Genomic DNA, 128,953 nt, shown 5'->3' on the forward strand with positions numbered 1-128,953 from the left:
CAAACTGTTTGTAGCAGATGTTGAGGTTTTCTGTGTGAGCGCTGAGTGGGACCTGAATGATGTTTCAGAAGCCATGCAGATGTGTTTTCATTACTGTACATAAATCTTTAATAAAATATGTTTTCATACTTTGCTCAGTCACTGTTATCTTTGTGTAAGAGATGCCACTTCACACAAGACATTTAATTATAATGGGGAAACTTAAGCTTTATTATTATAATGTAAACAGACTCATAAGCTACTGGGCTGCACTTGTGTTTAATCCTCTACTAGCAGCTGCTTCCTTTAATGTCGCCACCACAGATCATCTCACTCTATCCCTACATCCTATTGCATGACCTCCTTCACTGTGTATCTCCTATACCTCCTCATCATGCATGTCCAAATCATCTCAGCCATGCCTCTCTGACATGCTACTCTGAGCACTCTCCACACTCCTCAGCCTAAGCTGCAGTTTTCCACCTCCTGTGTGCTAACATGCCTCACTGAGTGAGCCTTCCACTTAACTCTTGCTGTCTCCACCCAGCCTGCACTTTCTTCTTCACCTCTCTTGCTTTGGATGGTTGACTCCAGGTGTTTAAACTCCCCTACCTTCACTATCTCTGCTCTTCATAGCTTCACTTTTCCACCTGTCTACTGACTTCTCTACAGAGCATACCTCCACCTCTCCAGGCTCTCTTTCACCTACTTTCTACTCTCACGACCGATCGAAATGTTATCTCTAAACATCATAATGCGCAGAGTCTCCTGCCTGACCTCATCTGTCAGCCTGTCGGCCTCCACTGCAGACAAGAAGGGACTCTGACCCGATCTGCATGAACCTGTCTGTCTGTCGGTCCTTTTGCATATCCTGCACAACCCTCACATACTTCTCTGCCACTCCTAATTTCCTCTCTTGGCACGCTGTCACGTGCCTTCCCTAGATCGACAAAGACTCGGGCAGCTCTTTCTGACTTTCGTTATACTTTTCCATCAACTCTCTCAAAGCAAACATCACATCTGTATTGCTCTTTTTTACCACAAACAATTCATCGTCACACTATAACATGACGTCCTATTCTTATGATGGCACATGTGGATGAAGGAGCTGGACTACAGGTACCATGTTGTGATACCAGTAGCAGCAGAAATAGGAAAAAAATCAAGCAGGAGCGGCAAGGAGAGAGCAATGGTCTGTGGACACCACCTGCAAAATCTACTTGGGGGCTTGTCTTGTTGCCTCTCTGGTATACCAAAGCAGGTGGTGGGGAAAAAAAACACACGAATTTAATTTATTTCTCATGTGTTTTTAATTTAAATGGCAGTATTACGCTTCCAGAGACTTGAAGTTAAGAAATATTAGGTGAAGACAGGTTTACAGGTATATTTTCCAGGCTTTTAACTTAATTTATTTTAAATTTAATGTCACTTCTCCTGAAATGCTGTAACTATGAAGCCTGAACAGCAGATGGCATCATATTTGCATCTAAGAGTTTCATCCTAATTTAGCTCGGTCAGTTCAAATTAAATGAATGATAAAAAGCCAAAATGTCTGAGGCACAGAAATCTATCAACAGGTCCAGTAAATAAGTAAAAGCTTTCATCATACCATGCTGTGTACATCCTGATGTAATGGGTAATGGCAGGATGGAGCCACAGCTGAACCCTCTAATCGTCCCCAGACCTCCTGCTCACCACTGTGAAAAGTGAAGGTCAATGAGAGGGAAAATGATATCATGCTGTCCAGGATTTTCCTCTGTCTTTTATTCCAGGACCCTGCAGTTTGCTTCTAACCACAAATTAAAAAAAATGCATCAAACCGAGAAAACTCAGAAGAAACCGAATACTGTAAGGTGAAAGATAGCGCAGAGAGAAAGTGTGTGTGTGTGTGTGTGTGTGTGTGTGTGTGTGTGTGTGTGTGTGTGTGTGTGTGCAGGCTTTAAAGCTGATCTCAGCTCCTCATTTGTGTTTGATGGATGAAAAGTGTGCAGAGAGAGGACAGCTGTGGGGGTGATGCTCAGCTTCTCGGTAAGAGAAAATCACTTCCAGAGTTGAGATTAAGCCCCAACTCTGACTTTTACTGTGGTATTAAATCCAATAAAAGTCACAATAAAGCGTTCCTGCTGGAAAATTTATATTTAGATAGTATTTTATATGATCAGCAGGGCAAGGGAGTGTCCAAAGGCAGGCACAGGGTGGCACTGCCCCTTAGTGTATTATATTGATTTATTGATTTTAGATAGCAGTGTATAAAGAAATAAAACACCCCAACTACGCTGAAGTGACAAATAAACACTAAGTAATGAATAATTATGATCCAAAGGGGTACTTTTACTTTGGGTCTTGTAATTAAAAGTTAAAGTTTTTTTATTATTAAACAGGACTGTAGTTTTTACGTAAGTCTAAACGCGTTTCGTCACTTTTTTATATACATAACCCTGAAACTCTTGTGCAGTATCACTTTTCATGTAGTAGACCTGTTTGAGGACACATGGGGCTGCTGCACATGAGCCTGAAAATCGTGCCCAGTTTTCTCCACAGTATTTATTTCCCCGCTTTTTGCCATCCCAAACAATCCCGGAAACGCCCCTGCACTAGCCCGAGGATCCCTTAAAGTCTACCATGTATTTAAAATATTCAGTTACGTCCAGAAAACACATGGAGTCTACCGTCTTTCAGCTCCCCGCAAAGTGAAATAAAGAGGGAGTGTAAGGACAGAGGTGGGTGGGGGAAAGGGGCGGGGTTTTGGAGGAATCGCTTTGGTTTTACGCACCAGAGACGGCGCAGATGCTTCTGTCAGTGGAAAGCCGTCAGCTTTCAGCTCGCTGGAGTCCACGGTGGATTTAACTATCTGTCATCTCAGCAGAGCAGAGCAGAGCGGCTGGCTGAGGCTGCAGGTCCTGCAGAGGCTGTAGAGTCTCCTGTGAGCATCTCCAAAAACTGCTGGTGCGCCGAGAGCGGTACGTGTACATTTACTGACAGCTTCACAGCATAAGGAGGGGGGTAAAGGAGCAGCTTTAGGTAGCTTTACTGTGTGAAAAATGAATGTTTTTGTGAGGTCTAGTTTTATCCGCGGAGGCATAAACACCTGTCTTCGCCTGCTGCAAAACTAGTTACTGACATGTTTTAGTCATCGTTAAATATCTGCGTGGATTGAGGCTTTAAAATGAAAGGTTCCACTCTTTATGAAGACTCTCTTCATGACCCACTCATGGCTTTACTAATAGTTAGTAATTGATCAATTAAATGAGAAGCTTGCAGGTTGCCAGGTTGTAATAACTCACTCTAGTAATTAGGTTTAAAAGTGAATAACTGCTTAGTTGAATTAAAATGTGATAATTCAATGTACTCTAAAGCTGCACTGTTATCTTTAAAATGTGCCTTATTAGAAAGTGGACTCTAAAGTTATGTGGGACCGATATAAACCAAATCTTTGAAGCCAAAGGAAGTTCTTTTAGTGTGAGGAAATAATGATGCTATTTGGGGGTTTGGGAGCCTGAACATGGTCCAAATGAGTAACTGATACTGTGAATAAGTGCTTTTGAAGTCAGATTTATGAGAAAAAGAACAAGGAGACCCTTGAGGAAACACTTCCCCCCTCAAGAGCTGAACTGGCTCAGATGCCGGAGGCACACAAAGTAATATCTGGCCAATAAAATCCCACACAAACAAACATGTTTTGCACTCTAGTCTGTTTCGTGTTAACGAGGCCCTTCGGTCCTGTTCTGTTGGAGTGATGTCATGTCTCCATCAGATTACAGATTTTGTTCTGGAGACTGAGCAAACAGCTGCCCCCCCTGCCTCCGGCACTCATAGTTTCCATCACCGCACACCATCCCCATGTTCCAATCCATTAGGTCAAATTAATACATTCATTGAAACAATCATCTCCGATTGCGCTCTCACCCTGAAGAAAAGTGTTTTTGTTTCCTGCTGAATGGAATTCCTGACCTTTGTCTTTTTTTTAGAAAACAGAGGGCAGAAGAAGAAAAATGCCTTTTTGTTTTCTTTTCTTTCCCCTTCCCTTCATGGTGGAACCACACAGTGTTGCCACGTTTTGACCACAGTCACATTCCTCTGAAATTCTTGTGTTGGGTGAAGGTTGGTTGGCTCCAGCTCAGTGGAGATAAACCCCAGACTTAGAAAATAAAGGGAAAACTGTCAGAGAGGAGATGATTTTTACGACTGTCTGCCACACGTTCAGACCGTCAGTGTCATCGTGAGTCAGTCTCACACACATGCCTGTCTTTTCCATTTCCTAGTCCTGTTGTGCAGCTTGTGATGAGTTTGTTGGAATTTCAGGAAATTCTTCTTGCATAGCTCTCCTAAAAAAAAGGTTAAGCCAAGAGGCAGCTATCACTGTCATAATAATAAAAAACATTTAAAGTGTTTCACATAGATACATTAAAGAAGTGGACAAATCTCTCCATAAAAAAACACATTTAAGTACATGTTCATACATAAATTCATAGAAACAAGAAAGTGTGTGAAGAAGAGCCAAAAGTAAATGGTCTGGTTCTTATATAGCGCTTTTCTACTCTATTTGAGAACTCAAAGCACTTTATATAACTAACTCATTCACACAAGCACTTTTTCTAATCTGTTAGTGCGTATCTAACATTCATACACATTCACACTCCGATTGATGCATCAGAGAGCAACATGGCCAAGGATAGTTGACATGCAGACTGGGGGGAAGCCAGAAATTGAACCACCAACCTTCCGATCAGTGGATGACCGCCTGAGCTCCAGCCACCCCAAGTAAAGCGTGAATTATTTGGAAAATATTTGGTTCACCTGGACGCAGCGTTTTCAGCAGGAGGAACATTTCCTCACCCATCCACGTGACTTTTTCAGTCTCATCTAACTGCAGGCTTCACCTTTGGGGCTGTCTAGACATGTTGTCTCCTGGTTTACTAATTATTTGAGTGACAGGACTCAATGCATTAAATGTGAAAATCTGTGCTCAGAACTTTTGAATATTCACACTGGGGTGCCACAGGGTTCAATTTTAGGACCTCTGCTGTTCATCATGTATATAAATGATTTGGGACAAAATGTGTCCAATGCTAGTATGCATTTTTATGCTGATGACACAGTTATTTATTCCTTTGGCTCAAACTTTGAAAAGGCAATAGAATCGTTGCAGAAAGCTTTTGACGTGGTTCAGCACACACTTCTGGAGCTGAAATTGGTTCTCAATGCTGAAAAGACAAAGCTAATGTTGTTTTCAAACATGAAGAGATTTCCTCAAACTGTCCCCTTGGTGTCCACTCTTGAGGGAAACCTCATAGAAGTGGTGCATACGTATAAATATCTTGGCTTTTTAATTGATGATTCTCTGACCTTTAAACCTCACATAGACAATCTTGTGAAAAAACTCAAACTAAAATTGGGATTTTTCTTTCGAAACAAATTTTGCTTTTCTTTTGAGACAAAAAAGCGTCTTGTAAATGCTACATTTTTATCTGTTTTAGATTATGGTGATCTGCTGTACATGAATGCTTCCGCCCAGTGTCTTCATAAGATTGACTCAGTTTATCATGCCTCCTTACGGTTTATTACAAACTGTAGGGCCTTGACCCATTGTTGTGATCTGTACGCTCGAGTGGGATGGCCTTCGTTGTCCTCCAGGAGGTTTGCTCACTGGTGCATCTTTATTTATAAGGCCCTGCTTGGACAAATGCCCACCTACATTTGCGATCTGCTCACACGGAGAAGTACTGTTTCTTACAGCCTGCGTTCAAGCGATCTTTTTTTGCTCAATGTTCCATTTGCCAGAACTGAACTGGGAAAGAGGGCTTTTACTTATGCTGCCCCTTTCACATGGAACATGATGCAAAAAGACTGGAAGATAGCAGATCTTATTTCATTAAATGCTTTTAAGTCCAGATTGAGAGAGCCAGAGAAAAATGTTTTTAAAATGTAATTGTTATTTATAATATGTATGTAACTTTGTAATTTCAACGTGTTGTCGCCTCTTGGCCAGGACTCCCTTGCAAAAGAGGTTTTTAATCTCAATGGGACTTTTCCTGGTTAAATAAAGGTTAATAAAAAAAATAATAAAACATAACTAGATCAAAACCAGCACCGTCACATACAACGTGAGCGATGAGATCAGTTTCACATTTGCTGATCAATGGCCAAGAACTGGAGGATGGATTAGCTCAATCGTTCTAAGATGGTGAAAGATACACTTTCCCTTGGTTCACTCCCATTTCTATGGCTTCACTCACTGCTGAAACCAGTGTTTGTCCACGATGTGTACAACCCCATCACTGACAGAGTGGCCCCTTGGCTGTAGGTGTAAATAGATATCTGGGGAGTCCTGACACAATCAGGCATCTTTTCAGTGTTGTCCCATTTGTTTAGCACAGAGGTGTCAAACTCATACAGCCCACTTTCACCAGACCAGTGAAGCTCCCTTGACTGTCAATGTAAAAGAGTTTTTAACTTTTTCGTTAAGTTGCTGAAGAAGAGAAAGAAGTCCAGTTTTAACATTACGTCTCAATGTTGCTGTATTAAAGAAAGAAATCTGTGAGCACATCTCTTTTGGGCTTAAATTATAAGAAACCGTTGTGTACAATAAAGCAAAAAGTATCTGTTAATTCACAGAAAATGGCCTTTTTTAAAAAATCATTTTGAAACTAAAAAAATAAATAATTTATATGGAAGATAGTAGAAAATAAAAAAAAGATTTTTACTGTCATTTAATTGTTTGTCTATTACTCTGATGCAGTATGGCCATGGGTGAGGCTTTGACAGGTGGATTCTGGTCCCTAGACCTTATGTTTGACACCCCTGGTTTAGTCAGTGGTTGCTTGATTTCTCTTTTGTATAATTCAAAGCAATTCTTCTGCCACTTAACCACACAGGTATTTAACAGTTTACTACAACAGTTGCCTCATGGCAGTTAATATCATGAGGAAAAGAGGCTAAAATATCAGAGAAGGAGCCACAAAACCTGTGAGAAAGGAACTGGTGACAGTGAGAAGGAAGAACTGGCTTTTAACAGGAAGAGGCTTCAACCAGAACCAGGCTCAGAGAGGGGCTGCTGTCTGCTGCGACCTGTTGGGCAGTGAGAGGAGAGAGAAAAGAAGAAAGGAGGGTGGCAGCATTTCAATCAGGTTCAGGACTTTGACTGGAGCTTTGTAACTTCCTAATTCTTTTCATTTTCAGCCTTTCTGTTTTGTTCCTGCTTAGGATCATTGTGCAGTAGGACGATCAAATATGAGCCAAGCTTCAGCTGTCAGACAGATGACCTCACTGTTTGTTCAGTCTTTTTCTAATTGTTCTGTAACTTTAACCTTTAACATGCTAACTGAGGCCTGCAGAGTCTGAGATGTAGATCTGACCGGCTGCTACTTATCTTCTTAATTCCTGTGGAAACAGTGAAAGTATACTGAGTTTATACTGTCCTGGCTGTATTTAGTTAAGTGATGCGTATGACATGCACTTATGCATCAATGCTGCAAACAGCTAGCTTTGAGGCTGTGAGACAGAAAAAATACTTTTGACTATAACTGTCTCTACTTATTTACTCCGCAACACAAAGATGGAGCCCTGAACAAATAAATCCAATCCGTTTTCTTTTAACTGCTCATCCATCTCAGAGTTGCAGGCGTGGCTGGAGCTTATCCCAGCTGTCAGAGGGCACAAGGAAAAGCTAGACCGTGGACCGGCTGCCAGTCCATCGGGACAAATAAATCAAACAGTAAATATGAAACAGAGACAGCAGCTTCGGCACTCTGTCAGAAAACAGTTGTTACATTAACACCCAGGACTTGAACTCGATGTCCTCTGCTCGCTGACAGCTGATGGGAAAGTGTTTACTCGTGTATTTGTGTTGGATTATAGTCTTCTGTAGACTATTTAAGATCAAGCTTACTGTTTATTTTTTTTTCAGTCTTTTTCCAAGTTAAACAACCGCGTTGCCAAAACAAACCTAGTTTTAAGAGACTCCACAGGTCCACTTGATTGTAATCTTTGTTTTGAATCCTTCTTTCTACTTTCTTTCCTTTCATCTTTATTTCAGTGTAATATTTAAATGTTTTAAGTCGATTTTGGGCCGTACTGCTCAGCTCGGGGGTTTGCAGTTTCAGTACAGACACTGATGTTTCCTGAGGGATGAATTATAATGTCTCTTTGATGATCTCCTGACTGCTGTACAGTCAGTTTTAGTTAAATATCTCACAAACTGTTCAATTAATTGTCAAGACATTTGGTACAAACATTCATTTCCTCTCAGGATGAAGATTCCTCAGCTTTCTTCCAACTCATCATTCATTGTTTTAACCGTGTACTGAATATCAGAGGTTCACAGGTACTACATCAGGAACAGGTTTTGATACAGGTGAGACTGCAAGTCCTCAACAAAATGATGCGGCAATGGGAAAGGAATGTAAGCTGCACCTTTAGCAGGTGGTGCGCAGGTGGGTTGATGTAACTGGGATTGGTGAAGCCGTTTGTGGGCATTTGGTGGTGGATGAATGGGGCTGTTGAAACATCCATCCATCCATTCTCTTCTGCTTATCCTTGTCAGGGTCATGGGGAGGCTGGAGCCTATCCTAGACCCTGGACAGCTGCCAGCCTGTCACACGGCTAAACAACCATTTGCACTCAGTTTCACACCTATGGGCAATTTAGAATGACCAGTTAACCTAACCCCACTAACTGCATATCTTTGGACTGTGGGAAGAAGCCAGAGTACCTGGAGAGAATATGAAAACTCCACACAGAAAGGGCCCAGCCAGGTGGTGGAACTCAGGACCTTCTTGCTGTGAGGCAGCAGCGCTAATCACTGCACCACTGTGCTCCCCACACCATAAATGTACAGTTATTTAATCGCAGAGTCATTTAGTCCATGTGGATCCCCAGTGATCTGGAGCCTGTAGCCACTGGGTCATAAAAATAATTTGGAATAACTCATAAAAATTGTTTAATTTTATTAAATAGTGCAAAAGTCTTGCACCATCCCTAATTTCTTTATATTTTTCTTCCAATTACTTTCTTGTATTTTTGAAAGTGTTGTTGAGAAATATGTTTCTTTCTGAAGTCTTTAACACTTTTTCTTTAGACGCTGGCTGTTTTAAGTCCAGGCCGTGTATCTGACCGCTGATCCCTGACAGATGAATTATTCAAACAGAAAAAGGCACCTAACACAAGGGATGAACCAGTGTGTCTGCAGTTTTAAATGATATCTTTAGGCACTTTGTTAATAGCGGCCTGATGCAAAACAACAACAACACATGTTCCCATTTCTTTAGCTTCTGTAAAAACAAAAATGTCAAAGTTAACCCATTTAGACAGGAATGAAAGAGTAATTTTGGACAGCTTGACACGATTGTGACACATCACATCATTCTGTTGTCAAATCCTTCTCAGGGTGGAAAAAAGCTTTCTTGCTGTGTAGCAGTAAAGCTCTGAGTCAATCGACAGAGACGATGATGCTAACACTTAATTGGTGTTAAGCTTTTGAGGGGGACCTTATAAGGGATCCCTGGCCACAAAAACTTTGAGAACCCTTGATTTAGTCTGGCCAGCTGTAAAATCTCCAGAGACACCAGCAGAAGGCTAAAAACAAACTGATGAATTGAACTTAAACTGCATTTTTCCACTGTTCAGCAACATTTCCAGAGTCTTGTCAGTGGTTAAAGTTTGCTTGCGTGAACTTAAAGGAACGGAGTGGAAAATGTGGCTAATTTAATTTTTTGAGTAAAATTTAATCAACAGTGCTCATAAAATAAAGCACTTTAAAGGTTAAACTGGTTAAAATCATGCAATATTTAGCTAAATAATTACAAAAGGTTTGATACAAATATATGTAATATATATAAGTATGTGTATCAAACACCTCTTAAGGAGTGCAATCCCTGGAAGCACTCGTGTGGCCGTCACAGACCAAACAGAGTCACTAAAATCTGAAGAATTAAAGCAAAGAGAGGTAAAGTAATCTTTATGAACAAGTGATTTTATGTGACTGTGAATGGCAGCATAACACTGAGTGGGCTATGACAGAGTGGGAAATATAGAGCCAGAGCCTGCACCGTCCTGCGTACGTGGACAGGACCGCTCCTTTGTGTGCGAGTCCTTCAGGTCCGAGGGTGAAACACGTTTGCAGTAGTGACTCTTTCAATTGTTTGACTGTGAAATGTTTGTCAGCTGAGTCGACAGTAGCAGCTGCGGCCCACATTGTTTCCACAGATAAACAAACAGCCAGCTGGAGACTGAAAACTAAGCTACACACATCTTTAAAAGAACTTTATTTCCTCGTGTTTTTGGATTTAATGACGCAGGCTGGGTGGCATTAATATCTAATGATGCCTAATTAAATCACAGGTTTGAATCAAACGAACCAGACAAAGTTTACCTCACAGGAAATGTAGCTCTTCAGAGTTTAGCTGGAACTAAATGTATGATCTGCAGAAAGACAGACATTTATCATCCATACCGATCGTGTCGTTTTAATGGAGTTTAACCGATTACCAAAGACACAGTCACAGTTTGTTTATAATCCCCTTGAGTCGCTGATATTGAATCTGACCTTTCAAGGATTTCACAACTGAAACTGCAGCTTTTTTCCTTCTTCTTCTTCTTCTTCTTCTTCTTCTTCTTCTTCTTCTTCTTCTTCTTCTTCTTCATCTTCTTCTTTTTTTTCCATGTGCAAGTAACCAAAATACTGTAACCGATCTGCCAGCTCAGTGTCTCAAAATAACATCAGTGTTTACAGCAGCAAGGAGCAATTCATCCTGATGAGCTCTTTAATCAGAGCCAACACAAACGACAATGTGTGTTCATGTTGATTTGTGTGCCTGCAGCCGAAATTGGCCATGTGATCTGCAGGAAGCCACGCCACATTGAGCGTCTTTGTACTGGAGATGAAAGGAAGCAAAGTCATCTGACGGCCTTGAGAGACCGGCCTTGTTCTTTTTCATTTTACTTTCTATCGGGCTATAGTTGAAACCAAAAGGGTGTCGCTTTGTTTCCGTGCTGCAGGGCTCTATTGTGGGTGCTGTCAATATTCTCATTCACCTCAGACAAATCCAGGTTGTGTAATGCAGCAGTCGCACAATATGAGGACTGTTTGGAGCTTTGCAGGCCGTTAAAGCGCCCTAATCCATTTCGGGGGGGAATAAACACTGAAGTGGGGTGAGGTAATTGAAAACCAACTTTGTCACACACTTTCTTATAGTCTGTGGATTTTTAAAGGGTGTTACTATACAGAAGAAAGAGGCTATTGTATTGTTAAGTTTATAAGAGGAAAAAAGGCAAACCTGATATATTTAGTGAACTTTCTTTAGGATTATGAGACAGGACTATATACACTATATTCACATGGTTAGTTGCTGGTGAGACACAAGTGTTCACAGTTAAACCACTTGTGAAACTGATGAATGTGGGGTAGGAGATCACAAAGGCGGGAAAGAGAGAAAAGCAGGAAGTAAGACCCATGAGAAAACTAAAAGGAAGTAGCCAAAAGAAAAATAAGTAAATAACACCGAGTCATAAAGAGTACAAGTGTACTCACACTTGGGCTACTTGAGCGTGTTTAACCTCTAAAATCTAAATATGGTTAAATTATCTGTTCCGTTAGGATGGCTGTGGCTCAGGAGGTACAACGAATCATCCATATTGGAAGGTTGGTAGATGTATTCCCTGGCTACTACAGTCTGCATGTCAACGTACCCTTAGGCAAGACACTGAACCCCAAGTTCCCCCAGTGCATCCATGTGAGTGTTTCTGCGACTGACAGACAAAATGCTTGGGGATAGAAAAAAGGCTCGCATTAATGTGTGTGTGTGACTGAGTGAATGAGGCTTGTAGCTTTTGAGCGCTATGTAAGAATACCAGCCCATTTACCATTTACCACTCCATTGCCTGCTTCAATAACTGGACACGAGCATTGTTCAGCTGGACTTGGGCACAGTCTGCAGGACGTAGCATGATCGCTCCAACTCTTCCTCAACTCTGGCTGCCTCTAAAAAGTTTGTCCCCACTTATCCAATCAAGTGACAGCGTGCATAAAAGCATCATAGCATAATCTTTTATATTCAGCAAAACGACTTTTTAATGTTAAGATTCTGCGGTGAGCGGAAGTGTTTTTGGGTTGTTGCAGTGCAGCTGGGTGAGGCAGTCGAGTGTGAGTACAGCCTAGCACTAAACATTATAACTCAGATAGGAAAGAAAAGATACACAAATATAACAGGGACCATGGCAGGGTCAGTTTGTTGAATTGTCCAGCAGACAAACACTGTCACCCTAATGTTAAACCAAACTCAAAGGTCAACATTATTTTGGTGCTAGAGGAAAAGGCACCCGGGTCATACTCTTTAGCTTTTTTTAAAGACCTTTTGTCTGTTTGGCACAGCCTAAAGAGGTTTATGTATGAGCCTTGATTTGAAGGGAAATATTCTTCCAGTTTCTGAAACTGTGCTTGTTTAGTGTGTGACTAAAACAGAACCTAAACGCTGGCAAACTGTTGGCTATTAAAAGGTTAAAAATTTTATGCGCATTTTAGTCTGGAACAGTTTCTCGACCATCATCGTCATCTCTGGAGCCACTAATTTAAAAAAAAATTGCCTGTTTTCTTAGCTGCTTACCAGTTTGAACTGTTGAAAGAGGCTCTGTTTTCAAATGTGGAGAAAGCGGCGACTGTAATTTAAAATAAAACACATTAAAAACATCCTTCTTTAGACACACTGGAGGGTGTGCCGGTGAGTTTCAGGTGGCTGAGGGGAAAAATACCCAAAAAAGGCTCTGAGCCTCTTTTATATGGCATGACTTAATATTTTTGTGCCTGTGACAGATTTAACACGTTCCTCATATATGCTTTGCTTGATTTTATTGCATGTGACAGTGGTTTTCATCATGGAATAATCTGGTTTGAGAACCCCAGACATAAGTCTAAATTCCTCCGCAGGGAAAGTAAACACTAACAACCAGACGAGCAGATTTCCTGGCTCCTGTCGCAAGAAACCGTCACATTGCTGAGGAGTAAAACGACAGAAGCAAGCCATGAAGGGACTTTAGACAGGCGGCTGATCCTCTACAAAGTGCCGCGAGCCGCGAGCCCGGTAAATCTCTCTCCAGGGCAGACGGCGTATCAGCGAAAAATTCAACATGTGCAATCACCGAGGTGAATTGTGGGTTTAAATGGTTTAAGCAGATGTGCTACTTGAGTGTGAGTTAGAGTACTCAGACAGGATGGATGACTGTTTGGTTTAATGTGTCATGAAGAGAACAGCGTGACATGAATTCCCGGGTGCGGTTGCAGAGGACACCTGTAAATTGATTACCTCTTAAACAAGGTAATTACTACGAAGTCAGTTGGTGTTTCAGACAGCTGAGTGTGTCAGCCTGTCTGGATGGTATGCAGATAAAGTCATTCTTGTCTGATTGGTTATTGCTACATAAGCATGGCGTTTCTGGAGGCGTTCAGAGGAATCTTGTCTCACACCTCATTCAAAATGGTTTGACATCACTCCTTATGAGATATCTACCTGCTTTCATTTTATATAGTTAATTTGTCATTTTGTGTCAATTTTGTGTCAATTTTGTGTTCAGTAAACGAGGTAAAAAAAAAGAAAGAAAGATAAAGTATGTGTATATCTGTGCAAAGGCAAGAGACAAGTCTCTGCAGTTCACAAAAGAAGGGAAAGGTCTGCGCGCCCACAGCTTCCGTTTGATGACGTTGAATCCCTTTTTAAAAAGCCTTGTGAAGGCGGCATTCCAGTTCATGGGCTCTCCTTCAGGCATGGAAAATGTTATCTGTGTAAATCAAAATCCGCCTCTTAAGAAATCAAAAGTTACACAGAAAAAAAACCCTCCAGGTTTTACTTTGTGGGTTTACTTTTCTTTACTTGGCTTCTCGTTCTATTTATATATGACATATAAGGTGTACTTAATATACACTTATTTGCATTAGACTAGTGATTTGGTCACTTGGTATGTTGGTCAGCTCTGGTGCCTCATAGCAGGAAGGTCCAGGCTGGAGCCTTTCTGTGTGGTGTTTAGATCGGTTCTCTCCGGGTACTCCAGCTTCCTGCCATGGAAACCAAGACATGCAGGTTAATTCTAAATTGGCTGCAGGTCTGAATGTGAGCGTGAATGCTTCTCTATCTCTAGAGTGGCGACCTGTCCAGGGTGTAGTCCGCCTCTTGCCTTATGACCACTGGGATGGGCTCCATCCCACTTTGAATTGGGTAAGTGGGAAAAAATGGATGGGTGAATGGACTAAAACGATAAGAAGTCCAAATCTCAAAGCACTGACTCTGTAATGTTGCTGATAATGGCGCTACTCAGCTCTTCAGCTCTGCAGCGTTATTGGAGACTGAAATTAAAGAAAATTAAACTTGGTGGTGTTGCTTTGCATTTATGCCTGATGCAAAATGCACTCGAACACTGAATTCAGTCTTGGTTTGCAGTTATAATCCTCTGCATTTTTCTTTGCTTTTGCTGAGATGATGGTACCAGCCATCTTTTGCATTTTGTAAAAACTTATTCCCATTATCTGCTGTTTTTATTTCACTGGTTTTTGCTTCTTTTCTGGACACATAAATATAATGGAGTGCATTTATATAGCGCTTTTCGGGGCCCTCATAGCGCTGTACAATTCCACTATTCATTCACTCTCACACACTGGTGGAGGCAGCTACAGTTGTAGCCACAGCTGCCCTGGGGCAGACTGACAGAAGCGAGGCTGCCATATCGCGCCATTGGCCCCTCTGGCCATCACCAGTAGGCGGTAGGTGAAGTGTCTTGCCCAAGGACACAACGACCGAGACTGTCCAAGCCAGGGCTCGAACCGGCAACCTTCCGATTACAAGACAAACTGCCAACTCTTTGAGCCACTATCACCCTAAATATGTATGCAGCCATGATGATGAGCATCTCCTGTAGTTGCTAAAAATCTTGCATTTCTATAGAAGTCTACACCCTCTGCCCCTTTGATCTGTGACCTCAGTGAACACCTTCATAATGACTTTACAGGCTCAGTTTCTAGTTTCAGGACACATTGCAAAATTAATTTTATATCTTATCATCATTAGAGTGGCACCCCATGTGACTGACAAGACTGTGAGTTTCCAGTCAGGTCTGCCTCTGGCTCATCACATCTGGCCTTATGATACCAAGGCGGCGATGGTGATGGTGAAAACATTCAGGTTGAGGCTTCACTGTGGGTCACTCCAGTCACTCCAAATTATTCTGTGCCACTCTCATGTTTGTGTGTGGATCTGGAACAGAAAGATAATACATTCACTAAAGAGACCGGTTGTGATGCCCCGGCAACCACTAGTTGCTAGGGAAAGATGAGTAGTTCCACACTGACCACGTAATGCATGAAAATGTGAATTTGAGTCACTTAGCAGTTACTGGACGTCTCTAAGCCTGTGTGAGTGAGGCTTTAAATATTGTGAAATGGAAGCAAGGCAAAACATGTTTGTCTCATTCTGTATTCATAGCTTGTTTAATCCACGTTTGATGGTGTTTGACATTTCTCTTAGTAAGGAGATATGCCTTAACAGGTTAGCTTTAGGCATGTTCTAAACTTTATTTGCACATGCTCCCACTAAGCTGAACTAATCCTGCTGGTCCCACGTGCATTCACAGCCTGTCTCACCCTGTTTTCTATTGTATAGATGACAATACAGCTTGAGAGTTGTACTGTCCTACAGGAGCCATGAAATCTTGTTTCAGCAGTGATGCATTTGAACACCGGTTCCATTAGAATTCCCGACTGGAAGCCTACAGGAGAATTTGATGAAAGACAACAGCTGGAGACTACAAATGTGTTCACAGATGTTGTGGTCCAGGAAGAGAAACATGAAGCGCTAAAATGCGGAGACTATGTCCGGAAGGAAAGCTATTGTTCTATCACTGCATTCAGTGCAGACACGAACGGACGAGAATAGAAACTAAAGCCTCTTTAGACGATTTAGGAGGGAAGTTGAGCTGATTTCTCCATCCAGACAGAAATGTGACAGAAGCCAGACGTTGGGATGTAATGGTTTTTTTTTTATCAGTTTGCTTTTCCTCCATGTTTTGTTGACCCGGCTTGGTGGCCTTTAAGAGGAAGCGGCGCTGTTATCTGCGAGGAGGGAGGGGGTCCTCCACGTTCCCCTCCTGGAGAAAATGTCCTGGAGGAGCGGGAGTTTCTGCTTCTGGCATCTTTGCCGACCATGACCGAGAGCAGACAGTGTTTATTCTTTTCATGTTTATCTGAAATTACTGCATCGCTGGTTATTTGAAACAAAATGTTTGATAGCGCTGGACACGAGGAATGTAAACTGCACTTCCACCATCACTCCTTAACAGACCAGATGCAAATACTTGGAGGTTACAGAGCGTGAAGCAAAAAGCTTCAGAACAACACTTAGTTCATGCCAGCCGAACACTAAAAACACTTGCGAGCGGCCTTCTTTAGTTCGCGTGAGCTCTGGGTCTTCTCATCGTTACGTCCGAGTCGGTGATGAAGAGAGGAAGAGGGGGGCTTGGCTCATTCCTTGATCCCTCGGGGAGATTTGAAAGTCTCTCAGCTGCACTGTGTTGAACCTTTCCGACTTTACAGAAACATGTCAAAGCCACTCTTCGCCCAAAATAGGTTAGGCCTCTTTAAGTGTTTTTTTTTTTTACGTGCAGTGATCCTGAACACGACCATATCCCCAAACTGGAGACCTTTTCTTATCTGTGATCCTCATTCACACCGCATATATCTTTTCAAGCCCACGTCTGTCCTGTCTTAAATGTTTTCAAGAGGATATTTAAGCCTCCCGCACTTCATTTCCTCACTCATTTCCTTTTGCTGCTGCAGAAAATAAGGGTCACATGCCCTCCTAATGCCTGTCTGTGTGCTCAGTAATGACAGCGGGATGTCTGTGTGCCCGGCCTTATTTCCACCTGTTCTTCCTCTGCACTACGACCTGCCACTCTAGTCATTTGTAGATTCAGCAAACGGTGAATGTAAGTTCATCATTTAGGGACTGATGCAGAGCTCAGAAAAGCCGGCTGAGCACAGCTTTAAAGTTGGAGTTGAAGTTAGAGGCTCATTCCACACAAAATCCATCTAATCTGAACAAAAATCCTGAACTGAGCCCTCCGAATAAGCCAGTTTTTTCAAAATTACAACAATTTTGGTCTATTAGATAAAGCCAGGTAGGACCTTACCTTCATACTGTGAGCATTTATCATGTTACAGACCCTCAAATTTAACTTTGGAAACTTTGAAAGCTTCATGCGGCTCCTGTGCTTATGAAGTTAGGAGGGCTCAAATGTAACACAAACTAAAAACGGTAAAATTTCAACCTCTTCAAAGGCTTGCAACTGAGGAATATTCACGCTGAATGCAAAGTTTTGCACGACTTTATTAAATATACTAAAGTTCTTGCTGATTTATAGAAGTGCCAGGTATATTTTTAACATGAGACGTGTCACATTTTCCAATGATGATTAAAGCTTGTAAAAAGATCAGATTTATTGCAGGAGTGCTGCAAACCCCACAGTTTTCATGGTTCACTAAAGAGCCAAACATAGAGCTTTGCAGTTTGCCAGTGTCTTGTCACTCATTCTTTTCTGCCTTGTGTGTATTTTCCTAGTTTCTTGCGATAGATGTTGCGTGTCCGAGTCTGCAGAAAAACAGTGTTCATGAGGAAGCTGTTGACAGAAGAAACAGACCGGACAAATGAGCTGTGTGGCCCTTGACACACAGTTCAAACGCAGATTTAAAAAAAAAGGGCTTGAGAGCCTTTGAAACTGAGAATGTCGTGTCAGTTCGCCTCCCAACAATTAATATTGTTTAGTCCCTCTTTTGTCAACGCCAAAAACGCCACAGGGGGTTTCATGCAGGAGCGAGTTGGGAGTGAGCTTTTACTCTCTGTGAGTAATGATGAAACGGGAGAAGCTTGTATATCATTACGGCAGTGAGTTACAATATATCAACATTAACTGTGTGCTTATTCAGCCCATTCTGTGCTTATAGCAGCTGAAGCACGGAGAGGTTCCTGAGTAATGTTTAACCTCAGACTGCAGTCTAACATTTTTCAGTAGATTAGCTCTCTCCTGTTGGCCTTTATTTCCTCACTGTATATAAAAAAATTAAAACCTTCTTCCTGCTTTCTCTCTGTGGCTTCCTAATCTCACTTCTCCTCCTCCTTCCTGTGCTGCATTCTTGCTGATATTGAATCCTAAACTGCGTCTGTGAATCATCTGTTTTTTGTTTCGTTTTTTTGCAGGAGGTCGGCTTAAGGAAGAGGCATCATCATGAGTGATCGGTTCGACTGTAAAAACTGCAACGAGTCCTTGTATGGACGCAAGTACATCCTGGCGGAGGACAATCCCCACTGCATCCCCTGCTACGACCGCCTGTACGCCAACACCTGCCAGGAATGCAAAGAAATAATTGGACACAATGCAAAGGTGAGCTCGCATTATACACTGTTGAAAGATTTAAGTATATCTGCTCAACCTTGTACTGTTATTTTAACTGCAAGTTACCATCAGACATAATTTAGAAGGACTTTTATACTGCCTGACTTTACTTAGATGGAGCATTAGGCTTTTAAATGGAAAATATGAGAGTATTTTAAAAGGCAGAGCTGCAGCTAACTAAATGGATTGGTTATTTAGTCTGTTAAACTCCCATCACAGTTTCTTGGAGTCCTGGAGGAAGACTATCTGAAGAAAAAAGAAACAGGAGTTATAGCTGTGCATCTTTGTCCAAACTTTATTGGATCTATGTCACACGGTGTGGATTGGAAAGAATTTATAAGTCTGCTGAAATTGCAGAGTTTCAGGGTCTATGCACATACTCATAGAACCGAAGTTACATCCAGTAACAACTATGTTTCTTGCTGAGCTTTTGTTAGGTATATTTTCTTTTGTTAGGAATATTTTTTCCCCGTTACACTACTTCAGGTAGGCTGTGACATCATTTAAAGGCCAATGCCCATTCCATCTGATGGTTGCTTCCTGAAGTTCAAATCACCTGAAACTGATTCCATGAACATGAAAATGAATTTACCAGAGTTCACCAGATCTCAATCCAATAGAGCACCTTGGGGATGTGAACAAGAGATTCACATCAAAAGTTAAGAAAAGCAACTCAACCTGCTCTGTATGCTCCCAGTTTGGTCTATCCCTCCATCACTCCCTGCTGTTTCAACCCCCTCACCACCCCCACCATCCACCCCTAGGCTCCATCACTCATCACTCCCCAATTTACAGTGTAACATACTTGTGGGAAATGATAAGCAAACATCTCCCTGGAGCCGGCAGGCAGACGTTTGGGTGGTGGAGGAGTCATAACTCCTCAGTTTACTGTGCATCAGGTTTGTGGGAAGTGATGGAGTCTAGATGGTAAACTATAACGATGTAATGTCGCTCTAATAAATCAAGCATTTGATCTACTATTTTCAATCTGCTCTGTCATAATTAAGATGCACATAAAACCTGAATATGTACGTAAATAAAACAATTTATATATGTGAAAAAACTGTCATACTATCCAGTAAAAGTAGTTTTTACACTGTAGCGTTGCCGCTTTTACTTAAGCAAATGTTTCTTCGTCCAATAAAAATTGTGCAAGTCGGAGTCCTTTACAATAATTTTTCCAGCTGCTGTGCCTGGAAAACATAACTCTAGTTACAGACCACCAAATTGTCAGTAATCCCCTTTAAGTTGTCCAAAAGCTTTAGCTGAGTGAAAATTAAAAACACTGTCCTGAAGGAAACACCCACAGACGCCACCAGGCCACCAGTGTCCTGTGAGTTATGGACTCCCTGTGAGGGAGCGCAGTAAATTACAGTCCTGCTTGCTTTGGCTGCACAACACGTAACAGCACGCATCGCTCATCCCGTTCCCTGCTGTGAAACCCCATGCCTCAAAAATACGTTTTTCACCCACCGTTCAATGGAGCCATTTATCACAGAGCTCGCGTGAACTGCATGTGAACTGGAACACAAGCAGCTGTTACGGAGAGAAAATACAAAGTGAGTTATTCTGATTTTTAAGAAAATAATGATGAAGAAAGGGGGAACGCCTCTGTTAACTCTTCTGTTTGGAGACAGCGGGGCGCTGTGGGCACATGATCTCTTGTCTTTTTATAAGAAACAAAAACAAATCAAGTCTAAACTTGTAGCCTACATTGTTTTAGTTCCCTGCTTTTGAATCAAACAGTGAAGCGGGACTACTGTATGTCCAGACAGGCTCAAGAAGTACAATTATTTTCAACTTAGCTGCTGCTGCACACTTACATCTATAAAAGAGTGCAGAAATACACTGTGTCACTTGCATTAAACAGTAAATAGTTTAGCACAGATAGTTGTAACCAAGACAAAATGACTCATACCTCCATAAAAGTATGTTTTGCGCTCTCTTGGCTATAGTGAGGCATCTTTCATCTGTCCATCCACAGTTTAAAAGAATAATTACTCCTCAGCATTTAATCAAATATGCATGCAATGATAACATAATGCAGAGGTGTCAAACGTAAGGCCTGGGGACCAGAATCGGCTCGGCAAAGGCTCCAATCGGGCCTCACTTCACAGCTGTGGAAAACGTGAAGAAAAGAGCAAATTTGAGACTTTTAACAGTATTTTCATAAGTTTTAGAGCTTTACACATTTATTTCTTACAATTTAAGAGTCAGAGTGACAGATTTCTTTTGATAACTACCACAGCATTTTGTTATGGTGTAGAAACACTGAGATGTACTGTTAAAATTGAACTTCTTTTCCTTATACAGTGGAACCCTGGCTTACGAAGACCCCATTTAACGAAAAATTCAAGTTACGAAGGCACTTAACGGCAATATTTCTGCCCATGGTACAGCAAAATGCCCGCGTAACGAAATAGATAAAATAGAAAATTAAAAAAAATTAAATTCCATAATGTTATGTACATATACACATACATATGTATGCATGCATACGTATGCTTTCTTCAACCTCCGCCACCTCCTCCTCCACCAAGAACTTTGTCTTCAGTCAGCATTGCCTCACTCAAAAGGCGATGGAAAAAGGTGCTTCGACTTACGAAAATTTTGACTTACAAATTAATTTCGGAACGAATTAATTTCGTAAGTCGGGGTTCCACTGTATTGACAAATATCAAGGATTAAATGTATAAATAACACTTCTGTACTCTGATAAAAGGGGAGTTTTGTTGGTCTTTCCAATTCAGGATCAAAGTGGGATGCATCTGGCCCATGACGTAAAGTTGTGATCGAGATCAAGTAACATTTTTAAGAATCATCCACCCCTGTCCACACGTACCTCACTGTAGATATCCAGACAAAAGTGTTGTTAAGAATCTCAAGTTGAAAAATCTCTTTTTTTCTTTCAAGACAGACCTGACCAACAGGGCTGGACAGTAAATATAACACAATATAACACATTTACAGTATCATATGCAGTATTGTGTGCAGTAACAAGAGCAAGATCAAAAGCAGTCACATTAATGAAGAGAAGTGTTTTCTCACTCCTTGAAAATGGGCTCAAACTCCCTCGTCGAGGCCAGTTCTCACAGTTCCAGCTCCTTCTGTAGAATATTCCTGGGAGAAAAAGCGGAATATTTAAAAGTCTTTTTTCCTAATTCTGTTCTGACTCTGCAGACAAACATTTACAACATATTGCAAGACCGTAGGTAGTACTGGATGTGGTTTTTACACTTACAGGCACACAAATAAGCAGGAAACAACCCAAGCAGAGATTTAAATGCAAAAACCAACCAATAGGAAAGAGAGAACAGGGATGTTCATGGTTTTTACAGCCAGTAATAAAAGATAAAGCAACATGGTAAACAATATCCAGCCTCTATAGGTACTGGCCATGTTCATTCACAAAGAGCAGGTCCCTGTAATCCAATAAAGGTAAAAACACTGCAGACATGCTTCTCACAGCACCTAATTTGAGCTTTTGGGACATCCATGTGCCAGGAAATAAAAGTGGAAGCTCATTTCATGCCCAGATGCATTTCTTGCCACAATAAAAGCAACAATTTTCCCTTTGGAAGAATTCATACTGTTTATTGTGTGCAGTTGAACAAGCAAGTGAAGCTTTCTGCAGAAAGCTAAGGGCCATATCATGCATAAGAAATGATCACTGAAACTCTTTTTTTGGTATCCACTTATTTGAACTTTTCACCATCTTGTTTTAAGTAGAAATGTTCATCCATCCACCTCTGTTTATCCAACTCAGCCTATCCCAGCTACCATAGGGTGAGGCGAAGAGCAGGTTTAAACCCAGTTCATCATCTTCATCAGGTTTCATTTTAGCTTCTTATTGTGTGCCTTTTTAAGCAGATAACCAGCAGATGTGTGTGTGCCACAAGAGCAGAACAGAAGAGAACAAAACGGCATTTTCGATACCCCGAGCTTCTTTAACCAATGACACGCTTTAATCTGAAGCTTCACATCTCTCGTCTTCCCTCAGGAGCTCTTCTATGAGAACAGACATTACCACGAGCATTGCTTTCGCTGCTTCCGCTGCGACCGCTCTCTGGCAGACGAGCCCTTCACCAGCCAGGATGACGCTCTGGTGTGCAGCGACTGTTACCGCAATGAATTTTCCTCCAAGTGTGTGGCCTGCGACAAGACAGTCATGCCAGGTAGAGACAATGTAGACAGGCTGTATCACTTTTTTTCCTTTCCACTGAACCATGTTCATAAGCCGCCTCCTCTGCAACAAATCGCTCAAACTCGAACGTTCACTGCCTTTCAGAGCCGATACCGGAAAGTTCACACCCTCTCTTTGCAGTAGTTATCAGGGAGGGTGACAGCTTAGATGTGACAGCGTGATTGTTTCCTCGCTCTGCTGAAATCCTCCCAGCAGAGTTCCTGCCGCTGTGAAGAAAACACGCAAAGTATCGGTGTCAGATGACTGAAAATTACACGGGCTTGTGGGTTGTGGATGTTACACCAGTTCTCTTCTTTAGTTTCTGATCAGACTGGTGTGCCTGCCCTCTTACCCCATTTCTTACATGTGCAGCCAAGTTCATGTTCAAAACACCGTCATGCTTTTGGGCTGCCTTTCAGGTCCCAAAAGTTGTAAAACAAGCTCAGTGATTAAAGGATCTGATGTCCAGTTTCATAAGCATAAGCATGACTGGCTGCCAGCTTCTCTAAACCTCAGTGGTGAGTGATTCTGAACTAAAGGGCGCTTACAAAATGGGTAAAACTGTGCTAGAAGGCCGGGGACATGTACGCAGCGGCTACGTTACTGCTTATCACGCTGTTTTGATGCACTGGAGCTGCAGCAATTTACCAGTGCCAAAAGAGGTTCAGCCATCACACCGAATCACCACTTTTGGTTTTCACAGACTTCGTATGAATGTTATCAGATTTCATTCCAGTTTGTATTTACAGCAGAGATCAAAGAGGAGCCAAGAGTTACACATGGAAAAACAACAACAAACGATCAAAAGTTTTTTGCTTTCGGCGTTGATTTTTTTTTTTCTCTCTTACAGGATCGAGGATGCTGGAGTACGACGGCTCCACGTGGCACGAGGACTGTTTCGCGTGTCACGGCTGTGAGAAGCCCATCGGTACAGAGGCCTTCATCCCAGACAAAAACAACTACTACTGCGTGCCCTGCTACGAGGGCAGGTTTGCTCCTCAGTGCAGCCACTGCAAAAAGGTGCAAAAATAATCTTATCGTTAAAACTTTCCTTTGGAAAATACCAGAATACACCAAACTATATCACTACAGAGTCCAAAATTACATTTTTTTCTCTCTTCCTGACAATTTAAACTCCTAAAATGTATAATCTACCACAAAAAATCTAGATGATCCAGCTTCCTGAGTAATCAACGCTACACAACCACTACACAACGTGTTTACAGAGCACCTGATGTCAAAAGGTTATCTGGAATGAACCCAAAGAAGGTGGATCATACAAAATAAACAACATAAGGGAAAGCACATAGAGTCCAAAATGCAAAACAGGAGAATACGAGACAGCAGGAAGCACACAGTACAACACAACAAGTAAACACAGGCAGCCTTAAGCTACTTAATCACACACGGTAATGTGGGAAGTGGAGTCAGCTGGGACAAACTAACACAGGCGTAGGTGTTTGCAGAAACGAGATGAAGACGGGTAAAAGTAACACAAGGAAACAAACAAACGACCATCAAAATAAAGCAGGAAGTGAAACGTGATAACGGAAACACAGACAGAAATGAACCTAATACAGGGGTACTGACAAATTAGGATGAAACTAAACTCTAAAACAGAGAATGAGACTGAAAAGGAAAAAATACACGAAGAAAACAAAAACTATAACCAGGAACTAAGAAAAAGGGAAAGTAAGATGCATAGTTTAAAAGGCTGTATGTAGCGCTGTACAGCAGATCTATCAATAGAGATCAGAGGTCAAATATATGATAGTTTAAATCTTTATGCAGTCCTTTCTATATTTTCACTTTATACAGCACACTCGTAAGAATCACAGTTTCTATGCAATGCTTTTTTTGTTGACCAATAAATCATTAAGTTGACCTTGAAGACCTCAGTGAATGTCTGTCAGATTTTAATGGATTGTTAACAGGATCCCACTCTACACCTCTACAAAGTTTTATGAGAATTCATTCAAAGCTTTTTCTGCTATTGTGCTTATAGACAGAATGCATGCATGCAAACAAAGGAACATAAGAAAATATTCAAATAAACAAAACTAGAAAGTCATAACTCAAAAATACGTTGTCAGCAACACACGATGCGACCATGAAAGCGCAAAGAAGTGATTGCTTATCCTGAAAAATGTATGTAGTGTGAACAAGTTTGTTAAACAAGTTCGCTTAGATTGAATTGAACAGATAAATGCACATATGTGTACACAATACAGCTAATCTAAATCTAGCTTGTTACAGTGAAGTCAGTGGTTTACATCCACCCATCGTGGGCATGAATATCATGGTAATTTTGGGCTTTTGAATTATTTCTTTGAACTGATCTTTTTCCAGGATGGAATGATTGTACAGCTTTAATGACTTTAAAAAACAAGAATCGGTACACAAGTTTGATTTATTTTGGATTTTCTCTAAATGTTTCTCCAGGCCATACAGTTTCTCACAACTGTGTGGCCTGAGGGCCACAATCGGTCTGGCAAAGAGTCCAAACCCGGCCACTGGACGATTTTGCAGAGTATAAAAAGAAGGAAGCCAAAATTTTGGACTTTTTATTGTATTTTGCGTCACACAGTTGGAAGTTAAGAAGGAATAACATCTTGATCTGTTCTTAAGTGGTGGTCCAGACTCATTTGTTCCCAATCAGAGGTCTTAATTACGCTAAATTTTACAGCCCATTTACCGACAAAGACATTACCTCTGACGTGCCATAATACAACAGCACCCAGTGATGCACGCTGATGGGTTTCTTTCATTTACTGTAGAAGCATTTCTTTGTAATAACATTAAATGGGCTGAATGTGGAAAAACTGAGATGTATTGTTGAAATTCCACCTGTATGTAATCTTAAAAGAAGCATAAACCCAATTAAAAACAAAGCCCACAGAAAAAGTCCTGAGCTATGTGCCAAATGTGTGGCAGGATCAGGAGCTTTAGAAGCAGGATTTTAATGTGTTACATGTCTTACTGACCCAGTTTGTGTCTCTCAGGCTCTGACTAAAGGAGGGGTGACCTACAAGGACGAGGTGTGGCATAAAGAGTGCTTTTTGTGCACGGGCTGCAAAACGCCGCTAGCTGGCCAACCCTTCACCTCGCAGGGGGAGAGTCCGTACTGCGTCAAGTGTTTCAGTAACCTGTATGCTAAAAAGTGCACCGGCTGCAACACGGCCATCACAGGTTAGTAATAAGTGCATTCCCCCAGAGCTTACACAACGAGTTGGGGACTTGCGAAACGATGTGCATGCAGTGCTCCTGGTTTCATTTCTTTCAGGTCGGAGATACCGTGCGCCTCTCCTTTATCTGTTTTTCGTGTGTCTTCATGATCTTCTGTCAATAAAGGCCTAAACAGTTATCTTTAGCAAACAGGTTTCAGCAGGTCTGGTGACTCAGGGCTTAAATTCTGAGCCTCTCTGTGTCCTCTGTGTGGATTCTCCCTGTTATTCAAACAAATTAATTCACAGTGAATGCTTTTAATGTCAGACAGCAGCAGAAAAAAAGTCCAGTTTCCATTAGAAATGATTTAAACACATTGGATATAGCTGTGGATTGGAGAGTGAACCTTCAGCAGAGATGCTGATCTAAGGCTGGATGCTCCACTGGAACGGGAATGCTGCCATTGCGGAGTAAACTAAATGCTGTAAACACTTGTGATGGATATAAATGATAAAATTGTACTATAAACACCAGTAAAAACATGATTTTATTTACTTTAATCTTCAGAAACTGATTTTCTTGGCCAGTTCCACCAAGATTTGATCACATAGCATTCTTATGATGCTCATTTTGAGCTCCATGTGTTTATTCTTGGACTCTACTGGAGTAGCTTTGCATGATTGATCTTCTAAAGTAGTCCTCGTTTATTCTGTGCTGAGGCCTTTTGGCCTCTGTCTAGCAAAAGCTTTTTAACTCCTCTCCCTTTCATCCAGTGTGTAACCCGTGTGCCTAAAATCACCACATTAGTAGCATCCTCTCTCTGTGACATCATACAGAGCCAAGAGTAGATAAACTGTGCAAAACTTGGCGCTTAGAGCAGTCTGAAGCCTGAACGTTTGGCTCACAGGGATTACATTCACATAAACTGAGCCATAATCACTCAGGCCTAAAGAGCAGCCCGCTCTCAGCCACAGGTGACCATGGAAAACAGTGATTGGCAAGTAGTTGCTGGAAGTTGCTAGCAGGTGAAAGTGGACATAAAGAGAATGCTGCAACAAAAATTTCTTTGGGATTTCTTTGGTCACTGGAAATATGGAGCAATCATTTTCTTAGTAAAAGCTGCACCTTCTGACATGAATTGGTTTCACTTGTAAATCACACCAGTTAATGTGAAGGTGAAAAGCTTGCATCACACTCAGCGAGTACATGGCACATTCATTTTTCCTCTAGCAACAAGAGGTTGCCAGATGATCCCATTATTTGAAACTTTGACCATCTATAATATGGGCTTCCACCACTAGAACTGTATATAAAGAAGAAATAAAGAAAAGTGTCCAGACAGTTAGCAAACACTAAAGAGCATCACACACACATCTGATTTATTTTGTTTTCTCATGATTAATGTAAACAGTCATTTCCTTTAGCTCTGCTGTTGGCCACTACTAATTCATAAGGGAAATATTTCTCAGTTAATTGCAGCATTATGTTTTCTAGCTAGGCCAGCTCATGCTTTGCTCCATGTGTGCAGGAGTCTGTATATACTAAACACATAAATGCCTATTTCTTCAAACACCATCTCCACCAATGATGCCAAAATTTTCCAGAATTCCTGTGCTGTCCGAGCACATTGGTTGAGATCAAAATGCAAAAAATTATGACACAAAATTTAATGAGTCTTTGAGTTGTCTATAAAATTATGGCCAGAAAGCAAAATATTAACTGAAACTTATCATAAAGCTTGGTAAATCTAATTAAAAAGCTGCAGATTTAGGTGCTAGTTCTCTGCAGTATGAGTCAACTCATTGACTGTATTTAAGAGATGTAGCAAAGCTGTTGTGACGTCACCCACTGGTTTGAGATGTGGTATTTTGAAGCCTTACATTAGTAAATGAAGCTGTATTCAAAAGGCCTCACATTGACCTAAAGGCTCGTTTGTGACCCCCTAGCAACCTTGGGTTGTTAGGGAAAATATATATTTCCCAACCTTTTTGTGAGTGGTTGGTTGCTAGGTTAAATCAATGAAAAGAGAGTGATGGAAAAACTGCCATCACCAGTAGCTTGCATGGTAGATGCTGACTTGTCTGCAGATACTTTCAAACTAAAATGGAAATGGAGACTTTCCACCTTCAAACTAAAAGTTGAAGATGAAAAGTCGCTAGGTTGTTGTGGTTGCTAAGGGAGGTCACTGACTGGTCTCTTGGCACAGGGGAGTCTGTGAGGACTGACTCACTTTAGGAGTCAGCCCCAAGTGGCCACTAGGGGAACTGCATGTTTTTTTGGCCTCGGCTTAATTTTTCCAGCTCGGGAGCTTGCCTCTTAATTTAACCTTGGTTATGGATAATGTACACAAGCAATCCAAAAACAAGCTACTGACTGAAGCGTCTTCATTTTCTCAAAACACACATTTAAAAATAATTTTAGAGACAACCACAAAGCTAAAAAAAAACAAAACAAAAGATCTACACATGGTGGAAACAAAGTACAAGAAGACTCATTATGAACTTTATCTTTTTCCATCATTAACTAAGATGCCAGAGATAAATGAGGATTTCAATTAAATGCTCTTGACCGCAGCTATAAGCTGCAATACTTGAGGGCACACAGAGCTGGCAGTGCTTTCCTTGTAGCTGCCAGCTGCTGATGTTATCACGAATTCACGAACGTTATTTCCGCAGTTTTACGAGGCTGTTATGAAAGCCTGCTTTCCACCCCGAATGAAAGAAAAAAAATCCTTTCATTGGTTGCTCATGTGCTGCGTGTTTGTATTTGCAGGGTTTGGAGATGGGAAGTACGTTTCTTTTCAGGAGCGGCAGTGGCACCAGCCGTGCTTCAAGTGCTCGCGTTGCTCCGTGTCGCTGGTGGGCTCTGGCTTTTTCCCAGACCGAGATCTGATTCTGTGCACAGACTGCAACAACGAAGACTGACCCTGCAAGGCCACGGCGAAATATCAAAGTCTGCAGCCTCCAGCAGAAGAAAACTTCTAACCCTCAGCTTTGCACATGCAGTTTCAACCATCACTCAGCCTAAAGCTGGACCAAAGCTCAGTTTTTACAACTGAAACCAGCTCTTAGCACACGGATGTGTATGTTTAGATGCAGAAAGTCTCGTGTATTACTTACTGTTTTTTTCTAAATGTTTCTGTTTTGCACATTAAAGAATTGAAAATATGCAAAAGATCTATGTAAACATCTAAATTAATGTCCCGTGCTTGGCAAAATTGTTCCTACTTTTTTACTGATTCTTTTTTAAGCAGTCAGTCTCTCACTATGTTAACACCTTTTCTTTTCAGCTTATAAAAAAGTTTTACTGCTGTACATGCAATAAGATGTCATTAAATAAACAGTGGATTGTAATTGGTCGAGTCATCTGCATGAATACACAGATAGCTTCAGACTGTAGAAAATGAAGGGCATCCTCATTCCTGCAGCTGTTTTATTCTGATCTGAACTGGCTAGTGGATAACAGGGGAAATTGTAGTAATATTTGTACTTTTCCAGGCAATTTTATTCATTTTAGGGTCCGTTGTTACAGTTTGTGTATTCTGCACGTCTGTGGTACTCTACTGCATTCCCAGAATATAAAGCATACCTATCTATGGGAAGGCATTTAGCTCTGACATGCAGCTGGTCGGTGGGTCAGACTGTAAATGAACCGTTCTGGAGTTTATTTTGAACCACACTGACACCACCTCCTCTAAAGGGTCTCAGTGCTGCTGTTTTAGACAGGAGGTGGCAGTGGCAGAGCTGAAGATGATGACATTTTCATTGGACGTCAGCAGAATAGTCAGGATGAGAAAAGAGTGTATCAGAGAGATGGGTCAGGCCAAGTTTGGATATCTGCAGAGGAGTAAAAATGGACATATTGGATAAAGGATGCTGAATATGGATCTGCATGGGCAGGAGGAAAAGATGAAGACCACAGAGAAGGTACATGATGTAGTGACAGAGGACAAGCAGAGGGTTGGTGGTGACAGAGGAAGATGCCAGGGTGGGGTGAGATTGATGACTTGCTGTGGGAGCGGCTAAAAGAAGAACACCTGAGTTCAGTTATTATTCACATCTGCACAAACAAAGCAGTATTTTTCTATTAGTTTCCATGTTACAAGGAAAAGAAAGATTTGTCTTCATACTTAATGAAAACCATTACGTCATCCTAAAATGTCATGGCAACCCGTTTCTTAAAAAAGCACAAAACAATCACAGAATAATTTTCTTTTTGAAAACTCCACCCATTTCCCAAAGAAAGGTTCACGAGGGTCATCCCAGGAAGACTTTCCCTCACTATTACTTACATAATTTGGATAAATATTTACAGTTCTGAGCTCATCTGCTTTGATTGTGTTTATATGAATGCTATGCCAAGCTGGTGTTCATGGCAGGGGAAGCAAACACAAGACCTCCTCACCAAGCTGATTATTTCCTGCAAGGTTTTCTACCTCACCGAAACCCCTTTAACTAGAAATCTTCAGTTTTGACATTGAAAAGATAATGATCCAATTTAAAAACTCCAAAACTTAAAAATAAAAACGCAAAAAGACAAAATAAACATGTGAAGTCCGCCTTAAGAGGCAGTAATGTGAAAATCTGACTGCACTTGCCTCTCCACGCCTCTGATTTTTCTCCATAAACTGAGACATTTTAGCTGTCATCCAATGATAAATGTTCCTATCACTTCCTCCTTTTGATCATCGTTTTGTTGACTTGCTGCGTCAGATCACAAGATCAACTCCAGATGAAAATAAAAGGGCCATGCGTGCTGTTATTTGTTTCAGCTTTTCCCATGACTCTTCCTGAAATATGTTTGACCTTGTTTTCGGGGATGTAGGAGAGTCTTGTTTGGTCCCAGGAGGAGGAGGAAGGAGGCCGAAGGATGGGATTGAAGCTCCTCGGTGAATAGTCAAGATTTCACATCACCCTGCTCAGCCTCTGCTGGGACTCAGGCTCAGCTGGGATCTGCGAGCGGAGGCTGCTAAAGTAATTAAACGACGCTGCGCTGATGGATGGACCACAGAAGAAGAAAGCGGGCTACGCCTTGCGCATGATCCTAAAGTATTTTTACTGCCGACTTCTTCAAGTCATCTGAGGTCCTTGGATGACTGTTTGTGTCTACGGGGATTGATTTTTAAACGTTTGCCAGCTCAATACATTCTCTGTTTCCTCAGAATTTCCCCCGTTTGAATTGTGGGGACAATTTTAACCCTGTTGTGACATATCCAAATTAAAAATGGCTGTGGCGCCTTAACCATAAGGCATCCATAAATCTTTCTCAAAAGGAAACGTCCTCGAGTTTATTGTGAAATTATCTGAAACACAGTGGCTGAGGAATAATGTCAAATAACTATCTGTGGGTTTATAGATGTCATCCACATCAGTGCAGCAGTTGACTGACTGACTGCTGCTCGCTGAGGACGGCTCTCGACTTCACCTGCTGAATAAGCTGAGCTTGGGGGGCATCTTATGCCCTTTCAAGTCATGTGCCGAGGCAATCCTGCTCAGTGGGTCTGACTCATGAACCCTGACCGTATCACAGAGAGGGAAACTGGATGGAAACTACAACTGCATGCTTTGTCCCTTCTTAAATGCTTCCTGGAGGAGCAACACCGCCAGCATGCAGCTCAGCAGCCGCCTACAGAAGATCTCAATCGTCATCTGCGATCACTGTCTTGCTCTTCCTGGTCATGTGATGTGTCAAGAGGACATAGCTCCTGCTGTGGGAGCCAGACGCTAAGAGGAGGTGTGGTGTACCATCCCTGAGCCTCTAAAAAGACATCAAAGAGAGCTTAGGACTGCAGAATGAAGGGCTGCTGTCTGGCATGCTTAACAGAGATGTATGGAAGGATCTCATAGTCTCACCAGCTCTATAATGATTATATAGATATTGACATTTTGTGCCAGAACAATTAAATATATGATTAAACACACGCCTCTGATATGATAACAGTTATACGCAGAGTTTAAAATCATATAATCTGCAAATAATCAGCATCCGTGTAAACGTGAAAATCAGAATAAACAGTCACGGTTAGGTTGCTGTTTGTAAGATGTTTATCTCTCGTTATGCCTCGTTGACTCTAACATGTAGACGACATGACAGCTTCTAAAGAACCGAAGCCAAAATATCTTGAGCAACCCCCTGGTTGCTTTATGGGCCATGGGCTCCACCCTGTCTGTGTTAGGGGTTGGGACACGAGGCGCCTGGGATGGATGAGTGGTTAAGAAAATGGATGGACTGCAGTCTGTACTTTCAGCTATGAGATAACAAGAGTAACAGATGCTATTTTCATTTAACATGTTGAGCAGATTGACTCATGAGATTCATGAGAAGAAATATAATTTCAAAAAGTCTTTATCTTTGTTTTAAATCAAGCATAGTCTGTGAGTAGTTTTTGGTTCTGGCTGATTCATTGTAGTCAAAAACCAGTGCATGCACGTCTTCATCAGGGCCCAACTGACTGAAGCTGATCCAGGCTGGGATACTGACATGCTGGAAGCTGGCATCCATCTCTGAGCTGCTGGTGCTGGAGCCTTGCAACATCTCTGATCCCCATAGTGGAAATCTGTTCTTGTTCTCACACATTCTCCCAGCAGCATCCAACCTTGCTGTGTCAGCAGGACAGAGCCTCCCCAACACTGCCAGATTAGTGTAGACTTTTCGGGATCAGGAGTATAACCAGACACCTTTCTGGATGATATTTAGTCCCAGTATGTCTCATGTTGAACATGTCAGGGTCCTTGCAAGCATCTCCACAGCATGCTAACACAAAGCTAGCCAAGAGCCCAGAGTGATGTGTAAATGGAGTGAATGCCAACCCCAGCCCAGCGGCCAGAGCCTGAACTTCAACAGGAACAAAAGCAGTGATGAGCAGTCAGGCTACCTGTTTATGTTTGTACTCTAGAATCACTGCGGCGATCGCCTTGAAGTCTCTTCAGGCTGTTTTTCTTTCTTGCTTTATGCGTCAGCTTTGTGTTGATGCCTAAAAACTATTTCTGTCCTCATTAGGATAGGAATTTAAACTGTCAGCTGGTAATTATGTGATAATTACCAACTGCAACCGCTTCTTTCTTCTTTCACACTTGCAGGTTTTTTTCATCATTTCCAAGCATGCACTCTTCAGGCCCAGCTGGCATTCACCCAAGCACATACCTTTGTGCAGCTTTTCACATACGTGGTTATACAAAGGTTTAAATGTGATGTGTCGATAAGCCTGTGCAGTTTGAAACCTCCTCGCAATTCAACCTTCAGTTCTCAACAGACTGTATCTGCGATTACCTCATGGTTACATGAGTTTTACTTGGTGTATCAACCTTAAGAGAGCACTATTTTATTCATGGTTCTTTAAGTATGCATTCGTATCATCTAAAACTTTCTGAGTAATCCTGCAAACAAACAGAGATAAAGCAAAAATAAACAGATAAAGCGAACCACTTACATAACCTGGATGTCAGAGATAATTTTACTCCCTGTAATAATAACATACTTTATGTGGCTTTGCCTGTGAGATAACAATTTAACCCCAAAACGCAAGAAGATTTAGATGCATGTGAAGAAATGCCTAAAACTTTTAATTAAGTGTTTCACGAGTAGTTTGAACTAATGCTGTACTTTATCTGTGTCTTAACTGTGTCTGAGGCTAGTTTCCATATGGAGATGCAACCACAAGCCCATTGTTTTCACTAAGCTCTGACAGGCCGCCTTCAGGGAGCAGAAATGGAAAGACAGAAAACAACGCAGCAGATAAGAAAGGCTCGATTTCCAGCAGAGGTCAGCAAGGTTGAAATTAAGCTTCCAGCAATGCTTCACTTTCTGCTAAAGGAGATGTTATTTAACACTTGACACTTTGACAACTTGCTGGTTTATAACAGCACAACGAAATCATTCATTCAGATCTCGGAGCGGCCCAGGCAAGCCACAGTTATCCACATTTGGACACGAATCATCCCGTGTCGATCGTTTTTAGGTTCAGAGTTGTAAACCAAATCCATTTAAGCCCCAAACTGCACTCTCGTTGCTGTAAATCACTAATCTAAAAATCAAAAGTACAAGAGATTGCTGTAGAACAGCCAGGCCTGTTTTGTGTAGTAAGACCGTTATCTCTCACAATAAAAAACACCACACTGCTGAGTTTAACTTCAGGAATCCAGCTCGATCTCCAGCAGCTGAATTAATGCTTCGCCTTGGTCCGTATTTCCAAATCGTTTCCTGAAGTGACAGGAAATGAAGCTCAGATATGCTGTTAAGTGGCACAGCACACATTGCTCATTCATGCTTCATTATTCACACACACCCCAAGGTTGAACATGTGGAATGTATTCTGGTGCGAGCCTGAGTTTCCAGCCAGATCGCATTACGTACTCTGAAGTGTTTCTGGATGTGACTCTGGGCTGAGTCATGGGCTGACATGTAGCCCAGGGCCCAGACGCAGTCACTTTACTATCTATCTGTCAGACAGCTCATGTAGCTCATGAGGGAATAACACTGCTGGGAGAAACCTGCGCGCCATGTCTGCAAACTGGTGCAAAAGCATGTCATTCGTCATAAATCAGCAGCCCAGGTACGGACTGAAAAACAGGAAATGAAACACACGCCTGCAGGTATGAAGCACGGTTTATAGTAGCTGTCTAATGGTAGTGCTAAAAATAAGAGACATTCTCACTGCGTTCACTAAGAAAAGGTGAGTGAACGCAGGCACCACATTGGATGAGTGGGCGACCAATATGCCAAAGGTCAGTGTAGGGGCCACTCCAGACCCCTACCCCCACTCTCTCCCTGCCTTCCTGTACATTCACTTTAATGTTCTATGAAATAAGGGCAGAAATATCAAAAATAAATCTTCATTGTGCTGAAAAAAATGTGACTAAAGGGTTATTATATGGAAATGTCTGTTTTGTTGTCTCAGGCCTTCATAGAAATATTACACTTGAAATAAACTTTGTAGATTATAAGTATATCAGTTGTCGGGAGATTTGGAGTCAACAGTATCCATGACCCACAACGTAACGTTCGATAATGTGTCATGCGCAAAAGCAGCAGTTCTTGGAGACTGTTTGGGATATAATATATCACATGTAACCCTTCTGGAGGATATCCAACAATTTTGAAGCAGAAATATTGTTTCAGTGACAAGATATAGGCGGCAATCACTTTTTGGCAGGCTGAAAATGGCATATTATCAATGTTAATGTTCCTTTAAAAGTTATTCAGCAGTTCTTGGAGAGTGTTTGGGATATAATATGTCACATGTAACCCTTCTGGATAATATCCAAAAATTTTGAAGCAGAAACATTGTTTCAGTGACAAGATATAGGTGGCAATCACTTTTTGGCAGGCTGAAAATGGCATATTATCAATGTTAATGTTCCTTTAAAAGTTATTCAGCATTTCTTAGAGACTGTTTGGGATATGATGTGCCACATATCATCCTTTTGGATGATACCCAACAGGTTTGAAGCAGAAATATTGTTTCAGTGACAAGATATAGGCCACAATCACTTTTTGGCAGGTTGAAAATTGCATATTGTCAGTTTTATTGTTCCCTTAATGGTAATTTAGCAGTTCTGAGGGACTGTTTGAGATGTAATATTTGACATATGACCCTTCTGAATGACATCCACCAAGTTTGAAGCAGAAATAGTATCTCAGTGACAAGTTATAGTCCACAATCACTTTTTGGAAGGTCGAAAATGGCATATTATGGGTATTAATGGTCCTTTAATAGTTATTCAACAGTCCTTAGAGACTGTTTGAGATATAATGTGTCACATGTAACCCTTTTGGATGATATCCAACAATTTTGAAGCAGAAATATTGTTTCAGTGACAAGATATAGGCGGCAATCACTTTTTGGCAGGTTGGAAATTGCATATTATCAGTTTTATCGTTCCCTTAATGGTTATTCAGCAGTTCTAAGGGACTGTTTGGGATATAATGTGTCACATAGGACCCTTCAGAATGACATGCAGCAAGTTTGAAGCAGAAATAGTATTTCATTAACAAGATATAGGCCACAATCACTTTTTGGCAGGCTGAAAATGGCATATTATCAAAGTTAATGTTCCTTTACAGGTTATCCAGCAGTTCTAAGGGACTGTTTGAGATATAATGTGTCACATAGGACCCTTCAGAATGACATGCAGCAAGTTTGAAGCAGAAATATTGTTTCAGTGACAAGATATAGGCCACAATCACTTTTTGGCAGCTTGAAAATGGCATATTATCAGTGTTATTGTTCCTGTACAAGTTATTCAGCAGTTCTTGGAGAGGTTTTGGGATACAATATATCACATGTAACCCTTCTGGAATATATCCAACAAGTTTGAAGCAGAAATATTGTTTCAGTGACAAGTTATAGGCCACAATCACTTTTTGGTAGCGCTAAAATGCCATGTTCTCAGTCGTTATTCTGCACAAACAAGAAAGAGTCATGGTGATACTGGCACAATAGGTCTTTATTGTTTTAACTACTATTCGACAGTCTTATAACAAATATGAACAACGAGAGTAGACATACTAAACCTGTAGGCATTAATTAATTACTCCTCACTTAATTTCCTTTCGCTGCTCAGCTCTCACACAGTGGCACAGCTATGCTCCAGTTCCTCCATATTGTGGCCAATCACATGCGAGGATATATATCATTATGTGAAAAACAGAGAGGGTGAGAGACGCGACAGTCAAGTGGAGCGTGCGTCTGTCCTCTCAGTAAGTGAGACAGTAGACAGCGGTGAGGAGGGCTGTGCGAGTGCATCGCAAAAACACATAAATATGCCTGACACCTGTAAATGAAGCAGCATCTGGCTGCAGTTTAAAGACTTTTTTGTCTCGTCTCGACTTTGTTTTGGTCTTGACTCGGTCTGTATTGGTCTGGTCTTGGTCTCGATACCCTCTGGTCTTGGTATTGTCTTGGTCTTGGTTTAGGCGGCCTTGACTACAAGTCTACATATACGTTCCAAGATGGTGAAGATTTTTGCTGGTGTTGCTCTGTGTGTGTGGAATTTTTTTTTGACAAGATAATAATTCAAATAATACATAATGAGTTCAATAATTTGCGTTCAGTAATTTTTTTTATATGTAAGAGTTAAGATATAAAGAATTACATAATTTTTACATTGCCAAATGTTCAGGTAGTGAGATTAGGGAGGAGATTCTTAGTGGGACTGAACAGGACTGACAAGATTAGAAATGAACAGATCAGAGGGACAGCTCAGGTTGAGTGGTTTGGAGACAAAGTTAAAGAGGCGAGGTTGAGATGGTTTGGAAGGATAGTGGATATATCAGACAAGGGATGTTGAATATAGAGCTCCCGGCCAGAGAGAAAAAGGAGAAGACCACAGAAACCTCTGAAAATGTGGGATTGTGCATAAAAATGGTTCTACTTCTTAAATAGTTCATGCAGGATTTTTGTAAACCTCCCTGAATCATACCGAAGGTCAATCAAGTTTTCAATCACATTTCGATTGTTCGATTTCTAATCCACTGTGGTGGTGTAGTGTTTGGACAAAAATTATGTCTTTGTGTCAAACATAATAGAGTTTCAGCATTTTCAGTCTGAAAACCCTAAATGTCCTTTATCGAAGTGGGACTTCCTTAAATAACAAGTCGTGGGTCATCATGACTTTTCCAGGATTTATCCTCTGAGAACAGAAAGGAGTAAAAAATAATGCCAATCCATCTGGTAGATGTTGAAGTATTTAAGTCATGAACCAAAACATTGGCTTGGCACAGACCCTGGTAAACACATTCATTTTCCATCTAGTTTTTGTTGACCAGAAAAGAAGTGTCAGCTTCACAACAGCACTGAAGAAAAAAGTCAGCCGCATAGTTTTCAGACTATACGAATGTCTCTGCAAAAAATATTGATATTCACCTAGCAGATGTTGAAATATTTCAATCTGGACCAAAGTGGTGGAACGACTGGCCATCGATAGCCGGCATCCAGAGTCCAGCTAAAAAACTGCCCGTTACAGGAACGGAGCAGTAAAAACAGTCAGTGTGTCATTTCTACCAGATGAAATGTGACTGTGGGATGGAGCTGTGGTGGAAACCGAGGAATGTATTCCAGGAATCTTCCCAGTCGGTCTCTCCATCATATGTGTTTGTCAGCAGCTCTGTTTCCTCACGCCGGACTCCATCTCTCCCGTGATGTTTCAGTAAAGCATGACTAATAACATTGTCACAGCAACACTCAGGTATCCAGCTTTTGAGTTACTCATGAGGTATTTAAATGTGTGTTTTTAATCGAAATATCCATATAGGGAAGAACTGAGTGGAGGCTCGCTAAAAGAGCCTCAAAGGACCAGTTTTGTTTGGTTTCTACAACAACAAAAATCCATGACGCTGAAGGTAAAGGAGCTCAGATTTGTGCAATTCACACAGTAAAATGTAACGAATGTGGTATTAAGCATGGACTAACTCCTTCAGAGGCCCAAAATAGTCTGTTAGGCTAAAATGTTTCAGTTTTTTACTTGGGAGCAAACAAATAACATCTCAGCATTTTTACCAGAAATGCTGAGATGTTATTTAAAAGTCATACGCACCGTTTCCTGTTACATTAAGATTCCCTTTGACTGGAAGTATTTTTATTGCATTCCACATGTTATTATCATGAAATCATAGACCTCAGTATGTCCCTGCAGTTTAATCCAATGATCATGTTCAAACAGAATCATGCTGATCCTGATGTTTTGCCTCGTCCTTAACCAAACACCTGTGAAGCACCCAAGGGGCTAAAAGATGACACCACTTAAGGGTCGTTCTAAAAGACAGTGAATCCCCTATGACTCCCATGATAAAATATATTTTCTGTAAATACCTTAGACGCTGTTAAATTGGCTCATGCCAATGAACTTCTATTTAAGCCTTCAGTCACACAGGCCTAGGACTGGTCAGCGATTCCCAGTTGCTGGGAAAACGTGTGCATTCCATGACCAGTTGCGGAGTGATTACTGAAGGTTGCTGGCAGTCACTAGTATCTAATTAGTCAATAAGAGGTATATGGGGCTGCACCCATACCTTCTTGTGATTGCTTTTGTTGCTTGCACGAAGTTGTGGTTATCAGTAGTTTGCATGGAAGACGCCAGCTTGTCTACAAACCTCTTTCCTGTCTGTAAAGGTGTGTACTTCAAAGGTGAAAATTCTCCATTGACTATTTGCATGCACTTCTTTAAGTTTCATTCCTCTTCAGAGAGTAAGTAGCGAGTGTTTGCAAGCAAGTCGGTATCTTCGATGCACACTGTGGGCGACTGCGACAGTCTGCTAGCAACCAAAGCAGTCCCAGTGAGGCTTTTAATGCAGCATCCTCTTCACCTGGTGGTAACCAGGAGCCTGCATGGGAAACGCGCATTTTTCCTTAGCAACCAGAGGTCAGCAGGGAGGTCGGAGAGTAGTCTTTAGGCCTGCATGGCCTTCTGTGCATTTTGAATCTAATTATATTACAAATAATGTGGATGACACAGCCTGTATAAGTTTGTGCTTATGGATGGCCAGAATTCATATTCATAGACATAGACAGAGGAATTTGGGGACATTAACACAAACAAACATAAGAGGATGTGTGTGGAGTCTTCTAAAAAGACAACAGCATGTCGCTTTATAAAATGCTGATTAGTTGAACCGGAAAGAGAAGTGATCAATGTCAGATATTTGCATTCAGCCATCTCCCAGCAATGCATTGCTACAGCTTTAAAATATATAACAAGGTGACTTTACTTTACATTCATAAACTTAATTAGCATAACGTGAACTTGTCTGGTAAAAGTAGCAAGTGAAAGCTAATTAATGTTTAAATCCTGCCCTCAATTTCCAAAACTTTCTGACTGGTTCTGCACTGACCCCTGGATATGGAGTAATTGTACAGCATTTGCTCAGCCTGGTATGTTTATGTATAAAAGCCCAACCTTAACAGGGAAATAACCACGACAATGTCAAGTGTCACCCTCCTCCTGTCTTCTAGCACCACCCAGTGGAAAAAAGGGATGCTAGATGGTTCATCTTTCAAACATTTCACAAAATACCTTAAAAGTATTCAAGTATTTTATCAAGTAAAGCCATTCAAGTTTAGGACTAAGACAATCTGAACGACCATGTGCCCGACAACCACCAGACTGTGCTCTTGTGTACTTAAATAAACATTTTAAAACAAGCTGAGAACTGACAGACGAAAATGTGCCGGCTATTTTATGCACTAGTCACATAAACACTGTTGATATTTGCACTCATGTATGTGCTGTATGTGTGGGAATGTTAGGCTAAACGAAGCTTCCCGTCATGACATTTTAATAACAGTCGCATACCTCGATAGTTTTAAAAACCAAAACATATTCTTGAAGTATTTTATTTTTTTGTCAAACAAACAATGTCATAAAAGAATTTGGGGGATTTGAGGGTAATCCGACCATGTGATGCTTAACAAAAAAAGATTTTCTTACAATGGGAAACAAGAAAATTAGCTACACAATAAATACAGTCATTTTCTTTAAAAAAACAAAAAAAGAAAACACTATACAAGATGATGTGTTACTGGCAGAGAGCGCCAGTAGGCGACAAGTAACAAGCAACACCGTATATCTACTGAAGGTAGATCAAAAAGTGAACCCCATCCAGTGGTAGGCGGTGAGGGGAATGTTTCAACTGATGTACACAGTACAGGCTGAAATATGACGACAACAACAACAACAACAACAACAACAAAAAGTGATTAAAAAAAAAAAAAAAAAAAAAAAAAGTCCAGAAATCTCATGTATCCTCATGTGTCCAGGTCCTCCAGGTGTTTTAAGTCGAGTAATCCTGCACATAAAAATAGGAGCCGAGTCACACTTAACAGTTATTCATCAATCAGTCGACTAAAGTAATTATTACTTAAATTAAAAGAAATACCTCTTTCAGTTATTTTTAGGGTAAGGAAGACAAAAACGTCATAGATGACAGGAATCTGGATTATTTAAGGTTTCAGGCTGTTGGTCAGATGATCGAAACTTCTGAATTTAAACGATCAGCTGCCATTTTATTAAAAGATAAAATGATTAACATCATTTTTTTTTTAAATACCCAAATTTGGAAAATTCATGTCGCAGCTGCCAAAACGATACAAACACAACCTGTAATGTCTAAAACATATTTTATTGACCTGAACTTTCTTATTTATGTATAAATAAATAAGAAATAAAAATACAGCAAGGCATCTAGCCTCTATAAAACGAAGAGCTCTATCCAAGAGATTCAATAAAGCAAAAGTAAAGCAAAACAGTCACTACAAGTAATAGAAGCAGCAAAGTAAATGTCAAAGACATTAAAGTGTCTCAGTGTAACAGAACAGTGAACTTACAGCTCTGGGTTTCTTGTTAACCTTCATGTCAAACCTGAAACAAGAACAAAGACAGCATTAGTCATCTTACATTAAAATCCTGCTTCTGATGGGAATTATGGAGAAAAGCAGTACCACTACTGTACTATGAAGAAGCCTAAAAATGAATAAATAAATAAATAAGCCTGGTAACAATAAAACTACATGACCGCATGATCGTTCTTGCTCATACAGAACCTCCTAACCAATCCGTCATCTAACGAGCAACCCAGCAAGCGGAGCTGAAGAAGCAAAACTGAAATGAATCTGTGGGAAAACCCATCAAGAAGCAAGAAAATTTACTGACGCTCAGAGTGCTGGATGCTGGCATGCATTTAAGAAAATATGTACATATCAAAGAATGAAGTGTTGGACATGCAGTGTGACTGAGTAATAAAATAACAAGCAGGCTTCAATTCAAACTAACCGTACAGAGGGAGAAGATTAATAATTAAAGTCAAATCATGCATAAAAAAGTGAAAACGTAAAAATAAAAAGTAAAAATTGAAATGAAAAATTAAAATTAAAAAGGTTCGAAGTTAAAATAAAGCTTAATTAAAACATGCAAAAATAAGTAAAAATCAGAAATTAAATTAAAACTTAAAATAAAATAGATGTAAAAATAAAGTAAACATATGCAAAAATTGAAGAATAAAAAATTATTCAAATCAAATAAAAGAAGAAAACTTAAAAAAATAAAATAAAATAAAAAGTTGAAATCAAAATTTAAAAAAGAAAAGCAAAGATTTAGAGAAGAATATACAAATAAAAATAGTAAGAGGACATAGAGGAGAGGAAAACAGTGGATACTTTGATGATGGGCTTAGTAGCAGGCAGGATGTAAACGTGACAGGAGCAGGAAGTAAAATTCAGACTTACTCAAAGTCATAATCAAACATGGCAGAAGGACTGAGGGAGCAGCATTAGGGGAGGGAAGAGAGCAGCAGCTGTTAGTTTACCAACCTGAGCCTAAAGCCCTACGAGTATATAAAACTGCAGTCCAAACTTTAGAGAGTGAGAGCACCACCCCATCACGCTGTGTTAGGAGGAGAACCTGCTGTGTTAATATGTAGGCATGAACAGTGAGGCCCGAGTCAACAAAAAACACGTCGACATGACACGTTAAACCTAATTTGTCTTAACAAACTTATCATTTATTGACCCTCTGATCACCCACTTTGAATAAGTCTAATTTTGGTCAAGCACAGTAAATTTCTTTAAGAAAAATAAACAGACTTTTGAGTAATGTTTACTAGTGAAACCATGTACACTCCCTGTTGGGGAAAGTAACACCAAGAAGCTAAACCCAATCCTTTTTATTTTAGAAGCTCAGAAGTAAAGAAAAAACAATAACCAGGTGATGTGGACCAGAAATCTCTCAACATATTTTAGGCTGAATACCAAAATAATACCCTCCATTCTCTCTGAAAGCAGAAGCTCAAATGTCACAAACACTTCAATTAACCTGTTGTAAGACATCTGTGCAGTTGTCACACTGCAGACGAAAGAAAAAAAAGAAAGAAGAAAAAGCAACTTTATCTCAGAAAACATGTTATTCATCTACTGTTGCCTCAACTGGTTAGTCTGTGCTATATCACGACTTTGGTTTTTTCTTTGCTTTATGATTGCTTTTGTCATGCATGAGAACGTCAGCACATCCAAAATGTCTTTTTTTTGGCTTGTTGTGCACTGACTAATTACGACCAACTCTCGTGTCTCCAGCACAGCTGTGTGTACTTGGGCTGGATACACAAGTGTACAAGCAGATCTGCAAGTGTCAGATAACAGAGGGAGATGCTGAAACAGGAGAAAAAAGTGATACGTTCAGTAAAAAAAAACAAAAACAAACAAGCATTCATTTCCCTGCTATTACATTTTCCGTTTTTTGATTTTTTTGTTTTCCCCTCAACTGTGACATCTGTAATCGAGGAGAAGACTGGATTGCAAAGTGTGAATATTTCTTCACAGCTAAATCTGTCCAGGAGAATGCTCATTCATTCAACCGTGAGAAAATGTAATAGTCTACTGGAAGAGAAAATACTCCTTTTATACTGGCCTCCCCCCAAAATACCTTTAAATACCCCCCACTGTGTACACACTCACACACCAAGGCAGCAAAAAAACAACACGGGAGCTTCTGGAATCCAAGTTGCAAACTTATTCTAGCCATACTAGATCACTTTTTGTGATCTCTCTGTGAACAACGCAATTCAATGAGCTCTTGCAGGTACAGGCAGTAAAATGAGAAATAGATTCCCTGGTGTCTCTGATTGAAGCCACAGGGGTTTCCTTACTAGTAGAAACTCTGATGTATACAGAAATTTTGCGCAAACATGTTCTGTAACCTGCTTGTCAAGAGCAGTCTACATGAACGGCTATGGATGTAGCTCTGTAATCCAAAAAACGCAAGGATATTTTAACAACATGCTGATCCCACCGTGTCTCATTCCTTTATTTAATACCTGTGTCTGTTTTTGTTCTTCCTCTTCTTGTGACTCCCGTGGTGGCTGCCTGAGGAGGAGGAGGAGGCAGCCTTCTGAGGCTTCAGGTCCTGCAGTGTTGAGTCCACATCCTCCGTGTCCTCCTGGCTGGGCTCGTTTTCTTGGTTCTGGAGATCTGGAGAGGTATCGCTTTCTGTGCCGCTGCCTGCCTCACCTGAAGAAATCAAAACAACAGCATAAATGACAAAAATTACTACCAGTCCACAAAATACAAACTTTTAATGCTGCTTAGCTCAAAAGCAAAACTCACGCTTTTCATTCATGTGATCTGGTATACCACCGAGTGCACACACGGCCTGTAAAAATGTCACCGATTGAACAGTTTAGTAAATGCTTTTTGTTATTATACAGCATACCTGTTAAATAATAAGCAAAAGACTTACTGCAACCGATGTAACAGATGACTTGCTGAATAAACGCTCTGCTTCTTTGAATTTCCTATTCCGTCTGTCAGTCTTACTATTGGAGTTCCTGTTAAATTAAAACAAGCAAACAGAAATGTAAAAAATTTAAACAATGGTTTGGTCCAAAAGTGGCTCCAAATGCCCACACTGGGCCTCAGAAAAAATGGCATATTTAAAATTATTTTAAGTTTTTCCTTACGAAAAGAGAAGAAAGTTCTTCAGACTTTTTTTTGCTTCAACATCAACTAGATGTAATTTTTTTTTTTTCTTCGTAATTTTACTGGAACTTTATTTCAGCCATCGGCTGTACTCTTCCTCCTCCTGCTGGCTTGTATGTAATTAATATTAGTCAATGGCTCACTTTTCATTTAGTGTAAATGAATTTCCACAAAGCTGCTTACTTTTGGTTGGTGAGGTATCTGTCCCATCCTCTGATGATGTTGCCATACATCTGGGTGTCTTCTAGATAGCTGCCTTCAAATGCATATATTTGTCTTTCCAAGTTCACCAATGTCTCCTGTGACAGTGAAGAATGTGGAGGAAAAGAATAAAAGTTAGATATCTGAGTTTTAGTCATTACATTAATCAACCTGGCTGGTAAACTTTTAACAGACATTTATTTATATACACACAAATTAGAAGAATAAAATATGTCTCTTTTGAAGTGTTAATTATTCACTTGCATTTGCAGAAAGGATTCAGAGAGCGCGCAAAAGTGAAGATAGCGATGTCTGTCGCAATGCTGATTTATTATTCCTCATGTTAGAGAGGTAAAAATATAGGTATCTGGCTGGATGTACACAATACACATGTGACACCAACTTCTCGCGAGAACTTGGCCAAGCAGGGCGGCTGCTAAAATTTAGCTACGCTAAGTTGTTAGAATATTTTGTCAAAAGCGCTGCTGTGAAGTCGGTATACGTAAAAACACTTAAAAGAAATATTCAGAGAGCTCGAACGGAGTCTTGTTACTACTAACACTACTCCTAATCAAACGTTGTCAGCCAAACAACGCTGTCGACCCGCTAACTAAGTTAGCTGCTACCGTTAGCTCTGGCTAACATTAGTTTAGCATGTAGCGAGGCCTCGGCTAGCAACGCGCACGAGAAATTTTCCCGCGGTGAAATATTAAATGCGACTTTTATTTTTAAGGAAACCACCTTAACGTCTACTTACGGCGAGTTCTTGTTTCCTCTTTACGAGCTCAGCGAGCTCCCGGCGAGTGTCCGGGATCTGCGGCGGAGTCGCCTTCGCATGCATCGCCATGACGGATGGCCGATTAATCTGGAAACAAACAGAAGAAACTCGGTACAATAAAGAAGCCCGCCTCCATTTCACCGACAGGTGGCGCTGGAGTCTCGCGATAGATCTGTTTTCACATCACCATAGCAACTGCTTTAAAATTCCAAGGAGCTCGAATAGCGTCAGATGGCTTCGAGTGAGTCCAAAGTGGAAATCCTTATAAATTCTTAAGCTGAAAACGTGACATAATGGTTTCTTTTATCTTGTAGCTAGTAAAGGTTTGTTAAATACAAGCTAAGTACCAAATAGCGATGACAACACATCAGGAAAAGAAGGGCTTTTCCACCCAGGCTAAGAGGTTTGCTTCTCAAATCAGTCTGGTAGGAAGTTTAACTCCATCAAAATTCAAAGCATTTTAAAAGAATAATAATAACAGTACCTCATAAATAACGTGAATGGTGTTTGTGTGTCAGAGTGAAAGTCCAGGACCGGGAACCTACGACTGCTTTACCAGCACTGAAGTCAACTGTCCTTCCTTCTCAAAGAGGGGCACCACCGGCTTTGTCCCATCCAAGGTCAGGAAGTCCACTAGGTATCATCTTGAAACGCCTTTGGGCATTTATTCTGAAGTCTTGTTGATTATTTATACTTTGTTTTGTTTTGTTAAATCATACTTCTTGCCCCAATGGGGCTTTAGAAAATCCTTACTTACCCAGTAAGTTATTTTTCTACAGCATCATTGCTAGTGGATTTTGTCTGTGTGCCTTTTTATGTATTGCCTGATCCAGGATGAATTTCTCCTATGGGAGACAATAAAGTTATCTTATCATTGTTAGATTGGCGTATACACCCTGCCATTCATCCTATGTTAACAGACTTAAGTTTCACTGCAACCCTAATTTGAATAATCTGGCAGGAGTTGGCAACATTTAATGTCAAAGGATCCTTTTCTGAGCAATTTGTGATCCAAAAAAAAGAAAAAAGTATGGAGCCACAAAACATATTTGAGCCTTATAATGAAGATGACACAGAAGAAATCTTAAAATCAGTGTTAGTTATGGCTCCAGTACTTAGTTTAGATTTACCTGATTGTTTTTAGTCTAATAAATTTTAATCCCCTGCTGCTTTTAAATGTCTTCATCACTTCATCCTCTTTCCCAGGTTGACAGAAGGCCACAGAGACCCACTCCAGGCCCAAATGCATACAACCTACAGAGTTCCTTCATAAATAAATATGACTTCAACACTGGAGCCTCCAGGGTCTTCAGGCTGCCCATAGCTGTGCAGATGGATGGTCCTAAACATATAACTCCAGCTCCAAATCAGTATGATGTATGTGTGCTGATTATAAAAGCTGATTCAGGGTGTAATCTCTGAGATCCTGTTGTGTATTTTTTTGTCATTTTTTTTCTTTCTATACAGGTCATTTGTGTGAGGAGAGTAAGCGTCTCCTCAGTGGTCGGTACATCGCCTTTCCTCTCAAGAACCACACGGGATTCATTTTACCCCCCCAAAAATGTGCCATCACCAGGTCTGCATTGAAGTTTTGTCTTTTTTAGCTTCTTATTAAATTTGCACTCAAATTTTTAATATTAAAAACTTCTCAAAGGCCACTACGAGGTGAACAGCAGCTTAATCCAGCATGGTTCAAAGGCGGTCTTGTCACCCTTCAGATCAAAAACTCAAAGAATCCTTCCTCCGGCCGACCACTGTGTGCCAGGCCCGGGGGCCTACAACCCCCATCAGGCACCCACCCCAGTGAAGAAGACAATCCTTCCGTAAGTAACCATACAATGTTTAGGTTTTGCTACTTTTTTTTTATTATTATCTAAAATTTACATCCTTTTATGTGTGTTTGAAGGAGAAGATATTTTTTGGCAATAGCAGCACCTCCTCAGACTGTACCTAAGGATCCTCCTTTGCCGGGTCCTGGGCACTATGACATAGGGCAGTATGACCGGCCATCAAAGCAGTCCATACCCACTGCTGCTTTTGCATCCAGAACTCAAAGAATACCCCAAAAACCGGTGGCTGATAAGATCCCAGGACCAGGTAATAAGATAAATGAGGCAGTTTTCTCACATGCAATTTGATCTCTGATTTTCTGGGACTTAAATAACACTGGTGCGCATGACAATATAGATATCCAGTTTCTTCCTGTTAAAAGGAAGCTTTTCCTCTCCACTGTCACCAAATGCTTCCTCATAGGGGGCTTGTGTGATTTTTGGTCTTTCTTTCTAATACTGTAGGGTCTTTATGTTAATATATACGTCTTGAGGCAACTACTGTTGTGATTTGGTGTTGCATAATTAAAATGGAATTGACGGAATCTGATTGAAACAAGGTGTCATTAATAAATTGGTTGCATAGCAGTTTACACATTTGCCTACTAGCACAGATCCCTGCTTTGATCTCAGGAGGAGATACAAAAAAAGATCTGCCAAACCAAACATGTAGAGCAATCCCTTATGAATAAAGGAGCAGCTAAAGTAGTTGTTATTGCATTCATGAAAGCATTAAGTAAAACTTTCTCTCTCCTTCCAGGTTTCTATAACCCACAGCTCTTGTCAAAGCATTCCTTCTTTTACAACGACTCCAGAGTCTGGGTTCCTGTGTAAAGCTTCCAGCTCAGACTGCACTGTAGATACGTACACCTTCACTCAGATGAACTGTGATTGCTGCCATTCTTAGATCGGCACTTTTAGAGTGAATTGGATGAAAATTAAATGTTTGCACCAATTTAGTCTCTAGTTCCATGTTTATGTTGGCCAATCAGACCTAGGAATGTTTGGATGTTTTCGGAAATGAATCATAATCAGTATTTATCCACTGTGGTGGTGGTCAAATGCCAGAATTCTTGAAAAGCCATATGTTTTGTCCTTGTGGATTTCCTGATGCTCTAAAGTGATATAGAAGAAAGTGTTGGCACAGTCCCCAGCAGCTGCCGGTCCAGCCAATGGTAAGCCACAGTAACAGCTGAGAGCTCGAGATGACACCACTCTGCCAACTGCCAGAGGGCAGGCGAAGGGGTGGAGTGACTGTGTATGTGAGCAATGTGACTGACTGGGCATGAGGCAGGGTGGTGTTTAACCCAAAAGACAAATGGACGCATCACTCAGTTCCTGTATCACGTTGCATTGGAGCTGACTCTCTCACAATGTTTAAAAAAAATCAAATATTATTATTATGTTATTAATGCACATATGATTGTAAATGTTCTTTTTGTAAGGCCTTGTGCAGCTCTGGTCCCAGATTCTCTTGTTACTTCAATTTTTTAATAAAATTTTCCAAAACAGAAAACACAACAAAGTTACACACGCCATCTTTTCCATGTTTTCCGTGGTTATTGTGATAAATGCCATTATAAACTTATGTGTCCACAATAATCATGGAGCGGGTCCTGAGCAGGAACAGCAGCTTTGTGGTTCAGATAAGTCGAGAAAACGAATGTAAAACCTTGTGTTTGATCTCTAAAGCTGCTGTAATCGGTATTTTGATAATAAAACTCTACCTAACAACTACCTGAAGCAATGTGATGCTTTGAAAGAAGGTAATTGTATGACACCAATATAGAAGAATTATCTTAATACCTCATATGTCGAGGTGATTTAAAAACTGTCTGACTAACCATTAATGATCTTGATCTCTGTTTGCTCATATAAGTGTTTAACTGTTGTTTTGTATGATTATGCTCACTTTTTTGTTACGTTGTTTAAAAATACAGTGTTTGTATTTGTTTGTAAACTTATTGGCTTACAAATTCCAAGCAATTTTAGGCTGCAGTCACAAAGCTAACCTAGCAAAGTAAAGACCTTCAAAATACTCCGTGATTTAAATGCCATTAAAACTCAGACTTTACATTAATGACGGTTCCCCTTGAAATAAATATGTGTCGGGCAGTTAAACGTCCAGATATTTCACGAAGCGTGGATTTGAATCAATGCACCAGGATGATGTGTTCGACCGCTATGGAGAAGATAATTGGCATTTTGGGTCAGGGGCAGGACATGCGTTGTACAATGGGCATCTTTTGTGTTGTTCAACCCTGACCTAGATTTCCACTCAGGATACTTTAACTGGTGAGTCTTTTCATTATAAACTTTCTGGTATAGCGGTGTTTTTGGAGATGGTAGAGGCTGTCAAATCAACTTATTTACAGACTGGTAAATGAAAAAAGTGTTTAGTACCTCTTTGGACTTTATTAAGGCTTGAAAGCTGGGGAGTGGCTGGTTTAACTGATATGACAAGAAAAAAACCTGCAGATAAACAGAATTAAACCAAAAGCAAAATAGCTGAAATATTTTTGCTTTAAAGTTAAGTCTTTAAAATCTTACAAAAACATGCGCATATTGTTCACAGGTGTTTGGGGGACTGCTGATTAAGTAGTGATAAAATGTTGGTATTTACTTTGACTATTTCAGGGGGTGGTTTCCAAATTGTCACACCCACTCCTACCAGCAACTTTGTCCATCCTCATAGGTGATGCTTCGTCCTTGTTCTGGATCCTTAACTCGGCATAAATATTGGAAACAATTTGAAAAGGCTTTAAAGAAATGAAGTGGCAATCAGAGATGTCTGTTTCCAGGTTTTCTGCTGAGCTAACTACATGTAGCTTCATTTTTGACATAAACATGAAGTGTTATTACTCATCTCATCTAACGCCCTGTGTTTTCCAAAGCATTCAGTCTGAGACATCCTTCCAAACTTTGACGTGGCATTTTGTGTTCAGCAGATGCAGCTGTTAATGTGAAAATTAATTTCATGGAGACAAATCTGCCCCCTGACTGACTTCGACGTGAAAAACATTTTGTCTCAGAGCTGTTATGGAAACCTCATGCTTATTTCCATCTGCACACTCAGAAGACGCGATCCACTTCAGACCTCAGTGTCATCTGCTCGCAAGGAAATCAGTTGGAGATTTTTTCCCCACCAACTGCAGACATGCTTGACACCCACATTGTGGCAGCTGTAGTTATATTCAGACTCTGACTTCAGCAGTGTGCTTTCCAAATATGTGCACTCGCCCTGTAAAACCAAAGCATTGTGTTCTTGTGGTTATACAAAGAGAAAAGCAATTTAAAACTCTGCTTTTGCTGACATGAAGGTTCTCTCCCACTCGGGTAAAATGCACAGGGAGTATCCAGACAAATGCTTAAAGTGTAACTGCAGGCACGAAGCTTGATTTGTAGCACTTTTGTGGTGTTGTCCCGGACGGGTCATTAACAACATGCCTTTGTGGGTGTATGGGACTCTCTTTGAACCTCGCCACTTCCCCATCAGGTGCAGGCGAGTGTGGACATGCATTCCCCCAAAGAAAGGCTCAGTGAGAAGGAGCATTGCTATAGAACAATGCTGCAGGCACACTGAATTTGAATTTGCTCACTGATCTTTTCTTTAGTTCATTAAGTGCACTTACCAGGTGTGTTACCTAGCAAAGCAAGCACATATATAAAGCACATTTCACCCAAAAAGCACGAGCTACCACAGAATGAGCAAAAAATCAGTAACAGACAAATGAAAACCAGTTATTAACTTAAAAAAGCAGCAAAAGAAGCAGAAATGAAATTACATAATGACTAAGATCAACAGGAGACCATTAAAAATGATGAAATCTCAGAATTAAAACCAATAGAAGAAGCAGAAATTGAATAAAATGCTAATGAAGGATCAGGAACTAGGCCACTAAAAGGCTCATCTAAACAGGAGTGTTTTTAGCTCCGTTTTAAATGCTGATTATGACGCAGCACACCTAATATGATTCAGAACAACGCTCCGGTGGCTTCAAATATTAAAGGTAAAGGTTAGATTTGGCTCTAGGAACAACGAGACAGGGTACAGCACTGCTTTCTGCACCAGAGTGAACAGCTAATTGTGTCATGTTGTGCTTATGTCTGCTGCTTGGCAGTACACCAGTGAATTGCAGGCACGTTTTGTTTTGCTGTAATTTCATGGGCCTGCGTAAAATGTTTAAAGGCACATGGTGTATTTATAGAGTTGTTCGGGATCATAACATGAGAAGACGACGGGCCTGTTAGTCCATTTTATTTAGATTTTTAGTCCCACTGGCGAGGCTTTAAGGACGACAGTTTGGGTCATTCACTCAGTCTTGTGCCACAAAATATATATATAGATATGTGTCTTTGTATATCTAAAAAAATATATATATATGAACACACAAATGCCTTAAAACTGCATTCTTCTTAAAATGGCCCCCAGGGGTTGATTCCTGAGGAAGTCTGCGGGACCTCACATGTACCATTTTGACCTTAGTTAAAAACTTTCCTGATGAATTTATAACCTCAGTCACTTATGCTGGGTCATACTGTAAAAAGTATGTACATGTTGGTTATTCCAGGAGTCACAAAAGTGTATTACCCATGGTATGATCCTTGTTTAATGACTTCTGCTGTCAAACCTGCCCCCTCTCTCTACACATCTGGTTTTAAAATGCCAAAATGGCGACAGTCAAAAATGCTCAAAACCCTGCAGCCAATATTTTATGTGTGGTTTTACTGTGACACACATGGAGTACAAACACTGAGCAGGAATGAGTGCCTAGGGTAAAAAAAAAGAGCCTTAAACATGAGTATAACTAAACCTTTTCTGTGATGGCCAACTCTGACAAGTTAGCCCCTCCCTGCACGCTGATGGGATTTCTTCCTTAGGTTTGTTATCAGGCTTTAAACACTAAAGTCTGATGTAGCCGTGCAGGAGTGGAGAGCTGACTCATGTCAAAACAACTCCCAAAATTGATTCATACTGCGTTGGATAGGTTGTGAGATCAGCTGACCTGTGTTGTCAGCTTATCACATACATCCAAGTGGAATTTGGAAAGTGATGCAAAAGAGCAACGTCAGCTTATGCATCCAAATTATTGACCAAACCAAACAGTGATCATGGAAACCACAACATGGGCTGAGATAGAGGATTCAGAATGAAAGTGTCAGGATTTTCTTTACGTGTGTGTTTGTCTGTTGATATTACTAAAGACAGACATTTGCAGTAGTTACACAGCGCTTTAGTAATAGTTAGTGTTGCGTTTGCAATGATCAAAGCAAATCTGAGCAGCTACAACACCTCATTAATATGCTTTACTTTGATAATAGGCGAGGTGCGCTGCAGGCTCTCAAACATAGTAAGACTGCACAGATGTTTGCGGTTACCTGCTGTCCACATATAAAATGCTCAAAGTGTCTTAGTTTTAATGTTTTTATGTCCAGTATTCTCACACAGCCTTTAAACAAAAACACAACGAAGATACTTCCAAAGAACATTACATTAACCAGATAACTTAGCACATCATTTACACATCCTATGTCATCTTCCTCTTCTGTCCTCACATTTGTCATATTTTCTAGTTTAACCTGATAACATAAGAAGATAACAAGATATAACAAGGTAACCTGACTAAATACAAAATGCAGTTTTTAAATTGTGTTTTTTAGGGAAAAAAGTTTAAAAAAAACATGTAAGTATGACAAGTATGCAAAAAACTAAGAAAGCACGAAAGAGCCAAATACTTTCCCCCAGACATAAAAAGCTACACAAACTTGAGTGAATGACCTGGATATTGAGTCTGTAGCTACATCAGCAGCATCAGTGTTTAGAGTCCTGAGTGTCTTCACCTAGCTAAGTGGGTCATGCATATTTTATCTCTCCGGTAATGCTCACATACATTTGGCCCTTTAGTACGTCAGTATGTGCTCTGTCACCATGTTGGATAATGTGTCCAGCTCTGAAAAGAACCTCAGATGTGCATTAGGAGGATGTTTGTGTGTCTCTGTATTATATTTCCTATCACTTCCATCCATCATGAAGCGACATATAATGATGACCTCAATCTTAATTGTTAAGCAAAAAAAGCAAAAGGCTTTTTCTAATCAGACTTTTTAAAAAGCTCCTCTTTAAAAAATGTATGACGCTTATCTTTAGCCTCACATAAGCCAGATGGGTTCCTCTTCTGAGATGTGTTCATGTGAAAATTCCCCACATTTTCCAAACTTTTTTTTATTATACTGCTACTGCTATAATTTCGGGTTTGTTTTCTTTCTGTTTTCTTTTTTTCAGCCTGGATCACTGGCCTCCTGCAGTGAGAGGGAGGTCACATTAATTGTTAATTAGCAGCAGATAAGTCCCTGTCATCTTTTAAACAGGGGAAATATGATTGAAACAGCGGGTGTGCAATATGTAGTGCTCTTCATGTTTGTAATATTTTGTATATTCATGTTTATTGGTAACTTTAAGATTACTTTGGTACTTTTTAAACCTGTTTTTAAGTGTAATCTCTATGGGATACTGTTTTCTTGCAGACATATATGCTTAAATAATACACGCTTATAAAGATATCACGATGTTTAAAGAAAATAAAGCTTTTCACTGTTACAAATGGTTAATTAACATGATGATAATTGCTGTAATTACACCGACAGTGTTGTTATGACAGCCCATCCCACAGCAAGCCGTTTTCAGCTGCTGAGGAGTCATCTGATGGGTCAAACCATTCAGCGGCTCCGACAGTTAAGGGGACACTAATGTCCTGCGTCTGCGGATAAAGCCAAAGAGAAATTATTGTAAATGTGAAGTTTGACCTTCAGAAGACTTTCGTGAAGTATTGGCTCTTCTGTGGCGTATTTTTTACACTCGCTGTGTAGATGGTACAGTCCAGTTGTCCGGCATGCGGTTTTTCGCTGCCAACGAGGTTAAGCCAGAGCAATGCGAAGAGGAAATAACAGGAAATGACACAATCCTGCCTTCAAAATAACAATCTTTAAGCTTTTAGAGTTCGAAAGAGGAGATTAAATTAAATTGAAAAAAATAAATTAAACGAATTAGGACATTTTTAAAACGTCTGTTACAAACATAAATAAAAATTTAAGGGCTCAAAAAATAACTGTAGGTTTCAAAGTAATTGAAAGTGTACAACACTAATAACAATAATCGGAAAAAGAGGAATTTTAAAAATGTTTTTTAATCACTAGTTGTAAGATCCTCACTGGATTTGCCTTATTAATCATTACTTATTGTAATAATACCCTGGCTGGAAATTAAATCATAAAAATAACAACAAAAAACCCCAGTAAGAACCAAAAAAACAAAAACAAAAACAAATTAAAAATATGCAAAAGAAGCCCCGCACTAAATAATCAAAAAGTAAATAAACCCAATAACCTTTTACCTGCTGTAAGAAATGTATTTCCTGTGTTTTCATTATTGTATCTATTGTAACTAACTAACTCACTAACTAACTAACTACCAACACATAACAACCCGCAGTTAGAAACACCCTCCAAATGTTTTTCTTACTCTGACTATAAAGAAGTACATAGATATTCTGAAAATGTTCTATGTATACTCATTAGACCAAAAAATAAAACATGTTTTCTTTTTTCAGTGGCAGAAACAAGCTTCCATGGTCATCACATGTACATTACAGTTTATATAGCACTTCTCTACTTCTCTAACTTAAAGGTAATTTTACTGTAAACCTCATTCATCTACCCAGACAATCACACACATATAAAAGTGCTTGTTTCTATATCTAAGCATCTTGTCAAATATTTCAAATAGTTGCATCTGTATCTAATGTTTGCACACACACTGTAAAGGGGAATCTCGGGGTTCATTGTATAAGGATACTTCAACCTGCAGACTGGATTAGCCGGAGACCTAACCCTCTTTGATTGGTAGATGACTACTCTACCACCTAATGCGCATAATAATTAATTTTGGAAAACTGAAATGCCACTGAAGTAAAGCGTTGATCAAGGATGTTTTATTTTGAAAATCCTGACCGGAAATCTTTCCTTCCTATGTCTAACTTACCTACAGCTTTTTATTCTCACACTGTAGATTTTCCAGCAGAGACCCACAGGCTCTCCGGACGGAACCGAGTCTCTGCTTTTAAAACACACCCGGTAACATTTTATCACTTCAGAGACTCGGCGCTGTTTTTCCAGCCGGATCCGCTTTTATTTCCATAGATTTTTTTGGCCACTTTTCCCTTTTGCTCGGCTTGGATTTTACAAAGGGCGTGTTTGGGAGTTTCATCTCCTGTACTTGTGCGACTCTGAGGAATGACAGCAACTGGAAAGGGTCTGCGATCCGCCTGAATGGAAACAATGGATTATAAGGACCTCGGACATAATTTCGAGGAGAAGCTGACACTAACAGACAAGAGTGAGTATTTTACAGTCAGCATAAGGAAAATGGGGGTTAGAATAACGGGTGGCAGTAGGGTGGAATCTGATTATTCATTACATTAATGTTATGTAAATAAAAAAAATGTTATTATGATTATAATTATAACCCCTGTATATGAAGCGTGGTTTCCCGTCTAAAGACATGGTTGGATAAAATGTAAACTCAACAGCTGAAGCAGTGTAGCCTATCAGATGTCTCCCTCTGACATCTTAAAAGAGGAGATGTGTTTGTCCGGCCACGCCAACAGGCGGGTCCTCACCAGCAAAGATCCGGGAAATGCTGCACTGAGCTGTGGTCTTCATTACCAAACAAGTCAGTGGCGGTGTACTGGGTGAAAAATGCCCCACGCAGATATATAGCAAAAATGTATAGTGTAGACTCACAGGAGAGAGACGGTGCAGGTGAATGCATGCAGCTCAAACAGAAAATAAATAAATAATCGAACGGGAACTCAGTGTCATGCTCAAGAGCACCCCGGATACTGGATGCTGCAGAATTTCTCACACATCTGAGCTTTTTACTGGTATATGTTTATAACAAGCAGTTGGAATTAGTGACCCCAGCTGTGTCGTTTACTGTACATTCATATTGATGCCAGTTATCAATGAACATAATCGATTAGGTTGCTTTTTTTGCTTAAAAATCCAGAAAAAAGGTATTTTAATTAGGCTTATCTCACCATGACTCTTTTGTGCTGTATTAAATGTGTTCTACACATTTTTTCAGTAGACTGAGAAGAGAGATTCAAGTTTTTTTTTTTTTTTTTTACTAATTTTTAGTGCAGTTTTGATTTATATATGCAACAACCCCACACACTATAAACACATGAATAATTCATCCAGCCTATGTGCTTTTAAGATATAAAAGCACTTAGGATGAGCATCATGCTGCACACCACTATCATACATATTTGCCATTGACCAGTGCTCACTGGCAGTAGGGGACTTTCTGTTCATTGGCAGCCCACCCCCATTTTCCACTCAACATGGAGAGCTCTAGATGGATGGAGCGAAGGAACGTCTGCTGCAGCAGCTCTTTATCACTGCAAAAGGCATGGTGCTCGCTCCCTGGATGTGTGGGTGTCTGTTTGAAGAGGAATATGAGCGACTTATTGAGCAGACATGAAAGTGGTTGTTGATTTGTTATAGTTACACTCCTGAAATCCTGGGGCCACTGTGTGTGTGCGTGTGTGTGTGTGTTTGCCATGGTTGACAACTTTTAAGTAGCTGTTTGGTGCCTTTTCTTTTGGACATCATACATGCGTTGTTTTGAACTATTGTTCTGGAGCAAATTCACCCATCAGTGTGTTATCTAAGATGGCAACACTAGATGGAAAACAAAGAGTGTTTTGGTTCCAGGCCCTTTGCAGAGACCGCCGCACGCAGCAGGGTTGACCGGCATGTGACGTTTATCAGGAATGTTAGACACCGAAAAAGGCAGGGGCGTTAGATAAACAGAAACATTCTTTCTCTCTGACTTCTATCTGAGAGATGGGAGTCTCATTCTTGCGCAAAGAAAGAGCCAAAAGAAAGGCCTGCCGGGGATTGTTTGTTTATGGCGGCCTGGTGCGCCTGCAGGGCTGGGAGAGGGGATTGTAATCCCTTATCAAAGTGGTTTATTCAGGTCTGAGGTTGGCAGACCTTTGGTTTAGCCCCTAATGCATGTTGACCATCCAAATCCCTAAAACACACCACCCTGCACAGCCCTCCTTACCCCTCCTGACCTCATCTGCTCGTCATTCCCCATCTACAGTAAAACCAGTCAGCCAGGGACATTACGCCATATATCAGAGCCTTGTTTCTGTGCCTGCTGGTGTTTCAGAGAAAATGCTAGTTTGGGGAAAATGAATCACAGCTACCAGACTCATTCGCTTACCCAGGGAGTGCTGGAATCAAGCTAAGCCTCTCCAAGACATGACATGTTCAAAGACTCTCTGTTTGTGGCTCACAATAGGAGTGGCACCAGTTTCCTGCAACGAGTCAATTCACTTTTTGTGCAATGTCTTTCTAAAGGAGTTCACACTGTACATGCTACAACTCCTTCCTACCTAGTTTTAAACCTCTTCTTTCCTGATATCTGCAGTGCCATCACGTTGACTTTTTCACCCCCTGTTTAACAGTAGTGAGCGTCTCTGTTTGGAGTTAAATGCTCCTCTGTGGAAGTAATCATGAGACGTGGACTCCCTGTGGCACTGTGAGCTTTCCCAGTCATGCTGACGTTATGTTCTTGGAACGCTTTCAAGATCGCAGGCAGCCTGGAAATGTAGATTTCAGCCTAGAAACCTTTCACTGCCGGCTTTAGATTTGCCTCTATCCTCCATAATTTAGCAAAGAAATAACCCTTGTGTTCAATTTCCAGGTTGAAAATAAAGTGTAATTGAATGAAATTTAAATTTAGTTTTATTTATAAAGTAACCATTCTTGTCTGAAAGAGGTTTAAATTGTGAGTAAAGACATTACTTTACTACACAATCAGAAAATGAGCAGGACCTAGGAACTATGGAGGAAGAACTCCCCTTTAACAGGAGAGACCTCTTAAATGAGAGACCTCCAGTCGAGACAGGCTCAGGTAGGGGCAGCCATCTGTCTTTACTGATAGAAAAAAAAACTTAGAGAGATCACAAACAACAATCAGAACAAAACACAAACTGCAAGAGAGAGAAGACAAGCGTTAATGATATGCAGTGGTGAAAAAGACTTTTATTAGTCCAAAAATAATAAAAAATTGTGTTTGTTTTCTCTGAGCAACAAGTCAAAAAACACATTTACTATAACTACAAAATCAATAAGCTACAGAAAATCAAGGTTTTTGCAATAACCCTTTAATCTAATCAAGACCATAAACAGCTGCTGCTGTGTGGAGTGGTAAACCTTTGTCACACAGCTAACATAAGCTACAAACATTAGCCTGTTTGGCTTCCTAGCTTGCTATGCTTGCTACAGTGGAACTAGATCCTACAGTATCTGAATTTAGTTTTATATAATTACCAGTGCTGTCAGTGTTAATATCGTTAAAATGACGTTAAGGCCATAACCGCATTAGCGCGGCAAATCTCAGTTAGCGCGGATCGCCCTGTGCGTGGGTCTGCACAGCGCTAACACGTTAACGAGCTAACCATGCTAACACGTTATTGATTAATAATATTTTGGGGGTAAATCTGTTATCACTGTAAAGAGTATATGCTCCATAACAATGAAGGTTTACAGGAGTAGCAGTGCAACTACCCACTCAATTTTTTTATTTGGTCCGTGTCTATTCATTACAGTTTATCTTGTTTAATATCTACATTAATACAGAGCAAAGTTATTTCACCAGGAGTAGAAAAACAACCCCAGAGGACAAAGCTCCTCTCATCTCCGGCATCCAGACGGGGCTCAAGTTCTCACAGCTCTGCCAACTGTGTCTCATTTATGTCCCGGGGGCTTGAACGCTTGTAACTGCAGGTGGGAGGGATGCGTGTGGAGGGCAACGGCTAGGATGACTCTGGGAAACTGGATTGGGAGTGTTGTTGTGGCTTGATCGTCTCCTTGAAGAAGAACGGAAGGAAGGAAGGATGGAAGGAGGAGACTAACAGGAGCGCTAACCTCTGCTGTCCACGTCAGCATCCTAGTGACCAGATGCTATAAATCACAGCCGTCACTCGGGAAAGCAGAGGAAATGCTCCTTTCTGCTGCTGACTATGAAGAAGGAGAGGGAAGCAGGTTCCTGAGAGCTTATGCACAGATTAGTCATGTTTCCATCCATATCCGGCATTCAAAAAAGCCGAATCCATGAATGGGTCATTGATATTAATAATCCGTTTTGCAGCATAATCCTTTTAGAGAACGTGTGAGGCAGGGTTAGTCATAAAGGAGGCTGTCATATCACATTTAGATTAGAGTCAACGAGGTAGCAACACCTACACTTCTGTACACATCTGAGACTATTTTAGAGATAATGTGGGAGGAAAAGAAAACATATGCTTAATTTATATGTTCTAACTTAATGTATGAGCAGTCAGATTTCTACCAGTAGTTGTTACAACTAAGAGAAATAACTGCCTAAGGCACAGCTTTGCTAGAGCAATATATAGTTAATGGCTGTGGCCAAAGTTGTATATATCTATGAGTAAACAACTGCTTTCAAACGTTTAACAGCCAACCTACCACCCATGTAGATAAATAAAACGTAAGAACCATCCCTTAGCTATGTTGCCATAGGCTCAGGCTGATGGGGGACTTCCCAAGTCTCTCTTTCCTGTCTCCCCGTGCTCTCTTTTCTCTTTGCCCTTATCCCAAAACTAGCAGCCCCGCCCTGATCCTGGAGGGGCTTGCTGTCTGATTCGAGATTCAGTTTTTTAAATATCATAGCAACAGTTGCTTAGATGAACTTCATATTGTAAGTAAAGACCTTACAATACTACAGAGAAAACCCAGCAATAAAATCAGATATTATGAGTAAGCACTTGGCAACAGTGGGAAGGAAAATCTCCGTTTTACATGAAGAAACCTCTAGCAGAACTAGGCTCAGGGAGGGGCGTCCATCTGCCCAGATACACTATGGAAGATAGTCAGAGTTTATTAATAACTAATGATAAAATGCAGAGTGGTTTATAAAAACATAGTGAGTGAAAAAGGTGAGTGAAGAAGAAATACTCCTGCATCATGGTAAGCCCCAAGCAGCCTAGGCCTATTACAGTGTAACTAAGGGTGGATTCAGGGTCACCTGACACAACCCTAACTATATGCTTTATCAAAAAAAATTAAGCCTAATCTTAAAAGTGTATGCTGCTTTCCAGATACCTCGGAACACAGATGTCAGAACGCCACTCCCCAGTTCAGAGAAAGCTATCAAAATCAGACCTTGTTTTGGTTTTTAGCAAAGTCAGAGCCATTCAGGTATCGCAGTACAGCATAATACTTATTTTTTGCACTTAAAAAGCACATCAATAGATATATACCTGATCAGTGCTATGCATATGGCTTGATTTTTGAGTAAAAAATACACAACAGTGGCAGTACTGATTAAAAGTTTACAGTTTTACTACTGTGTGCGTTCAGTGTCCATCATGGTTTGCTAACTCAGGGTATGTTCGTCTGCTCCAACTTTAGAGTGGGAAATCCAAGTTGAGGGGGCGTTTCACAAATAACTTCCAACTGGGAACTCATGACTTCCAACTTATTCAGGAATGCACCATCAGCATAGAAAACATAACTGCTTCTGTGAATGGGTATCCATCCATCCATCCATCCATCCATCCATCCATCTTCTTACACTTATCTGGGTCTGGGTTATGGTGGCAGCAGTCTAAGGCCAGACCTCCCTCTCCCAAAGTCAGCAGAGAGGTGTGATCTCTCAGCATTCCTGCGTCTCCTCCAGGGTGTTGTCCAGTAGGACATGCCTGAAACGCCTCAACTAGGAGGTGCCATTAGCAATCCTAGCAGACGTCTCAACCATCTCAATTGGCTCCTTGAGACTTTTTTGTCTTGTCAACAAAACAACACAGTGATCTGCTACCCAAGTCCAATGGATTAACCCTATGAGCCCTAAGTTATCACAGTTGGAAATCCTAACACCAACTCCATATTTTGGAAAAGAGCATTCAGAATGATTATTGTTTTGTTCTTGGATTTCAAAGCTACTAAAAAACAGTTAATTAAAATAAAAAATACACATGCTGATTGCTTAGAGGCAGAGCTAGTGCTGGAGTTGGCACAAATCATGACTTAGACCTCAGGGAGTGACACAGGGATATTGTTTTCCAACTTAGCAACATAGGACAAGGCCACAAAGTGGGCTCGTGTGGCTGGATATATGTCTGAAAAGACTTATATTTATTTTTCTGTAGATTATTGATTGTTTGTTAAAAAAATTCATGAATTTTTCTTTACTCTGCAACTCAGAAAACAATCAAAAGAGCTAAGCCAGATAATTTCACTGAACTTTTCTCAGTTTTATCAAAACTATAACTTTTTAGAAACCTCTCTTTGATGAATAACAATTTCACACATTTTTTGCTTTTTTATTTGATTTTAAATGTTGTCCAAAGATACATGGAAAATAAATAACACAGGCAAAAAAAAAAACAGTCAAAATTATCATTAAAACATGGAAATGGCTTTCCAAAGAGTAGTAACTCCTTTTATATTTCTTGTTAATTTTCAAAATAAAACACTAAAGCAGTATTGAGCTTTGATACCTTACCCTAGTTTTAGTTGAAATTAGCCTTTCCTCTCAGCGCTGCTCTGCACTTCAATGTAGCCTAAATACTCTGAAGACTCCCTTTGATGTATGAGAAGGAGCCTACAGTATTGATTGTGTCCTCGGGGCCTTTTCAGTGAACTCAGAGGTGCCCAAGGCAGAAAAAAACTGCCTTGGGCACCGGGACTGTCTATTAACATTTAATAAATTTGTATTAATGGAGCCAGATTCATCTCTGATGCCAAAGAGTAGTTTTTTTTAAGGGGGGGGAGGGGGGGTTATTTATATTTCGCTTCATGTGCTGCAAAGGAAACCTAATCTGCTCAATCCCTTCCTTCAAATAACATATGTCTTGTTTTTATTTTAGATAAAAATCTCATTCAGCTGTATCCTGTATTTTACCCATGCTGCTTTGCAACATATCCTGGATGCATTTGTGGATGTGCGATTTGGACCTCGGGGAAATCACTAGCAGATGCAGCTCCTCTCTCCTGCTTTGAAGTGTATGTGTGTGAGGAGATAACAGCCCTGTTGTAGCTCCGCTTCATACTCACTTTAGCAAACACGCACACACGCACATATAAACACACACGTGTCCATCACCGTGTAACGTCCCTGTGACAGGACCCACAGGCTCTAATATCAGAGTGCAGATGATGTGATGGCGCATGCTGTAAGACTGCAGATGATGATAATAAAAACACATGTATGTGGGCAGCCATCTTTGCTTTGCGATGGTCACCAGACAAAATCTTTCTTTTTGATTTTGTGAGAAGCCACGATCATGAGGTTTGTCAGATGCTTCCCTCTGTTTCTCGGGTTTTTCTGCTCTCCGCATGGTTATTTTGGAACTGCAGCGTTAAACCAGTCAAACTGCAGCTTTTTCCTGCTGCACCAGTCGATTGATTATCTCCGCAGCCTCCTACAGTTTCGTAACACCGCACCGCTTCTTCCGTTACCCACTGCGAGCCCTGGCACTCCAGCTAGGAGCTCATTGTGTTTTTCTGTTCACTGAAAAGATCCTTGAAAAGCCCTTCAGTTAAGTGGAAAAGGAAGAGCTGCAGAAGGCTGCAGAAAACGAATAGCGGACGGGTTTTCTTCTAACTTTCAACTTTGAGTTTCAGCATTTTGTTTGATGTGCCTGACGCTCAGAGCTGCAGTAAATCACGTAGAGGCTTTGTGGCCTCACTGAGGCATCTTTTGTCCTCAGGCTTGTTGATTTTTCTCAGAAATCACTAAACAGCTGATGCTTTTGAAGCAAAACAGTAAAGCGTTGATGCTGCAGCACCAACTTCCTGATGATTTCATTCACTCATGTTCATGTCATTTATAAGATGAAGGATTCATTCAGTTAAGTATTGTTGGCTCATATATTACAGCAGTTGTTATGGAAGGGATGCAAAAAGTGCATTAAAAATTAAAAGATCCATGAATTATTTTTACAACCACATATGCATCCTGCTGTTTTAACTGGTTTCCATTTTTACTGATTTACAACCGTATATGTGTCAGTTTTTCATCGTTAGCTCGTCTAGCATCTTGTAGTGCAGGATTTTAAATACTCATTCATTCATTTATTATGGATTTAAAAAATGCTGAAATATACCAATTATCTTATCCCTGCAGCCAGTGGCGTCGTTAGGCCTATTTTAGGGGTGCTGAAGCCTCCCTAAAATATTCTTAAGCCCCCCTAAATAATTTGGTGGGGTTTTTTTTTTTTTTTTTTTTTTTAACTTATTCGATATTTTTTTTTTACAGAACTTGCAGACAAATTCAATATAAAGATGCAGGAATATGAGTTTAAAGAAATAATAATATAAACCTGTCGCTATTCACACAAATATGATCATAACTCGGTTGGTCCCTTTCGCTTTACATTGTTAAGGTAGCGTCAGTGCTTCGTTATCCAATCCCTTCCAGTTGTTCACAGGGGACATCCACATGACTGAAAATCCAGTCCTCGTTTTCACTGCTACTTTACACTCCGCTCGTATACACCTGCAGAAACACTAGCGTGCATGTGGCAAACGGCAAGAAATCATAGATATACGCAAGTTTTTCAAGAAAGTAAGTCTTCATCACTGGCTGGTAGTAACAATTAGTTAGCTCCAGCTAACAGCAGAGAGTCCCATGTAAATAATGAACCAGGTGCTCCCCATTTTGTAAATAAAAACATGGCTAGCGCACTAAGTTAAATTGTTAGCATAATGTTAATTTCTGTCACTCGTTTTAGCTCTGAAAAATCCAGCTGAGCTCATTCAGGTATGGTTATCATCAGTGGAAATAATAATAATCACTCCATCCCCATTAACCTGTAGGAGTCAGGGCAGAGGAGCACAGAGAGGCAGAGGGGAGAGACGTCTGCTGGAGAGGTGAGTCAAAGGATGGAGTCATTTGTGATGGAGACAGTCTGATTAGAATTTTATGGGACTCAATATGGATATGAAATATGAAACATTTCAGTCACGGTACAACATATAAGACCTGTTTAACTTGAGCTTTTATTTAGGAGAGTCAAGGTTAGAAAGTGGAGAGAGCAAAGAGAGAGAGATATATATAAGTCAAATTAGCCTGACTCACATATTTTTGAGGGTTCTATTTTAATATTACTTCAATTCAAGTAATTTAGTAATATTTTTCAGGGCTTTAAATTGCAACCATTTTAGTCACATGCGTGCTCAAAATATAATGTTTGTAACTTCAAAATATTTGGGAGCAACAAATTAGGGGAGAGCGGGGTAAGTTGTCACACGGGTAAGTTGTCACACTGTTCATAACTCCAACACTAGAGGCTCTATCTCAAAAATGAAATAGCCACTTTGTGTGACTTCTTCTTCTATAGTCAACCTCCTGTTCACATGTGGTCAAGACTGCTCTAATCTGAGGTGAGCACATCTTTTTTATTTTTTTGACCTAAAACGAAAAATAAATCACTTTAAATTTTCTTCAGTACAACTTTGTTAGGTATAGATGTTACAGATTATTATTTTACACAAAATAGAGGAGACATTAACGTGTCTTTTGATACTTCAGCTGATGTGCTATGTTGAGCTAACCCTGACATTTAGCCAAAATTAGCATAAATGTCAGTTTGGGGCAAGTTGTCTCATTAACTTTGGGGCAAGTCGTCACATGTGACAACTTGCCCCAGTACAAATAAATGCTCCAAAAAATTGTGATATTGTAATTCATTTGTATTTGTAATAAGGTTTTTGAAGAAAGGAAGGAGAGGCAGGAATTAAGGAAGGAAGGAAGAAAGTAAGATGGTTCGAAATTATCAACGAAAGACAGAGCGTGGCAGAACACCACCTGACATTATGTTAAAGGAAGTCAGGCAGGTAAAGATGCAGAACAAATCAATCACAAGTACAGCAAAGGATTTTGACATAAATTACCGCACTGCAATTACTGACAAAATGTGTATTGGATTGAAATAATTGTTTTTTTCCAAATTCTCTTGGCATAATTGTTCAAATTTCCAGTTTTGGTTTGAATTTAACAATTAAAATCAATAATCATAATTAAGTATTTGTGTTCATATTTTAAGATAATCTAGTGTGACAACTTACCTGCCGATGGGGCAAATTGTCACAAGTGCACATTCTCCTTTCAACAGTCTACAACTCCGTAATGAGATAAGATATGAAAATGTAATCAATACATCATATGTGCCCGAGACTTCCGTCTTTCATTTGGTGAAACATTTATTACGTTGTGATGTATGGTGCTCAGTAAAAGTTAGTCAGTGTGAAGAGTGTGACAACTTACCCCGCTCTCCCCTACTGTGGAGCGGGAGCAGAAGTCATGATATTAGCAATTTACATTACAATTCAGTATGTTTTAATGTATCTTGAAGGGTGAGGCAGAAGGAGTGGCTGAGGGAGAAAAAGGTCAACAGGCAAGTTCAAGTCAGAGAGAGCAAGGAGAGACAGAGGAGCTGCAGCAAATAGATCGAGAGGCAGAGGAAGATCAAGTTATTACAGAGAGAGGAGAGCAAACAGGCCAAGAGAGGGAAAATGATGAAGCAGCTGCAGCAACTCATTCTACTACAGGGTTTGATTTAGGTGACAAAGACACAGGGCCCAGACAGGTGAAGCTGAAGAGCTATCCACATGATACTTTTGGTACACAGAAGCGAGCATTTAACCACAGCTGGTTTGAAAAGCACAACTGGTTAGAATATTCAGTCAACCAGAATGCAGCTTTCTGCTTCCCATGTAGAGTGTTTGGCAAAAACATCAAACATGATAGTTTGGTCAGTAACGGTTGCAAGACCTGGAAGAAAGCTTTAGTCATCTTTGGCAAGCATGAGATGGCACAAACACATAAGGACAGTGTTGTTACATGGAAAAGCTACCAGGGAACTAGCAAACAGGGAAACGTTGCACAGATGATAGCAACTGCAAATGTGAGTGAGATAGTCGAAAGAAGAGAGTATCTCAGACGAATTGTTGCAGTCACCTCTATGTTAGGGAGACAGGGACTCCCTTTTCGTGGTCATGATGAAGGTGAAGACAGCCCAAACAGAGGGAATTTTCTTGCGTGCATGGAGCTTTTGAAGGAGTTTGATCCTTTTCTTCAAAAACATAATCCCCCATCAAATGCACAGTATATCTCACCAACATCCCAGAATGACATGATTGACTGTTGTGCCCAGGAAGTTACTAGTGTCATTGTATCTGAAATGACAAAGTCTAAAGTCTATTCCATCATGGTGGATGAGGCAAGGGATAAAAAGGCAGAGCAGTTAGCTGTTTGTGTCAGGTACGTGTCAGAGGGGGCAGTGAAGGAGCGTTTCCTTGCACTTGCAGAGATAAAATCATTTGATGCCCAGTCCATTGCAAATGAGATTCAGCAGCAGATCCAAAACTATGGTCTTGCAGAGCTTAAGTGTGTAGCACAAACATGATGGTGCAGCCGTTATGAGTGGCTCCACTGGAGGTGTACAAGCACATTTTAGAAGGCTCCATCCTGAGGCTATCTATGTGCATTGTTATGCTCATCAACTCAACCTGGTTTTGTGCAATACTTGCAAGGCTGTCCCAGAGGCTGTGGAGCTTTTCAGCTTGTTGGAGTGTGTGTATTCTTTCTTCAGCACCTCCCTAGTCAATCATCATAAGTTCATGGAGACTCAGGCAAAGCTTGGATTGACAAAAACTGAGCTTGTGCAACTTTCAAACACTCGCTGGGCATGTCAGTTGCGATCAATCAGTGCAGTTCTTGAGACATTGCCTGCCATTTTGGAGTGCCTATCTGCAATTGGATCCCCCATAGCTGTTGGTCTCAGAGCAAAGCTCTACAAGTTCTCAGCAGTCTATGCACTACTGATGTTTCAGTCGATTCTGTCTGTAACCGAAGGACTCCACAAATTCCTGCAGAAAGAGACTTTAGACCTGGCAGAAGCTTTTATCTGCAAACAAGCTGTGTGTGACACACTTAAGGGCAAACACTCAGATGCATTTGCTACAGAGCTGTATGAGAAAACCAAGGCCCTGTGTAACACCCACAGTATCCCTGAACCAGGTGCCAAGACAAGGCACAAACAGAGGAAAATGGAGGATTTTGTCCTGGAGGCAACTGTGGGTTCACGCACTGAATTGAACAACTCAGACACATTGAAAAGAGAGTTACTTTTCCCTTGTGTGGATCGGATGGTTGGCGAGCTTGATCAAAGATTTTGCAGTGTAGATGCAGGGCTGCTAAAAGGCGTCCAGGCATGCAGTCCTAAATCTGAGAACTTCTTGAGTGAACCACACTTGAATGAACTTGCAAAGCACTACAGACTTGACCTGAAAAAAGAGGAGGTTCTGGTGGCCAGAAACTTTCTTACCCGGAAAACAGAGGCTGGATGTCCACCCAAAAATATGTTGTCTGTGTACAACCTCCTTGATTCAGACATGTTTCCCTCTCTGAAGGCAACCATCCAAGTTTCCCTAACAGTGCCTGTCAGCAGCTGCTCGTGCGAACGGTCCTTTAGTGCACTGCGTCGGCTGCACTCCTGGCTGCGTCAAACAATGGGTCAGAAAAGACTTCACAGTCTTGCAGTCATGTCTATTGAAAAAGACACGCTTCAGCATCTGAGTCACAACAGAGTGATTGACCGATTTGCCACTCTTAAAAACAGACGTCATTCTTTGATGCTTCCACCCACCAAGTAACTGGTGATTGCAGCCAGAAAAATGTACTTTTTTATTTTCAGTTTTTTTCTTGTTATTGATGCAGCAAACACATTTCCTCTGTTTTTTTGTTGTACTGTATTATAAAGCAGACTGAAATAAAACAATAGATCTATTGGTGGCCTAGGATGTTTAATCTGTACAAAAAAGTAGGAAAACAATTTCTCAGTCTTTGTTTTCTGTTTGTGAAATTTTGTGCTCATTCACTACGTTCGTTCATGTCGTGTGCATCTCTTGGGGGCTAAGCCCCCCCTGTCCTTAAAACCTAGTGACACCCCTGCCTGCAGCTCAAACCCCAAGCGTATGCAGTCTGGTTGTCTTTGAAGACTAAGAAATCCAGCTAATATTTACACTTTACACACCAGAATCACTCACACATCAGTACTCTTGCTCAAAAACTGCTGGAATTGTATTCAAACAGCTGCTTATTTAATTAAAGGGTCAATTTTAACCAATTTTAATACTTAAGGAGAAATGAAGCTCTTGTACAAATAGGTGTCCTTTGTTGACCTGCTTTTACCGGGCCAAACTCGCACCAAAAGCGGACCTCAGCTGAGATTAAACTTGGTCTGTCATCACATTCGCTGTGCTGCCAGGCCAACATGAGTCAGCCAGTCAAAGTTATGCCCTACTTTATGAGTCCAAAACAAGAGCGTGGTGGTGGGGCAGCTGGGGTCTATATATGCTTGTGTTGGGTTGATGTTTCCAACAGAGGTTTCCACAACAAAATGATTTTCTCAGCTTTGACTTTAAACTACAAACTGCAAGAAAGTTCCCAGTGAGTAGCTGAAACTCTTAGAAGAGTGCAGAGTAGGAGTGTAGTGACAGGAAAAGCTAAATAAAGAAAACTCTATGTGATATACAGACATGATATCAGCGGCCGTGTGACTCGTCGTTGATCCTGATTTGTTTCCTTCTTACTTCTGCCTTGTTTCACTTGTCTCTGTCAGAAACGACTGATTGTCTGGGATTATCTTCACTTTGATTTGGGTGTATCCCAGATTCCTTTATAACCTGTTTACACTTGCACAAATGGAAGCAGTGTCCGCTTCCATGTAAATAAAACAACACAGTCAACACAAACAGTTCTGTAAAACCGCAAACAATACGACAACAACACGAAAACAACATTAGCAGCTCATAAGTGGTTAACATGCTCATCTTTAGTTGCTTGCTAGTTTTTGCATTAGCAGCGCTGTTTTTGCTTAGAGTTTGGTTTCCTCCAACTCTGGAGGTTAAAAAAAAGCTCTGTTCAGCTGCTAAATGCTCCACTGTGTTCACATCAAAGAACCATTTTATTAACCATTATTTTATTAAAACTAGTTTTAATAAAATAAATCTTTAAAGATGACCTGTTATGCTTCAGTATTTTTTTCTGGACTGCACCAGAGTCACTTTGCACAAGCCTTGAGCCAGCCCCTCAGTTCATCATTTGATTAAAAGCTTCCTGCTTTAAACCAATTTTCTTCTCATTGGCTGCACCTCACAAACAGAAGGTTTAAATAGCATGTGGGTGGGGCTACTCTGCTCCCAGCTAGGGTACAAGCCTGAGATGACCATATTAGGATATCCGCTCTCTTTTATATCATAAAGAGCGAGACTGAAGGCTGAGGTTTTGGCTCACAGGGATTACTTGTACACACACCAACCTCGTCATTTGAAACTTTATCAGTGATTAATACTGAGCATCCATCAGTTTAACAGTATATATATATATATATGTATATATATATATATATATTAGGGGTGCAACGATACACAAAATTCACGGTTCGGTTCGGTTCGATACTTTGGTGTCACGGTTCGATATTTTTTCGTTCATGCCGTTTTAATTTGTCATTTATTAAAATTATAAATATATATTTTAACTCAAAAGTACAGTTTTTAAATTTAACCCTAACCCTTGTGCGCGTTTTTTATTTTGACAGCGAATACGCACCTGCGGACCACTTATGTGCAGCCCTGGTTATTTAGCTCGTCATATTGCAGCCACAGAAATTCTTTTGTCCATGAAACCATAAAGCTGCACTTTCTTTTTGCCTTATAGTCTGATTTGTCATAACTTCTCCGTTTTGTGGTAAGCTTTTCTTTGGCTGTCACTTCTTCACCCTGACCTGTCTTATTTGGCTCAGCAGAACTGAAATGCTTTTACACGCGCACTCACATAAGCTCAGCGATTCTCTGCGCGATCAACCTCTCACATGTTTAAGCTTGCTGCGGGAGATTTCACTTGTCATGTTTGCATAGTAAGCTAACGATTAATAAGACGATGTCAGAGGAATTGGTGCACAAATTATCATCACTCACAGATCAGTGCTGTCGCTCTCTATACACAGTTCGCACGATTGCAAAGTGAAAGCAAAAAAACAAGCGCAAATTCAAACGCGACTTCAATATGTCACATATTGACAGTGGCTCACCGATGCCAATGACATAATTACCCAGCTACATTTCTGAAAGAATGCAAAAGCATTGACATATATTTTTCCTACAATAGCCCGACGGGCAGGGAAGAGATAGATTTTGGTAGCTCGACTGAAAAAATCGCTAGCTCCGGGACGTCGGGCTAGCGATATTGCAAGCCCTGTATCTGATTGAGGAATCACTCATCTTTGGAAAAGAGAGTTTATTACAGAGAAATGGCTCTTTCCAAAATAAAAGCTATACTATCCGCTTCTTCTGGGCTATATTCTCAGCAGCATAAGGAGAATCATGTGCTAACAGCTGTCTAAATGACTCGGCTAAAGTTAGTAGCATGCTTGTTGTTTTTGTCTTTGCACTAGGATGATGTCGGCGTAAATGTGCAGTCATATTCGTTGTGTTCCCACTAGTGCATTCAGGTTAATCTCGTTGAAATGACCTTAACGCCACAACACGGCAAATCTCCGTTAACGAGCTACCGCCGATCACTCCGTGCATGGGGCTAGACGGCCAACACGTTAACAAGCTAACTGCGCTAACACACTAGTTCACACCAATGTAATTGAGCATTGCATGGCACATCCAACATACTGTTTTACTTTAGTCCATGACTCGCTTACCTTCAGGGTCATACGTCACATGAAAACCAAAATAATTCCAAACGCCAGATCTGAATGAGAGTGGGGGAGGTCCATGTTAAAAGGAGAGCTTAACTTCTGTCTCGCTAGCTTGCCCTGCGCCCTTCCTCCTGACTATGCTGTCTGTGTTGAGCGCTCAGTGGATCTGCGCTGGACAGTGCAGCCTAGGCGGAGTAGTCGAACGCAGATTCACTGAGCGCTCAACACAGACAGCATCGTCAGAAGGAAAATTGATAAAATAAATTACAAATGTTGTATTGTTCGATACATATGCGTACCGAACCGAAAGCACTGTATCGAACGGTTCAATATCGATACGAATATCGTTGCACCCCTAATATATATATATATATATATATATATATATATATATATATATATATATATATATATATATATATATATATATATATATGTATATATATATATATATATATATATATATATATATATGTATGTATGTGTGTGTGTGTGTATATATACATATATATATGACAGGAAATATGGAAACCTGTACTGTACTTTTTTTGCCTCTTGTCTTATTCCTGTCAAGACTTTTTAAACATGGACACTGTCGTAACACTACGACCGCCCCATGCTGCTCCTGCAGTCATTATTATTGCCTAATCTATATTTTTTACTGTCATTATTATTAAATTTTTGCCTTTTCATTAGCCCAAAAGCAGCCGTCACACTGCTGTTTGACCTTTCATGTCTTGAGTTTCTACATCATCACATGAAAAGTAAAAGAAGCATAGTTCAGCCACTTCAGTACACCATTGCCAAGTCTCAGTTTGACTAAGACAGAGTCTCTTTATTCATTTTCCTTCTGATTCTCTCCCCTGCTGTGTGGCTTAAAACGCTAAAGAAAAACATCTTGTGGTTGTTTACATCGTGAGCATTGCTCATCTTTGCGATGTCGTGGAAGTGATGTAATGATGAGGTCATTGCTGAGGAAGTGAAACTCCCTGACTAGAGCCTCAGGCATATCCTCTGACCGTCTCAAAGAAGAAAAAAAAAAGCTTCTCTCAGCATTAAAGGATTCAAATGTTCCTCTCCCACTTTATCCTTTTTCACTGTCTAACCTTTGACCTTCTTTTTACTTTGAACCTTGTGATGGTGAATAAAAATGCAGGGGAAAACTGAGTAATGGATGATTCATGTATGATTTATTCTTGGCTCTGTTTGAGGCTTTGTGACTGGGTAACGGACTTGTTGTGGTTAAAAGCATCTGGAGTTCGCACTGGTTTGCAGAGGACTGACATCCTGTTGCCTGCTCTCTTTAGCTCTCACACCAAAACATGTAATGGCTCTGTGGTTCTTAGTTTATACTTTTATTAGACAATTTTGCTTTGTTTTTTTCATGCACTGACTGGCAGGTAGGGTCCCAGACACTTACACTTGCTGTTAAAGTCTCTTGCGTCTCAATCAATTGCATTTTTTGTTTCTTTTGACCTACCCAGCAAACATTTCTGTGCTGTCTGGCGTCAGAGATCTAAGTTGACTGTCTGCTGGAAGCACTCAATCAATGCTTTCTGAATTTTTACCAAGAGAAGACTTGTGTTAAAAACAGTTTGCGCTTTTATTGAATAGAGGAAAATGAAACAAAACATTTGCGATTTAGAGATGGGCGAGAATGCCAAGACAAAAAAAAAGCATAAACTAAGAGGCACTTGAACTCTAGTGTTGAAGCATCGTTTATATTGACATAAATAAAAAGATCCAGTAATGGTCGCAGAGCGGTGGTTGTGTTTCAGTCTGCTTTTGTTTCTATTGTGTTATTTCTTTCATGTGTTCAGTGTAGAAAAACAGATAAAGTAAAAACTGACACAATCATTTAAATTCTTTCTTGAAAAAATGTGAACAACTTGTCTTGGTTTGTAAGAGGTCCTCTGTCTGTCTGTCTGTCTGCATGTTCTGTTTTACCATCATACTGAGACAAGTTTTGCTAAGCTAACTTTCTAGATATTCGATGTCAGGGGTCAGGGAAAAAATCGCTACGTGATAGGATTGTGTGGTGATATCGTGTCGATACAGAGACACCAAATGCTGATATTTTGTTCAATAAATTAAAATACTCTAGTAGTACTACGATCCTTAGGGGTTATCTCATGCACCACCATCCAGAGATAATGTTAGCTGAACACTGGACACACAGAAATGTGAACAGATGTGCGATTTTTGGCATTTTGGCACAGATAACTGCTGTATTATCAGAAACAGATTGCATGTAATTGCTAACTGGACCCCATTCAGCTGCTGACTGACTCCGTCCCCGTCAACATTTGGCAGGTTTTAGTAACAAATTCATTTTGCAGTAAAGAAATAACTGAGATACATTTCTTCTATCTGTAAAAAAACGATATTGACAATTTGGCAGTTTAACTTTGGGGACATAATTTGGCGATCTTATAAATGACATGAAAAGGCGATAAATCAGAATATACATTACGGCAATACTCTTGCAAAAATCTTAAAAATTGCAATAATATCATGATGTGGGGTATCTGGTGATATTGAATATATTCTGCATAACTAGTATGAAAACAGGTTTAACTTTTTGTAAATATGTTTGTGAAAAAGCAAAATAATGGATTTCAGTTTGGGTGAATTACTGTTTTAATAGGTTAAAGAAGGTTAAACCATTCAAAGAATAGCGTCACCTTTACCAAACCCCAAAACACAAGAGCTCCTTGTGTTTGTAATTGCAGTCTGTAATTGAAGCCTTGCTTTAAGTTAGAGGTTTCTCCTCTTTGATCAGGGGAGGGGGGGAAGTGGCGTTTATCCACGTGTGACAGTGATTCATAGCGCTGCATTTTGTTGTCGCTTGTTGCTGCAACTTTGAACTGATTACAAGCACAGCTGTCGGTCCTCTGACCTCTCACGGCGTCGACGGGATAACCTGACGGGTTCAAAGGTTCGTGCAGTATTTGTTTGTGAGGCCTCAAGTTTTCCTGTGCTGTCAGAGCCAGTGGTACTGCTTTTTTTGTGCCACGAATATTTGATTTTAGGTCCAGTGACCTTTCACCTCACTTGGTCGTGTTGTCGGTTGTCATGAGATGAATCTAGGGAAGTGAATTTTTTAGTTTAGTGCAGTCGTTGAGAAGAAGCTCTCCTAACGCTCAGAGTGGTGATATGTTTGGAATGTGTTTCCTCTGCTTTCCCTGGGGGCACAGACCCTTGTTTTTCAAGAGTATTTCCGTTTTTTCCTTCCACAAAGGAAGAAGAGGTGGAGGCATCCGTCAAGGACTCGTGTTCTCTGTTTTTGGGTGAAATATTGAAAATTCCTAGAGTCAGTCAGTCTTGTCATGGAGGTAAATGCAGTGCGATATTATCATTGTTTCTTTGAATACACAGGGAATATTTAATCGAATCCCTCGTGGGCTTTGCAGATAATTTTATCCAGGTCCCTGCGAGCCCTCGGCACACGCAGGCCATGGAGACACATGCAGAAGACGCGCATCTGCTGTTTGGATACATGCAACGCAAATGTGAATGCCAGAGATTCCTGAGATCGGACTGACCCAGATCTGACATGTCCCACTCATCACTAAGACACAAACACACACGCATATGTGTGTGTTCACATACTGGCTCTTTAGTTCACGTAACTAACAACAGAGTTGACCTGCTTCACACAACGCAGGGCTTTAACTTTTAAAAGAAATTTCAAATGCTTTATGTACAGTAAATGATTCTGCTATTATATAATAAAGGTTTTGCCAGAATATACACATGCATCAATGAATAATGAAAATAGAACCTTAATTCCATCCATCCATTCGCTTCCGCTTATCCTTTTCAGGGTCGCGGGGGGCGCTGGAGCCTATCCCAGCTGTCATAGGGTGAGAGGCAGGGTACACCCTGGACAGGTCGCCAGTCTGTCGCAGGGCTAACACACAAGGACAGACAACCATTCACACTCACATTCACATTCACTCGCACATTCACACCTAGTGGCAATTTGGATTATCCAATTAACCTATCCCCACAAGTCTTGCATGTCTTTGGACGGTGGGAGGAAGCCGGAGTACCCGGAGAGAACCCACGCAAACACGGGGAGAACATGCAAACTCCACACAGAAAGACCCCGGCCTGATGGTGGAATTGAACTCAGGACCTTCTTGCTGTGCGGCAACAGTGCTAACCACCGTGCCACCGTGCTGCCCTTAGAACCTTAATTATTACAGAAAACTCTATCTTTATACCACATCATGTGCTCTAGAATGAATTTTGGCTGTGCAAACTATTTTAATGTCTACCACATGTGTGGCTTTAGGTCATTAACTAACCTTATCGTTGGTCTTTGGCTGACTTGAGACATCTGTATTTGCGCTGCAGTCGTGTTAAGCACAAAATTGGAAGCATTTGCTGTGTGAATGGTATTTACAAGTGAGAAACTGGTTATTACCAGGACTTTATTACCAACGCTTCAGAATGTGCAGCTGAACAGCAGCACCTAAAGCAAACAGGTTCACCCAACATCAATGCATCTGTCTGCAGTGCTTTGTTTTTGCTTGCCCAGTTTGCCAGCAGCCTCAGGTAAATAAGTAGGTGCTGCTCAGATTTTCAGCCAAATGCATTGTTTTGTTTCCCTGCTGGAGGCAGGCAGTCCTGCAGTGTGAGCTAATGGCTTTCACCCGAAGACTTTTTTTTCCACCTTTTGGACATTTTTCCAGCTAGGGCTCTCCAGTGTGGGGATATTGAACACAGAACATGTTACACATCTTAAGCCCCTTTGGTTAATCTCAATTACCCAGTAAGTCTTAAAATGCACACAGAGACCATCTTTCTTGATTTGGCCATTTTATTGTTTGTCTTTGTTATGAAAAAAAAAAGGTAAAATCTCCAAAGTTTATTAAAGCAAGTGTCCATGCTATGTTGGTGATGGCAGACTGAATGCTAACAGACATTAAAAATCTCTTTATTTACCTGTTTAATGCCGCTTTTAATTTCTTGTACTGTAATTCGTTTTTGTGTACAGGCCACCTGGGACCCAATTTAAAGGACATTTCTAAAATAAAATAAACATGGTTACCAAAATTCCCAGTACTCTGTAGCCAGTTGGCACTGGGGGTCATTGGTGTATTTCATTGGGGTTTCCTTATTCTCCCCCCTGTACACACTTCTCTGCTGGTATAAGCAGGTGTCTATGGGGGACATTGCCAGAGATGCTGGCCGCCGCAGTATTACTGGTAAATTTCAGCTGAAATTAAATTCGGCTCCCTGTTTGTCAGGTTACCAGCACTCATTTCCGTCTTCCTTGTTTTATTCTGTTTATTCCGTTTGGGTTTTACCAGCCAGCATGTCCCACACACAAACAGTTTCCTGTTGTGTCTCTGCAGTAAATCTGACATGCCAGTCTGTGGTCACTGTGAGAGAAGCCAGCCCCTTTTATGGGCGACACTCTCAATATGGTGCTTATTGCTATTTATAAACCCAGAGTCTGTCACAGTGGCACAGAAACCTGAGACGGCGGCGGAGGAACGACGAGCCGAGGGGGTAGCGGCGGGTGAACATCATGTTGAATTTGTGTTTCTGTGTTAAATGGAGCTGGTCACATGATCGATGATCACGTGGTTTCTACCAGCCAGCATGGGCTGCACGGCAGCTGTTTCTTCAGGTGAGAGAGGCGGAAAGAGCATGGCTCGTGTGCCAGGAGAGCAAGATATCAATCCACAGCAATTTGATGCTATCCATGGACACCACCCAGCTCTCTGCTCTCTAAAAAATTAATTCTAAAGTGACATGAAAAGTGGGTAAATCTAACCTCAGTATGATGAACTGAAACCAACGATCCCTGCTGAGTGACAAGGATGTAAAGGTTTATATAACCACATGAAAACCCCAATGAACCTATCTGTGTAAAGCCCGGAAGTTTTATTTCTGAATTTCACCTGCAATCACTATTAAATGTAGCAAATGTTTAAAAACCTTAAAAATCCTACAAATTAGAAACATAAGTGTCCATATGCATGGATTTCATCTTTCTCTTATTTACATTTGAAGGATAATCATCCTGCACCAGGCGTGTTTCCTGGAATTTTTCAGTGAGGTGGCACATGGCGGGTCCAAACAAGTTGAAATTTCAATGTGGTATAAGAAGAAGAAGTCATTTTCATGTGCACAGACCCCCATAAACTAGCATTAGGACACATAGCTGTCCCACTGAAACATATAATTTAACTACAAGAGTTAGGGGAGCACCTCGGGCCGTAGTTTTAGCCACACTCCTGTCCAATACCCCATGGAAATAACCTTCACTAAAATCAGTGACCTAGAAGCTTCTACGGCAGTTTTTAGCCTTCTTTTCTCTTTTTCCATGTATGCCAAATGATCTTTTAGTGGTTACTGTTTGCGGTGTATCCATAGATGTTCAGGCAGCTATTGCAGTAAAATGTAATAATGAAGAAAACAATAAAATGTTATGATTTTTAGGCAACTTCTGAAACATTTAGAAGCATTTTCATTCTCAAACCTTTAAGCACACGTATGGTTGATGATGAGGATGAGGGATGAAGAGATCATTAGAAAGCATAAAGAAATATGATTTCCACCAATCTGCTACCATTGCTGACTACCTGACATTTACTGTATCTTTCCTTCACCCCGGTGTGGGCAGACAGCTCCATTTTATTTACCGTTTATCCAATTAAGGGTCATGGGAGGAGCTGGAGCCTGTCCCAGCTGTCACACGGTGGACACATTAGCTTGCATTTGATAAATGGTGATTCTGCAGAGCACAAAGCCTTTTCAGACACTTTGTTGAAGCTCAAATCATTTAATAGTGACAAGTGAGTCATCTCTACTCTCTTTTGTCCACTGATTAAAGTCTTGTACAGATTTAGCTGGTGGCAGCTACACAAACCTTAACACTAATAAACATTGTCTAGTTTTGCAGGATTTATTACAAAAGAGGTATAAAAAAGTTCTAGAGTTAATTCTTCCCTGAGATTTCAGATGGTAGTCCCATCAGAAAGCAAAATCCAGCTCCTCTCCTTTCACTGCTGTCAGAGATGTATAGAAACAGCCACACCCATGCTGCACTTAAAGTAATGAGTACTCTCAGTCAGATCTGCAGCAGAAGCCAGTCCTCTGCCATAGCTGCTCTTTGTTTTGCCATTTTTGCTGTGTAGCTTCTCGCCGTGGCACTCTGTGATAATCTACAGATGAAGTAAAATTTATTTAAGACTAGATTTTCCTCCAGAAAAAACTGGAAAATACTTTATCTGAGTTTTCCTGGAACTGTGTGTAAGAGCCCTAAAAGAAAGAGAAACAGGCATTTGATCATGAGATTAGAAAAATTGACATGTAAGTGAAGCACTCAGCTGTTTTTAGTGCTGTCCTGCATGGCTGGATTTAGTTTAGATCCTTTATAGACTTTTTAGGTAACCAGGCAATGAAAAGGATTCATGGTTGGGGTAATCCCTTGGTAACCCTGCACCAGTAGCAGTACACAATACTTTAAATAAAGATATCAGACTAATCTACTATGTGTTCTGTGCTATTTGAGTAATGTGTCCGAATAACACACATTTAGTCAGCCCAAGTTTGCAAGTGGCCCCTGCAGACGCCTCCATGTTTCATGCGTCATATAATAATAATGGATTGGATTTATATAGCGCTTTTCAAGGCACCCAAAGCGCTTTACAATACCACTATTCATTCACTCTCACATTCACACACTGGTGGAGGCAAGCTACGGTTGTAGCCACAGCTGACCTGGGGCAGACTGACAGAAGCGAGGCTGCCATATCGCGCCATCGGCCCCTCTGGCCAACACCAGTAGGCGGTAGGGTAAAGTGTCTTGCTCAAGGACACAACGACCAGGACAGAGAGCCCGGGGATCGAACCGGCGACCTTCCGGTTACAGATACGCTTCCCAACCCCCTGAGCCACGGTTGCCCTATTTTTGTATCTCTGTGCTGTTTTTCACACATCCTTTCACATTGGCGCTCTCTTTTGCCTTTTTCTTTGAGTCAGCGCTTCTTCTTCAGTCAGGAGGTGTTCGTTGATTTTTATGGATTTATTGATGAAAAGCGATTTTGAATTAGCAGTTTTTCACGACCTACCTGCACGTCCAACTCACTCCTGCAGTTATAGGTCCACAGAGCATTGCTCCTTGTTAGTTTGCTTCATAGTAGAGATGGTGACTTCCTTTTTTTTTTTTCTTTTTTTTTTTCTTCCAAAAAAAAAAAAAAAAAAGAGATGGTGACTTCCTGTTGGCACACATGAATGAGCCTAAATAAAATAATCATTCAGCTTCCCTAGACTTTACAAGTTACTGGGACAGATGGAATAAATTCTGATCATAAAGAAAAGCTTATAACAGAAAGTAAACCATTCTCCTTTTTACAATCCTCTCCAATAACCACGTTAGGTCACACTGATACAGCAGTAGCTTACAAAGGTAACATCTAACTGTATTAAATAAGACTTAAGACTAGCAGTTGAAAAAACAGATTTACCAGGAATGTGTTTACTTGGAGTCATAGAGTGAGGAAGCAGTAGGGTTGTTTTACCTGAGACCTTTAAGTGTCTTAGGCCTCAGTCACACCGACCGGTTGTCAGTACTGAGTGTTTGAGTGGTTGCCGGAGGTAAAAGTCTTCTTGTGATTACTTTGGTCACTAAGAGATGTCTGTAGTTTACGTAGAAAATGCTGACTTCTGCAAAAACTTGCCATTTGCTTCCCTGAGTTCTGGCAAAACTTGAAAATCTGTGATGCAAAGCAGAAGAAGAGAACATTCACCTCAAGAGTAAAAGTTGTGTCTTACTGGGCTTGACGTAGAGCTGGGCGATATGAGATTTTTTTCATATCACGATATGTTTTTTTCATTTCAGGCGATAGCGATATCTATCACGATATAAGCCAAATAACTATATTTGTAAGATTTAAATGTGCCGTTGCTCACAAGTAAAATGTGAAATAATCAGCAGCTTGTTTTTATTTAAATATTTATTTCCCATAATAAGTTCAACAGGGTAGATGTACTTAAGGAACATGAGACTTTTTCAGATAAATAAAGGCAAATATTGCAAACTACACAAAAGGCAGCCGCTAAAGCGTTTAAGTTTCAAAATAGAACAAACGAAACAGACTAAATTGTCAATTCCACTTAGAAACAAAATATTAATTCTAAAAATAAATCTTAGTTTGTTTTACAGAAGATCAGACAAAACTGACTAACTTTTGTCAATATCAAATAAACTGAGAACTAAAAGGAAATTCTCAATCTCTCCTTGTTGTATAGCTTAGCTTTTCAAACAGTTTTAACAGTTACTTTAGTCTGACAAAAGCCGAATGACGAATCAGCGCTTCCAGTCAGAGACTGAGGCTACGTCCACACGTACACGGGTATCTTTGAAAACGGAGATTTTCCGTTTCCGTTTTAAAAAAATAATCCCGTCCACACATAAAGGGAGAAATGAAGGAAAACGCTGCTATGAACATGCCAAAGCAGCAGGTGGCGCTAGATTCCTAACCGTGCAGAAATGTTGGCCAATCAGAAGTCTAGAAGCCTCGGTGGGAAAAAGTAAACAAAGCTGCGGCATAGAAGCAGAACCGAGTCGTATGTGTGGACGGACAGTAACTGTGTGTATATGTAAGCATTTAAACACTGCAGAGAGTAGAATTAACAGTAACAGTATTGTAGAAATTCATTTCACCGAAACAATAATGTGGCGCACAGTGTGATGCATGCTCCAGTTTATTGTATTTCCAGACTTGCTTTCGGCACAATTTACAGTGCAGGCTACTCTATTTTTTGTCAGACTTGAAATAACCGAAATACCTTCACACTACGGAACTTCTTTGGCTCTTCCATTCGACAATCTCTCCGGCGTTGGAACCATCATCTGTTTTCTCTTCGGTCACGCTCGGTTGATTTTTCTAGTCGGCACACTCATTTCCTCCATTATGCGCTGGCTCCATTACCCGCTGGCTGCTTCCCAAACAAACACACGTGCGGCTTGGCACTTGTGCTGTACACAAGCCACGCGACATGACGCTGCGGCTGTGATTGGTTCGGCTCTGCGCTACTTAATTTGGATTGGCTGACCTTTTTTTTTTTTTTTTTTTTAAGAGGACAAGAGCGGCGAGGTCTATCACGATAGCTTAATTTCTCTATCGAGTAAAAGTTATATCGCGATACATATCGTTATCGTTCTATCGCCCAGCTCTATCTTGACGTATATTCCAGTTGTAATATTTGCAGAAGCATCTACTGAAATGAGTCCCCAGCTGTCTGCAGAAACTGTGAATGACCCTAGACTTACAGTGCCGTTAATGCATACAGTTATATATGCAGTATCTTTTGAAGCTCCTAGCACCTGCAGTTTAGTGTTTTTCCCATCAATATTTTAAATTCCAGGAATCCTGGCTTCTTTTTTAGCTATATAAGGCTGTTAAACTCTTTCAGTTCAAGTCAGCCACACTTATAATCTCCTCGTGGAAGGAGGAGCACTGCAATCCTCTTTTTGCCAAATCCTAATCCTTTTTTTCAACATCGAGTAGTAGCATTGCTGCCCTGTTTCAACATGATCCTGCATCCTTTTTCTTACAGTTGCTTCCTTATCTAAACACACAGGGGGCTTAATTCACATCCCATTATTCCCCCATTAGTATTCTGTGCTGTACTGTGCATTAAGGCCTTTGTTGAATACTGTGGGGATAGCTGGAGACGAGCCCAGTGTTAATCTGTGATTTATGTGGTTCGGTGAGCGTTTGGACCGGCCTGATGAGAGCGTCATGCTCCATCTGCCCATTGTTGGCTGACTTGAGTGGAGAGCTGCCCTCAAGCCTCCAGCCTCTCATCTTCCTGCTTCACTCTGTCTCAGCTCCTGTCTCATTATTCCTCTTCTCCTCAAGTCCACCTCCATTGTGACAAAAACAGCCCACTGCACTGTTTCCCATTGTCCTCCAGCTCTCCTTTCTCTATAAATCTTTCTTCTCAATCTCCACATGTCCTTGTAGAAGAGCACAAAATGTACCTTCTTCCTGCACCGCCATGCGTCACTGCCGCTCTGTGCACAGTGTCACCGATTCCTCCAGCGTGACACACAGGGAAGGAGGGACAAGCAGCTACTGAGCAGATCACAGCGACAGCATCAGCAAGCCGCCCAGTGTGGACAGTCAGAGCAGGGATTTCAACAGGATGATGGGTCAGTTATGATCTTCATGACCCGACTGAGAATATTAGTCATTTTTAGAAACAACATAAAACACTGTTTGGTTGGGTTGTAACTAGAAATATTTCTGTTTGTTTTGTTTAAATTATTGATTTTACGGAGGTGTCTATCCAGAGAGGGAGGAACGGGGAGTACAGCAGAGCCTGTAAAGCCAGTGAAAACAGCTGTATAATCACTGAGGCGTCTGACTTTGCAGACATTTAACAGGCTACACTACAAAGTGTGACGTGGAGTTTGAGAGATGTTGGTGTTGAACGGTCTGTGAGGATCTTGTGCTGCTTCTACATGGGATTGATGAGAAAACAACTAAACAAAATACCTCTCTCAGTCCATCACAGAGTCATCCGAAGGATACTTTAAATCCTTTTCATGTTATCTGCATTCCCAACGAGGTGACACTTTACATTGTCAGGTATGGATCTTGCAATTAAGATTGAAACCCAAAGATTTAGTGCTCTGCTATAAGAAGTCACTTGGTGACAGTGGGGAAGAAAAACTCCGTTCTTACAGGAAGAGATCGGCAGAACCAGGCGCAGGGAGGGGAAACCATGAGCTCGGACTGGTGAAGAGACAAAAGAAAAGCCTAGAGAGATGACGAACATCAAACAGGACAAAACTACAGAGGGAGAGGACAGAGCAGTTAATGGCTCACAAATGCATCAGAGCTCAATCTGGGACAAAGATAAAAAGATTTTTTATATTTCAAAATTCTTCAAAACATGTTTTTTTTTTTTTCATTTTTCTTAATTTGACATAACAAATTTAAAAAAAGAAAGAAAAACTACTAATTCTGATACTAGCAGCAGAAATAGCAAATGGGCTGGTTATTATACCGCTTTTCTGCTCTGCTCGATATACAACATATACAACATGCCTTATTTACACATTCACACACATTCATACAAACAGTTTTTCTATGTCTAAGTGCTTTCAGTCTTACAGTCACACTCTGATGAAGAGCAACTCAGGTTTCAGTGTGTTGTAGAATGATGCAGCCAGGGGTCAAACCTTCCTATTAGTAGAGAGACAAGGATGTTATGGTCTGCGGTGGTTGGCTGGAATTTCCATAAGGCTCCTGAACCTACCTGGGATCCGCCCCTGGGCAGGGCCACCTCCTCCAGCTCCTACACACCTGGAGCCAATGGCAGTCAATCAAGCCAGGGGGATTTAAGCCACATGTTGCTGCGCATTCACCGCCAGTTCGTCATCAACCTATTTGCTGGATTCATCTTGGCTCACGCGCTACCTCCGGACTCAGGATACAAAAGCAATCGTTTTAAAAACCACTCTGTGCCTCAACTGCCTGCCCTCCTGCAATCACACTCCATCTGAAGAACCCGGATCTCAGGTCAGCCTTGCCACGCCACTCAGCTGCCTGGATTCTCGTCACTCCCCTCTCAACACTCTGTGTCCCCTACTGCAATGTGACCGTTGCCTGCTCAGCTCCACTCTGCATCTCAGGCCCCGTTCCCTCGCCCTAGCCACGTTTCCCAGGCCACGCCACGTCAGACTCTACGTCTTATTGTTTTTTGTCGTTGCTATGTTTCTAGCGCTTAAGCCTAGAAACGTAGCCTAATAAAATATTGTTAAACTATCTGCTCTCTCTCCTCTGGGTTTCTGCGCTCAGTTCAGTTCAGTACAGACCACTCGGTCCCGTGACAAAGGATGTGTTTCCACCTGGTTTCCTAGGTTTCCAGTCTAAATGCAAGTAACATTTAATTTCAGTGAAACAAAACCCAGAGCAGCTGTGGTTCGGGGGTAGAGCGGATCATCTGAAGGTCGGTGGTCTGCATGGTGAAGTATCCTTGCAAGAGATACTGCTACGTAAATCCAAGGACTTTTACTGCTTACTGTTGTGAAAAGCAGGGAAATAAAATGCACCTAAATTATCGCACAAACTCTTTGAACAGTAACATGTTTCTGTGTAAGCCCTGAAAGTGTATAGTTAGAAGTATTAGAGTCTCAGATGAAGTCGAGAAACTTGCCGAGCCCCAAACCGGAGTGAGATCATCGTTTTCTGTGGCTCCGTGGGGATGTTCAGCCTGATTTAGTATTAATTACTCCCGTGATTATAACTGTGCAAACATTTTCTTTATTTTAGGGAAGCAAGTTGAAGCAGACTTACACAACCATCTCTAATGTTTTCCTCTCTGTCTTAGCCTCCAAGCCTCATTATTAATGTGTGTGGTGGTGTCTTTAAAAGCTTTAATCTCCACGCTGTGGCTCACCTGCTGCTCCTGTGTTTATTAGTGTTGACAGGAGACTTTTTACCTCTTTTGCACTGAAGCCATCGGGGACTAAATGCAGGATTTTTTCTAATGAAGCTGAAGTGTTGCGTTAATGAAGCTGTCGAGGGCTTCACGGGTTCTCAGGAGCTAGATGGAAAGCTTTTACTGGAAGTCTCACCTCGGAGATTGCACAGTAATGATGACTGACATGACAGCAGGATATCACGTATTTGACAAAAAGCAGCAGTGACAGCATGAGGAGAATCATGTGCAGAGGTTTTTGGGATAATTACACGCTAATAAGCATCACAACTTTATGTTGTTTTTCTCCTTTGTGTGTTGCAGCTCTGCCCCTGCAGACAGACTCCCAGTCCATCCAGAATGGGGACAAATCTTTGGGGAAAGACCTCCTGACTCCAGAGGACTCAGCCGTCTCAGACCTTTCTCCCAAAACAGACTCCAGCTCCAAAACAGAGACCCCCGTTAAGACAGATGCCTCCTCCAAGACAGACGCTCGGCCATCCACGCCTGGCTCAAGCAGCAGCAGCCCTCAGCCCAAGAAAGGTAGACTGAGCTGTCTGGAGCCTTGTTTGTGGCAGCGAGGACAGAGAGTCAGTCTCAGTTTAGCAACTGAGGGGACTTTTATGTCTCTACACTGAAGATGTAAATGGAAAGGTCAAAGAGAGACGGGAATGATGTACAGCAAGGTGGCGGTTTTGTGGACTGTGTACAGAAAAATTTATTTTATACAAGACGACCTTCTAGTGTTACAGGCCCTGGTTTTAGTGGTTTTGGAGTATTTGAGTTCTTCTTAAGATTTTTGTAGGGGTTTGATTATATCTAGATTGAGGTTTTGTTTCTTCTTTTGATTTCATTTTCATCCTGGTAAGCTTGGCTACTATTACTCGTGCTATTTGACTATTTGAGCTGCAGTCTTTAGGAAGTATTTAGCAAGTTTTGCCTCTTTTTATTTTAATCTCTTCATTATTATAACAGTGAGTCTGATTTCTTGTATTACTGGGGTTTTTTTTTTAAGTTTTACTTACTTTTGGGTTTTCTGCTAATGAGTTTGTTTTGTGACCTGTGTTTTGGGTCATGTTTTCTTTATTATTTTAGTATCTCGAGTTTAGTTTATGGTTCCTGTCTAGTTTGCATAGTTTTGAAAACCTGTTATGATGGTTTATTGTTCTAGTGCTTGTGTTCTTGGTCTTTATTTAGCCAAAGACAAAGACGACAAGAGATGATAGCGACTTATGAGCCTGTTGTGAGCGGGTCCAGTGGTTTCCAGTGAGTGCTTTTTAGCCTAAAACCAATGATGTACAGATGATGTCTTTAAGTTACTTCAGAGTGGTATGAGCCCTCACAACTAACAAATATAGAAGAGCAGGCTGTAATTCTCCCTTCACAGTACATGGATAACACTTAAACTGTGAATTATCTTTAAAAAGAAGAGAGGAAGTGGTAAAAGCATATCTGTGGGGGTGATGGGATCACCACTGCTGACTACCCACTTCCTTCAAAGGAGTCAACTGAGGTGAAACACCAAAAACCACAGAAACAATTGTTTTTGGTGTGTAAACAGCTAAACAATAGTTCTAGACAGAGTCCAACAAACAAGGTAACAAAAGCCTTTTTGTATTTGTTCCAAAGTTGGATCAGACTGAAAGTTTTTCTCTTGATTAACTGTGACTTCATAAATGATGAGAGGTGGTTAAGGAAAAATTTAAGGAAAAATTGTCACTGCAAATGGGGAGGCTGCAGAGTTTGTCCTTCAGCTTCCTTAAAGTCAGAGTCTCCTGAGCTCCTGCCTCTGTGGACGTATCGTTGCTTGTTTGTTTTAGACATAAAGGGGAATTCCAGTGATTTTACACATCAAAGGCGGTTTTCGGGTCTTCTGAGAGCGCTGCTGCTCATGTGAAAAAAAGTTGTTTAAAGCGTTTTGTGTCTCCTGAGGGAGCTGCATGAAGTCTGCCTCTGAAGCTGGTGTTGTACAGGCACAAAGAAGGGAGACCTCTGTAGTCTGCTGCATTAGCTGCTTGTGGCATAAATCAAAGGCTGCCAGGTCTGTAAAGCTGTTGTCCCACGTGCACTTTGGCTCTTAATTTTTCAAGAACTTACCTGAAAGATGGTGAGAACAGAAATGTCCAATGGACTGAGATCGCACGTTATCTGGTCTTTAATCTGCTCTAACCAGATCCCTCACTCACAGTTAATCTATATGTCAGAATATTACAAAGTAAGAAGTGTTGACTTCTGTTTACTGCAAAACCACGCAGTATTTGAAGTACCGCAACCACCATTGAAGCAGACAGCTTCCTGCTAATTTGAGTTGTGAAAAATATATTTGCCTTTTCAAGAAATTGTGTGCATGTGCACACAATTGTGTGCTAAGGGGCAATCAAAAATAGCCCAGTACTTAGAGGCGATATCAAAAGAGCAACAGAGGACATTTCAGAGTGTTTATGTGTTCATGTAGAGTCAGTTTTGTAGGACTTGGATGTAAATAAATTCTTTCATTTTAAATATATGAGACATATATTATTGGAGATGCATGAATATCTACAATTTAGACTTTAAAATGAAAGTCTCATGCAGTCTGTCCATGCAGTGGACCTGCCAACCCTGCCTGACACATCTGACCCTGTTCATGTCGCATGGTGAGTAATGTACGACGAGATAATGTGTCTCGCTTTGCAGCCCACTGAGAGTCAGATGGTTTTGCGCCTTCTGTTTTTCACATGAAGATCGTTGCTGGAGTATTTTTAGCCCATCCCACACACGTTGAACAGTTAATGCGAGAACTATTGTGCTTCTTTACAAAGTACAACCAAGATCTGGGATTAACGCTCTTTTCTCCAGCCCTTTCCGTGTTTCCTTCTGTCTCGGTATAAAAAATAAGCTGTACCACTCCAGCTGCATATAAACAGTCACAGTAATACTCTGCTTCTGATTGCTGGTGAATTCAGGAGAATCCACAGTCTGTGGGAGAAACTCAGCTCACAGGCTTTCAGGACACAGCATCAAGCAAATAGGACATTATGACCATTTAGTACAGTTTATACTCGCTATGAAGCCTCTGCAGATCCACCTTTACCCCTCAAAGCACACTTGCACATGCTCCTTACACAGTTTCAAGGTGAATGTCATTGATCTGTGGAAAAACAGGCTGCATTTGGGGTGCTTATTATTACAGTCGAACCCCAATTTCAGGCAGTGCCATTTAAGTGCGAGGTCAGAACTGCTTTAATATAGTGTTAAAATGACAAATAAAAATGAGTTAGAGCTTCAGCATTAGCAGAACTGAACCCTTTTCTTCGCCTGCTGTGAGGCTTTTATTAGTTGTTAAAACAGGAGTCAGCATTTTCTCTCTGCGTCGGCTGTGGGGTTCATTTGTTTTCTGATCGAGACCGGCTCTTCGTGTTCATCATTCACTGCAGAGAGTGGACTATTCATGCTATCCGTTTTTCTCATGTGTGGACATTCACATGCTTTCTATTGTAATGGAAGTTTCACTCTGTTAGTGAGCCATTCCCACAGGACAGCTGGTTGTGGATGAAAGCCGAGTTGTTATTTGTTGTGGGGATGTGGAGTACAGTATGGGGTGGAGGTGGCGATGCATTAAGTGACGTCTCGGCGATACGAGACCTGCAGGCTCACTCTGGAGATTCGCTCTTCTCTGTTCTTATTACGCCTGCATACAGCTATGTAGGATGCTCTCTGCAAGGTAGTGTTGGGGGGGGGGGTTGCCATGGAGATGGGCTGAAGTGGTGCTAGGTCCTCTGTGATTGGTTTAGAAGACGTAGCATACATATTGCATAGCACAGAGAAGAACCACAAAAGGAGACGGGATCGGCGAGCACCCCAGGAGTCCCGTTTTTTTTCCAGCAGCTCTTCAGTCACGGCCTCTCGGAGTCAGAGAGAGCTACGCAAATCCTCACGTTACACCAAAGTGTATCAAGATTCAGGCTAATTACTGCTTCAGATGAGCGTGTCTGAACAGCAAATCACACACGGGAGTTTAAATGTTGACCTTGAAACTGAATCACCTCCTTTTTAGATGTTAAATATTCCCAACATTGTTCAGAATTCATTCTAAAAATCATTATACAGCACAAGATTGAGAGAAACTGCTCTTAAATCTGGTGTTACTACAGGGGATAGTCATGGATCACTTGGCATACTGCAGCAGGTTGAAGACGCTGTATCTGGGGCAGTTATTGTTTTTGGGCTCTGTACAGAAACCTTATCTCATCTATTTCACTGACCCTCAGTAGATCTGTGTCCGGGATATTCTGGGCATATTCTTTTATAGAGATGCTATAAAAAGAGGAGCTGCGGCAGTCAAAGCATCCTGAGCTTAAATCTGTTCTGAAACAGCAAACTTGGAGGGAAATGCGTAACTTTTAGGGAAAAATAAGATTTTTAAAACCTAATTTCTGTCAGATTTGACTGGTTCAGCAGTTCAACAGGAGTGATTATGTCTGAGTGATCAATGAAATTAAAGTTAAATGAGATAATGCTTCATAAAAGCTTCCTAAATGCTTTTCAAGATGAGTGATGAGACTTGTTTTGGTTTGACTTTCTATTTTTCTGGTTACAATGCTTTCTAGAATAAATTTCAGATTTTCATAGATTTTCATAGTGGAGAAGTATGACACAACAACAATCAAGCTCTTTCCTTCTTTGACAGTAAGGCCTGAATTATGCTTCAGCTTTAAATCTATATTGTAACTAAGGGCAACACTGTAACCTTCCACTTAACCTGACCTGCACCTCCTGAGAAATGTAACCACATGTCAGGTCTGCACGACTTTAATAGCGTGGAAGGTTGTGGTGTAAGGTCAAGAGGGGTTTCCAGTTCTGTCATAAGTTTGGACAGAAAGTCTAAATTAAGCTTTACCGTAGGTTGTTCTCTGCTCTCCACACCAGAGGATTGTTGATTCACTCTCAGTATCAGCTCCTATCATTTGAAACTGGGCCACTGCTTGATTAATTGATCAATTGATTGGTTAATTTTTCTACATGTCTTGGGTGTACTGCGTGAACAGGAGTAGCCTGAGCACAAAATCCTGAGGGACTCCAGTGCTGAACATCGAGTGGAGGAAGCGTGACATCCAAACTATTTCTTTATCTTATAAATCTGTAACATAGTAAGAGAAAGCGCATTAAAATAAGTAAATACATGTTTCTTTTGGTGTTGTTTTAAAAATAAGTTGCGTTTTTTATATCACAATCATCATTACGACTCTCAGGATGGCTTTTTAGAAAACAGGTTTCTCATATACTCAAATAAAGTCCATGAGTTGCAAGAATTGTGCCATTTAGTGTGGGTCTGCTTGGGGTTAATAACTCATGACTTTCTTCACACAGTAGGCCAAATGCTGTTTTCTGGGATTCAGATTTTAGCCATTTCAAAGCTGAGACTCCGTAGCAGTAATCAGCTTTTTTCACTATAGCTCTGCCTCTGAAGCTGATGTATATATAGTACTGTAGTATTATACACACAAAATCATAGTAATACTACAATTTTTAGTATGTAGGAAACCAGAAATGTTTTCCTGCTCTCTTAAGTCTTGAGTCTACTTCTCACATACCAGAAAATGATCAATAACTCTGCAATCTTTTAGCTTATTGTTTATAAGTTTAGTGAAGATGAGATGATAAATACAACTTGATGTGAAAATATGCATGTGTTTGTGAAGTAATTCTTTTCTCCCTTACAGACGCAGTGAGCTCGGAGCAAAGACAGAAGCTTGCAAAGGAGCGGAGGGAGGAAAGAGCCAGATACATCGGTAAGAAATGAGAAAGCGGATATAAAACACGATGGACTCAGCTGTCAGCTCCAGAAACCACTGCTACTGGATGCATGAAGCAGGGATTTCTTGTAACCAACTTAATGTGTCGACATCTTTTATCTTTTGTATCCCTCTTTGTGAATCTGTCACTCTGCTCTGAAGTGACTGACGGTTATTGACGTCTCTTATTGTTTCTTCCTGCATGGCGCTCAGAACAGCAAACTCAGCTGCAAGGTAAGGGGCTTCACTAAAAGCTTTCGCAGCAGTCATGCCATGTGGGAGTAATCAGCATCATTATGTGGATCCTTTTTCCTTTCTGCCGTGCCCGTTCTTCTCCCCCCCATCACCGATCGCTTTGGTTATCTGTCGCCACTCGGTGGAAACTTTTGAACTCTGTGATCGGTCTGCAGCCTCATTTTTGGTTTAAATGTATCTGCTCCTATCATGTTTGAATCTATTTTGGCTTTTGTGTTTTGCATTCCCACCCAGCGTGCATGCTCCACACCTATAATTTGAGTTTTACTTTGTGGCTGCAGAATGAAACTTCTCCTTATAAAAACACAGAGGCTGGTCCAAACACATGAGAAGCTGAGGACGTCTCCGAAGCGCAGGCGGCCAATCGGACCAGAGCTTAGTGGGCGTTTCCCAGCAGAGACGTCCCATAGAGCCCAAGGCAGTCGGCGTAAAAAATGAGCAGTCATTACCATAAACTGAGACCAGGCCTCGCAGACAGATTAGATTTAATTACTGCTTCCATTAGTATCAGTTATGTGGTCATGCTGCAGCAGTTAAAGTTAAACGTCGCTGCCTTTTTATCGAGAATATCCCAGGTTCAGATACTCGGAGCTAAGTTTCGTTTTCAGCCGTCTGCCCCTGCGCGTAATTATGTGGCAGTGTTAAGCCTTTCTTCAGTGTAGAGCCTGCAGTTTGTTGCACACAGTATGCAGGTGATGCCTTATATATGACAGCTTGTTATGTAACTGCAACTGTGCTCTAGATATTTCGTGCAGAGATGAGCATGTGAAAGCAAGTTCCGAAGCGTTAACCTGACACATATTTTTCAGTCCTGCTATGGATAATTAGATTTTTTCAGGAATGGGATTTAAGGAGGAGTGAAGACGTCTTTCTCGCTGTTGATGAAGTGCAGACGTGTGCGTGTCGTTGGCTCATTAGCGAAGATGAGCCGCAGAAAACCGAACTAAATATAAAACACGTATTTGTGTCAGACCATTGCTGCATCCTTGCATAGCTTAGTGCAGTTTTCCTGTTGCTGGTTGACTCATAAACAAAGACATTTCATGCCGTTCCTTCAGCTGGATCCAGCCTGTAACCCTCCCGCATCTTCACCCATACTTACCCGTCCATCTTTTTTTCATTCTTTTCATATAAAGTATGATATGGAAGCTGATTGAAGACGAGTAAATGCTGCGTAAGATGAAGGCTCTTAAATTGAGAAACGATTGATTGCAGTCTGATCGTTACCCGGAGAAATGAGCCACAGCAGTGTGTGTGTGCACAGAAAAACTGGCATATGCTGGAGGGTGCTGTAAAAGACAGCAGGGAACTTCAGCTTATTTACTGTTATCAGGATTAAAGTGTAATGAACACAGTGTCTTCCGTCTGTTTTACCCGTTTTGTTTGGGTGCTGCTGTTAGAGGCCTTTAAAGATCTTTAGCTGATTATATGCTATTACAAATAAAGAACTGACTTTCAATAACAGGCATAAATTACATTTTCTTTTCCAAAATAACATTTGAAATAATATATTAATGATACGCTGGCGTCTAATGCTTATGCTTTAGCCAGGCATGAGGCACAGCTCCAGGGATTTTGGTCCAGACTGAAATATTATGACAACAGATGGATGGATTGCCATGATATTATCTCCCAGAGAATACCTTTTATAATTGTGGTGATTCCCCTCTTCTCCCTCTTGCACCAAACGCAGACAAATCTTTCAGGTTACTGGTAAAACATCTCCACAGAGTTTGTATACAGAAATCTGTGGCTCCCGAAGGATGAGCTATTCCTCAGGATGAACTTTAATAACTTTATCAAGCTTTTTATCTGGCACCCTCACAGCTTCAGACGCCTGTAGAATTAATCAGTCTTAGCTCTATTTCATGTTAAGCACAAAGCAGTAAAAATTAGCATTCTAACCCACCAAATAACAAACATACGATAATCAATGGTAAAATGCATTATCCATAAATGTTCTGAAAGAGTTAAAATCACTGTAAACCCACAAAGCACCTTTTTAAAGTGGACTTCTTATGCTTTTCCTTATTTTCTGTCATATAAAGTTATACTGGTGTTGGATGCTCATATTAATCATGGCCGAAGATTCAAATAATGAGGTCAGCATATGTAGAAGGAGCCCAAAGCTCAAGCTTAAGACAGTTTTTCTAGTCTTGGCTGTGTTTGATGTCAGTGAGAGCACTTTTTCTTTAGCCCCACCCACATACTGTCCAAAACGTCAGCTTATGAGGGGCAGCCAATCAGAAGAAAGCTGGCTTAAAACTCGAGGAGCTAGCGCAGTTTGTTTCAGACAGATTATGAACAGAGGGTTTGAACCAAGACTCAAAAAATTATACATTTTGACTATTTTTAAACTGTAATTAATGCAGAACTACTTGAGTCCAAGAGTAAAAAAGATTAAGCCATAAAAGGTCATAGTAGCTCCCCTTTAAGGTGCCAAATAAGGAAAAGGGAGTCATTTGTTTATATAGCAGTAATTCACAGCATTGCAAAAGCAGCTAACACGTGAGACCTAAATAAACTGTTTCAAACTGATATTGTTTTTTGTAAACAATTCTCTTTCTTTCTGTGGTGACCCTGCAGCTGCAAAGAAGGCTCAGTGGCTGCAGAAGGAGGAGAAGGCCCGGCGTCTGAGGGAGAATCAGCTGGAGGAGCGCAGGAGGAAGCTGGAAGAGCAGCGGCTGAAGGCGGAGAAACGTCGAGCGCTGCTGGAGGAGAAACAGAGACAGAAGCTAGAAAAGAACAAGGTGAAAAAGTCAAGCTTCCCATTTATCTGTTTGGTTCTTAAAGTTGACATCTGAATCGTCCAAAACTAGACTCTGTAACAAACACTGCATATTTGAACCCTTTCATGTTATTTTATAGGTTGATTTTGATGATTATCACTCAGCTGTTGGAAGAAGCAACCAATACTCAAAAATAATATTTATGTCCAGTCACAGAATACATTTCTGCTCTGCTTAAATTGAGCGCTAAGTAGGGTAAGGGAGTGTTTATGTAACTAAAACACTCTGCTGTACACAGTTTTTAGTATTCGGTGATTTCCCCTGGGACTTCAGATTGATAAATTTTACTATCTGACTGTGGAAAAACTGCTTTGTTGGATAACAGCATCATACAGCAGTAACTAGTCGTGTTGCCATCACAGAGAGGATGCCAAGCATTCAGCAAACAAGCTGCACATAAGTGTTGGGTGGACAAATTAATTGCTGACATCATAAAAATATTCCCATTATGTAACTAATGAGCTTCAGGGCCTTTTTGCACTCGATCCAGTTAGGTTTGGCTTCACATTGCAATTATGCAAGTGCACTAAGGAACCCTACGTGACATCTAAGCCTCCTGTCTTCCTTGCATATGTTGGCTGCATCTCATTATACTTTTGTGACCTCATTTACCATGCTTTTGCATGCTGTCATTTTGAATAGATTAAAATAAATGAAGAGATTCACTTTTTACAGGTTTACACACTGCTGCTGTGATTTAGCCTCTTTCATTCTACCTGAAAATCCCTGTTAGGGGATCCTACTACACTCATTTAAAGCTCCTTATTACTTTCAGAGTGGCTTTGTGTGACTCAAAATTCAAAATGATCCTTATTTACTTTACACTGGCCCTAGTTGTAACTCCCAATTACATTCACTGTCTAAAACAAGCAGTTTAAGCTATATTTCCCCTGCCTTTAAACCAGGTTTATTTTGATTGGCTGCTGCTGCCAAATGGAAGGTTTTAACATCAGGTGGGTGGGGCTTCTGGGCTCACACTCAAAGTGCAAGAGATTATCATATTAAAGATATCTACTCTAACTGACGTCACATCGGGCCAAGAGTAGAAAGAAACAGTGATTAGCTCGTAGTTTTAACCTTTGGGCATGTTTTAAAAGACTGTGCAGCATTAGTATAGTATACAGACAAGTGACCAATAGCCACGTGACATTAACTTGTCCACTCTTTTGGACATGTGACAATCATGGTGACAATATAGGAGGATCAAGTGAATAAGACCCCAGCCTCACAGACATACAGACCAGTCAGTAACCCCATTGTACCCGCCTGCTGCTAGTGGAAAATTGTTGGCAAAAAACATTGTGATTAGCTTGGTTGTTAGCATTTTGCTGCAATCATAGCTTGAATTGAACTCATGGACTTGCTGAACTGAAAAGTGTGATACAAACTGGAAATGGAGACCGTTTGCCTTCAAAGTAAAAGTTTAAAACATGTTGGCCACAGGGGTGAGGCACAGCTTTTACTTTGAAGGAGAACCTTATCCACTTCCAGTTTCCTTTGCACTTTTCTCAAGTTGTACTTATGCTGGGCTAGTAATTACCTATTAATTCTTACCAGCAGCTGTCAGACTCTATAACACAGTTAAACATCCTTTTGGTTATCGAACACATCAGCTTGTTTGTTCACTGCACATTTTATACATGTCTCCGTACAATATTTCTATACATCTTTCTGTACATTGTTACCTGTATATACGAACTTAGGTTGCTTATGTATATAGGACCACCTTGTGTCTTCCTTTTATATTTTATATTCCCCTTGCTATAAGAGCTGTGTAAAACCCAAATTTCTCATCTGTGGCATAATAAAGGTCTATTCTATTCTATTCTATTCTATTCTATTCTATTCTATTCTAATAATTAAGCTGTTAAGCTGTCATTTCCGGTGCATATTTACTATAAAGATGTCATAGTTTAACACTGACTGTGTGTTTCTTCATGTAGGAGAGATATGAGGCAGCTATCAAGAGATCGACCAAGAAGACTTGGGCCGAGATCCGCCAGCAGAGGTGGTCCTGGGCAGGCGGACTAAACCAGACCTCCCGCAGAGAGAGTGAGTTTCAGATGAACCTAAACTATAATTATAATGATAATAATAATAATAGTAATACAAGCACATATGTATGATTTTCTCTCTGTTAACTCAAGTCTTTGTGCTGCACAGACTTGTGACTCACTGCTTCAGCTGATGCAACTCAAGGAAATAGCTCATGAAGGGTTTGCTGTCACAAGGGTGGGGTACCAGAGGCAGATGACCTACTCAGTGATTTATGATTATACCACTCGTAATTCCTCACTGTTGTTTGGGCAAAAATCAGTCCTGAGCGTCACAGTTGTTCATTTAAACTCAGAAGGACGAGCTTGAAGGTAGCCGTCACGCTCACGTTTCATTAGATCAGAAGTGTGAAGTGTGTTTTTTCAGGGAGCTGTGAACTTATTTCCCCGTTTTCAAACTTCTGTTAATGCTGTGTGACGGGGTGGTGCTGAGGGCAGCACAGTTACCTCTCCTCCAAAGTGTGAAAGGCCCTGATTGTGTGTGGAAACGTGAGTGATATTTTAGTTTTGGTAGCAGGAAGAAAGCTCGAGGTATTTACTCTGAAATGTGACTTCTAACTACACCCCCCCCTCCCACACTTTCCCCCAAATTTCCTCCCCATTTCCCTCCAAATCTGACTCCAGATTAGATGATAGTGAGTCTAATCTCAGAAAACGGTGAGTCCCTGTTCACAGCTGCATGTTCCAACCAAAGCAGCCCCGTCTCTTGTCAGCCCTCAGCTGGGGCCGCCGCCTGCACCCCGGCCGCCTTGTGAACAGTTGTTGTCTGTTGCGTTCTCTCCGGTGCAGGCAGATGCTCGGCCTCCACGGTCAACTTGCCGAGACAGGTGGACCCTGTCATTAACAACAGGCTGTCCAAGTCCTCTGCCACGCTCTGGAACTCCCCCAACAGAAGTAAGGACGACCCGACGTCAGTGTCCACCAGGCTTCCTCTTCCCTCTCCCTTTCCCTTCCAGTTCATCCCCCTCCTTTTCCACCTTCCCCTTCTCCTCTTACCCTAATCTGGTTTTGTTTTATTATAACTGTCGTCTCTGGTGGCCTGCCTGCCTGCCTGTGCTTGGTGACTGGTCATTTACCACCTACTCCCTCCTCTTAATCACGCTCTCGGTCTCGTGTGCATCGTGTTTTTGTTTTTTTTACTTTTTTCTTTAATTTCAGTTGGTGGCTTGTCATTGATTTGAGTCTCCTCTGCATTTTTGATCAGCCTCCCTTTCACCTTGACATCACTGAGCCATATTTTGTGATATATTTTGGTGTTTCATAGGCTTATAAGTTCACATCTTGTCACCTCCTTTTTGGTTGTCCCCTCCACTGTACTGTTGGTGGTTGGCTGTGCTGGTGGTGGTGGTGATGGTGATGGTATAGGTGGAAGGTATAGTGTGATTGTTGCAAGTGAATCAACTTTATCAACTAAATGCAAATATATATTTTTATGCTGCCTTAAACTATACAATATTGGATTGTTTCCTTTGGTTTTACATGTTTATCGATGTAATGGCTCAGTCACACTAGAGTAAAAAAGGACAGAAACTTCATCGCGACTAAGAAACATCAGTAGTGGTCCAGGGAATCTGCAAGTAGTTTTGATCTCAAGGGTTTGACAGTAATAAACACAGACAGATTGCCAAAACATTGCAATCAATCTGTGCTGATGAGTGCTAATTAGCTGGGATGCATCTCTTTGAAATAGAGGGCGTTACTCAACTGGTTGTATTCTGATTATATGAGTGTAAACAAGCAAGGTTGCTGTGCACCCATGTCATTTAAATCGCCATCCAGCAGCAACAACTATTTGTAGAGGAACTTCTGTTTCAAGCCTGTAAGGTTATGGCTGGACTCTCACCATAAGTAGATACTTTGAATTTCTGTGTATGCTGACAGCAACAGCTTTGCAGCTAATGGCAACAGATTTGTTCATAATCACTGAATTGTTACAAATAGATTGCACATAACTGCTAGCTTGACTCTATTCAATCACAAGCTGGTAGGAGACTAATATCAGACTGACGCTGTTTTATTTGTTTTATCGCACCAAAAGCCACTTTAATGATGGCATCTGACTGCAAGACTAAAGCAAATGTTTCAAAGGCAACAAGCTCACAGGGTTAATAGTTTTGGTCATGCCACAGTCTCCGGCCATTATTTTCCCTGCACAATCTGATATCCCTGTGTTGGTGTTATTCTTTTATCATCATAATAATATTGATCCAGGATCAACATTGCCATGACCACTGATGATGTCTGAGCATTTAGTTTAGCATTAGCCAAAATTTTTGAATGACCAAAATGAACTAAAACCAAGCTGAACGTTTGTTTTAGAAGAGTTTTATATAGACAAATGCATTTTTCCCTTTTCCCCACATTGAAAAGCTATGACATCACCAATGTGATTAATCTGTTACAATTTTGATCCTGGACAGACGTTATTATAACGATGCAGCTACAACACCAGCACGCAGATATCAGATACAGTTTTTTGACTGTAGTATAAGACATTTTCTTACTTTTAGGTTTATGTAAAGATACTTTTCAAGTATATATTACATCATTCCTCTTGTTCAAACAGTGCATAAAATTAAGCAACAAGCCCTACAGTTAAAATAAGAAACTCATCATGAAACTGTGCGAGCTAGCTCTGTAAGGTTCAACAACAAGTTGAAAGTTTTTCCTCCAAGATCGTGTTTATGCTTAGAAGTGGATTTTCTAATTTCCTGAATTGTTGGTATAACTTAAATAGGCGTTAGCACGATTATTTCTACACCGTGTGTGGACTGTGCACATAAGTCAAGCTAAACAGCAACATCAGCATGCTAACATGCTCCCAATGCTAACACGCAGACTTTTAGCATATATAAAATTCCCTTAGTTTACTGTGTTAGCATGCTGGCATGTTTTTATTAGTACTTAACACAAGGTTTTACTTCAGAGGGAAAATGATAAAATGGAGTACTTGGAAGCATAGCCATCAACCTGAGTTAGTATGACAGTTTCACTGTAGCTCATCAGTAACATGAAAAAGCTACTCAAATATTTCTGCCATTGCTGTTAATTACATTGTTGTTGTCACGCACAACTTGACAGATCTAGGTTTGCTATATATATATTTATATAAAGCTCTTGCATATTGTCTCAGACTTATATCCGTTATATGTGTACTCAGCTGAGATTTCAGAGACCTTTTACTATAAACAAGCCACATTCACGCCGCCGCCAACCCCTCCAGCATCAAAATGCAAACTTTTTTCACTCTTTAAAAGCAAAAAATAATCATAGACACAAAGTAGTAAATTGAAACAAATTGCCACCAGAATTTGATGAAAATGCACAACAGATTTGGATTTTTCTTTTTTTGCTTTTATCCATTTGTTAAATTTGAAACATTGCTGTAGGTAATATTTTTTCATTCCATTAAAATAATATTTCAAATATCTGAAACTTTTGTTTGAGGTTGTAGAAAAGTATAAGATGATTTTAGCATGCCACGTAACAAATATATAAAAATATTTCACTAAAAATTCTTCTAAAAACTGGATTTTCAGGCCAATTGTAATTGTCTTTCGATTATTTAAGGAGTTAGTTAATAATAACAAGAAATGTTATTTTACAAGAACTGAATAATTTCAGGTAAATGCTGACAATTAGACATTTAATCATAATAATAAATAGAAGTAGTCGCTTTAAGATATTTTTCAGCTTGTAACAAACTGAGCAGTTGTCTTTTTGTCAGCAGTACAATAGTATGTCTAAATTGCTCTATCAGACTTCTTTTATCAATCTCCCGAGTTCCCACATACACACACTTAAGCGACACTGTCTTCATCTCATTTCGTCACGCCTCATGACGTGTTATTATTGATCGTATCACCCACGGTGCAATCACCAGCTCGGTTATCGGCTCGCTCGCGAACACAATACAGATTCAGATTTTGTGCTTGATCATCACTAATACAGACACTCCGATACTGCAGGCACATGAAAGGACGGTCGATAGCAGAGCTGCTGTCTCTGGGCCAGTTTGCAGAGGGTGGCGGGATGGTGACGTTTACAGATGCAGGTACCTCGAGGTGAACGGTCGATCAGCAGGCGGCAGCTCAGCCTCCCTTTGCCGCATTGGAGAAGGAAGAGGAGGAGGGAAAACACTGTTGCTTAGCAACAGGAGGTAGTCGGGTTATCAGTTTGTCATAAAACATGCTGTGAGAAGGATCTGTCCTGTGTGCAGCAGAGGTGACTGCCTTTACGGTGGAGGTTTAAGAGTGGCGGCATCTCGAATGAGTCGTAGCAGCTCTGATCACACTGACCCTTGTGTACATGTGGTGTTTGTCTGTAGGTGAGGTGTCTCACACTCTGGCTGGTGTGTGTCGTTAAAACAGAGGAATGAAAAGAATCTGAACTTCATCGTCACACATGGACGCTTCTATAAAAAGCATGTTGTTGGTTAAAATTACCGGACAACAGACAGGAAGTCGCCAAAAACCCGACCGGCTGTCGTAAATTGACAGACGTCACAGTGAGACTCTGTCTGGCTGTGGGGTTTTGGACCAAACAGTGAAAGCAAGACTGTCAAACTCATTTTAGATCCTGGGTGTGATGTGCAGCCTAATTTCATCTCGAGTGGACCAAACCTAAAAGCGTTTGCTTAAATCTTTAATTTTTTCCCAGTTTTTGTAACAGTAGCCAAAAAAGCTTAAATTAAAGTTACCACTTTTTACATTTAAACAACTGACAACAGAAAGTATTTCACCCAGCTTTTCTCATTTAATAATGAACCACAACAACAACTTCTCTATATCTAAAAATACTTTTAACCTTTCAGACATTTCCACTGTTGAGTATTCGGGTTGGCATCACCACAAAAGGCTTACCATGTTTTTGTACTTTTGTTTTTTACCATTATTGAAAAGTAACAGTAACTAAGGGGTTTACTCCAGTTTTCACACTTAAATGATACAGTTTGCTGAGCTGTTTTTGGCCCCCGGTCTGCATGTTTGACACCAGTACGTGATGTTATTGAGACAATAACAATATCGAATTACCAAGTGATGCTGGTAGAAGTGAAAGTACGAGTTCTGCTTTCTTCTGTCATTTGTTAAATGTGGCATCATGTTTTTAAGGCTGTGGTTTTACTTCAGTTTCTTTTAGTTTAATAATACTATTCACAGAAAGTTCTCTGGAAAAACAGCTGAGTTTAAGCCAGGGAAAATACAGAGTATATTCATCTTTTATTTATTGTGGAAAAACTACTTAAAGCTTAGCTCCAGGAAAAACAGATACATTTACCACACTCGTGGCAAACGAGCACAAGCTTCATGCTTCGTCCTGCTTCTTTACATTTCTCACCTGACCCTGACGAGAGTCTAGTTTCCTCTCAGACCTCTTTAATTAGCAGCAGTATGCTGAAAAAATAAATGTTCTAGAGTTCTACATATTGTTACAGTGTAATAATATGTGTTAGTCATTTAGATAAATACTAAAAATACATTGTTTTTCTTACAATATGCTGCATGGATTAGAAAGAAAACCATCTAAGAAGCAAGGAGGGCTAAATGTTAAAATGTTAACATTAATAGTAGAAATTGTCATTATGTAACTGATTAGATATTTAGATTGTTGTTATTGGTGCTTTAACGCCACACTGTTTACTGCTTTAAATATTGTAAATCATCATTATCTATAATCTATAAATCATTAAAAATGTTGTATTCAATGTTTGCTGTTTTAGTTTCAGCATATACATACACCGCCCAGTTTTACTTTGTTCTGTATGTATTAAAATGCACACCCAGTTATCTGTATACGTCTTTATCGTCAAACCTTGACTCAAACCACGTGTACGTGCGCTCCTGTGAGTGCCATTTATTCTTTCTTTCTCCCACCCTTTATTACAATCTGTTGGATTATATCCTCCTGTTGTTGCACGCTGACCCTTTATCACATGAGACTCGCTAAAGAAGCACGCAGAGCCATGTTCAGGTCGGAGGAGTGCGTCTGTGCTTGCAGGACAAACAGCACAGAACCCAGAAAACTCTGAGGGCCCTTAGCAGTTAGTGTGGGGTCGTGTAAATGGCCAAAGTGGGTCTTACCTTTGTTTTTGAGTGGTAAGTCGTAAAAATGAACTGGGGACACTCCTCTGTGTGTGTGGGTTTTGTTTTTTTTAATATTTGATGTCTTTGTGCACAACATGTTCAGGCGTTCACCCTGTACGACTTCTCTTCAGTGTTGAGTCTCATCATGTCTGAAAGGCAGGCTGGAGTTTGACCAAACATTTCTCAGCAGCAGTAAGACTCACTGGATGAGTTAAACCTCAGCGGTCAGAGCTAAAGAAGCACTGAGCTCAGGAGTCTGGGGATTTCCTATTTTTCCTATTGTTCACAAATCCCATGAATAAACTGCTTTATGGGGCTCCATTGTTGCTCAAAATCTCCGTGACATGCAGTTTTTTTTTACCGTCAGAGTGCTGCCACAAACTATTCCCTCCAGAACACCAAATGAGTATTAATCCGCTGTTGAAAATAGTTCCTACAGTTGCTCTATTTCTTCCTGTTGAAGTTTTACCTTTAAATCATATATTAATTCTTAGGCCTCCAGTTTATCCATTATTATCTACTCTTTGGAGAACGTTCTCTGATTGGCTGCCTGTTGCAAACCAAAGGTTTGAACAGCAGGTGGGTGGGGCTTCTGCACTCGCTTATAGGTGTGTGTGCAGGTGATCGTGTAAATAATATGCCTGTTTGATATCATACAGAGCTTTTGACTCACAGGATGCTGGGAACCAAACCCCAACAAAAAGAACAGATTTTATTGTACAAAGCGATTTGGAATAAAGTATTTATAAATCAAATAAAAATTGAATTTTAATCATATTTAATTTCTTGGTTCCACCTGCTGATATTCGAATCAACCAGTGAGCGTTGATGCTTCCCAGAAATGTTTCCGTAGCTGAGCTTGCATTCAGGTGCAGGTGGAAACTCGTGTAAAATCCTGTGGACTAATCTGCATTTTATTCCTGTCTGAGAATTCAAACCCTGAAGACACAAACACATTGACGGTCTGAGGGTTTGTCTGGCTAAATAAACACACGATGAAGGTGTTTATTTACAGGTGTTTACATCATAACCAGGTAACATTTCCTCATCCGGCTTCATGTGTGTGTTTTCGTGAGGTTTTCAGCAGCACACGAATGCAGCATAAAAACTCCACTCTGCATCGGATGTAGAGAGGGTGTGTGAGTGTGCGTGAAAGTGTAAAGTGGGAGGTTTTTTAGTGTGTAAGAGGAGTATCTGCTGTAACACTAACTCGACACTGACAGCGCCCTCTTGTGTCAGCCCGCAGCCTGCGCCTCAGCCCGTGGGAGAGCCGGATCGTGGAGCGGCTCATGACGCCGACGCTGTCCTTCCTGGCCCGCAGCCGCAGCGCCGCCACCCTCCTCAACAACAGCGACTCTCGTGAGTGTAAGACACCTGCTATACCTTTCTACCCTTACTCTGCTTAACCTCTGCTCCTGTGCACACACGTCTTATTGTCTGTAGTGATTTTTTTCATTCCTTTCATAAAAGGGAAAGAGTTTGTTTGCTGTGAATCAAACAAAACGGAATAAGATCCTAATCTTCCCCCGTTCTTTTTATCCTTTGTGGAGCATGTGGTATGTTTGTCCTAAACTGTGCCTTGGTTTACTTCGTGGCACATTTATGCCGAGTTCTACACAATATCATCACAAAAACTTCTCAGTCTGAATGATACAGACAGAAAAATGAACGATGATGAGGTCGTAAATCCCTTCATGTCAACCAGTGCCAACAAAACACAAAGCTGTTAGATTGTTTTTAATCCTTGCCATAGCTTGGAGTGTGAGCTGCTCCTGCCGAAACATACAAATCCAAAAGTGGTAACATCTGTTGGAGGCCTTGTACTGTTGTCATGGATGTAAGCAGTCCATGACACATTTGGAATGACGGTGTGCTGGAGTGAACACAGCAAGCAACAAGATCACTGACAGTCTCTGGGACACATCGACAGGCAGAACTATTTTCCAGGCAACAATGTTACTTCAGACTTTTGAATAATATCAGCAGATTTTACAACAGAGATACTAGAGCACTATCTGATGAGCTTGCTCCCATCAGGGATGTATGGGAAAGATGTGTGCAGCTCATTTCACGGAAGGTCAACCCAGAGCCTGAGGTGACAGTGGGTGAAGATTTTGCCCCAAGGAAAATGCTCCTTATGGCGATACATGTCCAGCAATCCAAGCAAATACTACATAATCTGATTTGATATGAATACGAGCTATGCATGGAATTGAAAACATGGGTCAAGATTGACCCGTAACACCACAAATGTAACCATACAGTAGTTCATGATATTAAAGTAAAAAATAAATAGAACAAATTTATTTTAGAGAGCTCTATTCTGATACTTCTCAGTAAAAAGAAGTTAACATAACAACTTTTTATAGATCTTTTAGATAATTCCTGTGAGATTCCAATTACCATTTTGTTAGATTGAGAACGAGAGGTATGCTGTAAAGAAGGCAAAAGAAAAATACTAAAAGCAGCCTTTTCATGGATAAAAGACCCGTTAAAAATCAACCCATTAACATAAGAGATAGTAATAGTTTTGTAAGTAGGTACTTAAACAAAGTGAAGTAAAAAGCAAACTCGCCTCTCTTGCGATATTTTTTTGACTGCCAGTATCTGTCACTTGTTGCATAATTGTTTATTTAGTTTGTTTGTCCCTTTTTTTTCTGCTCAGTAACATGACATGAGAGCCAAGCTACGATTGGTTGGAGATCAACATTAATTTATGATGTAACATTCACCTAATCGGACACAGTGACAGAAAAGATATATTCTGTGATCTGAACCTGACATTTATTGTTTTCTTTCTGGAGCTTTTGGTCACACAGTTTGGTCCACAGGGTTTTGGACAGAGACAGTTTGTAATTTCCCCTCTGTACACCACCGAAGTCAAACAACCAGGATATGATCCTTCTATTTAAACATAAGTGAGTTTTTCTACGTACTTTTGAACCTCTGGAAATGAAGGACTACTTATAAAAATGGCAGTAATTGCTTGACAGTTAGTTTTATTAAATGTCTTTAATTAAAGCTGAAAGTCTGCACTTGGCTCACATCTGGGTTGGTTGATTTAAAGTCCACTGACTTGGTGTACAGATGCAAAACTACCAAACATGTGTCATTGTCCAAAACCTTCTGGAAGACATGAGCTTTAAGACATGGCCTCCATCATCTGTGCATTTCTATTACTTTTTCAGAATTTTGTTCTATTTTTAAGTAAAACTCATATTCAGTGTTGATGAGGCGAAATGTAGCTCGAGCTAGTGTTGTCTCATAAAGTGCAAAGATGCTTTAATTAAATATAAAGCTACAATGGAAAGCAATAAAATTTGATTGTGTTTTGAGTGTGATCAATCCGTCACCTTCAGCTCGGCTTCCGTCACTTTGTCGGTCAGCAGGGTCAGCATGTCGTGTTCGCCGTGTGGCCTCACCGTGGGGTTTTTACCACCCTGCATGGTGTGTGTTTGTATGTGTGTGTGACCTCGGCCCTGCTGCCGCTCTCTGCATGTTTGTTTGTCACTCAGACTCTCACCACTGCTCCCGTTCAGCCTCGGCCAGCCCGCTGAACGCCTGCTCCCATCATCACCCGCACCAGAACACCGCAGAGCGCTGGAGGGTCTCCTCGGCCAGCACGCCGGACATCACCCAGCGCCAACGCCGCCGAAACTCCACCCCGGTAGGAGAGCGTGATTAGGATTAAACAGTTTTTGAGTATATTATCATTTTCACTAAGTAGCCCTGATATCCTGCTATGGTAACAGAAATCTGCATCAGGATTAATCATATTCTAATCAATACTTCATATAAATAATTGTTGTGTGTTGTTCATCGTAACAAAACTGTCATAATGGACCAAAGTTTCAGATCAGGTCAGAGGTCACTAGTCATCATCTTCAGACAGAATTTTCCACTCTAGGATTCGAATGATGAGTGACAGGAGTGACAGCCCTATTATGGTCATCTCAGCCATAGAGGCCACACCCACCATCTGCTTAAACCTACTTGTGAGGGGCAGCCAGTCAGAAGGCAGTTGGCTTAAAGGGGGAGGAGCTAAAATAGCTTGTACAGAGTACACAGAGTAGTAAAAGTTTTAGTTAGTTTTCAGTGGAGTAAAATTAATTTTAACGCTCCAGTTAATGCCATAAAAACAACAGCTAACGAGACATTTTTTGTCCAGGAGGTGATTCGATGAACATGGATGGTAAATGAAGCCCAGAAATAACAAAACTTCCTTTTATAAAAACATCACTGGATGGTGTCAAACATTACATGCAGAGAAAACCTTGAATAACAAATCCAACTTAACAAATAACGAACAAACCCAAACAGGGGAAAGCAAATTGGAAAAAGGTGACTGATTCTATTGTTGAGTCTTTCTACAGCACACAGCATGAATCACACACAAACCTTATGAAAAGTATTATACCTAATAACATTCAGAAGACTGCAGCTATAATGAACTGGGTTTCATTTTCCAGCTCCAGCAGGATTTAAATTACACGATTATATAATAAGGTAAAAACTGGTTATTTGTCTCATCTCTTCCTTCAAGGTGGATAAAAAGAAGAAAGAGAAGAAGGACAAAGAGCGAGAGAATGAAAAAGAGAAGAGCGCTCTCACAAAAGAGAAAGTGCAGAAGAAAAGACAGACGGCATCGCCTACGACCACGATCCAGAGATCCAGGCCAGAGACCAGGTATCGCAGCAGATTACCTGCTTTACATCAGATAAATATGTCCAAAAACTGTGGTTTATTAAGCAAACGGTTAATTAACTCTGTGTTAATTTAGGCGAGAAGCTGGGAGATAGACTGCTTTAGCCTTGGAGCAGATTAATGTGTGGCAGATGGTCGAAGGTGGAGTAACCTAACGTTTAAAAGAGACGCTGCTGGACTCTAGCAGCAGGTCTGTTAGAGTGAGACTTGCAGTTCTCAGACAGAATCGGGTTTTCCTCCTGAATGATCACAGGAGGAAATGACGGCTCTCTGCAGAGATTCATGACGGCTGAATGTGGAGTTTCACATTGAGTCACTCCCAACTTCCACATGACCTAGTTTTGTTTTTTTATGTAGAGCGCTGGGAACCTTTTTACCTTTTCCTGCACTGATCTGAAATGTCGTTTCTCCCCTCTCTCTCATCTCTGGTACTCGTTCTGCTCATATTTCACCTCCTGTCTGCTCCTCAGCACCCTGAGGCCCAAAAACAGACCTCCGTCACCTGCCGCCCCCAAAAGTCGCCCCCTGTCCCCACTGGTGCCAGCAACAGGTGCCGCGAAGACCGCCTCGGGCAAGAAAACGCCTCCTCCTCCTGGCATCAAGACCCGACCGAAACGGGCCCAGACGCCTGCCAGAGTGCAGCCCCAGGCGGTTTCTGCTGTCACCGTGGAAACGGGCCATGAACCCCAGCAGCCCGACACTTCAGAGGAGAAAAAGAGTGAGTGTGGGTATCACGCTGATGATGTCTGTGGCTTCAAGGTGACCTGGAGGTTTTGGCTGACATTCACCATGCAGTAATCTGTGTGTGTGTGTGTGTGTGTGTGTGTGTGTGTGTGTGTGTGTGTGTGTGTGTGTAAGCTCAGCTTACAGTGACCTGAATGCATCAGGAACTGAACTTGACGATTAATTTAGTGACAGTTTTGTGACTCTTCCGTGAAACGTGCAAAAATAAAACCACAATCCTCACCCTAGAGTGTTCACCGATGTCCTGTCGAAATCAAATGCTCAAGCCTGCATCCAGGAGGATGTTAATAAGAAGTTTTAACGTGCATTTCTGATTGAAGCATCCAAGTCATGCTCAATTTGTAGGCAAATCTATAATTCCTTCATTCCCGATTGCATCTATTCAGTGAAAACGATAAAGAAAACAGAAGCTGAAACATGCAGCCATCTTTAAATTCAGCTTTAGTTTTGTGATAGAACGTGATTCAGCTTTGTGGTGACAAATAAGATGTGTGTAAATCACAGAAACAACCATAGATCTAGAAAATGTCTGGAGAGGACTGTCAGTACGCCGTCATGTTGAAGCTGCTCTTTTGTTTAAAGAGGAGGAAAGTGGTGAGGCGTGATTGACGTACTCGCTCATGGTGTCTGACAAAATGTCTTTTCACGCTGTCGCTGTGATCTGTGCTGTGTGGCTTCCTTTATAACACTGGAAGCTTTAAAATTGATTAAATGCTAAATCAGACCTTACTGTTAAAACGTCTCTTTCTCGCCTCTCTATCAGCCCCGGGTAACGTTCCTGCCATCGTGGTGTCCTCCGCACCGGCCACTCCTCTTTCTCCCAGCCCGCCGGTCGTATCAGCAGCGTCTCCAACTGTACCGAGCGTAGAACCTGCGGCGACCACCGTCAGCAATCCCGCTCCTTCTCCTGCACCTGCTGCCGCCTCCACCCCGGCCGCACCGGCCAGCAGCAGGCCGTCGGCAGGCACTAACGACCCAGAGGAGGCCGCTCGCGTCCTCGCAGAGAAACGCAGACAAGCCCGAGAGCAACGGGAGAGAGAGGAGCAGGAGCGTCTGGAGCAGGAGCAAAAGAAGAAGTGAGACCTGCTGTCCACACAGACTGTGTGCCTCATAAAATATGATAACACAATGCATGACAGACCATGTTTTCCTGAGTTTGTAAGGCAGATTTTGGATAAACACTTAACATTGTGCTGTGATCTAAACCCAAATAGACACTCACTAGTAAACAAAACATTAAAGCAACACAGTTGCTTTAATGTCAGCAAACCTACAACATAATAAAATGCATCATCTCAGGCACACGTTCAAAAAAGATATTATTTAGGAGAGGGCGCCACAGACCGCTGATGCGAATGCAGCTTGTAACGCAGAACCTTCTCCTCAGGATCCTGCAGGAGGAGGCAAGGGCCCGGGAGGCAGAGGAGAGGAAGCGCAGGGAGGAGGAGGCTCGCTTCATGGCCGAGCAGCAGCGCCTGAGAGACGAAGCCAGGAGAGCTCAGGAGGAGAAGGAGGCGCAGGAGAGAGCGAAGGTCGAGCAGGAGGAGAACGAGAGGCTGCAGAGACAGGTGGGTGATGACAGGAGTTATTAAGATGCTGCAGATTATGTCATTCCAACTTGAATAAGACCAGTGCATACGTGAGTCCAGGAGGTAGGAACGCTGGGTTTAATGGTGGTTTAGTCCCGGGCTTTAAGCTAAGTCAGTAAAAAAATTAATAGATTCTGGTATAAATATGCTTCAGTACATTTCATTTAGTCCACACAAAGGCTTCAGGAGGGGAACAATGATTCGAGTTGCCTTCCATCACACCATGATAACCGTAATATGATAAAATGCACACATGGGCCAAAGTTTACCACTTCTCTTGAGGTCTCTTGTCTGCCTTCAGCATTGAGCTGTTTCTTCATACTTTGAAGGGTGCAAAGGATCCACTTGTGCATCCTCGATTATGGCTCCTCCTGCAAGCCTCCTCTCCCCTCTGTCCTCCACATACATTCAAGGATTTCAAGACATCCTTTCTGAGATTGATTTTCAGGTCACAGGCAGTAGGGCAAAGGAAATGAGAAGGTGCGACTTAATGAAAAAGGAAAAAGCCAGAGGACATGAGGAGAGAAGGCAGGGATGTGCGAGTTAGGTGCAGAACAAAGCTTTAACATGATGGGCAAAAAATAAAGTGTTAGGTGGGGTGTTCATGAGGAAATAAGCATCACAGTGCAAAAAGAGAAACTTAGAAGCTGATCAAAAAGCAATAAGGCAATAAATTAAAAAATCTCAGTGCTGTGCTGTCTGATTGAGAGCTCTTCTCTCCCTAAATTTAAATGCTCAGAGGCATAATTACTGAGAAAAGTCAAAGGGGAAAGTATGGAAGTCTACTGGATGTATGGAAGCTTGTTTCCAAAGGTTTCGGAGTAATAACTCAAAATTTCAAGTTATTGTGTCAGTTGAAATTTTGAGATCACTGGTTGAAACGAGCTTCCATGGACTTGGGCCATAATGTTCTGAAACATCAGAACATTTTTATAGTATACATCCAGAGTGACCCACAGAGCTACAATGGACACATTAGTGGGAAATACACTTCGTTGAAATAAACCAGAATTATCCTTTAACCCCTTCGGCGTGTTTGTGGTAATCCAGTGAGAATCAGACACCCGTTCCTGACAGATCATCAACTCCACTGTAAATACCCTTTGCTGTGAAACCCCACTTTAATTTTCCATTAACCACCATGAATCCCAGTGATCCCCACATGCAGTAAGCCCATTTACCATCTGGGCAGATTAATGTGCAGGAAACTGTGCTGCTGTGAGCCCAAACATCAGCCTCTGTGACTGTCTGGCATCTGGGCAGATTAAAGAGTATGAGTATGTGCTGCTGTCACTCATGAGCACTAACAGTCAGAGGGCCCTTGTCTGCTGTGGGCACATTCCAGCTGGTGACCTCCATAATGGCGATGAGGGAGCCATTGTGATGGTGGAGGGTAGCGACGGGCCTGTGCTGCCTCTGTCTCGGTCGCCCGGCTCTGGATAAGCAGCGTCAGTGCGCGCCATGCCTGAAGCACTCAGCTCGTCTCGACTCCCCTGCTCCACTCAATCAGGCCATTGTTCCACCCTGACAGCGAGCTTGCTTCACAGTGGAGTGGCCTCATATTTTTTTAGAGGTCATTTCGCTCAAGTGTTCAGCTAAATGGTCTGAAAATGCGCAGGGCTTGGGGAAGATGCAGGCAAGATTTAAAAAACAGCTGGCTGCACCTCACGACACCTTGTGTTGTTTTCACTGCTGCATTTTAAACATATGTGTGTTTAAATATCCAGTCAAGTATGTAATGGGGGTTAAATAATATGAGGTCAGACCTGAAGGCTGCAGACCTGCAGACCACGCTGAGCAGGTGCTGCCCCCTGGTGGTCAGTTGGTTTCATTTGCATGTTTTTTAATGGTGTAAGGAGCCCCATCTCACTCAACATATGATTGCTGATTGCAGCACACATGACAAGTGTCAGATGGTTATAAGAAGTCAGTCTCATAAATATTTTTGAAGCAATTATTGACTCAAAACTGAAATATTTTAGCAAAATGTAAAGATGTGTGCAAGAAAGGGCCTCAAGCATTATCTGTCATGCTCGAAGAAGCTTTTTTCTTTCTTTTTTTAATTGTCTACATATGCAACAGGTGGCTGGTTTAATATTATTTGACAGCTCACAGCCTTTGCAGAGGGAGTTTCTTTCTTCTGGATGAAAGCCTCAAAGTGCCGAAGAGTCGGGTTAAAAAACAGCTTTGTTACAGCCACAATCACCCAGATAAACCGCAGCGTTTATAGCACAAATGAGCTTGTTTGCTTATTTCATTTGCTATTTTCATTATGTTGCATGGTGGCACGGTGGTTAGCACTGTTGCCTCACAGCAAAAATGTCTGAGTTCAGGTCCACCATCAGGCTGGCGTGAGTTTTTGTGGAGTTTGTGTGGGTTCTCTCTGGGTACTCTGGCTTTTGCTTTGGCTTTGAAAATGTCCTTTCTCATGGCTGTCTTCAGAAAGTGGGGATCTTACTGGCCCAGTAGGCACTGCCAGTCCTCTCCGAGGCCCTCCCCAAACTGCAGCCGTATTATCACAGCTTATTCCAGCTGTAGTCACATCAAAAAGTCATAGTGCATTGTTTTGTAAATACAAGAAAATATGTTTCATATATAGCCTCTCTTTTATTTCTACCTGTATGTTACTTTATTAGGTACATTTAAACTAAAGTTTTCTTATTAAATCTACCTTTACACTACCTATAATATGTTGTACAGCTGTGCGGACAGTGTTAGGCTAATATCCCGTTCCCTTTTGAACCCTCGGTCACCTTTAACTTTTACTTGGTAAGATTTAGAGCAGGAGGGACGCTTATTCTTCTTTTTCTTTAGTTTTACTGTGAAAAACGTTTAAACTTGCTTCATATTTGTATCTTCTTTATTTCAGAGGGAGGAAGCTGAAGCAAAAGCCCGCGAGGAGGCCGAGCGTCAGCGCATAGAGAGGGAGAAGCACTTCCAGAAAGAAGAGCAGGAGCGCCTGGAGAGGAAGAAGGTGAGGCCAAAGAGAGAAAAATATCATCTGTAGAGAGTTCAGAAAGTCACAGACAGTTCACAGTCGAGCTGAAAAACAAGAGCACTGATCTCTCTGTCTGATCTGCACAGCGCCTCGAGGAGATCATGAAGAGGACTCGGAAGAGCGATGCGGGAGATAAGGTCGGTGTGATTCATTCGAAACAGGCTCCAGACTGAACACTTGCTCGCCTTTGTGGAATAACACGAGTCTTGTTCTGCTCTTTGCAATCACAGAGGGATGTCAAAGCGTCTCCTCAGGTCAACGGAAAGGACGCAGAGCCGAGTAAAGGTAACCGTCACCCCTCGTCAACCTTTAAATCAGTCACAAAAGAACACATGTACTCATTCACACGTTTCTACTTTGGCTTTTTCAAAGATTATATCCACCTTTGTGAGATTGTCACCTGGGGCTTTTCCAACCCAAAGGTCTATTACTAACCCAGGAAATATACTGTATATAATAAATGGGCATTCTTTCTTTGGCTTTGAGGTTCCACCAGACAATGGAGTGCTAATATAATGCTAGTGCATGCCACCACAGTAGGTTAGTGTGGTGAAACCTGAGATGACCTTATAAAAAGGCAGTTTATTCCTTCTGTTGTGACACGGGAGGGTGTGCTGTTGTTTCGGCTTGTCGTGTACCTCCTCTTTGTTGTAACCGGACACAAAACACAGACATTGGCAGATTTCCCTGCAGGAGATTCCTGCAGATATATACTTTGATAAAACCTCCGGTATCTGTTTCCTGCATCAGCTTCTTCCCTTCCTGTTCCAGGACTGGACTTTTGTCTAAGCTGCGACACCTTAGGCATGAGCAGAAATGTTTTGTGGGCGGTATGTCCACCAGTATGTCCAACCTAACTGGATCATTAGGGAAAACTACTTTTACTGACCCAAAGAAATCATAAAGAGCCAAAAGTAGAAAAAAACTCTCTAAACTTGACCTCTTAATGCAAAAGGAAGCATGAAGTTTTGTCTCAAAGCGATTAGCTGCACATACAATAATCTTGTTATTTGAGATTTTGGTAGATCTTGGCTATTTTAACAGTTTACATATGACAGAGACTAAAGAATATTAAAGAAAAGGCTGCATTTAATAAGTAGATGTGTCCAAATGTTAGACTGATTCTGTAAACATCTGAAAAGGTTGTTAATGTCCTTTACTTGTCCACGAATTTCTCTGCAGCTCCTGGAAACCTGCAGGCCCCCAGTGCATCGGTGCTCAACCCAGCACAAAACGTTTCCAGCCCTGTTGTTGTAAACGGCGTCCAGCCCTCCGTGCACCAAAACGGCGTCTCAGCCAACGGCACTGACTTCGAGGAGATCATTCAACTGAACAACAGCGGCGGCAGCGGTAACCCCAGCCAGCAGCAGAGCGGGCTGGTGAGTGAGCCGATCATGGCGTTCGAGGGAGGAGAGCCCTTCTTGATGAAAACAGGCCCCATGAAGCCTCAGCATGTCGCAGGTACAGAAACACAACATCAAACAGGAATGTGAGCAACAGGGTGGCTGCTTATCAGTCCTGCCCATCTACTCTAAGACATATGGTAAACATTAGCATGCTAATGTAACAAGGCTACAATTCTGTATCTGCCCAACAACACTGTGTTATTGTTGCAGGAGTAGGTTTACTTTTACAAATCAGCTGCACAAGAATGTTTCTCATGGTAACAGCAGCTCCATTATTAGCTAAACTTTACAAGAAAACACGCCACCCTCGGATAAGAATCGAGGACCAAACCCAGTGTGGCAGAAGTGAGACATAAAACCACTGCTAGCTTAAGAACATTAGAATATTAGAATATAGAAGGAGTTTAATATGAGGTACGGAATTCTCTGAACGTGATGCACATCATCTGCACAAGCGTCCGGATCTATTTTTGAGGAATTCCTGGATGACAGTCGCCTCTGATGAACATGTTGGGCCAGCATGTGCCAGAGGAAATTAAATTGAGGTTAAGTTAAAGAAGAGTAGAAAAGAAGACTGAGGTTGGGCAAGAGAAACATTCAAATGACATTAATAAATCATATTTACACATAAATCTAAGAAGCAGCTGCACAGAATTGTGTGTGAAGGGTGAGTTCACCTGTCGCAGAAAGAAGAATTATTGTTCAGTTATATGGAGAACAGGAGGAATGATTTCCTGAAGCAGTGTGGAGTGGAGTGGGTGTGTCTTAGTTAGGGTCCTTTAGGCAGCATCGTCCTGCTGAAACCTGCCACAGGGCCAGAGGTGCTGGGATAAGTGCAGGCTGGAGCACGTCATCTCAGCACCTCTGTTCAGTCAGGTTTCCACCAAGAACGATCAAGTCAGAGATGAGCGTGCAAGGCTGCAGCAATAGCTCAGTCTCAGGCGACTTCAGTGGCACTAATGAAGATTTCAATAAGCAGAGATCATTTGGAGGACTGACCATGATTTATTGAGATAGAGAAATTCATTAATTTGACGATTAAGCTCCTGTGATCGATCATGGCAGAACAGAATCCCAGGATTTAGGACCTAAAACCTATTTTTCAATCTTTGAAAACTTGTCCCCTCATCCGAAATCAATCTGGCACCCTTCAACAACGAGTCTCATTTTCATCGAACATATTAAACATAAAACGAACGATACTCACACTCAGGCTTCTGGTTTTGTTCTTTTCCTCCTCCGCAGAGGTCCTGTGAGTCGCCACACATCCACGAAGACGCGCCTTTCGTCTCTGCTTGAGCTATGAGATTCATGCCACACCACAGCGGCTTATAAAACAGCGTGCCAAACAAAACAACCAGCGTTCACCTGCGCTGATTCCACATCCACGGTATCCACAGCGGTGGGACAGCAAGGAGGAGCAGAACTGGCTGGAAAAAAACAAACAAACAAACTCATCTGAAACATTTAAAAAAAAAAACATAAAAAGCTTAAGTATTCTCTGTCTTCACCGCGTGTTCTGGTGCAGCATTTTTGTCAAGTTTTACCGAAACGTCACATGCAGATTTTATGGTGCACCTTAAAGATGACTGACTGTGTAACAAATTTTAGAAAATGCAGTATAAAATCCTGGAAATACATAATATTTGACAATGGTTGTTATTATTACCATCGCTATGATATTGTTATTGTTACCTTAAGTTGAGCATTGTGTGTGTGCGTGTGTGTTTTGCTGTTTTTTGTCTTGAATTACTGAGTTATTTAACACGGGGAGCATCGGTAAGGACTGGCCACAGTGTATGTAAATGAATAATGAGCCCGGCTGCCTCGGCCTCCTGTTACGGGGGATCTGTGAAATAAAGCTTTATGAAAGGGAGCGAGGTCTCCGTGTGTTTGTGTGCGTCTGTCGGCGATACACAAACGCTCGTCTAACAGACATTTACAGCCCTCGCCACACTGGACTTGAACTTAACTTTTTTGTCTTTCTTTCTGGAGCAAGTGGAAGGGAAAACCTTTGCAATGACTTTATCATTTGTTTAAAAGTGCTGACTTATGGCAGAAACAACCCTTCATAGGTTTGGGTTTTACTATTTTTATGTTCTTTAAGTGACAGGACTAATACAATTTGTGAGAGCAAGATAGCATCCTTTCTAAGCTGACAACTGGGCAGTTAACACCCAGAGACTTGGACTGCAACTGCTATGGTAAAAGTTTAGAGTTTAGAGCTGAATGAAATTAGATTTGCTTACAGAGAGGCCAAAGAAAAACCTGCAGTGATGAGATGATCCTGGATCCTTTCAGTGAGACCTGTAAATATGGATGAAGAAATCTAAACTGTTCTCCCACAGTCCCACATGCATGTTCAATTAAGTGGTGTGAATGTTTGGCTCTTTTGAAATGTAGCTTTATTAGAAGCTGATAAGCCGGAGTCTGAAAGACCAACATTAACTGAAAGTTAGCAAGGAATCAGACTGCTAAGGAACTCTCCTTCGACCGCTGCTCCATCCTACAAGCACCTCCAGACCCATTTATTTGTTCCTTCAGGAGGTGATGGGAAGACAGGGGGGTGGTGGACACGTAGCTGATTCAGGCAATGAGCACTTTTTCTCCACCAGGCCAGGCTGCAGGGTGGGACTCCAGTGTTCCTGCTCCAGGTGAGATCACTTGGATCCAAGATTTCCTCTTGAACAGGATCATCTGAATCTGGCTCCTCACCCAGGACCTGTGACCAGAGGCAAATTGTCCGAGAAAACATAACTCCTGGGATCGCTAAGGCACAAACCCCCTCCACCATGGAGAGGACTAACATACTAAAAAACATGACACATTTCACTTCAAACTAAAACAGGAAATACTCAAAAGGCAAACAACCAACACAGATATGAAGTCTAAAAATGATAACACAGAAGGCAGGAGAAGAAATTAAAACAAAAGACTGAGTAAGAACTCAAATACAGCGCAGGGGTGATTACACAGCAAACGTCACTGTGACCCCAGTCACTGACTTAAAGGTGAAGAAGGTCTGAGCGAGGAATTTGAACCATCACACATTTGTTTAGTGCATTTTGGTGACATTTTATCCTCCAGTTTTCACCTTTTCAGCATCAGTTACTGGTAGAGATGTCTTCATATGGCACAAGATTCACGAATTTAGATAGAAGACGCAGCAGACTTGTGGTAAATACAGTTTGGTGGTGATTCACATTCAGCTCCAGATGGGGGCAGCATTGAGCCTGAACCACAACTGTGATGATTCTCTTATTATCATCATCATCATCATCATCAGAGGCTGATTTTCTGCTAAGTCTAAAATCCATTTCCGGGTTTGGCCTTGCCCTCAAAAGGAAAAAATCACCAGTATCATAGTAAAAAGGTTTGTTTTTTTTAATGTGAGGTGTTAATTATCTATGTTTTTCTCAAATGGCTAGATCTGGCTGCTTTTGTTAGTCAAGGAAAGACATCCGTGGGGACCAATTCTGGTTAAGTGTATTGTCACAGACTAATTCTTCTGAACACAAGCATTGACTCAGATGCACATCTTAAACTTGAGAAACTAGACTTACTGTATGCAGCTTCTCTGATACATCTGAGAAAATCTGAAAACTCACTACAGTAAAACCAGGCTCCAACTATCACTATCCCACTGTTTATTATATTTCTGTCCCAGCTCGGGAATCTGTCTCGATAAGATTAGATAATAATAATTGTCATTTTTCTCTGTATTTGATGCAGGCTGGGATTCAGGAAGTCAGTTAAGCCTTTATGAAACTGAACATAGAAACATTTTAAAACAATTTCAACTCAAAAAATTTAATAAGCTAGAATATTTTAGTGAACACACGAGGACCCACACCAGATTCAGATTGTATTTTTTGTTGTTTATTATAGTGTATACAGTGGTTTTAATGTTCCTCAGCTCTCCAGCTCACTTCCCCCCATCACTAAAAGAAGGAAAAACCCTCATTAGAGTAAATATCTCCACCTGCTCCATCCACCTCCCGGGCACTGTGCCCCTTGAGTCCTCCGCACCACCCCTCCCCTGCAGTGGAGCCAAAGACAACACCCCTGCCACAATTCTCTTCATTTTTTGCAGGATAGAAAGAGCTAAAAGAGCTTTTGGACATAAAGTATTTCGTGTTTGTTATCTCCTCCAGATAATAAAAACTCTGATATGGGATATGTCACGTGATCAGTCCGCAAAGCGCAATAAAGGTGCTGCACAGCTGGCAACTACAGAGAAACTACAGAGAAATATGTGATTCAGTCCTCTGTGTCAGGTGATGTTAAACCCAAACCAGTTAAAATACTTTTAAAATGATCAGAAAGTCCTTGGAAGATTTCCCCCCTGGCTGTAAAAAGTCAGACAACCCAAATAGAGGTAAAAGATAAAACTATGATGTCTGCGCCTGAAATATTTATCAGTCCTGAATTATTTTAGGATCCAAACAAATCCATGAATTCAAGGCTTTTTTTTTGGAGTAGCGTTTTACCCTTTGTGCTTTAATTTGATAGCCAGCAGACCTTTTTCAGTCAGGTTTCTGGGAAAACTGGATTTTCGAGTGGGTGTTCAGTAGCAGCTCATTTGTTTGGCTGTGGCTTGAGGTTGCACAGAAGGGAGAAGTGGCCGCAGACGTTTCTGAGGTGTAGACCAGCCACAGGATCAAAGCTGTTCACATGAGGCTTGCTGCCCACCTGCTATAATGCACTATAGCAACCAAATATTAGAGACCTTGTGGCTGGAGTTTAGGCAACTTTGTTCTCAAACAGCATCCTTATTCTTGCAGCAGTCGTACAGTTTGATCACAGTTGTTGGGGGAAAACTCTGTAAAAAACCCAGGAGAAATAAAGACACAATGAGACAAAGTTACTTTCTTTATCAAACGTGTACACGGGTGAGCTGCTAAGAACAACTCACACCATGCACAGTGGCTTGGTAATTTTTATAGGCACAGAGCACAGAGACAGTGAGAACAGGATAACAAATAATAAACAGATAAAATAAAACAACTCCATATATGGTGCTAGTCTCGTCAGCAGAGAGCTAGGGAAGATAAAACAATCTAAAACAATATGTCCCAGAAACAAGATGTGTTTGCTGGGAAAGTCTAAAAAGATAATTCTAAACTAAACTAACCATAGGCAGAGGGCAGACAAAAGGCATCTTTGTACATTTAAAAGAAGGTAAAGAAACATAGAATCATTTTTCCTGTAACATTCCCTCCTGTTTTAACTTATTTTAAATGTATACAACAATTGTCTGTGAAGGTTATTTATTAAGTATCTTAAGCAATTTTTAATTTTCAAAATGTCAGCATAGCAGAAATGGAAGTCATTTGGTCTAAAGAATAAAACAAAAGAAAATAATAAAAAGAAAAACATAGTAAATGAAAATCATAGTAAATGAAATAACAAGTGGAATAAACAAGAAAAAATAATAAAACTAAAACTACAAAAAATAAAGGATAAAAACCTTATATTTTAAAACGAAAACTACAAAAAATAAAAGGATGAAAACTAAAATGAAAACTTTGTATTTAAAAATGATGAAAACCTAATATGTAAAATGAAAACTTCAAAAAATACAAGGATGAAAACCTTATATTTAAAATGATGCAAACCTTAAATTGAAAGCTTTATATGTAAAATGATGAAAACTTCATATTTAAAATGAAAACTTCAAAAAATAAAAGGATGAGAACTTTATATTTAAAATGAAAAACTTTATGTTTAAAACTGAAAACTTCAAAAAATAAAAGGATGAAAACCTGCATAACCTACTAATGTTTTAATCAGTGCGTGATCACTCGACAAGTCATTTTTAATCACCACGTCATTCATTAGCAGTTATTACAAGTTCTCCTCTAACAGAATTGCAACGGGATGCTGGTCTTCTTCAGGCACGGCAACATAAGCAGTCATTGTAGTTGTTATCATCTTTGAAATCATTACTCTTAGGCATGGCAACACACACAACACTAATATGAGCAGTGCTATCATGATGAGACCTAGAAGGAAAAATGGCTTTGCTACAGCAGCCAGCCATGAACCGCTGAACAGCCAGTCCAGCCAGCCTTGTGCTGTAGCTGCTCCAGGTGTGTGGTCAGTGACATATTTTTGCAGAGCGGTCAAATTCTGCAAAGCTTCATAAATGTCTCCTCCAGTTTCGTATCCATCAGGGATAAAAGTGCAACATGTTTCCCCGATCAGCTTGCAAACTCCTCCTTGTGATGCTGTTAGCAGGTCTAGAGTCAGTCTGTTCTGCAGCACCATCATTCTGATGGCCTTCTGTTCTCCTGCTAAAGCCGGTCCCAGGGTCTTTGTCAAAGTTGATGCGTCGTAGCAGAGCATATCGGTTGATCTCCACATGATCCCGCAGCTCGGCAGCTCCAATGCCGGGGATCAAGCTCTGTAAGAATTTCACTCCTCCTCAGATGCGAAACTCTGGTTCCTTTACTGCTTGGTGCCGTCCGTGCACATCCTGTCTGGTACTGAGTCTTTGTTTGTAGTGGCATCCGGTAGATAGGTGAGTAGGCAGCTCCCCCACTGCCCGCGATCCATTGTTCATCACACATACTGGCAGTTGCGCTGCGTTCAGCTTGTTCAGTAGAATTACATCAGGCAGCGGGTCTGAGACTTGGGGCCAGGTCAGTAGGTAGGTCTGTCCGGAACAGTTCACATTTGTGGGTGATGATGACCTCCAGGTTGCTTTCGCTGGGATGCTGTAGTTGGCTTTGGACCAAAGAGTACCGTAGCCTGGATGTGTTGCCAGGCCCAACAGGCACCAACTGCGATCTTCAGGTATGCTGTACGGCCACAGGCCAGACGTCTGTGAGGATAGGGGCATATGGGTACATGCATAGCAGTCAGTTTTGTTATTCAAGTGAGCTGTAGTGTTCATAAACTGCCACCAGAAGTTAGTGGCGTAGCCATGGGGAAACTTGGTGTACTGTCCTTTGTCATACAGTGTCTGCCTTTTCTTCATATTGCGTGACTTGTTGTCCCTCACGGAAGCAAAGATGAGGAGCCCGGCCATGGTCAGGGCCACTGCAGTTATTAAGAGCCACCACCTCATGACGACGGGACACACCCTCCTGTCGCGAGTAGACCCCCCGGCCAGGAAAGCTGACCCCTCCACCGGGCGAGATCACAACAAGTGGGCAAGCCTGCTGTCAGCTGTGTTTAGATGGCTTCACTTACTCGCCTGCAGTGACTCTGATGGATCCAGGATGGTCGTTCCGCAATTTTGCAAGCGGTCGGTGTAGTGAGGAGGACTTGGTATGGCCCCTCCCACCTGGGTGTGCTCCAGTTTTTCCTTTGGAGCACCTTGATCAGAACCCAGTCACCGGGCTTTAGTCTGCAAGACACTGGAGAAACATCATCAGGTTGTTGATTATGTACAATGATCTCTTTGTTTTCCAATAGCTTAGACATCCATTCTGCTAATGTGTTTTCTCTGATTGCTTTGTCTATTGGTTGACTGGTGATCGGCAGTGGGAACGGCCTGCCATGAATGATTTCAAATGGAGTTAGTTTATGGGAGCCTTGCGTTAAGCGCATCCACATTTTCACTAAACCCAAACATTCAGGCCACGGCCTTCCTGTTTCTGCCATGCATTTCCTGAGCCTTTGTTTTATAGTGCCGTTAGTTCTCTCTACAAGGCCTGCGCTCTGAGGGTGATAAGCACAGTGGTGTTTTATGCTGAAACCGAGTGCTTCAGAGACCTTAGTGATGACATCATTTACAAAATGAGTGCCGTTGTCTGATCGTATCAAAGCTGGGATGCCATATGTGGGTATGAAGTGATTGCACAGACACTTTGCTACTGAAATTGCATCTGCCTTTTTCACTGGATAGATTTCCGGCCATTTTGAGAACACGTCTATAACCACTAGGGCGTATTTCGACCCTTGACATTCGCTTAGTTCAATAAAATCCATATGAATTGTGTGAAAAGGATAAGGTGGAGTGGGAAAACGGCCTCTTTTTGGTCGCAGATTTCCCTGAGCATTATATTTTTGACACGTCATGCACGTTCTGACAAATTGTTTTGCTGAAGTTTCAAAATTTACAGTGTAGAAATGAGAGTTGACAATACAGGTCATTCCCCCCGATGACAAATGCGTATAGCCATGAGTCACTAATGCCGCCATCTTGTGGAGAGATTTTGGCAGCACTGGCTTGCCATAACACATCATTAAGTCGTTTGTCAGAACTGCACCGTGTTTTAGCCATTTTGCCTGCTCTGCTGTGCTTGCTGCTTTTTGTTCATTTTTCAACACATCCAGTGGAATCTGATGTGTGTTTACTGCCATCAATGTGATGTTTGTCTTTTGTGCCGCCAGTTTTGCTGCTCTGTCAGCAAAGTTATTGCCTGTAGCAATGAAAGAGGCGTTGTAAGAGGTTGGCATGCTGAACTGGTTTTCCAGTTGGTGTAATCATTCCTCTGGTTTTCCAGATTTTTTGCAAAATGATGCACAGCAGAGAAAACATACTGGCTGTCTATATAAATGGTTATTTGTTTATCTTTGTGTATTTCACATGCGCAAATCACAGCTGACAGCTCAGCGCTCTGTGCAGAATATGAAGAAGAAAGTGGTTTTGCTTCTATTATTTTACTATCTGTGGTTACTGCGTAACCTACACAATTTCAGCCTGTGCTGTAAGGTCAAATGCTGTTCTCCTAGCTTCCACACTTGCTGATCATAAGGTGGATCTGGGCCTGGAGTTTGTTTAAATCTCAGAATGTTGTGATACTCGGTCGGTTTCTGGAAAGTGGATGTGGCGGGTGTCATTTAGCATGCACTCAGGTGTAATACCAGAAAAGAATGGCATGACTGCTATCTTAAGTTTTGTCAGAGCGTCTCTACCTAGCAAATTTACTGGACACGACGGGTCATATATGCATTTAATAAAGCACCTGCGGCCACTTGCTGTATGTACTAGTTCTAAAGGGGCAGTTAATTGTTGTACAGTTGTGTGGCCTGAAGCTGACTTTACAACTAATTTGTCCTTTGAAAACTGTCAGTTTAAGTGGCTGCCTCAAAACTGTTTTGCATTATTTCTCTGTGGCCTACTCCTACAATCTCGTGTGAAGTGACCTTCCTCTCCACGGTTCTAGCAGGCGTTGTCTCTATGTTATCTGCTGTTTCTGCGTGGCTGTCTGCAGCCTTGGTGTTTGTGACTTTGCTCGCCTCTCTGTTCCTGATAGCTACCTGCGAATTAGTGTTTTAGTCTGTTGTCAACACGTCAGCCTTATTTCTAAGTTACAGAATGCTTCTTCTCCTTTTTTTTTTTTTTTTTTTTTTTTTGGGAGAATAGATGCAACTCTACATTTTCACTTAAGGCATTTTTAGATAATTTCTAGTTCTTCAAACAATTCATGGATCTCACACATTTCAAACTTTCAAGTTAGGGTTGTTTCCCATTTATACAAATATATATATATTTAACTTTGCATTGCTCACAGCTCATAGCTCACAGCTCTAAACCTAGGCATTTTTCAATCATATGCCTAATCACTATGTGTCACTGTGACTCTCAAGTATTGTCACAAGTTCGTTTAAATTTGTTTCCAAAACCAACAAAATAATCAAACAAAAACAAAAACATAAACCTGTCAGGACACAAAAGAAAAAAGAAAAATGCTGCCACCCGAACAAGGCAGAAGTCTGCATATGTTGGCTTTTAATAGCATGCAGCTTGTAACATGGTAGACTAATGTGCCTGTGTTAATTCAGCTCCATATTATTGTGTGAAGTTGCACTGGGTTGGGAGTGGTTTTGTAGTTGTCACATTTTTGGTGAGCCAATGGCTGGAATGGGGTTGGACTAATTAGAGGCAGGTGTACTTGATTGCACTGATACACTGGTCTACATATAGCCCACACTACAAACACTGCTGTGTTGTTTTGTCTCTCTGTGCAGGTATGTAATGTGATGAAATCAGATATGTTTGGGATGGATGGGTTTTGCCCTATGAATTTTATATTAAGTGCGTCGTTTTGTCTCTCTGTGCAGGCCAGGGCCTATTATATGCCACAGCCTAAAGGCAGCAGAGTTCCAGAGGCTTGAGTGACCACTGACTATATGCTTGCAGGGTGGTGGGTCTCCAAGGACAACTTCTAACCCTGTTAAAGGCAACATGTGGGGTGCAACTTGGCCGTGTGGCATAGCTGGCTCTGGCCTTGGGACTGTGTGTTTTTATACAATTCATAAGTGGGACACTGGACTGTTTTATCTTTTATCTCTTGATATATTTTTCGTCAATAAATTATCTTTTAGAATTTTATTGACTGTCATCTTTTTGCCCACGACTGAGACGGTTGGTCAGACCTAGAGTCTTTCTTTGGGTGTGTTACAGCAGCTTCTGCTCTAAAAGAAACAAAAAAGAAAAAGAACATGTGGAACATGCTCATCAGCTTAGCAGTGTCTACATTTTTAATTCAGCTTCTCAATCCTGTAGTTTTAGCTGTTGTCTACAGGGTTTTGCTTATTGGTTGTTATTATAGGTGTGCTCTATATCTCAGCAATGTGTCAGTCTAGGATGATAGGTTTCAAGCTGGTCAAGTGCCTCTATGCACTTCATTAGTTTAGTTATTCTCTGTATTGTCTTCATCTCACATGTCATTACACTGAGTTTCAGCAAACCTTAAGCTTGATGCAGACTACTGCTTAACAATTATCCACCTCACATCATAACCGATTAAGGTGCCTCTTCATATTAATATTATGTCATTGTTAATATTATCCTCTTTGTCTTATATAACAGCAATAGCATATTATAATATTTTATCAGTGTGTACCACTATACTACTACTGAGCCAATTTGATAGTTAGGATCATCTTATTCAGCAAACAGATAATTTAGAATTCATCCAATCTGCGGTCACATTTGTTCTCTCTGTTGCATGGCGGACCAGGCAGTTCTATTATAATATATTATTTATATTTTATTTTGTATCCATCAAGGGCTTCAGATGACCTGCAGAATCATCCTTTTCCCAAGGTGGAGACAGTTACCTTTTCACACACTGTCCTTGGCTGAACAGTGACACAGCCTTAATATACTTTATTTATGTTATTAAAATATTTTCGTGTGAATTATTTGCTTTATATTCATTTTATACATTGTGGGCATGGTCATCATGCCAACTGTGTTTCATTGATAATATCACTTTACAGGTTGTTATCCTTGCTATTATTAATTTCAAATACTCTAAAGATAATTTCTACTGTAATTTTCCCTTTGTTTATCTTTATTTCGTACTTTTTATATTTATATCTACTCAGTGGGGTCTGTTTTCAACCCTTTTAAACTACCTCAAACTACTTTGATCTCTAGTTTTCACTTAATAAGGGATTATTATGTTCTTCCTGATATGGGTGTTGCTGCACATGCGGCTGCAGGAATGAGTGATGGTTTACTAAAAGGATTGTGGACACTGCACAGTGTCTCGTCTTCTGGTTTTACTAAACTGGCAGTTGGATTCTGTTCTTCTGACTGTTTATATTTTGTTTTCTTAAATCTCTCTCTGTTTTTGTCCGGCGTCTGGACTTTTCTTTTCTCACCACTGCTCGTCAGCAGGAATGAGTTTTAATTTCACTTGCTTGATTACCCATCTTATTTATGTATTTATTTTTGTTTATTAAGTAATATATACACGATACAGCTGCTATCACCTTCGCTGGTATTAGAGACGAGAGTGGTTGCTCACACGCCCTTCTACTTTCGGACTATTTCCAAAAGCGGTGTGAACTTTACGAGACGGAACTCGACCGTTCTCTCAACTCACCAGCACGTCAGTGAATAGCAGTAAAAGAAAAACACAGTAGGAGCAGCTCAGTCTCTTATTGGACCGTGAAAATTCAGCTTGCTCCGTTAATTAAAACAATACACACATTCACATTCACACCTATTCGCGCGATCGGAACCCTTATCATAAGGGGAGCTGCCAGTCTTTCTGTAGACGAGCTACTTATTCCCTAGACCCTGTCTAGACCCAGCTGGGGGAGCTACCCAGAGCTCCAAACCTAACCCACAGAAGTGGGGAGCTTCCAGTCGACGAGCTCCAAGCTACCAGCCGACGAGCTACTTTAAACCCACAGAGGTGGGGAGCTTCCAGTCGCGACGAGCTACTTTCGCTATTTTAAATTCCCTGAATTTAAAATACGCTTTTACGCAAGATTGTGTCAGTGTGTCTGTATCTACCTGGTCGGTGTCGCCGGGTCTGGTCCACCTCGATCGGGCCCCACCACCGTGGGTCGCTTTCTAAGACGTTGGCCAAGACCCGAATTTAACGCTCTTGGTCTTTTTCCACACACCTGGTGTGTGGGCTGTCGACAGGGGAACAACGTGGGCTGGTCCGATGGTGGTGAGATTTCAATTGATTGCTACAGTGAGTTACAGAACCTCTACGTTTCTTCTCTCCCCTCCCTCACCTCCGGCTCGAAGGACCAAGAAATGTTGGGGGAAAACTCTGTAAAAATCCCAGGAGAAATAAAGACACAATGAGACAAAGTTACTTTCTTTATCAAACGTGTACACGGGTGAGCTGCTAAGAACAACTCACACCATGCACAGTGGCTTGGTAATTTTTATAGGCACAGAGCACAGAGACAGTGAGAACAGGATAACAAATAATAAACAGATAAAATAAAACAACTCCATATATGGTGCTAGTCTCGTCAGCAGAGAGCTAGGGAAGATAAAACAATCTAAAACAATATGTCCCAGAAACAAGATGTGTTTGCTGGGAAAGTCTAAAAAGATCATTCTAAACTAAACTAACCATAGGCAGAGGGCAGACAAAAGGCATCTTTGTACATTTAAAAGAAGGTAAAGAAACATAGAATCATTTTTCCTGTAACAACAGTGCATCTGTCGATGTATCAAATGTCTAAGTAAACACACTGGACCTTGTTACGCTGTGACCACACTGCCATTTGGCTCAGAGATGTGAATCTGTACAGAGAATCAGGGCGAGGACACTCTGTCTCCTCTGGCCTGGTCATGATTTTATAATTAGAAGGATTACTCACCAGATAACACAGCCCTGCATACAAAAGACTGTGATTAACGGGACTCTGTTTAGTGCAACTCGTAGTTCTTTGTGTTTTACTGTCAGCCTCATTGGTGGATTAAGTTGTTTACTTATTGGTGGTGATGTCTGATGAAGCAGATTGAAGCTAGGATTTCTAAACATCTACTGAATGAATCTACTGCTGTTGAAAGTCTGTAACACAGAGATGATAAGCCTGAGCCACAGGGGAAATTTTAAATGTAATTCATTATATGCAAATGCCAGAAATAAGGTGGAAACAATCTGTGTCCTAATCACAAAACAGGAGATTCAGCATACAGTGTGTTCAGCACCAGGGATTGCTGCGCTACAGACTGGCTCATTCTTACTCCATGTTGTTTCAGAGCCATCATTTTTTGGGGGACAGTGGTGTAAAAAAGCAAAGCATCATCCCGCGATCTGTAGAGACAGCTGAGAAACATCCATCAGTCTGGAAAAGCATTTTCTAAAGCTTTGGGACTCCAGTGAACTATAGCGACAGTAAACTTTTACACAAAAGGAGAGGAGTGGTGAAAACTAACACAGGATTTCAGCAGAAAGACGTTTGCAGAGACAAAACCTACCTGTGTTTAACTTGAACTGTTCCCAGATCAGTGTAAAACCCCTGCCTTTCCTCTTTCCTCCTCTCCACTCCTGTTGTGTTTAAATGCCACCATTACACACCTTACATTTTTTTCTTCTCCTGTCCATGATCTGTTTATCCTCCATGTTCATTTCTCTCTGTTCTTTCCCCTGACCTCCCAACTGGTCATGGCCAATGTCTGCCCCTCCCTGAGCCTGCTTCTGCTGGAGGTCTCTTCCTGTTAAAAGAGAGTTCTTCCTCTCCACTTTCACCAGTATTTTAGGATCTTCCCTAACAATATAAATTACCTTCAGGCCACTGTTGTTGTGAATTGGTGATGTATAAATGAAACTGAACTGGTTTGAACTCAGTCAACACGAAGGTGAGGCGGGGGTATCCTCTTACACTTTGTCAAGGCGAGGACCCAAATAAAATGAAAGGGCATTCAACTAAAGGAGATCGAACTGCTAAGAAGACAAAGCAAAAGTCCAACCAACAGGTTTACTGATAAAACCAGTAGGAAACACGAGAGGCATGAATAGAAGTGGGAGAAAAAACAAAGTGTCAAAAAAGTTGTTTTCACTAATGCACTGCAGAGCCGACAGAGGTCTGTTTGAGAGCGTAAAGACCCAACACAGTCAGACTGGACACGTGTGCTTCCTCCTCTGCTCTCACCTTCTAATTTCTGTATATATAGATTGTTTCCTGTTATTTGCTACATATGAATAAGGGGAACTGAGCAAAAAATACTGATGTATGAGTGAAAATGGCTTCAGACACTAACTGATCAGGGCAAAGCCAGAAAGTAAAATCACAGAAAGCCAGATGAAGATAAATAAACAAAGATAGGAATGAGGGACATAGAATAAAGTCACAAATACCAACATGAAGATAGACCAGTAGGTAAAAGCACAGGAAACTGTGAATACTGAGGGAAAAAAGGGGAGGAGAACAGAGTCAGCGACTTGGATCATCCCCTCACCTCGTAAACCTCCCAGCTACAACCTGGTAACAGGAGTAAGAGTAAAGAAAATGGCACAGTGTTTGACTAGAGTCGCAGATAAGGTGTGTCATCACTGCAGAAGCATGAGGAAGGAGTGATGCAAATGCTGATGTGGATAGTCAAAGCATGGCTAAAAAAACCTGCCGCACACCCGGCTCTGGAGTTATTAAGAAGATCGACTCTGAGAAAAATGTTGCTTCTATTAAACTAAATAACTTTTTTATGCTAAAGTCTTAAACTAAAACTCCTGGCTTTGATATGGGATAGACTGGCATTTACAGAGCACCTTTTCGGTCTTACTGAACACTCAAAATGCTTCACACTACCAGCCACATTTTCTTTTTTACACATTTCAACTCAGAATTCTATTCTGTGCATTTATGTGCATAATTGATCCACACAGGGAGGCCCAAAGCGAGATATTTGAACCAAGAGACAAACATACTTTTGTCTATTTTAACCCTTTGAGATCACAGTCACAGCTGGTACACTAACATGACCGATACGCTGAAGAATGTAAATAGTTTTTGATCCGTATTAGTTAGAATTATTATTTTATTTGCTCCCTGATTGCCTTGGGATTCTCTGGGGGTCGCTACAGCATGCAGCCCTGCATTGAGAACAAATTAACAAAAGCAGTAAACTGCATATTCTGACTACCCAGGTTCAGCATTCGGCCTTTCTGGTATTTTCCGTATTTGTGAGTCGACTATGATCCGCTTGGTCCTGAGTGATGCAAATGTTGTAATCAGGTGGCGAGTGCGAGTGCGAGGGCCTGAGCAGATGTCTGTGTGTCTGCCGGTTTTTCAATCATCAGTGGAGACTCCATTATGGTCCATTTGTGCTCGCCACATTGGTCATTTTGTGTGTTAGGTGATGTCATCATCACACAGCCACATCAATTTATACATTTTATGCCACTTTGTGTCCACAGCAGAGTTTCATCAAGGCTTTAGTGTTAGGATTGGGTCATCACTGATAATAATGGGATTTATACTTCTCAGATAAATCTATGTCACAGCTACACTGTAAGCCTTTGGTGCAGCTTGTGCCGTAACCTGATTTCGATGTAACCCCCACAGGTATAAATTCTGCAAACAGTGAACACGCAGCTAGAAATGGCTCACCAACAGGATCCAATCTAGCCTACTGGACGCTTTGGCAGATAGAAAAGGGATAGAAAATGAGATTTTTTGTTTTCAAAATAATTTAACAGGAAGTGTTGTGTAGCAATTGCTTATTTCACAACAGGAGATTATCATCTTTAACCTTCTCATTGAGAGAGACTGTTGTAGTCCGCCATAACACAGTGAAGTTCATCTTTGATTAAGGTGAGGATTTTCTCTGATTTATCAGAGTAGCGTTTAAATTTGAATAACAGCAGATTGGCTGGATGTGGAAAAGCTGATTTTCTGAAGAAATTTCAGGCTGTTTATCATAAATTTTGTCGGTGAATCATCTATTAAGTGTGAGTGTTTTCAGGAAGGAAATGGACACTCTTGTCTTAAACTGATAATGCACTTCATAGCTGCTAGACATGAGCATGCTAGCATTTATATCAAAGTGACTCAGTGCCTGAGTGCAGCCTCCCAGAGCTGCTGCCTTTCCGTGAACTCTTTCTCCTGTT

General features: G+C 41.1%; 5 protein-coding genes across 17 annotated transcripts in view; 4 read left to right on the forward strand and 1 right to left on the reverse strand.

The window, feature by feature from the left end:
- rragcb (Ras-related GTP binding Cb) overlaps nucleotides 1-128 on the forward strand; it is a gene marked incomplete at its 5' end in the record, with an annotated part of 9,828 nt that extends 9,700 nt beyond the window's left edge. For both annotated transcript variants that reach the window (XM_080862673.1, XM_080862674.1), the window contains one exon: nucleotides 1-128. This exon is cut by the window's left edge and continues 948 nt beyond it.
- Nucleotides 129-2,759: 2,631 nt separating this feature from the next.
- LOC308385094 (four and a half LIM domains protein 3-like) lies at nucleotides 2,760-29,097 on the forward strand. Its single transcript, XM_080863842.1, has 6 exons — nucleotides 2,760-2,939; nucleotides 18,207-18,390; nucleotides 22,403-22,577; nucleotides 23,436-23,605; nucleotides 25,588-25,774; nucleotides 28,523-29,097. The coding sequence occupies exons 2-6, from the start codon at nucleotides 18,235-18,237 to the stop codon at nucleotides 28,672-28,674; spliced, it is 840 nt and encodes a 279-aa protein (XP_080719968.1). The 5' UTR covers nucleotides 2,760-2,939; nucleotides 18,207-18,234; the 3' UTR covers nucleotides 28,675-29,097.
- Nucleotides 29,098-40,063: 10,966 nt separating this feature from the next.
- meaf6 (MYST/Esa1-associated factor 6) lies at nucleotides 40,064-45,276 on the reverse strand. 2 transcript variants are annotated; one of them, XM_080862764.1, is made up of 8 exons: nucleotides 45,169-45,276; nucleotides 44,394-44,509; nucleotides 43,972-44,059; nucleotides 43,839-43,884; nucleotides 43,550-43,742; nucleotides 41,967-41,996; nucleotides 41,070-41,103; nucleotides 40,064-40,531 (listed from the first exon to the last, which is right to left on the reverse strand). In XM_080862764.1, the coding sequence occupies exons 1-8, from the start codon at nucleotides 45,256-45,258 to the stop codon at nucleotides 40,517-40,519; spliced, it is 612 nt and encodes a 203-aa protein (XP_080718890.1). In that variant the 5' UTR covers nucleotides 45,259-45,276; the 3' UTR covers nucleotides 40,064-40,516. The 2 variants fall into 2 exon arrangements, with proteins under 2 accessions (XP_080718890.1, XP_080718891.1); XM_080862765.1 differs by lacking the exon at nucleotides 41,967-41,996.
- Nucleotides 45,277-45,283: 7 nt separating this feature from the next.
- stpg1 (sperm-tail PG-rich repeat containing 1) lies at nucleotides 45,284-48,745 on the forward strand. The gene is made up of 8 exons (XM_080862763.1): nucleotides 45,284-45,430; nucleotides 45,504-45,614; nucleotides 45,708-45,809; nucleotides 46,396-46,566; nucleotides 46,657-46,765; nucleotides 46,844-47,012; nucleotides 47,096-47,286; nucleotides 47,779-48,745. The coding sequence occupies exons 2-8, from the start codon at nucleotides 45,546-45,548 to the stop codon at nucleotides 47,850-47,852; spliced, it is 885 nt and encodes a 294-aa protein (XP_080718889.1). The 5' UTR covers nucleotides 45,284-45,430; nucleotides 45,504-45,545; the 3' UTR covers nucleotides 47,853-48,745.
- Nucleotides 48,746-55,068: 6,323 nt separating this feature from the next.
- Nucleotides 55,069-114,554, forward strand: LOC308384019 (uncharacterized protein). 11 transcript variants are annotated; one of them, XM_080862306.1, is made up of 17 exons: nucleotides 55,069-55,410; nucleotides 84,611-84,829; nucleotides 89,989-90,057; nucleotides 92,902-93,065; nucleotides 95,048-95,156; nucleotides 95,948-96,052; nucleotides 102,481-102,606; nucleotides 104,757-104,908; nucleotides 105,785-105,927; nucleotides 106,416-106,669; nucleotides 107,453-107,765; nucleotides 108,077-108,257; nucleotides 111,148-111,252; nucleotides 111,363-111,413; nucleotides 111,507-111,561; nucleotides 112,459-112,737; nucleotides 113,928-114,554. In XM_080862306.1, the coding sequence occupies exons 1-17, from the start codon at nucleotides 55,344-55,346 to the stop codon at nucleotides 113,936-113,938; spliced, it is 2,403 nt and encodes an 800-aa protein (XP_080718432.1). In that variant the 5' UTR covers nucleotides 55,069-55,343; the 3' UTR covers nucleotides 113,939-114,554. The 11 variants fall into 11 exon arrangements, with proteins under 11 accessions (XP_080718432.1, XP_080718435.1, XP_080718438.1 ...); XM_080862309.1 differs by having other exon boundaries at nucleotides 106,416-106,663; XM_080862312.1 differs by having other exon boundaries at nucleotides 104,781-104,908.
- The last annotated feature ends 14,399 nt before the right edge of the window (nucleotides 114,555-128,953 follow it).

The sequence above is a fragment of the Rhamphochromis sp. 'chilingali' genome (assembly GCF_963969265.1).
Source record: "Rhamphochromis sp. 'chilingali' genome assembly, chromosome: 17".
NCBI lineage: Eukaryota > Metazoa > Chordata > Actinopteri > Cichliformes > Cichlidae > Rhamphochromis > Rhamphochromis sp. 'chilingali'.

Excerpts from the sequence above, each read along its gene's own strand:
- LOC308385094 (XM_080863842.1), top strand. The coding sequence starts at position 18,235 with ATGAGTGATCGGTTCGACTGTAAAAACTGCAACGAGTCCTTGTATGGA. Across the intron at positions 18,391-22,402 it reads TAATTGGACACAATGCAAAG|GAGCTCTTCTATGAGAACAG; the intron begins GTGAGCTCGCAT and ends GTCTTCCCTCAG. Across the intron at positions 23,606-25,587 it reads AGTGCAGCCACTGCAAAAAG|GCTCTGACTAAAGGAGGGGT; the intron begins GTGCAAAAATAA and ends TGTGTCTCTCAG.
- meaf6 (XM_080862764.1), bottom strand. The coding sequence starts at position 45,258 with ATGGCGATGCATGCGAAGGCGACTCCGCCGCAGATCCCGGACACTCGC. Across the intron at positions 43,885-43,971 it reads CATCTGTTACATCGGTTGCA|GCCGTGTGTGCACTCGGTGG; the intron begins GTAAGTCTTTTG and ends ACATTTTTACAG. Across the intron at positions 41,104-41,966 it reads ATGTTTGATTATGACTTTGA|GTTTGACATGAAGGTTAACA; the intron begins GTAAGTCTGAAT and ends TTCTTGTTTCAG.
- stpg1 (XM_080862763.1), top strand. The coding sequence starts at position 45,546 with ATGACAACACATCAGGAAAAGAAGGGCTTTTCCACCCAGGCTAAGAGG. Across the intron at positions 45,615-45,707 it reads TTGCTTCTCAAATCAGTCTG|AGTGAAAGTCCAGGACCGGG; the intron begins GTAGGAAGTTTA and ends TTTGTGTGTCAG. Across the intron at positions 46,766-46,843 it reads CAAAAATGTGCCATCACCAG|GCCACTACGAGGTGAACAGC; the intron begins GTCTGCATTGAA and ends AACTTCTCAAAG.
- LOC308384019 (XM_080862306.1), top strand. The coding sequence starts at position 55,344 with ATGGAAACAATGGATTATAAGGACCTCGGACATAATTTCGAGGAGAAG. Across the intron at positions 93,066-95,047 it reads AGAAGCTAGAAAAGAACAAG|GAGAGATATGAGGCAGCTAT; the intron begins GTGAAAAAGTCA and ends TTCTTCATGTAG. Across the intron at positions 107,766-108,076 it reads GAGCAGGAGCAAAAGAAGAA|GATCCTGCAGGAGGAGGCAA; the intron begins GTGAGACCTGCT and ends CCTTCTCCTCAG.